General features: G+C 41.8%; 1 protein-coding gene and 2 pseudogenes across 1 annotated transcript; 1 reads left to right on the forward strand and 2 right to left on the reverse strand.

The window, feature by feature from the left end:
• Positions 1-1,229: 1,229 nt before the first annotated feature.
• LOC101828514 (zinc finger protein 728) lies at positions 1,230-46,986 on the reverse strand. The gene is given in 11 exon segments (XM_021235909.2): positions 1,230-2,410; positions 2,413-3,780; positions 5,476-5,571; positions 6,117-6,243; positions 15,752-15,871; positions 29,544-29,649; positions 37,198-37,327; positions 37,330-38,556; positions 39,378-39,473; positions 40,459-40,585; positions 46,785-46,986. Coding segments are annotated over 11 exon segments (3,474 nt in total). The 5' UTR covers positions 46,791-46,986; the 3' UTR covers positions 1,230-2,339.
• Positions 46,987-50,423: 3,437 nt separating this feature from the next.
• LOC110343652 lies at positions 50,424-109,027 on the reverse strand (annotated as a pseudogene).
• Positions 62,366-64,443, forward strand: LOC101828244 (annotated as a pseudogene).
• Positions 109,028-144,179: the final 35,152 nt, after the last annotated feature.

A 144,179-nucleotide genomic window follows, 5' to 3' on the forward strand; every position in this document is an offset into this window, starting at 1 on the left:
TCTTCTTCAAAAAGCAAGAATCCCATTCTGAGATTTACTTCCTAGGGAAGATTATTTTGTTTCTGTTGGCTCCAACAATAATATATATGAAGCTTTCCCAGTGTTCATCTCAATATAGCATCTCAATAAACATCAAATATGAAGGTGTATCTTACCAAAATGAAAAGGAGGAATATGTAAAAAGGAGAGGTATGTAATAATGAATGTGTATCTTAGTATATCTGCTCTGGTATCATAATTTAAGACAATTTCTGAAAATTATTAAATGATATTAGACCCCATGAAAAGCACATAATTGGTAAACAAAATCTTCCTTCTTTTTTAAACAATGTATTATGTGATACAAGACTAACAATATTAGATTTAGCATAAAAAGGCTGAAAAGCAATTATTTCAGAGAAATAAGCTCTTAAGAAGGTCAGGGGTGTGCCTGTGTTTCAGAATGTGTGGTTGAATGTTTGATAATGAGAAATCAACTATTTTAGAATTTACCTCTGTGGTGGTTTGGAAGAAAATGGCCCCCGAAGGAAGTGACACTATTAGGAGGTATAGTCTTTTTGGATGAAGTATGTCACTGTGGAGGTGGACTTTGAGGTCTCATATATGCTCAAGCCACACCCAGTAAAACAGTCTATTTCCTGTTGCCTTCAAGATGTAGATGTCTCAGCTACCTCTCCAGCATCATGTCTGCCTGAACACCATGCCCCACCATGATAATGGACTGAACCTCTGAACTGTAAGGGAGTCACCACAATTGAATGTTGTCCTTTGTAAGAGTTGCCGTGGTCATGGTGTCTCTTCACAGTAATAGAAAACCTAAAACATCTTCTATTTCAAGTTCTCTCTGTGCCAAAGTTCATATTATAATTGCATATTTCAGCTGATATTAATGACTACTTTCTGTGTGCACACTGTTACAGTAAAGAGATTCTACAGTAAAAACCTTTGATAGAATTTGACATGAAATACATGAGTCAAAAAGGGGACTCTATAGTTTATTTCTATAAAACACATGATATAAAAGTAATTGGTAAGTGGATGAATAATATAACATAAAAGACAATATGCTACAAATTACCTGAAACACATTAACACTGGGAATAGACTAACTATCTCACTAATCCCCAGTATAAACTATAATTTAGTATATCATTAAAATGTTACCTAGATCCCTTGTGTTCTAGTTTGTTTCACTGTTACTTTGATAAACCCCATGACCAAAAAGCAACTTGGATAAGAAAGGGTTTATTTCATTTTACATTGAAGAAATCCAAGGCAGGAACCTTGAGCAAAGATCCTGGAGAATGCTACTTACTGGCTTATTTCCAGTCTCATTTACAGTTACCTTTCTTACACAGCCCAGGCCCATAGCCGAGGGCTAGTATAGTCCACAGTGGACTGGGACCTCCTATATTAACTGTACTTAAGAAAATGTACCAGTCACATTCATCGGCTAATCCAATAGAGGTGATTCTTTAATTGAGGTTCCCTCTTCCTGGGTGTGTCAAGAGGACAACCAAAGCCAGGTGTTGGTGGCGCACACCTTTAATCCCAGCACTTGAGAGGCAGAGGCAGGTGGATCTCTCTGAGTTCGAGACCAGCCTGCTCTACCGAGTGAGTTCCAGGACAGGCTCCAAAACAATACAGAGAAACCCTGTCTCCAAAAACAAAAAAGGGACAACCAAGATTAGCCATCATACCTCACTAAGGTAGATATTTTAATATCTATAGCCGAATGTAATTCTATACACCACATTGACAATGTATTTAAGAACTGCTTACTTTTATTTACAAAACTCACTAAACTTCATATTCCAATAATGTATAGTCTCTGGGAGGAAAAAAAAAACAGACTCTCAAGTCTCAGGACTCGGTCATGTTCTTCTAAAATTACTTAGCAGTTGTGATTTTCACACTTTTCAAAATTGAGCCTATGTTATAATTTGGATTTATGACATATTGATATCCTCACAGACTTGAGTTATCTTCATGATTCCAAAGTCTGTAATGAGAGTCTATTCCACCAAGAATTATAAACAGTATTTCATGATTTGTTAAATTTTACACATAGACTTCATGAAAGTTTGTCTGTGATCATTCCCTTATATCTCTCAAAGTCTCCATGGTGAGGAAAGTCTTGCAACACTGCTTGCACAATGCTTTTCACTCTGCTTTTCTCAGTGTTACATATTTGACTGTTCCTTCCCAAGTCATTGTGCATGTGTGAATTTTGATTAGAATTCACTCATGGTTAATGACAATTTCCCACATTATTTGCATTTGTCGGGATTCTGTAAGATGTAAATTTTTGATGATCAACACAATCATCTTCTTCACCATTACAAGGTCTCTCCAGGATGAAATGTTGGATGCTGAATAAGGGTTGAACTGTTACTAAAGTTCAAACTTATTCCTTTCATTTGTAAGGGTTCTCTCTCATATGAATTCTTTAGTGTTGAAGTATCAATAAACAATTATTGAAAGCTCTGAGACAGTGTCTACACTAATCTGAATTTTCTCTGATATGAGTTCTGTAGTGTCGAGTGAAGCCTGAACAATTTTTAAAGGCTTTGCCACATTGTTCACATTTGTAGGGCTTCTCTCCAGTATGGAGTCTCCAATGATGCTTAAGGTTTGAAGAAGAGTTAAAGGCTTTGCCACACTCTTCACATTTGTAGGGTTTTTCTCCAGTGTGAATTCTTTCATGCTGAGCAAGGCTTGAAGTATAATTGAAGGCTTTGCCACAGTCTTTGCATTTGTAGGGTTTCTCTCCAGTATGAATTCTTTGGTGTTGAATTAGATTATAACAGTTATTAAAGGCTTTGTCACATTCCTTGCATTTATAGGGTTTTTCCCCACTATGTATTCGCTGGTGTTTCATAAAATTTGAGCAAACACTAAAGGCTTTTCCACACTCATCACATTTATATGGTTTCTCTCCAGTATGAATTCTCTGATGGTAAATAAGGTTTACAGAACAGTAAAAGGCCTTGCCACATTCCTTGCATTTGTAGGGTTTCATACCACTATGGATTCGCCGATGCTTATATAGATAAGAAGAACAGCTAAATGCCTGGTCACAATCGTCACATTTGTAGAGTTTCTCTCCTCTGTGTATTTGTTGATGTTGGTGAAGGCTGGAAGAACAGTTAAAAGCTTTGCCACATTCTTTACATTTGTAGGGTTTTTCTCCAGTATGGATCCTCTGGTGTTTAGAAAGAATGCAGCGAACATTAAAGGCCATGCCACATTCTTCACATTTGTAAGGTTTCTCTCCAGTGTGAATCCTCTGGTGTTTAGAAAGTGTTGAGTGAACATTAAATGTCTTTCCACATTCTTCACATTTGTACGGTTTCTCTCCAGTGTGAATTATCAGATGTTTAGAAAGTGTTGTGCGAACACTAAAGGCCTTGCCACACTCGTCACACTTGTAGGGTTTCTCTCCAGTGTGAACTCTTCGGTGAACAACAAGGCCTGAACAATTAGTAAAAGGTTTCCCGCACTCTTCACATCTGTAGCGTTTCTCTCCAGTATGGATTCTTTGATGCTTACCCAGGTATGAAGAACAGCTAAAAGTTTTGCCACACACTTCACATTTGTACGGTTTCTCTCCGGTATGAATTCTTTGGTGCTGTTTGAGGCTGGAAGAATAGTTAAAAGATTTACCACATTCTTCACATGCATAGGGTCTCTCTCCAGTATGAATTCTCTGGTGTTGAATAAGGACTGAGTTTCTATCAAAGGCCTTCCCACATTCTTTGCATTTATGGGGTTTTGATCCTGTTGAAAAAGGGTTGAAGTATCAGTACAAGCATACCACCATATTTTTATAATTATACTGCTCAATTTTAATATGAATACTTTAAAATTGTGACTATATTTTGACACATATGAGGATCACATGAATGGGAAACTACAGACATATTCACACCTACATTCTCAGTAGTATCATTTACAAAATATAGCCATAAACAAACTAATGTACCACTGAATTGAGAATATGAAGACAATGTGGAACAAACAAATAATGGAAAACTGTTTACCTTAAATAGTCAAACTTGTTATAATACCTAATTAAAAAATTCTGAAAGGGCATTGAACTAAAGGAAATAAGCCCACTATATAAAGATTGTATTTTTGGTCTTACATGAAAATTCAAAGTTGGAACACAGGTCAAACAGCCAATGGTGATTGTAATAGATTGGTTGGAGGGAGAAATACACAATTTTTTAATCATACAGTTTCACTTTCAAAGCTCTAAAATCTTGAAAAGATTTGCTGCATAATAGTTTTAAACAATATACATGAAATATTTAAGAGTGTTATGTTTTACCAACAATAATATATATACTTTTAAAAAATCAAATTATGAAAAACTTTCTAGTTCACTTAGAAGTGGCATAAGTTCAGCTAAGGAGAACATGTCTGTCAATAAATACAAAAGTTGCACAATTTCTGGGAACACCAATTTATACAGTTACAACTATTGAGTAACCAATAAAGAGAGAAAATACACATGGCTTGAAATCAGGAATATTTTTATAAGCAAATGATAACAGTTTTACTCTCAATAGACCTAAGGCATAGGTATCTTAATGTCTTACATTGTCCTAAAGAATACAGTAACTAGTAGTGTCATCTAGAAGAATATCCTGGGTACAGCTAACCATATTCTCATATAATATAATATAAGAAAAAAGGAGGATGAGTTTAGGACCCATAAAATTTTTAAAGAGTATCAAAGATCTACTAAACAAAACGTATCTAGATGTGTAGTTTTCAGCTATGACTATATACCTATAAAAGTATGGTATTTTAAATTCGTGTCACTGAGTGTGTGGCAAAAACAGAAAACAAAAATAAACCCAACCCTCATAGGAATACATTATAGGAACAGAAGGATGGCTCAGAAGGTAAAGGGCATTGAAGACAAGTCTGAACACCTCTTCTCCATCCCACACAAGTATGAAGACTGGGGTTTGGATACCCAGAGTCTGGGTAAATGTGGGGTGGGCATGTTCATGCTGTCCTGTTTGTCATTCCAGGCTTGGACGGTGAAGACAGGGAAATCCCTAGAGCAAACTGACGAAGGAGACTAGCTCTGAATTCAACTGAGAGACCCCGACACAATGAATAAGCTAGACGAGCCATCAAGAAGATTCTCAGCCTCAACTTTGACCCTCCTCAAGCACATAAGTGTGTGTGAACCTGTATGCACAGAAGCATCCAACCACGTGCAAATATGAGTACAGACAAACACTACACACAAAGATACAAGAAAACGACTTAAATAAAGGACTTTGACAACTACTGTACACACAAAGCCTCCTGGAGGGGAAGGAAGAGAATTATCAGGGTAAACTTCATGTGGGATAAGCCATGTGACAGAGATGTTCACCAAGCTATAGCAGCTCAATACACACTTTACACATTAACTTGTCATTTGTGGGCTCAACTTCATTCATTCTGACACACCTGGATGGCTGGCAGCTGCTGATTTTCTCTTCACACTCCAAGGCTCTGAACTCTGCTCCAGAAATGTGACCAGATATGGCTTAGAGAAAGAGAGACCTGTTTGGAAAGGGGAACAAGATGCTTAGTTGTTTACTCCTGGAAATGAACATGTGAACCCCAGTTCTGTGCTTACAAGGAAAGAGATGATAAATGATTGTGGAAAATCCTATGTCTAAACATTTCCTGAAAGGCAGGCTTCCTAGGAGTGATTTACAATCTACAGATCCTGAACCTCATTACCAGGAAAAGTCTTAAAGCTGAAGGGTGGGACGTTTTCCTTAACACATGTGCTCTGCCACTGAGCTTCTAACATTGCCACTATAGGATGCACACACTGATAACAAGTCTGTTAGAAACACAAAAAGAAAATGTTTCTTAGCTATACTGACAATTCCCCTAATTTGTCCTTTAAATATGGGCATAGGAAACTAAGCAATCAGCTGCAAGGGTGGTGGCCACGCCTTTAATCCAAGCGAAGAAGGAAGGAAGGAAGGAAGGAAAGTAAATCAATCATAAGCACAATCTCCCATGAGATATTCTACAAATGGAGGAAGTCACATGTTGACAATGGATAAATAATTCACTATGGATGAGATCCTCACCCAGGAACACGAGGTTGCTATAATTCTCCAACATCACTTCCTTATACAAATTCCACTGAGCAAGGTCCAGGCATTCACACTCCTCTGCAGAGAAATCAATGGCCACATCTGGGAATGACAGAAGTTCCTGAAATAAAAATAAATGAGTATCAAAAATTAGTTAAATAGGATAATTAATAATATAAATACCAAAGTCAATAAATATGTAGTCACAATTATAAATTTTGCTGAAGGTGAAATGCTTGTGAAACCGGTATGTTGTGTTAATTGGATTCTTCTTCAAAATGAAGTTATATTATCTCCTGAATTATCCCTACCTATAAGAAAAAAGAATGACATAAGAGCTAATGAACTTACATGAATACAATTCTGTGAAATACAGTAAGACCTAGGCATGAACAAAAACATGCATTTAGTGTGCTATGCTTACTCTATGTGCCACACACACATCTTGCACATTCTCACAGGGCAAGACCTCAGCAGCTACCTCTCAACACTTAGCACACTCTACCCTGAAACTGAAATGCAGTACAGATGCAGACTCAGAGGCAGCTCTGGGATGAGATCCCAGATTCTGCACTAAGTTCACTGGTGAAGAAGGAAAGTGCACCAAGGGACACGGGCTCGAGGAGCCGAGGGGAGAAGAAAGGGAGAGTTCAGAGATTAAATGGAATTTCAAGAATTTTACACATTTTGAAACAGCAAAACCAGCATTAGAATATTTTAAATACACTAAATGTGAGCCTAACCTTTTAGTACACTAAATGTAATTCTAATTTTTTTTTGTCTTTCTCCTTCTGTCAGGGACTCATGTATCTCCTATGCTCCTAAAGCAGGCTTTGAACTCATGACCCAAATGCATTGTTCTTCAAAGGTCTAGTGTTATCAGTACATGGCACTACCTTTTTATTTTTCTCTTATTTTTAAATTCCACATTTCAGTTCTCCTGTCTTTCTTATCTTAGTATATAATGTTCAAAATGATCTATGATGGCAGCAATATTTTACTATTTATATTAACTTATAAAATGAGAGATTTACATATTAATGAAGGATTATATGTTTGCTATTCCCTTTGTTAGATAATACTAGATATATAGTTTACATGGTCTTTAAATAATTTTGAAGATGTTATTTTAAAAATTACTTTTACATTCAAAATGTTCAGAAGCCTGTCTTCCAGGACTGTCAGACACTGTCACGATTCTGTGTGACAATATCCTGCTCCTACCCAACTGCATCGTGCACCCACTGATCAATACAATACTTCCTGTGCATCTCTCCTCGTTATCACTGGACCATTGGAAACACCTAAGTTTTAAGTTTCTAAGTATTAAGCATCCAGGTATGGCATACCACTGGAATTCCCCTCTAGACAGACAGACAGACAGACAGACAGACACACACACACACACACACACACACACACCTCCCCCACCAAAGCCTAAAGTTTAAGCCCTAACCCCTCTATTATTTTATCCTCAGAGTCCCTGGTATCTGTGTAAAGTCTTGAGAAAACAAGTCAATATAGGAACTCTGCCCTTGCCCATCTGAGCTCAAAGCCTGACCAAGTCTCTCAGTAGCCAGGTGCTGACGGTGGCGGCAGCGCCTCTAACCCTGAATTTCCTTACTTACAAAACAAGACCAGGAAGGATCATGGGAAGCACTTGGGTCCTAGGGCATGGCCAATTCTAACACGATACTAAAAGCAATGGGCACAAACATAGATCTCTTGTTTTATACCTTAAAAAGGGAGCTTTTGCTAGCCTTTTACCCCAGAACTAGGGAGGCAGAGGCTAGAGAATCTCTGAGTTCAAGGCCAGCCCTATCTATGGATCGAGTTCCAGGAAAGCCAGGGCTACACAGAGACACCCTGTTGCAAAAACAAACAAAAAATAAATTAAATTAAAAATTAACTAGGCCATTGGAAACACCTGTATGTATATCTTCAACTTCTGTGAAATCAAATTCTTTGGAGTCTGTCCATGGCTGAGATCCTGCACTACTTGTCTTCCGAGGTCTGAAATAATAACCCTGTCTATAGTCACTGGCAAGATTCTATTCTCTGTGGATGGACAGGACTGCACTGGACGCATGTGTTTGTACCTATGCACATAGGTAGAGCCTCTGCCTTCTTTTCTCTGCAGGATCTTCTCTGCGTTGTCAAAAGACTTTCTGATGGTGACGGTAAAATACAAAGTCACAAGGGTTCCCTGTCTGCTGTCTGCAGCCTAGTCTCAGAATTTATTTTCATGTGAAAGCTGCTAAGAAGGATCATGGATAACAACATTGATGTTAAGTTGGTACCCAAGTAAATTGGAGCACACATTGGGAAAAGCACTGTGCATGGTCTTCAAAAACACCTAAAATTATAACTATCTGAATGATCCAGCTACTCCACCACTAGGTAGACAGCTCCAAAGAAGGTGAACCAAGCCTGCATTTCTAGGTTAAAAGTGACTTCATCACAGTGGAAGGTCTTGATATTTGCAAGTATCCAATTTCCATGACCCTGTCACTCATGGGTGACCTTCAATAGTGGCCTCCCTGGGCCTCTCACAGCGCCAAGCCCCAGCCGCTCTCCATCACCTCATCAGGACCATGTGGAAAGCACAGCTGCCAGCTTGAAATCCAGTCTTTACTTCCTCCAGACCATAGCTCAGTGCACTGATGCCAGGAGGGAGTGCCTCAGTGAATCTGGTCTATCTTTAATCACAGCTGATTTCTCACTCTTAACTATGAAACATCAATTGTTCCAGTTAAGTAATGGGTTCTTGTCAGTTGTGCTAGTCTTTGTGTTTGTTTGGTTAGTTAGTTTTTTGTTTGGTTGGTTTTTGAGAAAGGATTCAGCTGTGTAACAGCCCTGGGTGTCCTGGAACCCACTCTGTAGACCAGGCTAGCCTTGATCTCACAGAAATCCTCCTGCCTCTGCCTCCTGAGTGCTGGGATTAAAGGCGTGCACCACCACCGCCCTACAATGGTACTAATCTCTTGTTAATCACTCTTCTTCAGTCCCAGTTGAAGAAAAACCAGCAGAAAGGTAGGGAAATTGGGGATTATGGGAGTCTTTTGAAACCTGAAGCTTGGCCGCAATGACACACCTGCTCCAACAAGGCCATATCTCTTAATCCTTCCCAAACTGTTCACCAATAAAGAGCAAAGATTCAAGGATATGACACTATGGGCCCACTTTCATTCAAACCACCTCAGGTTTTTCTGATTTATGCACAGTGTTGAAACAGAATGCAAAGTATACTGTGGTGTATATTAATTATTCAGGTTTTAAACCTTTACAACAACCATTAATAATCAACATAGAGATATAACTGAAAGTACAACAGATTAGAAAAAAATTCCAGCACTAAGCTGAACAGTCTCCAGATATTTTTCTTAGGGTGTGCCAAAATAAACCTTTGGGAGGAATTCACCAGCTGTTGCTGGTTGCAGCACCGAAGATGACAAATGGAAGACCAGTACATAAACAGAAAGGGACAGGGCTGGATACAGCTTATTGGAGAGACACTTGCTCAGATGTGTGAGACCTCGGTTCAATTCCTAGCAAAAAGCAGGAGTCAGTAGGAAAAGCCACCATCATGTACTTGCTTACACCCTGGTCACATATAGACTACCAAGGCAGGAATTGAAGGATAGCCTCCAGATTTCTGGCTCCATCCTGGGAATGTTAAGAGTGGATCAGACACTCAGTTTTGGTCTTGTGGCTTGTCTCTCTCAAAAAGTCAATGGGAAGAGCATTAGAACTTGAACGTTAGGTCCAAAGTCAATGACAACACATATTCTTGGGATAGCTTTAAGAAGCTCTAGAAATTCTCACCCAGCAAAGGTCATGGTTATTAATAAAGTCCACACATCAAAGAGAATTATAAGGCATGGGCATGGTGGTGTACCTTTAATCTTGGTACCCAGGAGGCGGAGGTAGGCAGATCTCTGTAAACTCAAAGCTACCCTGGTCTACATAGAGAGTCCAATGCCAGATACAGCTGCATAGTTAGATCTTATTAAAAAAGAATATAAGGCATAAACCAAACAAGGAAAAATGTATTAGAAAAGAAGAAAACATCCCCCAAATTTCCTGAAGACTCTACCAATGGTATCTGAAGGAGAATACAGACGGACAAATCAAGAAAATGGTGTAAAACAAGCAAGAATATCAACAAACCAACAGTGAAATCAATAGGAAAAGAAAAGCAGAGGAACCTAAAATGACACACTGAATGCCCAAATATATACAGGACACCAACCCCAGACAAGAGCACGTGGAAGAAAGTCTAAACAAACATGGAAGCCTTCCTCAAGCAAGAAGACTGTGAAGGCAGACCAAAAAGAGAACCCTGAAGAGGGCATAAAGGATTTATGAAACACTGCCAAAAGGGAAGGGGAAGCAATAGGACATAAGCTAGTAACACTACTACATGGGAAGAAGAGGTTCAAAGGCAGACTGGGTTGTAGGAGATCTTCTCTCTAAATACAACAATAAAACAAAATCAAAAACTAAACACCAATCAGAATCAGAGACAAAAGAAAACAATTTTAAAAAGATGTTTCAAACTACAATATTTGAAGAAAATAACAGACAGTATTCCACTCTTTAACCAAATCTCCTAGACAGCTGTGCTGGTTAGCTTTTGTCAAATTGACACCATTTAGTAAGAGGAAACTGAAATAGAGGAAATGTCACCACCAGATTGGCCATTGGGAAAGCCTGTGGCACATTTTCTTGATTAATGATTGATGTGGGAGAACCAACCTCCTTGTTAGTGGGACCAACCCTGGGCATATGGTCCTGGTGGCGTTAGTTGCTTTTACCCTAGAAATTCAGGATTGTTAGTTGGGGGCCATAAAAATGGCTTCACTTCATCTTGGCTTAGTTCAAAGCTATCCTTACTCTTCCAAGGTTAAAGTCATAAGACCTAAAGGTCTAAGGCATAGCTACTTACTGTAGGATGTTTGATCTTGGTTGTGGATGTCTTATCTAAATAGCAAGAGACTTGCTCTGAGGTGTGGTTACTCTTAACCCTCAAGGCCAGCAGATAATGAGAAATTTAGTCTAAGGCCTGGTTACCAAATGTTTGGAGAATTAAGGAAGAAGTCTGTTTCTTCCTTGTGTCTTGATAGAAGTCTGTTGCCATGTTCTCCTTTTTGGTTGGGGTATTTAAGAAAGTTGAAGAATAAGCTTGGGATGTTCATTATTCACTGGATTGCCCTCGTGACTCTATTCTGTATGTCTTTTCCTTAGCATCTTTATCTGCTAATTCTCAGTCCACACTCCCCATCTCAGGTAGGAATCAGTCAAGTCGGCTAGATCCAACTGAAGCCCCACAAAGGTGGGTTACAACAGTTGTTTCAACATACATAAGTCAATAAATATAATAAATCATATAAATGAACTTAAAAACACAAATCATATGATAATCTCAATAGATGGAGGGTGAAGCCTTTTACAAAATCCAACATGCTTTCATGATAGAAACATCAGAATAGAAGTGTAAGTAGAAGCACACACCTCCACATAATGAAGCTACATATGGCAAACCCTCAGAAAACATTATCCTAAGTGAAGCAAAGCAACTCTAAGAAATCTCATTAAAATAAAGAATGAGACAGGGATGCCCACGATTCCAAAACCTTTTCAGCTGGAAGTACTAGATGGAGCAATGAAGAAAAAAAAAAGAAAATCAACAGGATACAATAGAAAAGAAGTCAAATTATTGTTATCTGCAGATGACATGATGTTATGCATATAAGTTCCCAAAAATTCTACCAGAAAGCTTCTAGAAACAATCAACAATTTCAACATAGTACAGACTACAAAATCAACTTAAAACAATCACTAGCCTTTCTGTATACCAAAAACAAACACTCTGAGAATGAGTTCACAGGCAAACTCACATTTACAATAGCATCAAATACAATAAAATATATTGGGGTAAGGCTAATAAAGGAAGTAAAAGATGTCTACAATGATAACTTCAAATCTCTGAATAAAGAGATACAGACTCTAGAAAGTGGAAAGACATACCATGTTCATGGATTGGTAGGATTAATATTGCAAAGATGTCTATCCTACAGATAGCAATGTACAGATTCAATGTAGTCCCAACCAAAAATACCACAACATTCTTCACTGAAATAGAAAAATAATCCAAAAATGCATATGGATACATTTGGATTGCAAAAGCAATCCTGAACAAAAGGAATACTGTAAGACAGCTATTCCAGAGTTCAAGATATACTACAAAGCTATGGTTATAAAAATAATATGGTACTGGCTCAAAACAGGCATGCCTTTCAAAGTTATAAAGCAGGAGATCCAAATATAACTATTCATAACTAGAGACATCTTATATTTGACAAACAGGCAAAAAAATGGAGAACAGATCACACCTTCAAAAAATGGTGCTGGGAAAACTAGATGTTCACACACAGAAGAAGGAAACTAGACCTGTATCGCACACTGCACAAAATTACAAACCTCAGTTTGAAACCTGAACACAAAACCTTCTAGCAGTACCCTACAAGAAAAGGACTTTCTAAACAGGACTCCATTTTCCCAAGAATAGGAGCAACAATTGATAGGTGGGACTTCATAAGACTAAAAACTTAGGAGGGTGAAAGAGAATCTTTGCCACTTACACATGTGACAGTGAATTAATACCCAGCATATACAAAGTTCAAAAAACAAAGAGTCAAAGAAACAAATGCATAATTTTAAAAAGGTGGGGGGAGCTAGGGATTTAAACAGAGTTCTCAGTAGAAGTAAGTAAAATGGCTAAGAAACAATTCAGAAAGTGTTCATCATCATTAACTATTAGGGAAATCAGATTGAAACAGCTTTAAGGTTACATCTTACCACAGTCAGGAAGGCTAAGATCAACAGAACAACTGGCAGCAATGCTGGCAAGGCTGTGGAGAAAACGAACCCTCGCTCACTAATGGTGATATTGCAAACTGGCACAGTAACTCTGGAAGGCAGAATGGAGAATCCACAAAAATCTAAAAGAATGCACGTACCATATGGTTCAGTTACAACACTCTTTGGCATATCCTCCAAAGGTCTCTACAGCCTCAACCATGTTGCCTCTCTATTCATAATAACAGGGAAATAGGAGCAATCTCAATTTCCTTTAACTGGCAAATGGATAATGAAAATGTCACACATAAATACCATGGAATACTTTTCAGGTGTAAATAAGAATGCATCAAGAACTTTTCAGTAAAGACTATGGTGACCCAGAATGACAAATGCCACGAGTTCTGTTTTGTCCTTGCTTAGCTCCAAATCTTCAGATGTGAGTATACAACATGGAGAAACCACAGAACCAGGAAGTATATAGGGATCGTGTGGGGAGGGGCATGAGAGGGGTGTCTGAAGTAGGAAAAGGAAAAACTGGAGGCAGTTTCAGCTGGGGAAGAGGGAGGGAGGCCAATACAGAGGAAGGAGGGGGTGGATGAGGTCAAATAACACCAAGGTTATTTGATAAAACCCCATAAAATCTTATTATCTTATACTCACCAAAAATTATACACTATACATTATATGCATATGTGGAACAGAATTACAAGTATTCTCAACCCCTAAGCTGACTTTCCAGGCCACATGATGTTTAATTTTTAAAAGTTATTTATTGTTATTTTTTCCGCATGAGTGTTTCCGAGCTTGTATATTGGCGCACAACACAGTGCTACTGGAAATTCCACCAGAACTACAGTTACAGAGAACTGGGAGCCACCATGTTTGTGCTGGGGGATGAACAATGTTCCTCTGCTAGAGAAACAAAAAAGAAGTTATTGACAATCTCCTGTCGAATACCTGGTCTTGAATTTGCTACGCAGCAGGGAGTGGCCCCGAACAAGTGATTTCTTGCTTCCACCTCCCAAATGCAGAGATGGCAGGATATGGCACCGAACACACCTGCTTTCCCTTTTCAATCACAGGTCTGTTTGGTATACGTCAAGTGTGTGTGTGTGTGTGTGTGTGTGTGTGTGTGTACATATATATATATAAACTGTAAATGTGTGTGATCTATGGAATAAATGAGCATATTGCCGTATCGCCTCTGTATTGTAAGAAACAAGATTCCAAGTACAGGAAAAGGCCCTTTTCACACCTTACACAGTGTAAATTGGCATATTCCCAGTTTCCTGTTGATTAGTGACATAAACTAGGAGTGCCTCTGTTATTTTAACTATAGTTAGATGATACATAGAAAATATTAGTGTCTATGATAATGTGGTTTAAAGCCTGTGATTCTTAGGAGTAGACTTTAATGTTACAAGTCAGTGTCTATACTCAATTTGACTGAAGTGTGGCAAAATGCTTTTTTTTTTTTTTGAGACAAGGTTTCTTTGTGTAGCCTGGGCAGCCTCTGTCTCCTGAGTGCTCGCATTAAAGTCGTGTACCACCACACATGGTAAAGTGTGGCAAAATATACAACAGCACAAAAGACAGGGTGAAGTCAGGCGTGATGGCGCATGCCATTAATCCCAGCACTCCGGAGCCAGGGACAGCTGGATCTCTGTGAATTCAAAGCCAGCCTGGGTCTACAGAGTGAGCTTCAGGACAGCCAGAGCTGTAACACAGAGAAACTCTTGTCTTGAAAAATAAACAAGCAAAAAAGACCAGGATGAGCAGCCCTCTGAACAGAAATCGCCACAGATCAACTTAATCTTTTAGTCTTTCTGACACTGAATAAATACTCGGGCAACCCCTCCGCCCCCCCAGAACTGTATAGACAACTCAGACTTGCTGTTTTCACAGTTTCTAGACACTACAAGGATGGAAAAACAGTTCGTGAGAGAGCAATGTAGACAGCCTGGTGTACAAGAGACATTAAAGGCCACTCCATTAACAATCCTCACACCAACTAATGTCTTCTTTCAGGAAAGGCGTTCAAAATTGTTGACACATGCAGTCTCTGCTGGGACTGGATGTGGTAATGCTTTCTAGCATTTTTTTACCCTGCAATGTAGGATCAGTTGCAACGTGTAAAGCTTAGAGTGTCCCCTTCATGGGACTTTTCTGCCTCCCGTGAGTGTGGGAATTCAGGTCAAGGCGGGTCTACATAAGAGACTCCTATCCAAAGTGAGCCATCCTGAAAACTGAAGAAAAGGAGACTTTGACATCCCACACGCCAAACTCTCCGCAGAATTCTCTGTCCAGGAGACCAGGGGCTTTAGGGACTTCTGTCAACTCAAACCAAGTCCCCTAGGCCGGCTATAAAGCACAGGAGGGACCAGATGTTCTGAGAAAACTGACAACAGCAATGTGAGAGGTGACAGCAGTTCGCTAACCCAGCCAAGCTAGACTGTGAGCTCCCACCACCGCCTCAGGCACAAGCAGGCGACCAAGCCACCCTGCTCCAGTATTCCTGGACCTTCCACGTTGTCCGTTCATGCACAAGCAGGTAGGCTCTCCCTGGCTCCGGCTCCTGCTGGGTCCCCGCACCATCTGCACGCACGCCCAGCACTTCTACCAAGCCAGTGCCAGCAGCACCGCTCGCCCAAGTCAGCTTCTCCCCGCCTCCCACCCAGCCCTCCACGGCTCCCGCCAGGCCGGACTTGCCCACCCCGGTGCACAGGCCCTCGGGCCCGCAAGGCTACGCTGCACCCTTGACCAACCTCCATGTCGAACGCGGAGCACAAGCCACACTCCGCCAACTTTGAAAAAGACGCAGAGTTGGGAGAAACACAAATGCAGAATGAACCCGGAAGCACAGACAGCACAGTTCTGTCTCGTTGACGTCACGGTGAGAGACTACATTTCCCACAAGTCTGTGCGAAAGACGGCCCGGAACCTATGGCCGGAGAGGTAAACTGTATTGCCCACGGGCTGCTTTTAAAACCCCAGATGTACAAAGGGCATTGAGTGAATGTGAGTCCAGCTTTTGACGGCAATGTGCATTAGGTTTACTTCTTACCCTGACCAATATAGCCTCACTTAAAAAGCTCAGGTGTACCTAGAATCTTACAGAAGGAGAAAAAAATTCACATTGACTCAATTTTATTTTAAAATAACGGAGCGAGAAGCAAACTCTTTGGGATTGTTTTTCAGGCCAAGTTTCCTGGAAATGTTCTGCATTCTCAGCTACTCCCCGGCTTGAGACAGAGGATCACAAGTCTATGTCCCAAATTACAAAGTACCGGAATAGAGAGGGGGCTACTTACTGGTAAAGCACTTTCATCGCATGAAGAGGTCTTGGTTTAATGCCTGTTTTCTACAAATAAATCAATAAGGAAGAAACCGGTGTGTGTGTGTGTGTGTGTGTGTGAGAGAGAGAGAGAGAGAGAGAGAGAGAGAGAGAGAGAGAGAGAGAGAGAGAGAGAGAGAGAGAGAGAGAGAGAGAGAGAGAGATCAGCCCAGGGTTATATGAGAGCTAGTCTGCACACAGGTGCAAAGGACCCCTTTAAAGGACAGACGCTACCCCCACCACCCCCACTCCCCACCCCCCATCCCCCCAGCCCACTTATGCCCTCTTGCTCTTTGCTGTTTCCCCTTGCTTCCTCTCTTGCCCTTTGTCCCTCTCTCTTCTCCCCCTCTGGCTCTCCTGCCCTGTAATAAACTATGGTTGATGTAACTCTCGTATCTCGTGTTCCATCTCGCGCCTTCTAATGTTAGTCTTAAACAAAAGAACAACAGTGTGTGCAGTGGAGTTCACAGTTTGGTGTGTAGGCAAAGGAACACTTCTCTCATTACCTGCAGATAAACCCCAGAATCCCTCTGAAACTCTTTTTCTCTCTCCACAGTCCCTTGTCCACACTTTCATCCGTTAACCGGTGTAAAAAATTTAATTCTGAGGAAGTTATACCAGAGCTTCATCTGCTTCTCTCTGGTTTTTCCTCAAACTCAGGTTAGCATTCAACACCGGGTATTCTCTGGCTCCCTCCCTGATCCTCTCCCAGTGGGAGAAAAATCAGTGTTGAGATCAGTATGGTTGGCATGTGAACTGACTACTGACTCATTACCCATCATAGGATCCCTCCATATTAGGTTGTATCTCCCATATTCAACTTCCTGTCTTCTTTCTTCTTCTTCTTCTTCTTCTTCTTCTTCTTCTTCTTCTTCTTCTTCTTCTTCTTCTTCTTCTTCTCCTCCTCCTCTTCCTCCTCCTCTTCCTCCTCCTCCTCCTCCTCCTCTTCCTCCTCCTCCTCCTCCTCCTCCTCCTCCTCCTCCTCCTCCTCCTCCTCCTCCTCCTCCTCCTCCTCCTTCTCCTTCCCCCATACCTCCTTCTTCTAGAGAGGGTTTCACTGTGTACAGTTTTGGAGGCTGTCCTGGAACTAGCTCAGCAGACCAGGCTGGCCTGGAACTCACAGAGATCTGCCTGCCTCTGGCTGCCCAGTGCTGGGATTAAAGGTGTACACCACTGTTGGGGTTCCCCGAATTGAGGAGGGGTCCCCAAGCTGGATTCATCACCCCAAGAATCAAGAGTCCACGCGCCAATTGATGCGACACGCAAGAGGCTTTAATTAGGCATCTGCAGATGGGCCTCTCGGTCAGCTTTAGACCGATTGGCCCCGAGGTTCAGTTACAATCAGCTTTTAAATACAAAAACCACAAGCCTTTGGGAGGGGTCCCTATCTTGTGACCGGGAGGTACGTGACTACTGACCAGGGGAAGTAGGTGTCTTCCTGTTGTAAATTCCTCAGACCTTGGTATGAGTTAATCATGTCTCCCTAAGTAAATGGTGGTTATCTCCTTGTTTCCCACAAATCTTGTTTGCCCATCTCTGACTCCCTGGTCAGTTCGTCACAGGTGGTCAGCAGCCCGGAATTGGCCTTTTGTGGGTTTACAACCCTTCTGCAATTAAGGTTGCTAAACCATACATCCCATTCTGTGGTCTTTCACCGCCACGCCTGGCTCCTTCTCTGTTCTTGACTTTGCTCCTGTGTGACAGTATTTAAAGAAACGGGTTTTATTTTGTTGTTATTTCTACTTGAACCTCACTCCTCTCCCCATCTCAGAACACAGAAATGATTCTTCCGTTAGCACAAAGGTATCAGAAAGATATTCCTGAGAATATAAAATGAGGTCACTGCAATAAAGAGGCCAGATTGACACCATGGAGTAAGGGGACACTGCTATTTCAGGTGTGTTTATATTGCTAATGTCTGAGACTCAGCTATAAACCTCATGACAGTAAAGAGTTCATTTTCATGTCATGCACACTGATTCACAATGAAATTATTTCTCAGTTGAGACAGTGGGAAGATCAGAGGGTTACTTTTTGCTTTATCACCAGAAGTTTTAGGTCAAGTTGACACAAACTAAAGTTATCAGAGAGTAGGCCTCAAGTGAGAAAAGGTGTCTGTAAGATCAGGCTATAGACAAGTCTGTAGGGTGTTTTCTCAATAAGTAATTGATTGTGAAGGCTTTGGTTGCCTGTGTTCGTATCTGAGAGGGCAGACTATGAGTTGAGGAAAGGAATAGGCAGGAGACACAGATAAGATTGGGGTGGGCATCCAATGAATACTGGATCACCCATGTTTATTTTTTGCAGTCTTTTAATACCCCCATACAAAGAGGGGAAGAATGCAAAAGACTTCCTTACCAAAATACAAAGAACAAGCAAGCGTTAATTACCTTCTCAATACCTGAAACATCGAGTAACTTTCTCCTGAGTTAAGTATTCTGTTGTTCAAGCAGGACATGTAATGACCACATCCTTTTCCAAGAATCTTGTTGTATTCACATCTTTGACAAGAAATCATGTTGTCAAGGTAAGGTACACAATAGCCACATCTTAGGCCAAACATTCTACAGTTTGGTCTTGAAGGAACAATGGCAGGTAACAAAAACTCTCTGACCTTAAGTCAAAGTGAAATAGAGTCCAAAGGGCCCATGCCATTGTGGATGGTGCCATCCCCGGACTGGTGGTCCTGGGTTCTCTAAGAAAACAGACTGAGCAAGTCATGGGGAGCAAACCAGTAAGACAAAAAAAATCCATAGCTTCTGCATAAGCTCCTGTCTCCAGGTTCTTACTTTGTTTGAGTTCCTGTGTTGGCTTCCTCAAATGGATAGTAATCCAGGATAAGTAACCTTGGGGTTCTGACAGGATACACCCTCAGCTGCAGCCACTAAGAGCACCACCTGTGCACATTCACTATGTTCACTTTAAAAGGGCTCTGTCTGTCTGTCTGTCTGTTTCTCTGTCTCTCTCTCTGTCTCTGTCTCTCTCTCTCTCTGTTCCCTCGCTTCCCCCACTTCCCTTTCCCCATTTTGTGATCCCTTTCCCTAATGAAAATAACCCTCTGCTTGAACCCTGTCGCATGGCATCTTTCTCTCAAGCACCACTTTTCTTAAATAACAACAGAGCACACCTGTGAAGGATGTTTTGTTTGGTTTCAAGTGGATAGAGCAATCCACTTCTAGTCCAAACCTTTGAGGTAGGAATATGCATGCCTTTGGTCCAAATATTAAGGTAGGAAGAGATACCTTTAATGTGGGCCTCACCTTCTGCTGGTAGCCTATATAACAGCAGTTCTCAACCTATGGGTTGCAACCCCTTTGGAAAATACAGATATTTACATTATGATTCATAACAGTAGCAAAATTATGAAGTAGCAACAAAAATAATTTTATGGTTGAGGGTCACCACAACATGAGGATCTGTATTAAAGGGCAGCAGCATTAGGAAGATTGAGAAAACACTGCTGTGTTAGGGCATGGAAAACAAGCTTTTGCATTTCACCTGCTGGCCTTTACCTTGCCAGCATCGGAGCCTACTTCTTTGGGATTCCAGCATAAACTGAAGACCAGCTGAGAGATCCAGCCTTATGAACTGAGACAACTACTGGATTCTTGGACTTTCCAATCACAGTTAGTCATTATTGGATTAGCTGGAAGTCTGGAAGTCATTCTACAAAACCCACTTTCAATGTATAAAGATTCATTCTCTAAGTTCTGTTTCTCTAAAGAACCATACTATATTCCCCAATTTACTTTTGGTCATGATGTTTCATCACAGAAATAGTAATCCTAAATAGGACACAAGTTGGTAGCAGGATTGTGGGGTGTTGCTGTGACAACATGGCCATGTTGGTTTGAGGAAAATTGTGGAAGGACTTGGGAATTTTGGGTTAGAAAAGCCACTGAATGTTAACATTTTAGTGAGCAGTTCTACGGGAGTTTGGATGATACGAATGTTGAAAGAAAGGAGAGGATGGAGCCTGGCATGGGAAGTTCCAGAGAAGTTTGAGCGTCACTCAACACTGCTGCATATTTTCAGGTAGGAATCTGTGTTCTTAGCAGGGGCTGAAGAATCTGCTGTGACTAACAAGATAACAGAAGCACTAAAGTGAGCCTTTGCTTTACTGGAGTAATTGAAGATGCTGAGTGTTATGGAGTTCAGGACCACTAGGAAAAGATCCCCAGATTCAATTTAAATTATAAGTTAAGCAAATGTATTAAAACTGCTATCAGGAGGTAAACAGGCCGGCTTCCCTGCAGATTGCCTGGGAACTACACAGAGCTCCCAATCCCGGCGGGAGCCAAGCACCCCAGACTCCAGATCTTCTCTCCCGCCAATGAGACCAGGAAACCAGAGGAGCCAGGGAGACCAGTGGAGTAGCTGTTCCGGATCAGGTACAACAGGAACCAGCATAGGGCCCAGGGGACCAGGTAGGAGGCTAAGCACCCCAGATTCCTGTTCTTCTTCCAAACCCACGGGACCAGCATTTGGACTAGGAATAGAAGAACCACCAGGTTACTGGACTTGCTAGCACCCACCAAAAGGGAACTCTGGTCCCCAGACCAGTAAGGGGCTCTTTCTGCACCCACAAGAAGAAGAGATGGGAAAGAGACAATACAAAAACACACTCAGCAACAGAAAAATATGACACCGCCAGATTCTAGAGACTCCACACCAGCAAGACCCCAACATTCCAATGCGAATGAAGCAGAAGAGAACGACCTTAAAAGCAGTTTCATGAAAATGATAGAGGCCCTAAAAGAGGATATAGGAAAATCTCCCAAAGAAATGGAAGAAAAAACAAACCAAGAAATGCAAGAAATGGAAGAAAAAACAAACCAAAAAAGTCAAGAATTGGAAGAAACATACCAAAAAAGGCAGGAAATGGAAGAAGAAACAAAGCAAGAAATGGTAGAAAAAAACAAAGCAAAAAATGAAAAAAATGGAAGAAGAAACAAATCAAAAAAAGGCAGGAAATGGAAGAAGAAACAAAGCACAAAATGCGAGAAATGGAACAAAAAGCAAACCAAAAATGCAAGAAATGGAAGAAAGAACAAACCAAAAAATTCATAAAAGGCAACAAATGGACGAAAAGATAAACAGAAAACTGCAAGAAGCAATGCAAACACTGCAAGGGTTGAAAACTGAAATACAGACATAAAAAAATACAATCTGAAGAAAGGCAGAAAATAGAAAAGCTGGACAAACAGTCAGGCACTACCGATACAAGCATTACCAACAGAATAGAAGAGATGGAAGAGAGAATCTCAAGTGTTGAAGATACACTAGGAGAAATGGATTTATCAACCAAAGAAAACCTTAAATCCAACAAATCCTTAACACAAAACATGCAGGAAATATGGGACACCATGAAAAGACCAAACCTAAGAATAAAAGGTATAGAAGAAGGAGAAGAAATCCACCTCAAAGGGGCAGAAGGCATAGTCAACAAAATCATAGAAGAAAACTTTCCTAACCTTAAGAAAGACATGCCAATGAAGGTACAAGAAGCCTACAGAACACCAAATAGAGTGGACCACAAAAAAAAATCCCTTCGCCACATAATAATCAAGACCCCAAACATACAGAATAAAGAAAGAGTATTAAGAGCAGCTAAGGAAAAAGGCCAAGTAACATATAAAGGCAGACCTATCAGAATTACACCTGATTTCTCCATGGAAACTCTGAAAGCCAGAAGGGCCTGGATAGATATTCTACCTACACTAAGAGACCATGGATGCCAGCACAGACTACTATACCCGGCAAAGCTCTCAATCACTATAGACGGAGAAAACAAGATATTCCATGACAAAACTAGATTCAAGCAATATGTGTCCACTAACCCAGCCCTACAGAAAATTTTGAAGGAAAACTCCAACCCAAGGAAGCTAACTACAACCAGAAAAACATAGGCATTAGAGAATCCCTCCCTACCAACAGCCAAAAGAACAAAGTGGTGAAATTCCACACATAATTCCACCAACAACAACCATTGCAAATCGAAGAAGGATGAGAAATCAATGGTCATTAATATGGCTCAATATTAATGGCCTTAACTCACCCATAAAAAGACACAGACTAGCAGAATGGATTCGAAGACAGAACCCTTCCTTCTGCTGCATACAAGAAACACACCTCACCCTCAAAGACAGACATTACCTGAGAGTTAAAGGTTGGGAAAAAAATTTTTCAATCAAATGGACCCAAGAAACAAGCAGGGGTAGCAATCCTAATATCTAACAAACTGGACTTTAAAATAAAATCAATCAAAAGAGATGAAGGAGGTCATTACATACTCATCACAGGTGAAACCCACCAAGATGAAGTGTCTATCCTGAACATCTATGCCCCAAATACAAAGGCATCCACATTCGTTAAAGAAACATTATTAGAACTTAAATCTCATCTACAGCCCCACACAGTTATAGCGGGAGATTTCAACACACCACTCTCACCACTAGACAGGAATAACAGACAGAAACTCAACAAAGAAGCAAAGGGTCTAATAGAAGTAATGACCCAACTGGGATTAACAGATATCTATAGAACATTTCATCCACATAAAAAAGAATATACCTTCTTCTCACCACCACATGGAACCTTCTCAAAAATCGACCACATACTTGGCAACATATCAAACCTCAGCAGCTACAAAAAATTGGAACAATTCCATGCATCTTATCAGACCACCATGCTTTAAAATTAGAATTCAACAACAACACAAATTGCAGAAAACCTACACTCATGGAAATTGAATAATGCTCAACTGCACCGTCCCTGGATCAAAGAGGAAATAAAAAAAGAAATTAAAGACTTCCTGGATTTCAATGAGAACGAAGACACAACATACCCAAACCTAAGGGACACTTTGAAAGCAGTGCTACGGGGGAAGTTCATAGCACTAAGTGCTCACATGAAGAAACAGGAGAACAGTTATACCAGAGAATTAACATCACAGCTGAAAGCTCTAGAACACAAAGAAGCAAACTCCGCAGGAGGAGTAGATGCCAGGAAATAATCAAATTGAGGGCTGAAATCAATAAAGTAGAAACCAGGAAAACAATACAAAGAATCAATGCAACGAAGAGTTGGTTCTTTGAGAAAATCAACAAGATAGACAAACCTTTGTCCAAACTTACCAAACAGCAAAGAGTGAACACACAAATTAACAAAATCAGAAATGAAAAGGGGGACATAACAACAGACGCTGAGGAAATCCAGAGAATCATCAGGTCATACTTTGAAAACCTGTACTCCACAAAATTCGAAAATTTAAAGGAAATGGATGACTTCCTGGATAGCCATCACTTGCCAAAACTAAATCAAGAACAGATAAGCAATTTAAATAGACCTATAACCCCTATGGAAATAGAAGCAGTCATCAAAAGTCTCCCAACCAAAAAAAGTCCAGGTCCAGATGGCCTCAGTGCAGAATTCTACCAGAAATTCAAAGAAAAGCTTATACCAATTCTTCTCAAAGTGTTCCACACAATAGAAGCAGAAGGGTCTTTGCCAAACTCTTTCTATGAGGCTTTAATAACCTTGATCCCCAAGCCACACAAAGATACAACTAAGAAAGAGAATTTCAGACCAATATCCCTCATGAACATTGATGCAAAAATACTCAATAAAATACTGGCAAATCGGATCCAAGAACACATCAAAACAATCATTCACCACGATCAAGTAGGTTTCATCCCAGGGATGCAGGGATGGTTCAACATACGAAAATCCATCAACGTAATCCACCATATAAACAAGCTGAAAAACAAAAATCACATGATCATCTCACTAGATGCTGAAAAAGCCTTTGACAAAATCCAACACCCCTTCATGATAAAGATCTTGGAGAGATCTGGGATAACAGGGACATACTTAAACATAATAAAAGCTATATACAGTAAACCAACAGCCAACATCAAACTAAATGGACAGAAACTCAACGCAATTCCTCTAAAATCAGGAACAAAACAAGGCTGTCCTTTTCAACATGGTACTTGAAGTTCTAGCTATTGCCATACGACAACAAAGGGGGATCAAGGGGATACAAATTGGGAAGGAAGAGGTCAAACTTTCACTGTTTGCAGACGATATGATAGTTTACATCAATGACCCAAAGAACTCTACCAGGGAACTCTTACAGCTGATTAACACCTTCAGCAAAGTGGCAGGCTGCAAGATCAACTCAAGAAAATCAGTAGCCCTACTATATACAGATGATAAAAGGGCTGAAAAAGAAATCAGAGAAACATCACCCTTTACAATTGCCACAAACAACATAAAATACCTTGGGGTAACGCTAACCAAACAAGTGAAAGACCTGTATCGTAAGAACTTTGAAACTTTAAAGAAAGAAATTAAAGAAGCCCTCAGAAAATGGAAAGATCTCCCATGCTCTTGGATGGGTAGGATCAATGTAGTAAAAATGGCAATCCTGCCAAAAGTAATCTACAGATTCAATGCAATCCCCATTAAAATCCCAGCACAATTCTTCACAGACCTTGAAAGAACAATAATCAATTTTGTATGGAAAAACAAAAGACCCAGGATAGCCAAAACAACACTGTTCAACAAGGCAACGTCCGGAGGCATCACCATCCCTGACCTCAAGCTCTATTATAGAGCTATAGTCCTGAAAACAGCTTGGTATTGGTACAAAAATAGACAGGTAGACCAATGGAATCGAATTGAAAACCCGGATATTAACCCACACGCGTATGAACATCTGATCTTTGACAAAGAAGCTAAAAATATACAATGGAATAAAGAAAGCATCTTCAACAAATGGTGCTGGCATAACTGGAGACTGGCATGTAGAAGAATGCAGATCGATCCATGTTTATCGCCATGCACAAAACTTAAGTCCAAATGGATCAAATACCTCAATATAAATCCAGCCACACTGAACCTCTTAGAAGTGAAAGTGGGTGGTACCCTTGAACAAATTGGTACAGGAGACAGCTTCCTGAACATAACACCAGTAGCACAGACAGTGAGATCAACAATTAATAAATGGGACCTACTGAAACTGAGAAGTTTCTGTAAGGCAAAGGACCACAGTCAGCAAGACAAAAAGGCAGCCCACAGAATGGGAAAAATATTCACTAATCCCACATCGGACAGAGGGTTGATCTCCAAAATTTACAAAGAACTCAAGAAGCAAGTCCCCAAAACATCAAAGGATCCAATTAAAAAGTGGGCTGCAGAACTAAATAGAGAGTTTTCAATAGAGGAGTCTAAAATGGCTGAGAGGCACTTGAGAAAGTGCTCAACATCCTTAGCCATCCGGGAAATGCAAATCAAAACAACTCTGAGATACCATCTCACTCCTTTCAGAATGGCTAAAATCAAAAACACCAATGACAATCTATGCTGGAGAGGATGTGGTGAAAGGGGGACACTCCTCCATTGCTGGTGGGAGTGCCAACTGGTTCAGCCACTTTGGAAATCAGTATGGAGATTCCTCAGAAAAATGGGAATAAACCTACCACAAGACCCAGCAACTCTACTCGTAGGCATATATCCAAGAGATGCCCATTCATACAACAAAGATGTCTGTTCCACTATGTTCATAGCAGCTTTATTTGTCATAGCCAGAACTTGGAAGCAACCTAGATGTCCCTCAACCGAAGAGTGGATAGAGAAAATGTGGTACATCTACACAATGGAGTACTATTCAGCAGAAAAAAAGTCATGGAATCATGAGATTCGCAGGCAAATGGATGACACTAGAAGAAACCATCCTGAGTGAGGTAGCCCAGTCACAAAAAGAGAAACATGGCATGTACTCTCTCATATATGGATTTTAGACATAGATCTGGGGAGTGCCAGCCTACAATCCTATGGCCAGAGAATCTGGGAAACAGAAACTTCATTTAGTGGCTGATCAAAGAAGAGGCAGACTCCCTTGGTTAAGTACTGAGCTGAACTCAAGAAAGCCAGTAACAGAGAGGGAGGACTGATGATCAAAGGGATTAAGACTGGGCTGGTTTAACCCCCAGAAACAGCTGACCAGACAAAGGTTAACTCTTGAATCCCAGGCATCAGCCTGGGAATCCAGCATGGGACTGATCAAGACCCCCTGAATCTGGGTGTCAGTGAGGAGGCCTAGGTAATCTATTGAGACTTGGGCAGCAAACCAGTACCCATCCCAAATATCCACACGGACTTTGGACTCCCATAGAACAATGTGAGGTGCACGCTCACCCTGAACTCTTGGGGAAGGGTCTAGGCCCTGCCTTATATGAAATGACAGACTATGGACACCCCCATGGAGGGCCTCACCCTCCCTGGGGGAATGAGGGGATAATGGGGGGGGTTGGGGGGAGGGCACGGGAGGAGGGGAGGGAATGGGAGAGGGACCTGGAACTGACTTGTGAAGCAACCTTGTTTCTTATCTAAATTTAAACTGGAAAATAAAATAAAATTAAAAAACTGCTATCAGGGCATTATATGTAATAGCTAGATCCTGGAAGCAACCTAGATGCCCCTCAACTGAAGAGTGGATAGAGAAAATGTGGTACATTTACACAATGGAGTACTACTCAGCAGAAAAAAACAATGGAATCCTGAAATTTGCAGGCAAATGGATGGCACTAGATGAAACCATCCTGAGTGAGGTAACCCAGACACAAAAAGACAGACATGGTATGTACTCACTCACATATGGATTTTAGATATGGATCAGGGGAGTGTCAGCCTACAATCCCAGTGCCAGTGAGTCTGGGAAACAGGGAGGTTCCCAAGAGAGATGCATGATACCCCAGAGAAGTGGAATGAGGCAAGATCTCCTGAGCAGATTGGGAACATCAGGGGAGGGGAGAGGGAACCAGGAAAAAGAGAGGGGGATAAGAGGAAGGGAGAAGAAGGTATGGGGGAGCAGGAAGGTTGAGTTGAGGTAAGAATAGAGGAGAGCAGGATGAGAGATACCATAATAGATTGAGTCATTATAGGCTTGAGGAGAGAGCTGACACTAGTGAGATCTCCAGAGATCTACAAGGATAATACCAACTGGCAAACTAAGTAATAGTGGAGAGACTACATTAATAGCCCCTCCTTGATGATAAGGTTGATGACTTCCTTATATGCCATCCTAGAACCTTCATCCAGTGACTGATGGAAGCAGACACAGATACCCACAGCTAAACACTGAACTGCACTACTGGAACCTAGTGACAGAGATGGAGGAGGGATGAGCAAAGGGGTCAAGACGGTGAAACCCACAAAAACAGCTGACCGGATAAGGGGGAGCTGTTGAATCCCAGACTGATGCCTGAGAGCCAACAGGGGACTGATCCAGACTCCATGAATGTAGTCTCAGTGAGGAGGCCACAGAAGTCTCTGGGGCCTTGGGTAGTAGATCAGTGTTTACCTTGGTTTATGAATGATCTTTGGGAGGCCATTCCAAATAGAGGGACACATGGGGAAGGGCCTAGGTCCTGCCCTGGATGAAATGACAGACTTTAGAGATCCCCCAAAGAGGGCCTCACTCTCTCTGGGGAATGATGTGGGGGTTGGGGGGGGCTTGGGGGCTGGTGGAAGGACAAGGGAATAGGGGTGGGAGAGGGAGCTGGGATTGACATGTGAAGCATTCATGTTTCTAAGCTAGCAGGGTACAATCTCTAACCCAAATCAGAGACATGCACCCAGAGGCTGGTGAAGACAAGAGCTGCTCTGCCCTGCCAAGATGAGGTGGTCAAGGTGACCTCAAAGTAGACCTTGAATGACTGCATGAGCAAGTTACAGAAATCAAATCAGCAGTTAGCCATATCTTAACTAGCAGATGGTCACAGCTGCACATTTCTGGGTGGGGGTCAGGGAATCAGGGTTGCTGGGAACTTATCTTCCAGGAACTTGAGTCAGATACAAACTGCTATTAGAACTAAGACAGACACCTAGCACAGAATGGAGGGTTTTTATTTTGTTTTGTTTTTGTTTTTTAAGTAGTCACATCCCCCAGGGGCTCTAGTTCATATGAGTCAAATCATTGATTCGTGTTGAGGTACAGGTTGGTTCTGAGTCTGTGGGACTAATATTTTAATGGAACTTATTCTAGTTCTAATGTATGTTAGTAACCAATTTAAAGTGCAAGGGCCATTAATATCAAGGAATAGTAAAAGACTAGGTCGGCTATGGCAGTTAAAAGGGTGGTAGGCCATGGGGACCAATTAGAGTGGTGTTAGCTTGTCACTGTAGGGGGAGCACTCCATCCTAAAAAGAACAGTAGGGAGAATTTCAGCCTAAAATCCAACAGTTTCTGTACTGAATTTGGGTAATATTTCCTTAATAGTCCTGGTAGCTCTTCCTACCTGTCCTGAGCTTAGGGGACTGTAGACACAATGAAATTTCCAATGTATTCCTAGAGTTTAAGTCACTTGCCTTTATACTTTGGCCATGAATACTGGACCATTATTGGACCCAAAGAGTAGGGAATGCCAAATGGGGAATGGTCTCCTGTCGCTTCCACACCACGAGCAAGTCCGAGGTATTGGGAAATGAAAGACACGACATCCAACCGTTTGTGCTAAGAGAATGCATTTGTCACCTTTATTACCAGGAGAGTGTGTGAGTGTGAGTGAGTGTGTGTGTGTGAGTGTGAGTGTGTGTGAGTGTGAGTGTGTGTGTGAGTGTGAGTGAGTGTGAGTGTGTGTGTGTGTGTGTGTGATAAGGAGTGAGCAGGTTTATATATACAGACTTACAACACAGTGGAGAAACCCCAGGTGTAAGAGCTCTCGTTTTCCTCGTGCTAGATATTGATGTCAGGTGGGCAAGGCCAGGGCCGTAAGCCAGGACCAGAGAGCAGGATGCACCTATGGCTATCAGCTGATAAGCATTGCACAGAAATCTGTCGGGGCTGGGACCCAACAGTGTCCTTTAGTAACTTCTTACTAACTACATTAGCCATTTAAGTAGCTGCAAAACTTAGCAAATATCAGTAGTAAAACCTGGTCAGAGTTACTTCAGTGAAGTAAAACCTGGTCAGAGTTACTTCAGTGAAGTCCATCCCCAGTGTTCATCAGTAGGTGGCACCTGGCAGTAGATGTCTAGTGCCCCCTTGCTTTAATCAGTGTTGGGATCCCAGTTTGGTAAAGTTGAGGGCAATATTTACTCATTTTATCTTTCTGCATCCACCCCCGTTTCCTTGAGACCCATCAAAAGCCTCCTGGCTTCAGTCATGGTTCGATCCCTCTCCTCAGCAGTACAACAGGTACCTAAAAACTACTTACAATCAACCAGGCCATATCGGGTGGTGGTGGTGAAGAAAACAGGCTGATGAGGGCCTGAGGCATCTCAGGGAAGAAAGGGTTCTGGGTGTTCCAGTTATGTAGATTGCTGATGGAAAAGGGGAACATAAACTAGAAAGAGGTATGGGCCTCTGGCCCTCATCAGCCCTTGCACCAGTGGGGTCCAAAAGGGTGTGTCTCTAGGCTAGGGATCAGCAGAGGTGGAGCATAATCCAACCTACTGTGAGTGTGTGAAGGTGACGGTAGGGTAGGTCAAAATAAATTTTTGGGACTGTAGATGTATGATCTGCTTCAGACACAGTCAAGTCCTAGGCTGGTTTGATGTATGGGCTATAAGTAGGGGGACATACAGAGTAAGTAGGCATTTTACTTAGAGTTTTATTCAGTCTCTGACTCATGGACATGGTAACTAAACAGAGGAGCCTTGTTTAAGGGCACACCATTTCAGCCAGAAAAAAAAGGGGTGGAGAGGGAGACCCAGCAGCCCAAACAGTTTGATGTCTACAGTCCTGTATGGTCTTATGTCGACTGGGCACAAACTAGAGTCATGTGAAAGAAAGCAACCTCAATTGAGGAAATACCCCTTTAAGATCCAACTGTACGAAATTCCTTCCTTCCTTCCTTCCTTTCTTCTTTTTGTTATTTTTGGTTTTTTGAGACAGGGTTTCTCTGTATAGCTTTGGCTGTCCTGGAACTCACTCTGTAGATCTCAAACTCAGAGATCTTTCTGCCTCTGCCTCTGGAGTACTGGGATTAAAGGTGTGAGCCCACCACTGCCCAGTGGGCATTTTCTTAATTAATGATTAATGGGAGAGATCATTGCAGGTGATGCCATGGCTGGAATAGTGTTACTAGGTTCTATAAAACAGCAGGCTGAGCAAGCCATGATGAACAAGTCAGTAAGCAGCTCCCCTCTATGGCTTCTGCACCAGCTCCAGCTTCCAAGTTCCTGCTCTACTTGAGTTCCTGTCCTGACTTCCTTTGATGAAAAGTGATATGGAAGCATAAGCCAAATAAACCCTTTCTTTCCTAATTTGCTTTTGGTCATGGTGTTTCATCACAGCAACAGTAACCCTAAGACAGAAGTTGGTACCAGTATACATGCTAACATGGATAGGAAAACACTCAGTAGACCTCAACTCTACAGAAAGAACCACAGGCAACTATGAAATGCTGACAGGGGAAGGAATAGTCTTTGTCAGTGATGAGCACACCAAATGTAAGTCCTAGAAATTTATAAATACAAATAAAATAATACAGACTTATAAGTGTATGTATTTAGGAATATATGTATGCATGTATATGGATATAAATGTATGAAGAGTGGCCATGAGTAGGAAAGAGAGCAAGAAGGAATATGTGGAAAGGTTTGAAGGGAGAAACAAGAGGTGAGAGATGATGTAAACATATTAAAAGCTGAAAAGATAAAAAAATATTACTTTTTAAAAGGAGCAAAGAAAAAATATCCAGTTGTAATAGTATTCAATGTTAGGATGATCTAAAGAGGTGGAGGCACAAAGATCAGGAGTCAAGACCAGCATGGGCTATACTTTTAAGAAGTGTTGGGAGATGTCATTCTGAAAATATGTGTCTGATCGGTTTGAATAAAGCACTGTTGGCCAATAGGGAAGCAAGATAGGTGGGACTAGGAGTCGAGGAGGATTCTGGGAAAGAAAGACATAGGCAGACACGATGTGTGCTGCCAGAATAAGAGGTCCAGACCCTTTTCTCTGGTAAGAGAAATACTTATATTAACAATTATGGGTTAAATACTTAAGTCAGAGATAACCAGTAAGAAACCAAGCAAATGGCCAGCAGCTTCATAATTAATATAGTGTCTTGTGTGTTATTTGGGGGCTAAACCAGCAATGGAACCCAGGCAGGAATCCTGCAACAATAAAGAAGTTAGAGAGATGGGCTGGGCTTTGGTGGCACTCGCCTTTAATCCAAGACTCGGGAGTCAGAGGCAGGAGGGTCTCTGTGAGGCCAGCCTGGTGTACAAAGCTATACAGAGAAACCCTGTCTCAAAAACCAAATAAAATAAAATAAAGAAGTTAGAGAGATGGACCAGTGGTTAAGACCCAAGTTCTATTCTCACCACCAACATGGGGGCTAACAACCATCTGTAACTCCAGTTCCTGAGGATCCAAAGGCCACTTGTGGCTTCTGTAGGCAATGCATTTACATGATGCACAGACATCCATGCAAGCAAAATAACCTTACACATAAAATAAAGATAAATCTTTTTTAAAAGACGACATATTTTATTAGTTATTTTTGGTCACTTGTTACCAGATTCAGAAAGGAAATTCACTGAAGCTGTGCAAAATGTATAATGTTGAGACACATTAAAAGATAGTTTTAGTAATATAAGTTAGAATAGAAAGTGAATTAGGTACAACCTTTTGGACTCATCAAGATAGGACAGATGTGGAGTATTTACTCTGAATTTATCAATTGCTAATGGACTAGACATTGTTGATATATTCATTGATAGTACATAATGCATATAGTTATTGTACTTATTGTATATACTTTTTCTTATTTTAGTTATAGCCTTTTTTCTTTTAGATAAAAATGGAGAAATGTGCTGATATTTTTGTGTGTATGCTACTAAATAAAGCTTGACTGAAGATCAGAGGGAAGGGATAGCCATTAATTAACCATAGAAGTCTAGAAGTCTGTACAGATAAAAAGTGATATGGCTGAGGAGAGAGAGGAAGTGATAAGGCAGGGTGGAAAGAGGACGTTAGTCTCTTTTCAGGTTGACAGCCATAGAGGTAAGAATTCTAGTGGCTGCTGCTCTGGTGTGATCTTTCAGCTTTTCCCCCCAATGTCTGATTCCCAGTTTTTATTAATACCACTTAGAACTTGTGTAATAGTAAGGACATTAAAGAATATTAAAGATATTAAAGAACACTAAAGGTCTGCAGGTTACCTTGGCAGTGTGAGGTACATATTATAAGGATTCTGCAAAGAAAGCTTCATACTATCTACAAGATTATTCTGTGGCTATATGGAAGTGTAATGCTATGATTCTGACTACAGGAGTCTATATAAGTGATTCCTACTACACTGCAGGCATCTATAAATCTAACAGTTAATTCCAAAGGAAAAGAAACTAACATCCTATCCAGCAACTGCCCTCACAGGACTCTGTCCCTGCAAACTAGGAACTTGAGGAGCTTCTGTGCGCTTCTTATAGTATGGGAGGGTCTAGGTGTCCTATGAAGTGTAGATGGGGCTAGGACTTCCTAGAAGTCCTGAGAAATCTGACAACAGCTATGTGAGCGAGGGTCAGCTAGGGCTAAAAGTATAAAGAATGTGGCAAAGAATTCATTTCAAAGATTTTTTTTCTCCAGTAGTACTGGACTTAGGTCCATTACATTTCCCAGTGCTCCTTTTCTCCTCAAACTATAAATTATATATTTTTATATTTATATTTTTCCTTCATAACCTTTCTCCTTTTCCTTACATATCTGCATAAGAGTGACCACTAATAACCCCACAACAGAGTCAATACAAAGTTTTTTTGGTGGGTAGATATGTCCTATGTCAAAGCTATTAATGCAAAACTCTTCAATTCAAGTTTAGGTAGATTTTTTGGGGCAAGGACAAATAGCAGCCACATTCTTTGCAAAGTATCAGAAAAGCATCTGAAGGTTGTTTACTGATGTCCTCCCCCTTCTGACGCTTCTGGATCCCCATTGTTTAAATAGCACTCAACAATATCTTCCATGTACCCATTAGGATGGCCCCTTATCCTGCATAAAAATGTCCAATCACATTTTTATTCTGAAGTATCCAGGTCTTCCATATCCCTCCAAAAAAAAAAAAAAGCATTGTCAGGCCTCTCATAGCCATACCCAGCTCTCTGGTACCAACTTCTTTTTTAGTCAATGGTCTGTTATTTTGACTGACATCATGATCATGGCAACTCTGATAAAGTAAATCATTTAATTAGAGTGTGCTTACATTTTGAGAGGTTTACTTCATTATCATCATGGCAGGGGGCATGGAGGCATTCAAGTGGACTTGGTGCTGGAGAAGTAGATGAGAGTTCTTTACTAGGATCTGTAGACTACAAGAAGAGTGAAACATTGGGCCTAGGTTTTTGAAACTTTAAAGTGCCCCCCCATGACACACTTCATTAATAAGGTCACACCTCTTACTCATTTTCAAATAGGACCACTCCCGGATGACTAAGCATCACATATATGAGCCCTTGGGGGGAATTCTTATTCAAACCACCACACATGTTGAGAAAGCTAAGACAACAGGAGCTTGAAGGAGCTGGTCATGTTCCATCCATAGGCAGGAAGCAGGGGACACAAGAATTAGTGTTTTCAGGGTACTTTCTTCTTTGTAGCATGCAGGGTCTCAGCCAAACAGACGCTTCCAACCACAATCAACAGGTCTTCTCTCCTCAGTCAATTAACCTCTACAAAGGAATTTCCAGAGGCCTGTCTATCACATGATTCTATGTCTCATTGTGTTAACAATTGAGACTTAAGCATTACTTGTCCACCAGATGTTTACAGGAAACACAAACACAATTTAAAAGCATATGTGAAGTTTGTTTTGAGTATACCTATGTATGTATGTGTGGGCCCAAGCATGCAGGTCAGAGGACAACACTCAGAGGTAATTCCCCTCTTTCTACTATGTGTGTACTGGGGATACAAATAAGGGTTTGAGTCCTATTAGAAATCAGCTTTCCTCCTAAAACCATCATGCTGGCTCCAGCTGCTTAACTTCAAATTGTAAAATTACTTCCCTTTTTCTAAATCTTACAGGATCCAATTAGAAAGATTCACAAAGTAATTTACAGTCCCAAGAGTTTAAAAGACCCCAGTGCACATCTTTTGTGAGATTCAAGGCAAGTTCTTAACTGTGACCTCCTACGACATAAAAACAAGTGACTACTTCTACCACACACTGGCATAGAATGAACATTCTGCTTCTAAAACAGAAGAAACACAACACAGTGAGGAAGGATCAGCCCAAAATACAGAAGGGCAAGCTCACGGTGTGACAGCTCCAGTTTTGACATCTGAAACTTCCGCTGCACTAGAGTTGACTCCAAAGGATTTATGTTCCAGTTTCACCTGAAAGACACTTAGTCTGCTAGCTCAAAGAGGCAGAGAAAGCACCCATATGACCTTTCTCCTCAGTCAATATCCCACAACAATCCCTCTGCCACTCTGCCATCTCAAACTAGACTCCTCAAACTCAATGTCCCTCCCTTCTACTTCCTGTGGTTTTTCTGTCTGTCCTCTTACTGCCTCTCTCTTACTGTCTGGTTTAATCCTATGTTCACTTCCTGTCACCTGGTTGAATGTTCAGCCTCTTGACAATGGTTGATTTTAACCCTGTTTACAGTATTCTAGGAGAACACTCTTGGATTAAAGGTGTGTGCTAGGGCTGAGCCACACCACAGCTACAAATAGGTTTTTCCAGTAAACAAGGTAACCTCAGGGTACCCAGTGTGACCAAACACCCTGCTATACTCCTCACCTTCACTAAATATTTCATGCTCTAAGAACTGTGTTATGAGGTGAATATGTTGAACAAAGTAACTTCCAGAGTCATGAGTAGAAGGTTTCTACATAATATAAATTCACCAGGAGTTAATCAGAATGAAATTTCAATTAAAGGTATTACACAATATTTGTATCTGTAGGTTTTCTCAACAAATGTATATTTCCTGATTCAAAGGTGTGTCAAATAACTTGTCATTGATGTTTATAGTAGTTTCTCTTAAATACAATTTTCACTTATTCCATGCACTTAGATTTGAGTTTTCATTGTTTTACAAGATTCCTCTACCATATGATCTTTTTGATGTTAAATTGTTGATTAAAAGCAATAAACTTTTTCTACATTCTTTGTAACAGTTTATTTTTCAGTGTGAGTTAATGCTGAAGAAATCTCAAAGCCTTATGACATTCTCTCCAGTATGGAGGCTTCTATGATAAAAAGGCTCGCAACATTCTTTACCCAGTTTGATGTTTATTGTTGTGATAAATGTCATCACCCAAAATAATTAGAGGAGAAAGTTGGGGGTTTGATTTCAGTTCACTAGGGGTTTGATTTCAGTCCACTGGCAGAATATCACTATCCATGGACACCAGGCCAGGAGAACAGCAGAAACCTAGAGGCATCAGGTGAAGTAGAAACCATGGAGAAATGCTGCTTTTTGTCTTCCCTTTGGCTTGGGCATAGCCAGCATTTTCATAACCTAGGAAATCCTGGGCAAGGGTGGCCCAAGCAAGATGCACTGCCATCATCCAATGACCTAGATTCTCCTACATCAATTAGCATAAACAAATGACCAACAGACATGTCCATGGGACAATCAAGGAATCTACACAACTGAGATTAACACATAGTGCTAGGCTGTGTGAACTAGAGAGTAGAAGCAAACAAGGACATCAGCATTTCCATTATTTCCTCTCAGTAAATATCCTTTGTTGTTAGTGAAGATTAGAATATTATGAAGGGTTTGCTCATTATTTGGATGTGTAGAGTTTGGTGCTGATGAAGAATGGAAGTATTATTGAGGGCTTTTTTGAATTATTTGGGTGTACAGAGTTTCTCACTACTATAAAGTCTCAGAGGACACTTCCCATGTGAAAGTGGGGTCAAAGCCTTGTCATAATCTTAGTCTTTGTCAAGCACCTTACCAGTACGAACCCTATGATTCAGATATAAGCATGAGGGATAGCTAAACATGTGGCCATACTCTACATTTGCAGAGAATCTCTCATGTGTGAATTCCTTAATGCTCAAGAAGGGGTGAATGGTGAAGAAAAATATTCTCAAGAATCTGCACATTTCTAGGGTTGTTGCTTAGTATAAATACCTTTCTTTGTTTAAGGCAGCAGTTCTCAACATGAGGGTCATGACCCCTCGGAGTTCAAATGACCTTTTCACAGGGGTCACCTAAGACCATTGGATACAAAGGTTATTTACATCGTGATTTATAACAGTAGCAAACTGTTAGGTTGGAAGTAGCAAAGAAAACAATTTTATGGTTGGGGTAGCCACAACATGAGGAACTATATTAGGGGGTGTCAGCATTAGGAAGGTTGAGGATCACTGGTTGAAGGTATGAGGGCTCCTTAAAAGCATTGTCACACCCTCAGTTGTGTTGTTTCCCTCTGGGATACATTCTAAGGCAAGGAAATGTTGATTGAATGGCAAAGAACCTCACTATATTCTTCACATGTGTATGGTTTCCTTGTACTATGGATACTTTTGTGCTGGGTAAGGATGAATGGCCCCAAAGGCTTTACTACATTGCCCCTATTTGTAGGGATTCTATTTAGAACAATTTTTAATATCTTTTAGGGTCTGAAGAAGTAGAAAACATTTTATGAACATTTTAACATTTGTGTTATTTTGTTGAAGTGTGGACTACCTTGGGTTGAGAAACACTAGAAAATTTATTAAAGGGTTTTTAACATTTTTGACACTAGTGGCATTTCTCTCCAGTATGAATAATCAGATGTTTCAAAATTTCTTAGTAAGTGCAAAAGACCTTGGCACATTCTTCAGACTTTCTCTCTCAAATGAATTCTTTAATGATGTTTAAGATCAGAAGACTGGTGAAAGGTCTTGCCATTCTCCACACTAGTAATGTTTCTCTATAATGTGACTAGTCTGGTGTCTAGAACGTGCTGTGTAAGTTCTAAAGTCTTTACCGCATTCTTTATACTTGTAGGGTTTCTCTCCAGAATGAATTCTTGAATGTTCTTTAAGGTTCTGGCAAAGTTGATCAGTTTGCCATATTCTACACATTTGTAAGGTTACTCCCCAGTGTGAGTTAATTTGTGGTGATTTAGTTGTGGCTTTTTATAGAAGGCTTTTCCACACTCCTCACACTTGTAGGTTTTCTTTCCAGAATGGATTATCAAGTGAGCAGAAAGAATCCGAGAAATTCTAAAGACCCTGCCACATATTTCACACTTGTAGGGTTTCTCTCCTGTATGGATTCTCTTGTGTTCTGACAGTAGTGATGGAATACGGAAGGCTTTGCCACATTCCTCACACTTGTAGGGTTTCTCTCCTGTGTGAATCATCATGTGTTTAGACAATCCTGATAGACTATTGAAAGCCTTGCCACACACTTTACACTTGTAGGGCTTCTCTCCTGTATGAATCCTCTTGTGTACAGAAAGTCCTGATGGACCATTGAAGGCCTTGTCACATACTTCACATTTGTAGGGTTTCTCTCCCGTATGAATGTTCTTATGTATAGAAAGTCCTGATAGACGATTGAAGGCCTTGCCACACACTTCACACTTGTAAGGCTTCTCTCCTGTGTGAATCCTCTTGTGTACAGAAAGTCCTGATGTGCAATTGAAGGCCGTGCCACACACTTCACACTTGTGGGGTTTCTCTCCTGTATGGATTCTCTTGTGGATAGAAAGCTGTGATGGGATATAGAAGGCCTTGCCACATAGTTCACACTTGTAGGGTTTCTCTCCTCTGTGAACCCTTTTGTGTACAGAAAGACTTGATGGACGATTGAAGACCTTCCCACAGATTTCACACTTGTAGGGCTTCTCTTCTGCATGAATTTTCTTGTGTTCAGTAAGTCGTGATGGAAAATAGAAGGCCTTGCCGCACACTTCACATTTGTTTGGCTTGTCTCCTGTATGAATGCTTTTGTGTGCAGAAAGTAGTGATGGACAGTTGAAGGCCTTGCCACACACTTTACACTTGTACGGTTTCACTCCTGTATGGATTCTTTTGTGTTTAGAAAGCAATGATGGAGCATGGAAGGCTTTGCCACACACTTCACATTTAAAGGGTTTCTCTCCTGTATGTACTCTCTTGTGTTCACAAAGCAATGATGGAATACAGAAGGCCTTGCCACATTCTTCACACTTATAGGGCTTCTTTCTTAAATTAATATTCTGGTTGTTAATGGGTTGTGAGGTCCAAGAAACCGCTATGCTCCATTCTTTGCCTGTAGGGTGTTTTTTTCCTGGTGAACAAAGGTTGAGAAATGAATGAAAACTGAGCTAAATTCTCTAGATTTATGTTTATTTTTAAAAGCAGAATCATTTCCTCATACCTGTATGTTTCAATACAAATAATAGGTTACATTCAAATTTGTAAACATGTATTCGGTGGAGCCTAATTAAAAACACCATGACAGGTAGAAATTATGTAACCTGCACTGAAAGACAAAGGCCATGACAACATAGAACATAGGATCAAAGCAATATTAATCAAAGTCAAGCATGAGAGGAAGGTACAACATCAACAATTAGGAAAACAAGAATTTCATGCTATTGTAAATGAGCTGCTTAAAGAGATATAGAAATGTGACTAGAAGAACACAAACTATGAAAGTAATCAAATCTGGAAGATACATGTTTTCATAGTTTATATGTATCCTAACTACAGACTTTCATACCTTTTGGAAGGTGTGAAAATTATGCTACATAACAACAAAACTGGCCATAACAATATTAAATAATATATTCCATGAATTGAAGACAGTAGGATCTATGCTCATTTAATGAATAAATATCCAATGATTAACTTATGAGAAAGAAATCATGGTCACCTAGAAATTACAGAACATAGGCAGCCACTGTAAACATAGCTGACCTGATGGGAGAAGAACAAAGCATAAGAGAATCAATGCATAACAACACTTTTCACAGAAAAAGGCACACAAGGAGACCTTAAAAACTGATTTCCATCAGAACACTGTGAGTCAATGTGCAGGACAAAGCCTGGCTTCCTGCTGGATCTCAGGCCTCCCCACTCTGTCCTTGTTCCCCCATTCCTACACACCTGTTTGCATGGCAGCTGCTGCTTGTCTCTTCATATCTGAAGGTCCTTGACTGTGCTCCAGAAATGTGACCAGGTAAGGCTTAGAGGAAGCAAGACCTGTTTATGGGAAAAGAAAACACCATTATTAGTGTGATCTCCTGAAGATCACATGTCCTCTCTAGGTTGGTGTGTAAAAGGAATGAGAAGATACAAACAAGGATTGTAGAGCATTAGTTCTTCCTGTGTTTCCTGATGGACACAGCAGAATGCTTAGGAGGAATTTAGGATTTGCATGTCCTGACCTTCATCTCCCTCAGCTAGAAAGAAAAATATTAAAGCTGAAAAGTATGGCATTCTTTTTAACTTGTATGTTTCCCACTCATACAATCACTTTATAGCATTACACAAATATAAAGGATACTTCTAAAAGGAAGGGGGAAATTATGCACACACGAAGAAATAACATCATTCTAAGATGTATGAATACTCTCCTTAATTTCCCTGAAAATTTTCCTCATGAATTTCATTGTTGGAAGCACAAGCTCCCATGAGATATGGCACAAAGGTAGTTTGATGCTGACAGTTAAGAGTTCACCATGGAAGTGTTCCTCACCCATGTTGTAGAATATTATTTTAAGGTGCGTTACTTTTATTTCTGCTCTGAAATGTTTATTTAATGATGCAAAGATGTGACTGATTTAAATAAAATTCATCTGTGCTCAGGACGCTGAGTCAGGAACTAGCTGACAGGAAGTAGTAGGGAGAAGCCAGGTGAAGGAAGGTTTTTAAGTAGGGGTGAGGAGAAGAAGAGGGCATTTGGAGAGACAGGAGAAGGAGAGGAGGTGAGCTACTTGCTACTCGGTCTCTCTGAGGAGCAGAATTCCACCTCAACCTTTCAATCTTCAGTTCTTTAAAGGGGCAAAGATTTAGGTAAGTTCCCTTCCTAGCTTTGAAACAGTCCAGTGCCTAACGGAACAGAATTTCCCCCAGGCTGCTCCTCTTATGGCATAACAGCTGGTTATAGCATTGTAGTTGCAGTTCCTGATTAGGACAGTCATGGTTTAAAAGGTAGTAACATTTTTTAAAAAAAAGAACAACCCACCCAGGAACACAAGGTGGCTAAAATTCTCCAACATCACATCCCTGTACAGATTCCACTGATCAGGGCCCAGGCATTCATGCTCCTCTGCAGAGAAATCAATGGCCACATCCCTGAATGACAGCATTTCCTGAAAAAAAGAAAAAAAATGAGTGCTGTACATTATGCTAACTAAAACTGCCAGTAAAAACATAAATACCAAGCAGCACATGTGCTTCTGTATATAAATGTAAAGGTGACCCAGAGTGAGAGGAGAGGTGAAAGCCCTTCTGATACAGGAAAGCAATATCCCTAAAATTAGTCTGATGTAGTTCCATAATGCAGCATAGGACTCATGATTAAGCAAATTGAATGGCAGAAGGTTCTAGAAATTTGCACAGATGTTATACTTTTAAAAACCATAAAATGGGGGAGTGAATGTATCTACAGAAGAGTATTGTTGAGGCAGGAGAGATGGCTCAGTAGTAAACAGCACTGGCTGCTCTTCCAAAGGACCTGGGCTTGATTCCCAGCAGCCACATGGCTGCTCACAACTGTCTGTAACTCTAGTTCCAGAGGATCAGACAGTCTCTCAGACATGGACACTACATGAACATATAAATAATACAGTTTTGAAACAAAGCATGCATTTTGTCCCATGCTCATATCATAAGACACCACACAGGATGTACATTCTCACAGTAGAGAGCCATAGTGCTGGGGAGGACACTTCTTTTTTATTTATTATTTTTATTTAATTTAAATTAGAAACAAGTTTGCTTCACATGTCAATCCTAGCTCCCTCTCCCTCCCCTAATCTCCCACCAGCTTCAACTGTGTCCAGGCAGAGACAGCATCCCTTCACATAGAATGGGCTTCCAAAGTCCATCTGGATGACAGGGCTAAATGCTGATTTACTACCTGAGGCCCCAAAGGATGCTGCGGTCTCCTCACTGACACCCACTTTCAGGGGGGGTCTGGATCAGTCCCATGCTGGCCTCTCAGCTATCAGTCTGGGGTCTATGAGCTCCCCCCTTGTTCAGGTCAGCTGTTTCTGTGGGTTTCACCCGCAAAGTCATAACCCCTTTGCTCATCACTCCTCCCTCGCTGCAACTGGTTCCGGGAGTTCAGTTCAGTGTTTAGATGTGGGTGTCTGGGAGACTACACTTCTTACCCCAACAAGAACAATCACGAATGATAAACACAATGAAGATACAGATCTGCTCCAGAAACTCTGGGATAGGTCTGACTTCTTCTGCATGTACACAATGATGCAAATGACAATGCACCAACATGAGTTTCAGCAAACAAAGGACAATACAATAAATGAAGAACTTGTGGGCAATATGCAATCACAAGTACTTTAACAGATTTATGACTAGGAAATTCAGCAATAAGATTAGTCACTGTGGAGACTTAACACTGACCCAAGACTCTCTCAGCAGCCCCAGTGAAAGGACAAAGGGAATGACACACGAGGCATGGCTTAAGAAAGCCTTGGAGGAACCGGAAATGATAAGCATGCAGGGTTGTTTTCTTTAAGAAGAAATGACCCATGTCTCTTCACTGGGAAGCTACAGTGAATGCTGTCTAACAACCTGGAGATCTTCTCGAGTCTATGGCTCCGACTTCACCTGAATCTCACCCCACTCCATATCCTGAGCATTGTTCAGACCCTAATCCTGGGCTTTGTCTCTGAATAAAACTTATCTTTATGAAAGTGGTTCCATGAAATTTGCATCCTCAGTCAATAAAACTCAGTTTGATAACTGTTCTGTTATATATAATTTGACTATGTTAAAATTAAAACCTTTCCTTTAATTTAGACAAAAAAGAGATGATGGAGGAAGTCCTTCTGTGTATATGTTGTCTTATCGGTTGAGTAACAAAGCACTATTGGCCAATAGAGAAGCAAGATAGGTGGGACTAGGAGTCAAAAATAATTCTAAAAATCTAATACACAGTCAGTCACGATGCAGGACAAGAAAATAGTAAAAGGTCCAGACCCTTTTCTCTGGTAAGAGAAGACCACATGAAAATGCTCAGATTAACAGTTATGGGTTAATAATTAAGTCAGAGCTAGCCAATAAAAAAACAAACAAATGGCCAACAGCTTCATAAATGATATAGTGTCCTGTATGTTCATTTGGGACTGTTACTGCTCTGGAACCAGGCTGATAAAAAAATATATACGTTACACACCTCTTTAATGCTGGGATTAAAGATGTGAGCTCCCATAACCTGACTCTGTTTCTCTTTTATACTCATTTAATCTCATGTAGCCCAGGGTGGCCTTCCTGCTTCCTCCTCCCAACAAATGAAATTAAAGGCAGTGACCTCCAAGTACTGGTATTAAAGGTATGTGCCACCACTTCTTGGCCCCTAGTGGCTTAATTCTACACTCTGATCTTGAGGCAATCTTTATTTGTTAGATCACAAACTAAATATCACCACATATGCAATAAAGAATTTAAGAAATATACCATCAGCCGGGCGTTGGTGGCGCACGCCTTTAATCCCAGCACTCGTGAGGCAGAGGCAGGCGGATCTCTGTGAGTTCGGGGCCAGCCTGGTCTACAAAGTGAGTTCCAGGACAGCCTCCAAAGCTACAGAGAAACTCTGTCTCAAAAAACCAAAAAAAAAAAAAAAAAAAAGAAATATACCATCAAAATCTCAAGGGTGAAATACCACCGTGATGGAAAGAAATAAACAAGCAACATCACACATGCTAAGGCGTAAGAGGGCCTTGACAAACACAAAAGCTGACAAAAATTACAAGAGCATGAAAAAGACATGAAAGAACACTAAAGGTCTGCAGGTTAGCTTGACACAAAAAGAGCCTTCAGCAAAACCTGATGACCTGAAGTGGATCCTGTACACTCAGGCAGTGCAAGGAAAGAAACTGTGATCTCTATGTGCGTGGCATGGCATGTGAATTTACATATGAACACAGGCACACAGTCTGTCAGTCAGTCAATCTAGAAACCAGTCAATCAATGTACTAAACAGTACCAAAGGGATTGTAAAAGATTTATTGAACACAACACAAAGAATAAAAAAAGAAACAAGAAAGCCAGTATCATGACACGTGTGCAATCTGAGTTTGTGGAAAGGGTAGGTAGGGATACAAGGCATATGTGGCCAGCCTCATCTACCTTGGATTTCAACACACCCTGGGCTTTATAAACTCCTCCCTCATTTAAACAAACAAACACTCTCTCCATCATTCAAGATAATGAACTTAAGGAGAATAAGTGGCTTAATGATGCCCTACAATTTTTAGTATTCAGGCATCTCTACTGGCCTGTCCTTGGGATTCTGACAGGATATGCCCTCAGCTGCAGCCACTAAGAGCACAACCTGTGCATATTCACTATGTTTCCTTTTAAAAGGGCCCTGCCAAACACCCATCCTTCTGTCTTTCTTTTTTCCCTCTCTCTACTCTGGTTCTCTCTCTCTCTCTCTCTCTCTCTCTCTCTCTCTCTCTCTCTCTCTCTCTCTCTCTCTCTCTCTCTCTCTCTCTCTCTCCCTCTCTCCTCTCTTTTCTCTCCCTCTGTTCCTCTCTTCTTCTGCTCCTGTCTCAGGAGGCCAGTCTCCCCTTTTTATGGTCTCTCTCCCTAATTAAAAAAATAACCCTATGTTTGAACCCTGCCTCATGGCATCTTTTTCTCAAGCACTGTTTTTCTTAAATTACAACAACAATAACAAGAAGAAATAACCACAAGAATGATGGAAATGACAAAGACAATCCAGGAGTTGAGACTGAAATTCAATAAAGAGAGAGAATGATGAGGGCTTTAGCTGAAATGAAGATGGAATTGAAAAGCCAACAATCCAACCACAAAAGCTTACAATTAAATGAATCAAGCAGAACAAATGCATCCAGACTTAGATATAAAGTAGCTGATCTACACAAAATAAGTTAAGAATATGAAAAATTAATAAACCCACAAAAGGAAATGCAGGAGAGATAAGCAATATGAGAAGACCAAACCTGCAAAATATAGACATAGTTGGGAAGAAACCCTAGGCATAGACAAGGTCTTCAACAAGATCATAAAAGAAATCATCCCCATAAAATTACAAGAAGCACACAGACCATGCACGACAAGAGCAGAAAGAAACTCCTTACGGCATACTGAGAGCTGCAAGCAAAATGACAGCTGCATAGAGATCAGATCTGATTCCTCAGTGCAAACTCTGGAACCCAGAAGGTCCCAAGTCTTAAAAGAGCATGACACCCAACCTAAGCTACTACACATGGCAAAATGATCTGCCATAGCTGAAGGACAAAGATAATATAAAAAAGCATTAATAATTATGCCCTCCGAACCTAAAGAAAATACAGGAAGCAAGGTACCTTAGACTGGAGAGAAGTGTAACACGGAAAATAAAGGGATGCAGAGACTGAAATCGGGGGGTCAAGCTGCAGCTCAGGGAAGCAAAGCACCGACTACTACCTCTCTACCTCAGGCTGACCCTGTTTCCACGACATCTCAACAAGTCTCAAATTGCTGCCTCTCCTCACTGTGGCTGGAGAAGGAATGCCTCTCTGAGACCTTGCTTCTGTCTTATATACTTCCCTAATGATGGGATTAAAGGTGTGAGCTATAATTCTCTTTAAGAGTGATTCACTCTTGTGTAGATCTAGGTGGCCTTGGACTCACAGAGATTCATCTACCTCTTAATCCTAAATCCTAGTATTAAAGGTGTGTATCATCACCTCTTAGTTTCTGGCTGCTGGGATATAATGTGTATCCCCACTGCCTAATCTCTAGAGCATGAGGCTGACTTTGCTTTCTGAATCCCCAGGCAAGCTTTAATAAATAATAAACAATATATCACTACAGAGAAGGATGTACATAGCAAACAAACCGTACATAGAAGAAGCCAAAATTACTAACACAGAAAGGGACACTGAGAACACAAACAGCACCACCAAAAGTCAGCAGGCCAGTGACAGCTCATATATCACACGTCAGAACAACCAATGCCCTCCATTCCCCATGTAAAAGTCATAGGACAGATGAATGGATCAAAAAACAAAATCCATCTTTCTGGCTCCGGGAGAAACACATTTAAGAGTTTTCATTTATGGACACTACTGCTAAAATGAAGGGATAGAAGGAAGGCATGTGACAAGAGGACAGTGTACAGAACCTACTAGATCACCTGGGCCATTTCTCCCCTCTGCTGTGGAATAACCCTCTTATACGCCACTCGAGTTGGTATACAACTCTGATTGGCCAGTGGTCACACAGGACATAGGTAGGACAACCAAACTAAGGATGATCTGAAGGACAAGGGCAGAGTCTGAGGAGTCTGCAAGCAGACACAGAGAGAGCAGGAAATTAATGTTCCATGTTAATAAAGGTACCACCATGTGGCAGAGAGCAAATACAGAATATGGGTTAAATTAAAATGTAAGAGCCAGTTAATAATAAGCCTGCTATGGGCTGAGCATGCATAATTAATATAAAGCCTCTGAGTAATTTTTTAGGAACTGGCTGGTGGGAGAGAAATGTCTGCCTACACCTCTCCCTTTCAGAGATAGTCAAGCCTCCTCCTGTCAATCATGAGGTCCACTTATCCTATCACACCAAGTCCTCTCTCACGTCAGAAAAGGAGCACAAATTTCTGACATCACAGTCTCAAAAGGAACGGATGCAATATTGCTCTCTTACAGTTTTCACTCCGCAGCGTGAAGCCCGCAATTGTGTGGATTCTGCAAAGACAGCTTCATACTAACTACAAGATTATTCTGTGTCATATGGGAGTGCAATGTGGTGATTCTGGCCACAGGAGTCTATATAAGTTATTCCTATTCCACCGCAGGCATCTATAAATCTAGCAATTAATTCCAAAGGAAAAGAAACTAACATCCTAGACAGCAACTGCCCTCATGGCACTCCGTCCCTGCAAACTAAGAACTTGAGGAACTTCTGTGAGCTTCCTAAAGTATGGGAGGGTCTAGGTGTCCTATGAAGTGTAGGTGGGGCTAGGTGTCCACTCTTCCTAGAAGTCCTGAGAAATCTGACTACTGCCATGCTTCCCCAATGAAGTAGGAAAGTGAGCTCCCTTCAGCTCCTAGGTCACCAGAAGCTCAGGTGGACTCGGGCAGCAGGGCGTCCTAAGAGACTGGACACCCACAGCACGTGGCTTTGGCATGTTCCCCTCTCCTCTGTCAAACCTGCACCCAGGTGCAGTGGCCCAGCCTAGGTCAGCACAGCCACACCCCCAGGTCAGCTTCTCCTGCCTCCCAACCAGCCCAAGTCAGCTCCCTCCACGCCGGACCCGACACCTTGCACAATCCATCAGATCTGCAGGACGGCGCTGCACCCTGCACCAACCTCCATGTCAGAGATCCAAGCCCAGTGCTGAGCAGGACAGGCGCCTAACTTCGGGGAGAAGCGAAGTTTGAAGTCTGAACATGCAAGTTCTTCCGGTATCCAAAGCCCATTCTTGTGATGTCATCGTATGAGGAACTACATTTCCCATAAGTCAGCGTAAAGGATTTCCGGGAATCCTCCCAACGTGATTTGTTGGGAGGAACCTGGCTTGAGAACCGGACAGGAGCAGGGCAATCCCGTGTGTTTCAATGCTGTGATCTCAGCAACAGGTATTAGCCTGTGAGCCCAGCCTTTCACAGTAATGTTTCCAGCGTTTCCTAGGTATTTCCGCTAAAAGGTTCTGATGTTGAAGCTCAGGTCTCCTTATTAGGGGATCTTAACTACCGCATGAAAACTCAGATTCATCTGTTTTACTTAAAATAAGGAAGTAGGACTGGGCATCATGTCTTCAAGATGCTTTTTGAAGCCGCCCTTGGTGACCCTGCCTGTCATCCAGTGTCCCAGGAGCTTAAGACAGAAGAATCAGAAGACAAGGCTATCAAAGACAACTTATAGATGTGTTCTATCAAAACACAGTGTAGAGGACACACAGTGGGCCAGCTCAGGGTAAAGCTCTTGGCTATAATGAAGGCAGCTTTTGGTTTAATATATCCAGTAATAAAAATGATCCTTGTCCTCTTTGCTGACACACAGTGTGAGCCATGCATTCCTACATCTGGAATAGGGTTGATATACAAGCTGGAATCCATACAGTAAAGGGCATGAGTCAGGGTCACACAGATGCTTAAAATCATTGAACAAAGTGGAAACTGCAGATCCCTGACATTTACTTGCAATGAAATTCCAGATCAATCTCAGATCTTTCCATCTGTCTGTCAATTCCTTTCCCACACTTTCTATTAATCTGTGTAATAAATATTAATCCAGTGTCTGCTCTACCACAACCCCTCACACACTTCTCCCTAAGTTTTCACGACTCAGACAAACAGTCAGCACCAGGTGTTCTCTGAGCACAGCTCTCCTTCTCTGCACCTCCCCCAGGGAAGGACCCAGCTCCTGGGACCACACTGGAGTGTGCTCTGACTCCTGGGATCACACTGGAGTGTTCTCTGACTCCTGGGATCACACTGGAGTGTGCTCTGACTCCTGGTCCATCGTGCATTGCAGGCTTTCCCTCTGCGTTACATTTGACATTCCTTATTGAATTTCCCCTCTCCTCTGATCCTGACACTGTTCATATTTGACACTGTCTTGAACATCAATGGTATCTGCCTTGACCTTTCCTCCCTTTTTTGAGGTAGCACACAGAGATGATTATTCCTCAAATGCACAGTTATTAGAAATGTGTTTTTTAGGACTAGCAAATGAGATCACTGAAGCGAAGAACTACACTGGAACCATGGTGTACTAAGAATGCCCATGTCTTCCTTGGAAAGAATTTTTCCTGTACAGCTCATGCTTAGACAATGATACAAACCCTGTCACAAGGAACACAGATGCTTCCATGATAGACATTGGTTCTTAGGGAAGCTGTTTCTGAGCAGAAACTGTAGGAAGCTCTGTGTCATATTCAGTTCTTTACGCCAAGCATTGTGTTCAACTCAGTGATACAGAACACCCCTCTCAGCTTAGAGGAACTATTCAACAAGCAGAGCATCCCTCTGGATATTTGATTGACAAGTCTGTTAGAATGAGGCCATGACAATAATGGGAAGGGGAAAATACTCTGATGTATATGTATAAAATGTTGATCCTGTCATTTGGCATGCAACTTTAGTAAGTGTTCCTATTGCAGTGACAAAATGTGCTCTCAGAGCACCTTACAAAGGGTTTATTGGACCATGGTTCAAGGACACTCTCTGCCACACTGAGAAAGTTAAGACAAGAGGAGCTTAAAGCAGCTGGTCATGTTTCACCCACAGTCAGGAAGCAGAAGGAGATGGAGGAATTATTGATTTCAGGGCACTTCCTTCTTATGCCATGCAGGATCTCAACCAACAGCTGCTTCCACCCATAGTCTATAGGTCTTTAGACCTCTAGTAAACTAATGAAAATAACTTCTGCAAAGGTGTCAGGGCCTTCATGATATTTTGGAAATATGTTCCACCCAGCCACGGATGGCCTGGGCTCAGTGGGGTATGGCTCCTATTCTGAAAAACAAAAGACGTGGGCCAGGGCAAGACTACACCCACCCTGAGGGCTAGTGAGACTTACTGGTGTGGAGTACCTGAGGGCATCAGTACATGATACTAAGGAGTTCCTCTAGTATTAAAGGAAATATTTGCTATCAACCTTTTTTATATGGTAATGGATATCTTCTTCCATTACCCTCACTTTGGATGGTTACTTAAGATGATGCTTCAATAAACCATGGCCTTCGGTATTTACTGGGAGACCTCCTGTAATGACCAATGTCTCTGTCTTTAATGCCTTTGGGTTGTTAATTTTCCCGCATCCACACATCCCCACTCAGGGTCAGACCTGGGGCTGTTTGGCTGGTTCCGATCTCAGCCCTGAAGACATTAGTCCGGAATACAAAGGAATGTGCAGAAACTTGCTTCTCATGTGATTGTACATCTTATTGTGTTAACAATTAACACTTAATCATTTCTTCTCCATCCCTTGTCTACAGGAAACACAAACACAATTTAAAAAATATACTTTAAGTTTATTTTGGTGTGTGTGTGTGTGCGTGTGTGTGTGTGTGTGTGTGTGTGTGTGTGTGTGTGTGTGTACCCATGAATGGAGGTCATAGGACAGCCTTCAGAGGTAATCATTCTTTCTATTATGAGAGTACTTGTGGGTCTTGTGGCAATCAATCTTTTTCCCAAGGCCATCATGTTAGCTGCAACCACAAAGCTCTACATCATAACATTCTCTCCCTTCTCCCAACCTTACATTCATCTCATGAGTAAAACAGGATCCAACTAGACAGACCCACAAAGTACTTAACAATTTCAAGAGTTTAAAAGACCTCAGCCCGCATCTCATCTGAGACTCCAGGCAATGTCTTAAGTGAGGTTCTACAACATAAAAACAACTAGCATACTTCCACCACACACTGACACAGAACAAACACTCCCACTCTAAAACAGAATAATCAAAGCATAGCAAGGAAGGATCAGACCAAAATCCAGGAGGCAAACACCCGGTCTGATGACTGAGTCTTGACATCTAGGACTTCTGCTGCACTGGTGTTGACTTGGGTGACCCCCACCTTTCCAGCTTCACCTGAAACATACATAGTGTCTCTCCTAGGCACACACCAGTCATTTCTTGCAGTTTTCCTTAGCAGGTCCTGTACTTCCTTCCTTCTGACACCAGGCATCTCCAGTATCTTGGGACATGCAATAATTTGGTTTCGTAACAAGTTGATATCCTCAAACTTGAGTGGTCTGAATGACTGTGATATCTATGACTTGATTCTTTCCACCCCATTAAACAATGTTACATTAATTCTGAGCAGTACCTAATATTTTTCAACATTCCACTTCATTAATTCCCTTATACCCATTACTGAGGGATGACAAGACTTTGCCACACAATTTGACTTTACATGATGCTTTCTGCTCTAATTTGCTCTATGAGGCTTACATGTTGGACAAAGTTTCTGTCAGAGTCATACATAGAAGATCTCTATTTCATATGAATTCACTCATCATTTACTAGAACATTGTTTTCCAGGAGACATGCTCTGAGGATATCTAGAATATAAAGAAGAGTGGAACACTGCTCCTCATTCCCTAACGACTCAGTTTGATTTCTCTTGGTGTGATAAACATCACAGTCAAGACTACTTAGGGGAGAAGAGATGTTTTTTCAGTTCACTGACTGAACTTCATCCATGGAAGCCAGGGCAGGAGAGCACAGCAGAAATCTAAGGCAGCAAGTGATGTAGGAACTAGAGAGGGAATCTACTTTCTGGTTTATGCTCTTTGACTTCAGCTTAACCAACATTTTTCTACAATCAGGACCACCTGCTTAGGTGTGGCACATCCAAGGTGCACTGACATCATCCTAATTGGTCTGGATTCTCATATATCAACGAACATTTGTGAAAATACTCCTATTATAGACATGGTCATAGCCAATCAGATCCAGATTGAGACTCTATCACATATTGCTTGGCTGTGTGAAGCTGAGAGCAGAAACAAATAGGACATCTTCATTGCAGAGCTTCTTATCAATGCATATTCTTTGGAGCTGATGATGATGAAAAAAATTAGGTTGTTTCCACATCATTTGAGGGTGTAGAGTTTCCCTGTAGTATAATGTCTCTGGGGACACTTTGGGTATGAAAGTCAGGTAAAGGGACTGCCACAATCTTAGCACTTATAGTGCTCTTCACCACCATGAACCCTATGACTCTTACAGAAGAATAAAAAGCAGCTAAACACATGGCCATATTTTATACATTTACAGAGAATGTCTTGTGTGTGACTTCCTTGACATTCAGGAAGAGCTAGGAAGGCTTTTCAATATCCTTTGCATTTGGAAGGCTGGTGCTCAGTGTGTGTGGTTTCCTTTTGTTTAAGATATAAGCATCCTTTAAGATATAAGCATCCTTTAAAAGCACTGTCACCCCCTCCATGATTGTGCTGCTTCTCTGCAGGACAAATTCTGGTCAGAAAGCATTGATTAACTGGAAAAGCTCTTCACCACATCCCTCACATGTGTACAGCTATCTTGCATTACTGATCCTTTCATGTTGGGTAAGGTCTGGATGCTTCCAAAGGCTTGACCACATTGCTCAAACATGTAAGGCTTCTAGTCAGAATAAATTTTTTGATATCTTTTAGGGTCTGAAGAAGTATAAAACATTTTATGAACATTTTAACATTTGTATTACTTCACTGAACTTTAAACCACCTTGTGTTGAGAAATATTACAAAGCTTATTAAAGTTGGCAACATTTTTCACACTAGCGGCATTTCTCTCCAGCATGAATTATCAGGTGTTTCAAAAGTTCTTAGTGCAAACGACTGTGTGCTTTCTTTCACAGATGAATCCTTTGGTGTTGTTTAAGACCAGAAGACTGGTGGAAGGCCTTGCCACATTCTCCGCACTTGTAACGTTTCTCTCCAGTGTGAATTCTCTGGTGTTTAGAACGTGCTGTGTAAGTTCTGAAGTCTTTGCCACATTCTTTACATTTGTAGGGTTTCTCTCCAGAATGGATTCTTTGATGCTCCTTAAGGTTTTTAGTACAATAGAAAAGTTTTCCACATTCTCCACACTTGTAAGGTTTCTCCCCGGTGTGAGCTAGTTTGTGTTGAGAAAGGTATGACTGAGTAGAGAAGCCTTTGCCACACTCTTCACACTTGTAAGGTTTCTCTCTGGAATGTACTCTCATGTGACTAGAAAGCTGCCAGGGAGTTCTAAAGACCTTGCCACACACTTCACACTTAAAGGGTTTCTCTCCAGAATGGATTCCCAAGTGAGTCGACAGATGGGAGGAAGACCTGAAGGCCTTGCCACACACGTCACACTTGTAGGGTTTCTCCTGAGAGTGACTTTTTTGATGTTCCTTAAGCTTTGAGGAATAGTAATACATTTTGCCACATTCTTCACATTTGTAAGATTTCTCTTTTGTATGAATTCTCCGGTGTACAGAAAGCAACGATGGAGCACTGAAGGCCTTACCACACTCTTCACACTTGTAGGGCTTTACGCCTAAATGAATTCTCTGGTGTTTAATAAGGTGTGAGTTCCAATCAAAAGCCTTGCCACATTCTTTACATGTATAGCATTTTGTTCCTGGTCAATAAAAATTGGAAATATGAATATAAGCAGAGCAACACTCTTTGTGTTTATGATGCTTATTTTCAAAAATGGAGACATTTACTCACAGGTAAATATTTCTACATAAAAAAGCTACACCTATATTCAATGAACCTAGTTCAAAAACATACTAGGTAGAAATCATGTATCCTTGCACTAAAACAAGAAGATCGTAACATAGAAAATAGAAACAAAGCAATATTAATCAAAGTCAAACATGTAAGAAAGGTATAATATCAGCACTCAAGAAAACCCTTAAGAGAATTATGCTAATGAAAAGGGTTCATTGAAAATATAGAAATTCTATGACTAGATAAACAAAAAGTATAATAGTCATGCTTGGAAAACACGTGTGTGTGTGTATATATAGCCTAAATACAGACTTTTGTTTTGGAAAAGTTATAATGTTAGGTGACATAAGAAGACTGACCGTTCATAACAGCATTAAATAATATATTTCAAGATATAGGACATGAAGTTTTATGTATATTTTATGAAGAGAATGAATGCCTGACAATGTCTAAAATGTAAGTAAAGTTCATTTGGAAATGACAGTAAATACAAGCTGACCTGAAGGGAAGAGAATAAAGCTTAGGAGACTCAAAGCATCATAAGCATCTAACAGACACCTTCATTGACAGCCAAGACAGAAAGAGAGATGCTTAAAAAATGATTCTACCAGAACATCACATCTCAACACATGTAGAAAGACCTGGCTTCTTGCTGGAACTCTGGCCTCCCACTCTGTCACTGGCCCCCCTCATTCCTACACACCTGTTGGCATGGAAGCTGCCGCTTGTCTCTTCACATCTGAAGGCCCTTGTCTTTGTTCCAGAAATGTGACCAGGTATGGCTTACAGGAAACAAGACCTAGTTTATGGAAAGGGGTAACAACATTGTTAGCATGTTCTCCTGGGAAATAACATGTCCTCTCCAGGATTGTGTGTATAGGGAATGGGAAGATAATACAAAAGATTGTAGAGAGTTAGTTCTTCATGTGTTATTGTGATGGTCACATTGGAATTCTGGGGTCTGCAGTCCTGAGTTCCACCCTACTTGTTTAAAAGAGAATATGTTAAAACTTAAGAGTATGGCACAGTCTACAACATGGATGGCTCCTGCTCCTGTCACTTACTTTTTAACATAACCACTGATGTGGAGGACATTGCAACAGAACAACAAAAAACAAACAAACAAACAAACAAAAGGTTATGAGCACAAAAAGAAATGAAACAGTTCCAAGGTATAACAATAACTGCCCTCATTTTCTTCAAAAGTAATTCTAGGAATCTCATTGTTGGAAGCACAAGCTCCCATGAGATACTGCACAAAGGACATGAGTTTTATGCTGAAAGTTAAAGAAGAGTTCATCACAGATGTGATCCTCACCTAGAAACACAAGGTTGCTGAAATTCTCCAACATCACATCCCCTGTACAGATTCCACTGAGCAGGATCCAGGCATTCCCACTCCTCTGCAGAGAAATAAATGGCCACATCCCAGAATGACATGTCCTGAAATAAAGAAAAAGGAATAAATACCACACATTGTGTTGATTAAAACTGTCATTGATAGTTATATAAATACAAAGAGGCATACGTGCTTCTGAATACAAATATAAAGGTTACCCAAATTTGGAGGAGAGTCATGCATCTGATATAGGTAAGCAATATCCCCAAAATAGGTCTGATGTACTAATGTGATGTTACATGGGACTCATCTTTAAACAGAGTGAATCGCTGAAGAGTCTAGAAACTCCTAAGAGTATTATACTTTTAAGAACCATAAAATGGGTAATGATTGCATCTACAAGACAGTATGTTGGGGCTGGAGAGATGGCTCAGCAGTTAAAAGCATTGGCTGCTCTTTCAGAAGACTTGGGGTTGATTCCCAGAAGCCATGTGGCTGCTCACAACTGTCTGTAACTCCACCTCCTGAGGCTCAGACAATCTTTCAGATATGCACACTAGCAAAACAACCACACACAGAAAATAAATAACCTACTCCCTGTTGACTAAGCATTCAAATATATGAGCCTATGAGGGCCATTCCCATTCATTCCACCAGAATGATCATAGCTGCCTTAGTAAGAATCTTAGATATGAACAAGCCTATTCAGAGATCACAGTACATCTTACTAAGGACAAACTCACAAAAACAAATAACACGAAATCAAATCACTGAGCTTACAACAGATTAAAATGTTTGTTTCCAGTATGATGGAGAGTAATGTGAATATGTACATAGAGTGAATTCTATGGATCAGACTGTTTGCTACTTCATAGTAAGACTAAGAATGTTCCAGAACTTATCCCTGAATTTCTTGCAGTTCTCACTCAGGAGCTAGGTCCCTTCACTGGCTTTCTAGAAGCCACAACTGTGTTTCTTGTGCCATTGCCAGCATGTCCCACACACAAATACTTTTCTCCTTCTTATAGTCTTCCCTTCTTCCCTAAAGTAGGTGGATCCTTATAGCTTTGGGAGTTTTTGAAGGTGTCCACTTGTGTTTCTGAAATTTGTATTTCTCCTTGATTAGGCATTGTAGAGAAGTGGGTACTTCTAAATACTCTCCATTGCTGCAAGTCTTTAGCTGTCCTGCCTGGCAGCTCCCAAATAACTATATGGAGTTTTATTATTAATTACAGAAGTTCTACCAATAGCTTGAGCTAGTTTCTAACTAGCTCTTATAACTTAAACTAACCCATTTCTGTTAATTTACATGCTGCCATGTGGCTCGTGACTTGTTACTCCATCTCCTATGTGACCTCCTTCTTTAGCTGGTGATTCCACTTGTCTTCTTCCCAGCATCCTCTGTGCCTGGAAATCTTACCTAGGTATTGACCATTCAGCTTTTTATAAAACCAATCATAGTGACATTTTCCCAGTGCACAAAAAAGATTATTCCACATTTCTCCCTTTTTGTCTAAATAGAAAGGAAAGGTTTTTAAAAAATCTCTAACACAGTAAAATTATACATAAGAAGAACAATTACCAAATAAGAATTACATTCATAATTTCCAAATTCATTAGTACTTGGTAAATTTAGAGAAAATATTTCATTATCTATCCTTGCTTCACTTTTGTAACTAATTCACTTTCTATCCTAACTTGTATTACCAACCAGAAACTATCTTTTAAACCTTAAAACATTTTCTAGATAAACAATTTAAGCTTTTATGTCTCTCAACCTTATACACTTTATACTTCTTTTGTGAGTTTCTTTTCTGAATTTGGTAACAAGGAAAACTATAACTGTAACTATTTAGTCTTCAACTGCATCCAAAAAGGCCAAGATCCTCTCTAAGCCCCACCCTACTGCTTCCTGTCTCTCCATCTGTCCTCAGTCCTCCAAAACTGCTATGGTTAATTCTGGTCAGCTAGTAGCTAGTTCCACCCTCTGATTCAAAGCAAATTTTACTGAGTCTTGGGAGTGTCAGAATACATCACAATTTGTAGTGAGTTTTTCTGTCCCACCAGTCAGCTCTCAAATCATAATATGAAAACTTATTATTAATTATACAAGTTTGGCCAATTGCTTAGGCTTGTTACTAACTGGTCCTTACAACTTAAATTAACCAATTTTTAATCAATCTACTTTTTTGTTTTGGGGTCTTATTACCTTTACTCTGTACTGCCCATGCTGTATACTCTTTACCTGGCTGGTGACTCCTTATGGCTCTGCCCTTCTTCCCAGCATCCTCTCTGCCCTCCAAATCCTGCCTAGCTATTGCACATACCACTTTTTATTAAACCAATCTGAGTGACACCTCTTCACACACAAAAAGAGTATTTCACAACACTCCACTTCCATAACATTGTGTCAGACTGGGAGCTGAATGATTTCCTTTCCAATGCCGATCCAAAGGAATAGAAAGATAACACCGCGACATCTTAAGATTCCATAAAGACCCAACTACTGCCCAAGGAAATGCAGGGCATTTATGTCTCCCTAGAAGATGAAATGTGCCAGAATAAACTTTTGTGAGAAACCCACAGATTTTGAATGAGTTTTTGGCAGTGCAGAAGATGGTAATCTAAAGAGGAGTGCATTGAAGTAAAAGGAAAAGGGGGCTGGGAACACAGCTGCGTGAGAAATTCTTCCTCACATGTATGAGGTTCAATTTCCAGCAAGGAGAGGTGGACTGAAGGAAAGTCATGGTGCTATGCTTGCTCATGCCCCGTTCACATGCACTAGCAAGGCAGGACTTGCTGGATAGGCTCCCATTGTCTGGCTCATTCCTCAGGATGTTAAAAATAGAGCATATATCTAATGCCTATCTCATTTCAACCTGACTGTGAAACTATTTCTTACCAGTCTCCCTCAGAGAACCAATGAGACAGCCATAGCATCTTGAGTGGCAGGGTAAAGGCAATGAGAAGAACCTGGAGCCCCCATGACAGGTTCTTACACCTTGTTAGAGAGGCCCTTACAATTCTAGCTGAAGGGCTTACTGTGATTCTTAAAGCATAAAGTCAATAAGCATTATAAGGTCTATGAGCAGTAAATAGGGACAGGAAATAGGAAAAAGGAAAAACAAACAACAAAACTACAAATGTGATCTGAATATAAGACCTACGCTGATGTTCTGAATAAAAATCCAGACAAGTACGCAAAAATAATAACAGCAGAATAAAAACTGCAAATGTAAGTAAGAACATTAGAAATCAGACATGTACTAATGCATGAAACACACAGGATGAAGCTGAAAATGTTGTACTGAATGGCAGACAGTAAAGGCCCAACGCCACACACTGCAGCAGAAGGAAGCCTTGGTTACAAGCACATGAAGATGTTTAAGAACTCGAAAGACCTCTGGGATGGCTCAACAGAAAAGGTCCTTGAAATCCAGTCTGATGACCTGACGTGGATTCAGAAAAACACAAAGAACAATTAAATAAACAATTCTCCAACTATCGGCATGTGTACATCATGGCATGCCTTTCTCCACACAGGGTGAGCCTGGTAAGCCTTGGGGCTGACAAGCCCAAAGACTTCACGAACTGAAACTAGACAGTGGCCCCTGCTCCTACCATACTCCCTAGGGAGGGCGTCTCAGGCCTCTGCTCTGATACTCAGGAGCATGGTGACTTTGACATTGGCCTCTGTGTGGAACTAGATGACTGCATCATTGCTGAATTCACACATGGTGGATTGTCAGTGCTAGCCACTAGCCGGTGCTCTCAAAGAACTTCTGAGTCTCCACCAGTGTCATCTTCCCTCACTGCCACAAACCCAAAGGACTTCACGGTGGATATGAGCCAACCCGGAAAAGCTTCCAAAGCACACTAACTGGAGAAAGTGCCCTAGTGGGAACCTGGAGCATTTCCTGGCTCTGTTCCCATTTAGGGAAGATGGCTGATTACCATAATCTTTATAATATAATGACACCCAAGAAATGTTTGTGCAGATAAACCAGTCACAAGACAGATCTCACGTGATTATGCTGTGCAGCACCTCACAGCCTACTGGCTGTGCATTCTGCAACAGAATAGAAGTCCTAAGACACTTGTATCTGGGGCTGGAGAGATGGCTCAGAGGTTAAGAGCATTGGCTGTTCTCCCAGAGGACCTGAGTTCAATTCCCAGCAACCACATGGTTGCTCACAACCATCTATAATGAGATCTGGCACCCTCTTCTGGCCTATGGGCATACAGACAGACACTGTACACATAATAAATAAATAAATCTAAAAAATGTTGAAAAAATGGAAAAAAAGACACTTGTACCTCCTTTTTGTGCCTCAGAGAAAATTTTTTAGACGAGCCAGACAACCCTGACTATAAAGAGATTGTGAGGCTACAAGATAGCAAAAGAGGTCTCTTGATCAGTCTCCAACAACTATGACTTTCCATTTCAGACCTAGTGTCCCTATCAATTACAGAACACATTAGAAACAACGTGAAGAGCCAATTTCAGGATCTTGACCAACAGATGTGTGACATGGAACAATCGCTCATTCTTGTCTTAGCAAATTTGGCAATACTTTGACTCACAGCAACAAATTTGGTACTACTTTGACCCAAAGCATCTGACTGCAACACTGAAAAGACAATTGGAGACCATAGGAATATATTGTTTTTTAAAAAATAGACTTTAGATTTGATAGTTTGTAAGCTTCTATCTTAGGTGTGTAAATGTAAAGGTAAAATTTAAATACTCCGTATATGGTTATTACCTCTTCCTAATGAAATAGTGCGAGTACTACACCCTGGAAACACTCAAGGGTTACCTTCTCTTCCATCTGACTTGTCTTTCTATAGCTACCACAAACAAGAAAACATTTGAATACAGTTTTTTCTAGTCTGCCAGACAAACTGAAACATACTTTTCAACTCAAAATACACTATTGAGGTTGAAAACTGTCATTGGGCTAACTGACAGAGAAATTGTAACTCAAAAGCAGAAAATGACTTCAACCTGTGCTTCTCAGGTTTCTTCCGTACTTGTTTTTGACTGTGATCAAAATCTGTCCAAATAACATTTGTGTTTTCTCTACATGGCCTCTGACATGTACACAGCCATCACCAGGAACTGAATGTCATTACCCAACACAAGGTCACTTCAGAGTTTTCCCAGACCTGTCAAAGATGACAAGGCTATTGCCTGAGTCTATAAGAACCATTAACTCCATCCATGTCATCACTCACATTAACAACACTAGAATAACATAAAGAGCCTGGGAGGAAAGGAGGCAGGACTGCATACTATAGGAGATTGAACTCCACTCTCAGGAAGAGGCAGGAGGAAGAGGAAGTCATTTTGTTCACTGCGTGGTATGGTAATACCACATGTGAAGACCAGTGGTGGATATGGGTATCATTTTCCAATTAGCTGGAACTCTGTTCAGGCTGACAGTCAAGAAGCATTACAGACACACGTGAACCTAGGTGTTGCACCCTTCCCCAGTGGGGGTCTGTCTGTTGACCGATTGTCTCTAGGAGCTTTTAGCTAAACACTCATCCCCTCCTCCAGTAAGGCCTGCATGCAAGTTCCTGGTTTCCATCCATCCTTTGTCTAAATGCTAATTCCTGTTTTGGGACCACCTTTTGCTGGAGGGCCCTGGGAATGTAGGTTTCTGACCTTGGTGATTTTTTCCACTATGCCTGCCTTTGGTATTTAAGGCTCCACCCTTGTAATAATAAACACCACTCTCCTGGTAAGAATTAGCCTCTGTCTTTGTCTTCATTTTACATCCTTAGCCCCGAGTCTCGGACCATTGCGAAGTATAGTAGCGCCATAGCTGCGAACACACCAGCAGCTCGATGCACCTAGGTATGAGGATTAATGGAGTAAGGACTTGAACAAACAGATGGGAATGTAAACCACAGGCAGCTGCATCAGTCAAAGACAACTACCAAGCTGGAAATAGGCAACTGAAGGAAGTCCTGGATCACAGGGTAAGAAACACAGACTTGAAAAATTCAGATAAAACTAAAAGACAGCATGATGAGATCGTGACAGAAAAATAACAGAAATGAATATGCAAAGATAATTAGCATTCCCTGCAAGTGTTGAGGAATAGTCACGCAAGGCAATGAGGAGAATCCTTCCCTACACAGTAAATGCAAACAAGCATCTAATCACCAACGCAAGTCCTTAACAAAAGGATGCTAATGCAAGAATTGTAAATTAAATTTTAAATGCAGCCAATAGAATTACTCTCAGCATGTGTGTAAGTTTGAAAACTGGCAAGGTGTCAGTGGGATGGATCTCTGTCAAATTGCTGGTGCTCAGAAGTGAGGAATCAGAAGTACTTACCAAACCCAATAAACTGTTTTAAAGGATCTTTTAAAACACAGGGTCTCGTGTAGCCTAGGCTTGCCTTGAATTTGCTATGAAGCAGAGGATGACTTTGAACTCTGGGGTTCCTACCTCCTCCCTGGAATGCAGAGATGACCGGGAGGGATGGGCCACAGAATAGACTTAACTGCACCTTTCGATCATAGGTCTGGGGGGGGAGTACCCGGAACCTGTAGGTATGTGGGAGCATGCTCCTATATCCTCTCTACATTGGGAAGGAAGCTGTTTTGACGTAGAAGGCAGTGTGCTTTTCCCACTCCACAGAATGTTATTCTTTTCCCTGCAGATTAGCAGTAGTAGGGAGTTCCTATCATTTTATAAATGGTGGGAAAGCCATTGAGAATTCCAGTAGATATGACAAGGTAGTTTGAAGCCCATGCTTCCTAACAGGAGACTTGAATGCCATAATACAGGCTCCAGGACACAAACACTTGGTTTGACTGAAGACTGACAAAACATGCAACAGCATAACAGACACCTGGAGGAGCCCCAGTGAGCACAGCCTTCCAAATTCATCTCATATTGTCTCTAGCAGAGTAAAAAATAAATATTGGGTAAATCTTTCTAGAACTTATCAGGGAGCATCACTGGACCTGGATGCCACATTCACTGACCAAGTATGTTTAAGGGAGTGTAGGCACTGTGGAAAATGTGAAGAGACAGAAGCAAGATGTGATGAGTGGATGTTGTACAGATCATCAGGGACGTTTCTTCCATCCCTTTCAGAGACATTCAAGCCCCCTTCCCACAATCACGATGCCCATTGCTTTCATCACACCAAGTCCTCTCTCCCATCTGAAAAGAAACCCAAACATCTAATGTCACACAGTCTCAGAAATAGATGCAGATTTACTGTCTAGCTTTTTTCACTTGGCAGTATAAAACTAGTAATTGTTTGGACTCAGCAGAGCTAGCATCATACCATTTACAGGATTATTATCTGTGTTAGCCTGGGGATGCGGGTCAGAGGGGTGTACAGAGGGTTCCGTGTCAAAATCGCTGTACTGAAAACTATCATTTCAAAGAATGGGGACTAACATCCCTTAAAACAAAAGCATTCACAGAATAATCTGTCTCTATAAAACAGGAACTTTAGAAACCTCTGTCAGCTCAAACCAGGAGTCCTAGGCAGGATACAAATACAGGAGTGGCCAGAAACCCCATGTGTTCTGCAAGTGCTGAGAAATCTGACTATTGCCATGAGACCAAGGGTCAGCTAGGGAGAGATGCTTCCCCAGCCAAGCAGGAAAGTGAGCTCCCTTCAGCTCCTAGGTCACCAGAAGCTCAGGTGGACTCGGGCAGCAGGGCGTCCTAAGAGACTGGACACCCACAGCACGTGGCTTTGGCATGTTCCCCTCTCCTCTGTCAAACCTGCACCCAGGTGCAGTGGCCCAGCCTAGGTCAGCACAGCCACACCCCCAGGTCAGCTTCTCCTGCCTCCCAACCAGCCCAAGTCAGCTCCCTCCACGCCGGACCCGACACCATGCACAGCTCCTCAGATCTGCAGGACGGCGCTGCACCTACACCAACCTCCATGTCAGAGATCCAAGCCCAGCGCTGAGCAGGACACGCGCCTAACTTTGGGGAGAAGCGAAGTTTGAAGTCTCAACGCGGAAGTTCGATGTTCAAAGATCATTCTTGTGATGTCATAGTGATCCGGACTACAATTCCCACAAGGCAGTGCGAATGACTTCCGGGGACCCACAGAAGGTTTCCTGCCCAGCTGTGCACAGGTGAGGTTGGAAGAAAACAGACTTGGTCTCAGGGACAGCCACAGGAGATTCGGGCAGTTTCAGTGCTGTGATCTCAGAGCCCGATGTTAGCCTGTGAGTGGAGTATTTCTTTGATTGTTGTTCAAGGATTAATTCTTCAGGCGCTGGACCTTCCCACTGCCACACAAGTCTAAAAATTCATATTGGAGTGACCTATTCTGCCACCTGCCCGTGCAACACAAAACACCCAACAGGTAGGATGTTATAGACCCAGGCATAGTTATGGAAAAATCTGACATAACTGGATTCTTAGGCTAAATCTGTTTGCTTAGACCATGTTGACAATTTTAACTTTATTGCCTATAACAATGTTTTAATACCTTTACCATTCAATTTCATCTTATTGAAGCATTTTGAATTACAGGTGATGCTTGCCCAACTCACTAAAAGCCTACACTTACAGGCTAAAAACATGGTTCAGTAATTAAGAAAATTTAAAATTGTTGCAGGGGATGTGAGTTCATTTTCCAGCGTTCATATGTTGGATCACAAGCACACAGAACAGCAATTCTAGAGGAACGGACTCCCTCTTTCGACATTCTCAGGCTCATGTACAAAAGACTGACACAAAGACACACACACATACACACAACTGGTAAAATGATAGAAAAATATATAATTAAAAATTTTATGCGTGGCATGGTGGTACACACCTTTAATTCCAGTACTCAGGAGGCAGATGGACCTGGATCACTGAAGTGGAAGTCAGCTTGGTCTATATCTGAGTTCCAGGAAACGCAGGGGTAAGCATAGAAACTGTGGTTAAAAAGAACATTTAAATCTCAGGTCTTAACCTTTAGGGGGAAAAATGATGTTTGAAGGTAATGTTTTCTCACTATTTAAGTTTATAACAACAAATGGTTAAGTACCTGCCAGTTGCCATGTAAAAAGATATATTCTTTCCTCATTGATGCAAAAATCTAGTGAAATAGACTCTTTGCTAGTGTACTTCTCATAGATCTGCTCCTTGAAATTATTTTTAATGTTTCTTCAGCCTCATCGGAAACCAAATGGCACTGTGCAATGATGCAGAGGTAGGAGTATAGGGAAAGGATACACATTCCACAGGGAAAGGAGAAAATGCCCCTGTGCATACAAACAAAACCTTGATAAATAGACACTATATGAGTCGGATCAGGATCATGGCAGCCACAGCCATAATGGAGGCATTGGATTCTATACAGAAGCAGGTGCTCAAAGAGGAGGACATGACCAATGTGGAATTTGAGACCAATGAGGAGATGGGTGTGACCCCACTTTCCACAAAGGGGAATGAGGCAGAATCATCTGTTCACACCTCTGCCTATGGTTTTGAGAGACCTTCAGCAATCCAGCAATTTGCTATCAAGGAGCTAATTAAAGCGAGAGGTGTCGCTGCACAGTCTCAGTCTGGCACAGGCAAGGCAGCCGCCTTCAGTCTTCCAGTCCTTCAGTGCTCAGATATCCAGGCTTGAGGAACACAAGCTATGATCTTCGCTCCAACAAGAGAGTTAGCTGTAGAGATTCAAAAGGGTCTTCTTGCCCTGGGGGATTACACGAATGTGCATTGCCATGCCTACATTATGAGCACCAATTCTGGGAAGACCTCCAGTAGCTGGACTATAGGCAGCAAGTTGTGCAGACACACTGGGATATATGTCTTCCATTGATTCCCTGTAGAAGTTTAAGCACATGGACTATCAAGATGTCGGTTTCAGACGAGGCTGATGAAATGTTGAGCAAACATTTCAAGAAGCAAATCTATGATGTGTACGTGTACCTGCCACCAGCCACACAGGCCATTCTCCTCAGTGCCACATTGGCTCAGGAGGTCCTGGAGATGAGGAACAAGTTCGTGACTGACCCCATCACATCTTAGTGACATGTGATGAACTGACTCTGTAAGACATCAAATGTTTCCTGTGGCAATGGAAAGGGGGGAACAGAAGTTTGATACTGTGTGGTCTCCATGACAGACTGACCTGACTGTCATCTGCAGTACCAAGAGGAAGGGTGGCTGTTGACAGAGAAAGTGAGAGAAGCAATTGCACTGAGCTGTCCATGCCTGGACACACCACAGCAGGAGAACCAGACCATCATGAAGGAGTTTCAGTCAGGTGTCAGCTGGTGGCCATTCCCATAGACTTCGGAGCACAGTGTCAGATGCCCCTCAGGTGGCCCTCATCACTAACTATGACCATGTAGCATGTCCATGCTGTCCCTCTTTCAAAACCATGTCTGTCAGCAGCTGTGTTTTGCTCATCAACATTCAAAAAACTCAAAATCAACACAATAACACACAGAATTAAAACTCTGTGTATTTTCTGTCTCTATGTGGCTTATTCTTTTTTATTTCACTTATCACTTTAAAGACTTTCATTTTCAAATCTTTCTGTCTTTCTATGATGACTGTCTATACCTATTTTTTCTTTTTCTAAGACTACACATATTGTAAACACACTGGAACTTGTTTAGAGGGTTTTCCATCTGGACTCTTCAACTGGGTATCTTTTTTTACTATGTAAGTAAACTTGAAATTGCTAAGATACAGGTGGGTCCTCTGAGGAGCTCTATAGGCTGGCTCTGCCCACTTCTCAGTTTGTAGGCTAGGCATAAAGCTCATAGCCCAGTTGGAGGTGTGTGACCAGGAACTGCATTCAACCTTACTATCTGTCAGAAGCCAGTATTGATAAGGAAAATATCCCCTGTAAGTGGGTAACTCTGCCATTTCTATTTAGTGTTGCATGCTGAACAGCAGTGCCTCTTAAAGGAGTTGTGTCCTTTTCTTCCCTTTCTCTTTTCATTAATTCAGCTTTCTCAGCCCTACATGTCCCATGTTGGAATGACAAAATGTAGTTGTTTTTTTACTCTTTACTCTTTTGAAGGGCATGCCACCCAGATCCCATATTAATACACAGAGGCTTGGCTTGTTCCTTGACAACTTTTCTTAAATTATCCTATCTTTTGCCTCTGGACATTTACCTTTCTTTCTGTATACATTTATTGCCTTCTTTCTCCATTACTTGCTGTGTAGCTAAGTGGCTGGCCCCTGATGAATCTTTTTATCCATCTCTCACTACTAGATATTTTATTTATTCTCTTTGCCTGCCAGCCCTGCCTATTGTTTCTTCATCCTTGCTATATGATCATTTAACTCTTTATTTGAGCAACCAGGTGTTTTATGCAGGCAAAGTAACACTGGGCAATATTTTGTGCTCTAACAATTAAAGCTTGCCTGAAGATCAGAGGGTGGAGCTAGCCATTAGTTAACCATAGAGATCTGGAGGTCAATACAGACAGACAGGAAGTGAGAAGACTGGGCAGAGACGGGCATATAAGGCTGGGAGGGACAGAAGCTCAGCCCCCTTTCAGGTGAGAAATTAGCAAGGTAAGAGTTGGCTGTGGTTTGCTCCTTTGTCTCTCTGATCTTTCAGGATTTGCCCTGTTATCTGGCTTTGGATTTTATTAACACCAATTAGAACTCCTGCAAAAATTGGTTCCCAACTTTAGGGCACAAATTCATGAAAAAGTCTCTTTACATGTGACTTTACAGCCACTGGCACATGCCAGAGCTGCACACAGCACTGCCTAGGTTTTCTTCTTTTTCCCAAGCCTCTGAGCAACATTGGGATTTTCCTGTTACAGTCTCTCTACAACGCTCTCCAACTGGCACCCAAACCCCAGAAGCTCCTGGACTCCAAACAGCACAGGACTTAGCCACCCTAGACCAGCTAGCTCTGACTTCAGGCAGCTCCTGCCACACATGCTTCCTCCACACAATCCCATGTGAATGTTTCAGACAGCCAACCTCTCCCCAGTGGGTTGTGGGCTCCCCCTAGACCTCCCTGTCCACAGGCTGCCAATCTCAGCTCACAGGTACATGGTAGCAGCTGCAGCTGTCCTTAGTCGGTTTGCTCTCTGGCTGTGTTCTGCACTCAGACATGCTACACCTCACATTTCACTGTCATTGCTGGCAGATTTAGTGGGAAAATTGGGAATTCTTAAAGAGAGGAAATAGTTAAAAGAGAGTTATTCCCATATTAAAAATGAGAAGTGCTATTACAATGGAGGAAATTTGGAATCTGAACAATAATAGAAAGGAAGGTTTAAAAATGGAACAGTTAAATGAAAGTGTAACTAATTTAGATGAGATTTTATGTAATGTCACTTATGGACTTTACCAGACTTACCATTTTTGTTTTAATACCAAAATGCTGGTTAATCTGAGTGTTAAGATACAAGTTTTAGAAAAACTTATTGAAACAGATCATAGATATTGACACCCAGGCAGAGGAAATTAAAGGGGAACCAATCTCAGCATTGCATTTTAATGTTAGAGAGGAACAGCCCAAGGTTTTCACACAGCCAACCTTAACATATCCAGTAACCTTACAGGAATTGCTGAATGGTAGGGGCTCTGTAAAAGCTGATTGGACTTCTATGGTTAGAATTAAGGAAGTGGTAGCTTCATACGGCATGCATTCACCATTTGTGAAGTAGATGTTAATCTTGTGGTCAACATGTAATATAATTATTCAAAAAGAGGGGAGAGATTTGATTACAGCAGCCTGGGCCACAATTACAATGGAGGACCTGGTAGGAAAACAAAAGGCTAAGACCATTAAACAACAGAGAAGAGACAGAAGTATGGAAATATCGCAAGATTAACTTCTTGGAGTTTATGCCAGGATAGAAAGGCAATCCCTATATGATGGCCACACACTGGCATTATGCCCATTATGCCATGCAGCAGCTTTGAAGTCTTGGGACAGAATTGGAGATAACTAGGAAAGAAAATGGAGTCAATTGCTAAAGTTACACAGGGCCCAAAGAAACATCCACTGATTTTTTTAAAGATCAGCAGTAAATAGAATGATTCCAAAAATAGAAGCTAGACAAATAGCAATTGAGTCTGTGGCTTTTGAAAATCCTAATGCTCAATGCGAAATGATAATTAGGCCTTTAAATGCAAGATCAGCACCTTTGGAAGAATAGATCTGAGATACAATCAATATTGAATCTCATGAACAAGATGATGCTTAGATAGGAGAGGTAATTTCCAGACGGTTGAAGAAAAATCAAAATGTCAAGAGTTTCAATTGTGGCTAACAAGGTCACCTTAAAGGGAACTGTAAACAGGGAGTTCATAGTAATAATGTATTTTCTAAGGATAATTAAAACAGAACACCTCTCCCTTCTGGATTATGCAGAAGGTATGGCAAATGCTGGCATTGGACTAATGAACATAGATCAACAAGGGTCAGTCAAGGTAGCCCTCTGACATCTGGAAATGCCTTGAAGGGCCTCTCACTGGCCCCCATGACAATTTCAGTTCAGTCATTTCCTGTCACTTTGGGGGAAACTCCTCCCCAGAGCAACTAAAAGGTTAGATTTGATTAGAAGAGGTGATAGTTCATCAAATAGCAAGACCAATCAATCTAAACTAACTTTAAAACTAACAAATGCTTTGTATTTGATCAGATATAACTTGCCAAAAGGGAAACTCCTCAAAGTTAGGGCTAGGAAGAGTTTAGATCCTGTCTATTCAGGAAAATAAAAACAACCATCTTGAGGAATTTAAAGAACTTTGAACAAATAAGCATCCAAAACAGGGAGTACTACCTGGAAAAATGTTACCAAGAAAAGGAATAATCTGACCTAATTCGATCTCTGAAGTCTCCAAAAAGATGATGGGACCCCACAATGGTGATCCCTCCAGGACTATAATAACACTGAGCTGAAAACCACCACATGAAGATCGGCTCTGGACTACAAACTGTTCAGAACAATTTGGAGGTGGCTATCTGAGATGATCCAGCCTCACAGACTACTCTAGACAGGACTTGAGAGAAGCCCTGCACTCTCCCGTTTCATAGAAACCAGACAGCAAATTATACAGCCACCTCTCCCAGGACTTGACTATTAATCCAAATTTTTCTTTTCAGAATCCCCCAAGGGTGCCATTGTCCCTAGAAGGCAAAAAGTATCTTTAAAAATTATATCCACATTTCCAAGAGGTGGGGTTGTTCATTTTTTATATTTCATTGGGCTATGGATATTTGTCATTGTTTAGGGGGTTGGTTACAAGTTGTTATTAGTTACAGACAGGAAGAAAGTTGAACAAAGGGGATTAGATTCAGAGTTTTGTTTTGAAAAGAAAAAGGAAGGATATAGATATGTTAGAATAGTACATTATTGATACTACTCTGAAGAAAAAAGGGAGGACATAGATATAAAAAGGTAGATTACTGAATGTACTGTTAAAAATCAACTACTTTGATTTTTTTATGTTCAATTGGACATTCATATATTATATACAAATTTTGTATATTGATAAAAATTTGAGATAAATTAGTTAAAACATAATGTACATGTGTTTCTAATCTTGTTCAGAGTATTGAATTTATACGACTCATTTAATAATGTAATGCAAATTTCTAGTCCTTGAAAGATATTAACTATATAGGATAATAAGGAAATGTAGGTTAGTAATTAGTTACCTGATGTACAATGAAACTTATAGACACATTAAGTATGTTTCCAAGGTCAAACACAGACATATTTTAGAAAGACAAGTCATCAAATACTTCAGAGATCTACAGAATACAGCATTTAAAATGTTTTAATGACATAGGTTCTTATGACAATGTGACATGTCGACTCCAGGCAGCACCAATGTACTACAGAAATGGTGATGGGCACAGAATAAACTCCACATTCTTTTTGGCAAAAGTGGTTACTGGACAATAGAGTGCCCTTGCCTTGACTGCTGACAGTATGCTGTCCTAGTTGGACAAGCAGGACACAAAAGAGAGCGACTGCCAAACCTTGCCAAGAGAAGGCCTTCAAAAATCCTGCTTTATAGAAAAGTCTGTGGAATATTCTAGACTTGTAAGCCAAAGATGGATGGCCCAACATTGCAGAGAGACCTTACGTGACTATCCAGGCAGGCAGCTTTTCTGTAATCTCACATTTTTTTGGCAGTTGTGTGCTTGCACTTCATGCTTACTCAGTTAAGATTACTTCCTTCTTGGGTCTTTGAGGGAGTTGAAGACTAGATAGTCATAGTTAAAGTTTTCCTTGCATACCAGATTCAGTAAAGAAACTCATTAAAGTGATTTTAAGTGTATAATGTTGAAAGATAATCAAAAGATAGTTTTTCATGTTAATGCTTATTAAGATACAAAGTGAATTAGGTAAAAGATTTTGGACTCACAACACTGGGAAAGATAATGGACAATTTTCATTGAATTAGTCAAATAAAAATGGAGTATTCCTTATGTATTTATTGCCTTTTTATTTAGTTTTTCTTATATTGGTTATAACCTGTTTTATTTTAGACAAAGGAAAATGTGGTGAGATTTTATGATCTAACAAATAAAGCTTTCATGAGTATCAGAGCACAGAGGTAGCCACACTAGCTAGACACAAGGCTAAGCAGTGGTGGTACACACTTTTAATCTCTGCACTCAGGAGAGAGAGACAGACAGATCCCTGGTAGTTCAAGGCCACCCTGAGCTTCAGGAAATCCAGTCTAAAAGAGAATCAGAGACCAAACAAAGATGAGCACAAGACTTTAATCCCAGGAGAACAGAGGTAGTGATATAAGACGAGAAGAGACAAGAGTTCAGTGCAGTCTGAGCAGCAGTCAGTCTGAAGCAGTCTGAGGATGTATTCTGAAAAGGCAGTCAGTCTGAGGAAGCAGTCTGAGGACAAGATCGTCCCTTTGGTCTGAGCATTAGTAGAGGTAAGAACTGTAGTGGCTGGCTGACTGTTTCTCTGCTCCTTCAGGTTTCACCCTGATAGCTAACTCTTATTACTTACTATGAAGAATGATTAGAATCCTGGCCAAGGGTGGCACATGCATGGTGCACTGCCATCATCCAGTGGTCTAGATTCCCCGACATCAATTAACAGAAATGAAATGACCCACAGACATGTCCATGAGCCAATCCTCAAGGAATCTACACGACTGAGATACATACACATTACTAGGCTGTGTTGAGAGCAGAAGCAAATAAGGACATCAGCAATTGCATTGTTTCTTCTCAATAAATGTTCTTTGGTGTTACTGGAGATCAGAATATAATTAAGGATTTTCTCATTATTTGGGATATAGAGTTTGATGTTGATGAAGAACAGAAATATTATTGAGGGTTATTCTGCATTATTTGAGTGTACAGAGTTTCTCACTACTATGAAGTCTCAGAGGATCCTCCCCATGTGAAAGTGGAGTAAAAGCCTTGCCACAGTCTTAGCCTTTGTCATGCACCTTACCAGTATGAACCCTATGATGCAGATACAGGGATGAAGAGTAGCTAAACACCTGGCCGTACTCTGCGTTTGCAGAGACTCTCTCATGTGTTACTTCCTTGATGCTCAAGAAGGGGTGAATAAGAACAAAAAAATCTTCTCAAGGTTCTGTATGTTTCTAGGATTGTTGCTTAGTATAAATACCTTTCTTTGTTTAAAGCAGTTCTCAACATGTGTGTCATGACCCTTTTGGGGGGGTCAATGACCTTTTCATAGGGTTCAGCTAAGACCATTGGATACAAAGATATTTACATCATGATTTATAAGAGTAGCAAACTATTAGGCTATAAAGTGGCAAAGAAAACAATTTTATGGTGGGAGTCACCACAACATGAGGAACTGTATTAGAGGGTGTCAGCTTTAGGAAGGTTGAGGATCACTGGTTGAAGGTATGAGGGTTCCTTAAAAGCATTGTCACACCACTCACAGTTGTGTTGTTTCCCTCTGGGATAAACTCTGAGAAGGACAGGAAATGTTGATTGAATGGTAAAGAACCTCACTATATTCTTCACATGTGTATGGCTTCCTTGTACTATGGATTCTTTGGTGCAGGGTAAGATCTGAATGACCCCAAAGGCTTTACCACATTGTCCCTATTTGTAGGGCTACTATTCAGAATAATCTTTGATATCTTTTAAAGAAGTAAAAAGCATAAAACATGAAAATTTTAACAATTGTATTATTTCACTGAAGTCTGAACTATCATGAGTTGAGAAACACTAGAAAATTTATTAAAGGGTTTTTAACATTTTTGACACTAGTGGCATTTCTCTCCAGTATGAATAATCAGGTGTTTCAAAAGTTCTTAATAAAAGCAAAATAAAAAAGCACATTCTTCACAGACTTTTTCTCACAAATGAATTTTTTGATGTTGTTTAAGACCACAAGACTGATGAAAATTCTTGCCATTCTCCAACTAGTAATGCTTCTCTCCATTGTGACTAGTCTGGTGTATAGTATGTGTTGGGTAAGGTCTAACGTCTGCCAGATTCTTTATACTTGTAGGCTTCTCTCCAGAATGAATTTTTCGGTATTCCATACGGTTTCTGGTACACGTATACAGTTTGCCACTCTTTACATTTGTAATGTTTCTCCCCAGTGTGAGTTAATTTGTGCTGTGTTAGGTGTGATGTTATATAAGACTTTATATAGAAGGCTTTTCCACATTCCTCACACTTGTAGGGTTTCTTTCCAGAATGGATTATCAAGTGAGCAGAAAGAATCTGGGAACTCTTAAGGAGCTTAAAAGTTTCTCTCCTGCATGAATGCTCTCGTGTATTGAACGTAGTGAGGAAAAATGGAAGGCTTTGCCACATACTTTGCACTTGTAGGGTTTCTCTCCTGTATGAATGCTCTTGTGTGCAGACAGTCCTGGAGGATGACTGGAGGTCTTGCCACATACATCACAATTTTAGGGTTTCTCTCTTATATGGATTTTCTTGTGTATAGAAAGTCCTGATGGACAGTTGAAGGCCTTGCCACACTCTTCACACTTGTAGGGTTTCTCTCCTGTGTGGATATTCTTGTGTATAGAAAGTCCTGCTGGGCGAATGAAGGCTTGGCCACACACTTCACACTTGTAAGGTTTCTCTCCTGTGTGAATCCTCATGTGAACAGACAGTCGTGATGGAACATAGAAGGCCCTGTCACACACTTCACACTTGTAGGGCTTCTCACCTGTATGAATTTTCTTGTGTACAGAAAGTCCTGATAGGCGATTGAAGGCCTTGTCACACACTTCACACTTGTAGGGTTTCTCTCCTGTATGGATCCTCATGTGTATAGATAGTCGTGATGGAATATAAAAGGCCTTGTCACACAGTTCACACTTGTAGGGTCTATCACCTGTATGAATTCTCTCATGAACTTTAAGTAATGATGAAGCATGGAAGACCTTGCCACACACTTCACACGTGTAAGGTTTCTCTCCTGTATGGATTCTCTTGTGTTCGGAAAGTCGTGATGGAACATAGAAGGCCTTGCCACACACTTCACACTTATAGGGTTTCACTCCTGTGTGGATTCTTTTGTGTTTGTAAAGTAATGCAGCAGCATGGAAGACCTTGCCACACACTTCACATGCATAGGGTTTCTCTCCTGTGTGGATTCTTTTGTGTACAGAAAGTGGTGATGGAACATAGAAGGCCTTGCCACACACTTCACACTTGAAGGGTTTCTCTCCTGTGTGACTTCTCTTGTGTACACCAAGAAATGATGGAAAACGGAAGGCCTTACCACATTCTTCACACTTATAGGGCTTAATGCTTAAATTAATTGTCTGGTGGCTGATGGGTTGTGAGTTGCAAGGTAAGGTGCCACATTCCTTGTCCGTAGAGTGTTTTTTCCCTAGTGAGTAAAGTTAAGAAATGAGTGAAAAGTGAGCAAAATTCTCTATATTTATGTTTATTTTTAACAGAAACATTTACTCAGACCTGCATTTTTAACATAAATAATGAGTTGTAAAGCTGTATTCAATGGAGTATAATTAAAAAAATATAATAGATGGAAATTATGTAACTTGCAATGAAAGATGAAAGTGATGACTACATAGAACACAGAAACAAAGGAATAATTAGTCAAAGTCAAGCATGTAAGGAAGGCATAACATCAATTAAGAAAACAAGACTATTGTGCTATTGTAACCGAGTCACTTAAAGAAATATAGAAATATTATAACTAGATGAATACAAAGTATAAAAGTAGTCAAAGATGGAAGACACATGTTCTCACAGATATATCAATCTAGATATCCTAAGCAGACTTCTAGTTTGGGAAAGTATGAAAATTAGACTATATAACTAGAAAACTATCACAACATTAAATAATATTTATGGATTGAAAACAGGAATATCTATGCACCATTTATGAATACATGTCCACTGATGAACTTATGAAAGAGAAATCATGGTCACCTAGAAATTACAGAACATAGGAAGTCACTGTAAGCATAGCTGACATAACGGGAGAAGAGCAAAGTATAAGAGAATCAGTGCATCATAATATCCTCTTCTCACAGCAAAAGACAGACAAGGAGATCCTTAAAAACTGATTTCCACCAGAACATTGTGAGTCAATGTGCATGACAAAGCCTGGCTTCCTGTTGGATCTCTGACCTCCTACTCTGTCCTTGTCCGCTCCTGTTAATGGAGTTCTTAATTAGTCTAGATAATAAAAAGCTAGAGTCAGATAGAGAGAGAAATATGGAGAGATCAGAGAGAAGGAACAAGCCACGGCCATACCTTACGTCCTAAGAGTCTCAGCAGAGAAGAGAGCTATTTCCTGTTTCTCCCAGCTTATATCCTGTTTCTGCCCAGATACATCACTTCCTGTCTGTCTGTACAGACGTCCAGAACTCTATGGTTAGCTAGTGTCAAGCTACATTACCTGGCAGGTAGACAGGCATTATTTAAGCAAGAAAGATATCAACACACCCTCCATTCCTACACACCTGTTTGCATGGCAGATGCTGCTTGTCCCTTCATATCATAAGGACCTTGACTTTGCTCCAGAAATGTGACCAGATATGGCTTAGAGGAAGCAAGACCTGTTTGTGAGAAAAGAGAACACAATCATTAGTGTGTTTTCCTGGAGATCTCATGTCCTCTCTAAAACTTCATGTATAAGGAACAAGAAGATATAATCAAGGGTTGTACAAGATTAGTTCTTCAAGTGTTTCCTGATGGACACAGCAGAATTCTTAGGAGGAATTTAGGATTTGCATGTCCTGACCTTCATCTCCCTCAGTTACAAGGAAAATACTAAAACTGAAGAGTGTGATGTTCTTTTTAACTTGTATGTTTCCCACTCACTCCACTTACTTTATAACATTACCACCAATATATAGGATACTTGTGAAAAGGGGGGAGGTTACCAACACAGGAAGAAATAACATCATTCTAAAATATATGAATATTCTCCTTAATTTTCCTTAAAAATTGTCCCATGAATTTAATTGCTAGAAGCACAAGCTCTCATGAGATACTATACAAAGATAATTTGATGCTGACATTTAAATAAGAGTTCATCGTGGAAGTGTTCCTCACCCATGATGTAGACTATTGTTTTAAGGTGTGTTACTTTTGTTTGTGCTCTGGAACATTAGTTTAATACTGCAAAGATGTGTTTGAATGAATAAAATTCACTTGTGCTCTGGAGGCTGAGTCAGCAATTAGCTGACAGGAAGTTGTAGGGAGGAACCATGTGGAGAAGGGTGTTTAAGTACGGGTGAGGAGAAGAATGGGGGGACAGGGGGCAGTTGAGAGACAGGAGCAAGGTAAAGAGTTGAAATATTTGATATTCAGCCTCTCTGAGGAGCAGAATTCCACCTCAACCTTTGAATCTTGAGTTCTTTAGAGGGATAGAGATTTAGATAAATTCCCTTCCTAGCTGTGAAAGAGACGGTGCCTGAGGGAACAGAATTTCCCCAGGCTGCAGCTCTTGTGTCATAACAGCTGCTGGTAGCAGAGGAGTTGCCATTACTGATTAGGACAGCCTTGGTTTAAAAGGCAGCAACAATTTAAAAAAAGAGCAACACACCCAGGAACAGCAGGTTGCTGTAATTCTCCAACATCACATCCCTGTACAGATTCCACTGAGCAGGCTCCAGGTATTCCCTCTCTTCTGGAGTGAAATCAATGGCCACATCCCGAAAAGACAGCATCTCCTGAAGTAAAGAAAAAAGAATGAATGCTATATACTATGCTAATTAAAACTGCCAATAAAAACTTAAATACCAGAGGCATATGTGTTTCTGGATATAAATGAAAAGTCACCAGAGGGAGAGGAGAGCTTCTAGTGCTTCTGATATAGGAAAGCAATATCCCTGAAATCAGTCTGTAGTTCTGTGACAATGCATAGAACTCATCATTAAGGAAATTGAATGGCAGAAGATACTAGAAACTCCCATGGATATTATACTTTTAGTTATTTATTAAGGTATTTCAAGACAGGGTTTCTCTATGGCTTTGGAGGCTGTCCTGGAACTAGCTCTTGTAGACTGGGCTGGTCTCAAACTCAGAGGTCTGCCTGCCTCTGCCTCCAGTGCTGGGATTAAAGGCACCTGGCTGGATATTCTACTTTTAAAACCCATAAAATGGAGAGCCAATGTATCTACAGAAGAGTATTGTTGAGGCAGGAGAGATGGCTCAGTAGTAAACAGCACTGGCTGCTCTTCCAAAGGACCTGGGCTTGATTCCCAGCAGCCACATGGCTGCTCACACCTGTCTGTAACTCCAGTTCCAGAGGATCAGACAATCTCCCAGGAATGGACACTACATGAACATATAAATAATACAATTTTGAAACAAAACATGCATTTTGTCCCATGCTCATATCATAAGACACCACACAGGATGTACATTCTCACAGTAGAGCCATAGTGATGGGGAGGACACTTCTCACCCCAATATGAACAATCACGAATGATAAACACAATGAAGACGCAGTTCTGATGCAGCAACTCTGGGTTGAGGCCCAGCTCTGTTTCTCTTTTAAACTGATTCAATCTCATATAGTTCTGGGTGGCCTTGAACTCCTGATCTTCCGGATTCCTCTGCCCAAGTTGTCAGATTTAAAGTCGTGTGACCGCCAATTACTGTGATTTAAGGTGTATTCGTGCACGCCTGGCCTCTATGGCTAACTAGTGGCTTAGGTCTTCATGCCAATCTTCAGGAAAGATTTGTTGGATAACAAACAAAATATCACCATATATATAATAAAGAATACTAGAAATAAACCATGTAAAAAGTATGAAAAGCGGGAGGATGAGGCAGAAAATACCACAGTGATGGAAAACAATAAACATCTAACATCACATGCTAAGGCATAAGAGGGCCTTGACAAACACAAAAGCTGACAAGACTTACAAGAGCATGAAAAGACATGAAAGAACAGTCTGTCAGTCAGTCAAGAATCCCGTCAATGTACTAAAGAGCACCAGAGGAATTGTAAAAGATTCATTGGACACAATACAAAGAATAAAAAAGAGAGAGAAACAAGAAAGCCCGTATTGACACACGCATGCAGTCTTAGTTTATGGAAGGCTTAGGTAGGGACACAAGGCATATGTGGCCAGCCTTGGGATTTCTACACTGCCTGTGCTGTATAAACTCCTCCCTCATTTAAACAACCAACGACTCACTCTGCCATTAAAGACAATGAACTTAAGGAGAATAAATGGCTTATTGATGTCCAACAACAACAACAACAAAACATAAGAATGACAGAAATGACAAGGACAATCCAGGATTTGAAACTGGAATTCAATAAAGAGAAAGATTGATGAGGGCATTAACTGAAATGAAGATGGAATTGAAAAGCCAACAATCCAACCGCAAAAGCTTACAGTTGAATGAATCAAGCAGAACAAAGGTGTCAGGACTTAGAGATAAAGTAGTTGAGCTACATGAAATAAGTTAAGAATATGAATGCACAAAAGGAAACACTATGAGAAGACAAAACCTGCAAAATACAGGCAGAGACGGGAAGAACTCCCAAGCCTAGACAAGATCTTCAACAAGATCATAAAAGAAATCCTCCTCCAATGAGGAAAAGACATCACCATAAAATTACAAGAAGCACACAGAACATGCAAGACAAGACCGGAAAGAAACTCCTCACAGCATACTGAGAGCTGCAAGGGAAAAGACAGGTGCATAGAGATCAGAGCTGATTTCTCAGCGAAAACTTTGGAACCCAGAAGGTCTTGGAGAAATGCATCCCAAGTCTTAAAAGACCATGACAGCCAACCTAAGTTACTACACACAGCAAAATGATCTGTCATAGCTGAAGGAAAAAAATGTAAGAAGCATTAAAAAAGTATATGCGTTCCAGACCACCTTCCAGTGCCTGCTTGGAGCCCATCCCCAGCGGTCCAGCCCATTCAGAGACTGGCAACGTCCAAGTCCTGCCTCCATCCACGAGAGGAGGTAAGCGTGGGCCCACACACTTAGAGTGGGAGACTTCAACACCCCAATCTCACCACTAGACAGGACCCCCTAGACAGAAACATAAAAAAGAAACAAAAGAACTAACAAAATGTGACCCAGTTGGGTTTAACAGACATCTGTAGCCCATTCATCTATCCCTTCTTCTCAGTGCCACGTGGAACCTTCTCTAAAATCAACCACATACTCGGGGTCAACACCAGGCTGAAGAAACCCACAGAAACAGCTGACCTGAACAAGGGGGAGACTGATAGCTGGGAAACCAGAATAGGACTGATCTAGACCTCCTGAACGTGGGTGTCAGTTAGGAGGCCTGGGCAATCCATGGAACCTCTGGTAGTGGATCAGTATTTATCCCTAGTATACGAATGGACTTTGGGAGCCCATTCCACCTAGAGGGATACACTCTCAACCTAAACATATGGGATGTCTAGGCTCTGCTCCAAATGATATAACAGACTTTGAAAAAAAACCCTTACCTTCTCTAAGGAGTAGAAAGGAGGGAGAGGGAACTGGGATTGACATGTAAAAAAAATTGTTTCTAATTTAAATTTAAAAAGTTTGAAATGTAAAAAACAAAATAAAAAGCATATACTACAGAGCAAACCTGAAGAAAATACTGGAAGCAGTATCTTAGGCTGAAGAGAAGGATGTATGTACATAAAGCAGAGGTTGTGGAACGAAGCAAGAAGCCAAAGTTACTGAAACCCTGGGCCCCTGAGAACACAAGCAGCTGCACCAAAAAGCAGCAGCACAGTGGCAACAACACTCATCAAAGCAGCTAAAGCCTCCATTCCCCAGGCAAAAGGCATATGCCAGGAGAATGGAGCAAGAAACAAAATCCAGCTTTCTGTTGTCTGCAAGAAACGTATTTAGGAGCTTTTATACACAGGTTTCCATGATAGTCTGAATTTCTTTGTTATCCATTATAATGTCCTCCTGTTCACTTCTTGTAGCAAGGGTTCTCATTGTTAATAATGAAAACTCGAAGTCAGCTGTCAGGGGGTGAAAGCTGAAGGATCAGAGAAGCAGAGCAACCAGGCATTAGAGAGTTCTTACCTCTACCAATGGTCAGGCCAAAGGGGCGATCCTTCCTCAGACTACACTGCTCAGAACGACAGACTGCTTCAGACTGCCTGCCTCTCAGACTGCACTGAGCTCCTGTCTCCTCCTGTCTTATATTCCTCTCTCCACCCAGCCATACCACTCCTGTTTTCTCCTCCCCAGAGCAGACTAAAGGCGTGTGACTCCTGAACACTGGGATTAAAGGTGGAGCCAGCAACTCTTGGCTCTGTTTCTCTTTTTGACTGGATGAAATTCGTGTAATCCAGGGTAGCCTTGGACTAACTGAGATCCCCCTGCCTCTGTCTCCCGAGTGCTAGGATTAAAGGTGTGTGCCACCACAGCCTGCCTGCTAGTAGATTAGCTCTGCACTGTGATATTCAGACAAGCTTTATTGGTTAAAACAAACAAAATATCAGGACAATTTCTGATCCTCTTTAGGTGAGTTGGGCCATGTATCACTCAATATTTCTTATCTTTTCAATGTATCTGCCGTGAATTTGTTAAATCTTTGAATCTTTTTTTTTGTTTTTATTTCATTAAGTTCTGTTTTGATTTTTATTATGCCTTGTCATGGACTGGGTTTGGATTAGGTTTGTTCTTGTTTTTCTCAGTTGTTCAGTTTGTATCATTAAATCATTTGCTTGTTCAGCTGTAGAGATGACTCAGAAGTTAAGAGCACTGGCAGTTGTTCCAAAGGACCGGGGTCCAATTCTCAGCACCCACATGGCAACTCACAACTGTCTATAACTCCGGTTCCAGGGGATCTGGTGTCCTCACACAGACTTACATGTAGGTAAAACACCAATGCACATAAAATTAAAAATAAATAAATTATAAAAAATTATTTGCTTGTACGGTTTCTCATATTTTCTTTTAGGAATGATTCAAACAAGTCAGAGAGGTTTAATCTTCTGATTTCATTTTCAGTCATATGCAGCTTTTATATATGAATGACCAAAATTAAAGAAGATGAAGCCCCTAAAAAGACTCAGAACAAATGAAGACGTGGAACGGTGGTGAAAGGTCTCTCTTCCAGCTTAAAAAAAAATTCCATGGCCAGATATTCACAACTGAATTCCCTCTCCCAGACTTTCAAAGATGAAGAGTCACTCCTCCAACTATTTAAAACATATAGAAACAGAAGAAATTTCCACAAACTCTGTCTGTGAACACGGTATTGCTCTAATAACAAACCCATGTAAAGACACCACAAAAACCCCAAAGGAAAGCCAGACATGGACACAGATAACTTCAGCCAAAAATATGTGCTGGAGAAAAGAAAACATCTTCAACAAATGTTCCTGGGAAGAGGGACGTGCCCTTGCAGAGACTGAAATTGGATTCTAATCGATCACCCTATTGCAAAACTCACCAAACTGATCAAAGACCTAAATGTGAAACCTAACCAGTAAATCTGATACAAGGAAACACAGTCAGTGCCCACATGAAATAGGTGTAGGAGAGGGCTTTCAGGGCAGTACTCAATCTGCTCTACAGCTAAGGTCAACAATTGATTAGTGCTATTTCAGACAAGTAAATAATTAGATACAGCTGAAGAAATAATCAGGTGAACAGGAATCCACAGAAGTAAACCTTTAACAGCTGTATACCTGACAGAGGAGTAAACTCCAGTATATACAAAGAGCTCAAAAAACAGAGTCCAAAAAGCAAGGACCCATTCTCAAAACAGGCTTGGGATCTGTACATAGAGTTCTCAAAAGAGGGTGGAAATATCAGAGAAACGTCTCAAAAACTGTTCGTGTGCCGAGCAGTTGGGGAAATGTGAATATGAACAATCTGAGACTTCATCTTGTCCTAGTCAGAATGGCAATGATCACCATAACGACTAAAATATAATGCTGGAGAGGGCGTGGGGAAAAGGGAGCCATCATCCACTATAGGTGGGATGGCAAACTCAGGAAATCAGTAAAGAGAATTCCCAAAATCTAAAAATAAATCTTCTATGTGCCCCAGCTATACCACTTTTTGTAATAGTTCAAAAGACCCTGACATCCAATCAGCAGATAGTTGCTTAGCCAAGTTCACTGCTGTTCTACTCATTAAAAGCTAGGAACAGATACACAAACATCCTTCAACTGACAAATGGTTAGGAAAATGTGGTACATATACATTATGGAATACTCTGCACCTGTAAAGAAAATAAAAGTCACAGGTCAATAGATGGACCAAGAAAAGATCATATTGAGTGAGGCAATCCAGATGCATAAAGGCAAACATGGCATATCCTTTGTAATCTGAGGCTCCTAGATCAAATGTTCAGATGTTTTTACACATCCTGGAGCAACTTCAGAAACCAGGAAGATAAAAAAAGATCATTGTGGGCATGTATAGTGTGTACTCACAGACATGCACTTGTTGTGGGGAGTGTGGTGTGTACTCAGAGACATGGACCTGTTATTGGGTGTGTGGTGTGTACTCAGAGACATGCACTTGTTGTGGGGAGTGTGGTGTGTACTCAGAGACGTGCACTTGTTGTGGGGAGTGTGGTGTGTACTCAGAGACATGGACCTGTTATGGGGTGTGTAGTGTGTACTCACAGACATGCACTTGTTGTGGGGAGTGTAGTGTGTACTCACATACATGGACCTGTTGTGGAATGTGTAGTGTGTACTTACAGACATGCACTTGTGGGATCTGAAATGTTAAGCATACAAGACAGTTCAAATAAAAAAGGGAAAGCAAAACCTGTTTGCCACCCAAAATGCTAGAGCAGACATGATTTTAAGCTTGGCGTTCTTGTGCCATCTATGTGGCTAGAGATTCTGATCATATATTGTTTTTCTCATTTATTTATAAGGCCATTTTTCTCACTTAATCCATAGACCCTACCTTTATGGACTTTAGAAAGTTTCCATGCAGTCACCTCGAATCTGTATTTAGATAATTTATTCCTCAAGAAGATTTATGAATGCATCGTTGCACTCATGGGGTTGAACGATTACCAGGAGTTTTCACCAAATTGAGGTCTGCTAAATATATGCATAACAGTCCAGGCAGTGGTGGCCTACACTTTTAATTCCAGCACTTGGGAGGCACAGGCAGAAGGATCTCCGTGAGTTTGAGGTCAGTCTGGTCTACAGAGTACATCCAGGACAACAAAGGCTACACAGAGAAACCCTGTGTGGAAAAACAAAAACAAAAAATATGCAGAAAACAAACCACTCAGGGCCAAAGTCTCGATGTTACACCTGCTATGGAGTGGTGTTGGGCGAAACTGCCTTCTTGCCTCTGGCAGCTTGTCACGCTGACCATGAAGGTTGCAAACAACCCCCACAGGAACACTACGGGAGAGGAACAGGGAGAGAATCCAGAGAACATGTGATCTCATGGGGGAAATGAGAAGAACGATGGCTCACTAATTACAGAGGGGAAGGGACAAGGATGTGTACCAAGAGTAAACTAACAGTAAAGATGTATGAAAAAGCCACACTGATGCATACTATTTTCTATCACCAACATCAAAAAGCAAAGCCTATAATACATGTCAGTCTGTATGTAAATATTCACACATAGTTTAAATCAATCCCCATCTTTACTGGCAGTGCTTCCTCCAACAGCTAAAGGCGACCTAAAAGAAACCCCAACATCAGGCATGAGAAACCCTATTTTGTCTTGATGGTCAGGGTTGTCCAATAGCTCTCCAAATATTACAAGCTATTACTAATTTGTGATATTGCTATGGGTGGAACGCCACTACCCATTACTCCATGGTGGGAAGCAACAGATCTCTAACTGGATTAAGACCCACTCAACAAAAGGAAATTATACCTGGTACTGGAAACCTAGTCAACAACTCAGGGCTGATGAAGACATGGATCTTAGAGGGGAACCTACAACCAGCAGCATAATCCAGGATAGTCCCTAACTATACCCTTGATTACTCCCAAGAGGTGGAAAGTGAGTTCCTGTTGTTGAAGAAACCATGCATCTCAAACACCTGACCAGACGCCTGGGCTGAAACTGACCCTCTTCCCTGAGGTCAAACTTTCATGGTAACGTAAGGTGAGGTGCCAACTTCCGAAGGAGGGTAGTGACCATCAGTCATGTCCAACTAGAATGCCTATGTATCACAACAATGACCTTCATGGCAAAATAATCCTAAACGGGGCACTGGCTCCCGTACCAAGGTGGCAATCGACAGCTCTCTAACTGGATTAAGACCCACTCAACAAGAGGAAAATCATTCCTGATTCAGGATATCTAGCCGACAACCCAGGACTAATTAAGTCATGAATCTTGGAGGAGAATTTACAATGACCAGTTTACCAACTCAGCATAAACCCTAACTATATTCTAAATATCTGTCATTATACTCAAGAACCTATTATCCCTATTAAAAAAACTTTTCTTGACAACAGATAGCATTACAGAAAGCTACAACCAAGCAACATGCAGAATTGGGGAGCATGGACAGCACAACTACTACCCCTAAAGCACAGGCATCACTGCAGAAGAGGGAACCGAAAGCTGTAAGAGCCAGAGGGATTAGGGGTTTTGTTGTGACAACAATAAACATGATAACACAAGAGAGGCTCAACACTACACAAAGAACTACAGGAAATTAAGGAATGCTAAAAGAGCCAGAAATAGTCTTCCCAAGGGAAGAACACACCAACTGGTTATAAAGTCCCGAACATGAGTGTAAGACTATATGTTCTGAGAAAATACATATGTATGTGTGTTCATACATGCATATGTAATACAATCCTAATTAGTCTTACTAAACCCAGAGTCAGATATCAGAGGCTGAAGCTGAAATATCAGAGAAGTACAGCAGCCGGCCACTAGAGTTCTTACCTCTCTTAATGCTCAGACAGAATAGGCAAGATCCTATCTCTATGAATCCTAAGACTGGGATTAAAGTACTGGGATAAAAGGTGTGAGCTCTGTTTCACTTTTAGACCAGAACAATCTCATGTAGCCCAGGGTGGCCTTGAACTCACAGAGAACCATCTGCCTCTGCTTCCCAAATGCTGGGATTAAAGACTTGCACCACCACCTCCAAAACTCTATGGCTAACTAGTGTGGCTGCTGCGATTAAAGGTATGTGCCACCGCCGCCGGGCGGTGGTGGCGCACGCCTTTAATCTCAGCACTTGGGAGGCAGAGGCAGGCGGATCTCTGTGAGTTCAAGGCCGGGCTAGACTGACAGCCTCTAAAACAATACAGAGAAACCCTGTTTCATAAAACAAACAAACAAACAAAAAAAGGTATGTGCCACCACTGCCTGGCCTCTATGGCTGACTAGTGTGGGTAATTTTGCACTCTGATCATCAGGCAAGCTTTATCATAAACAAAATATCACCCCACACATATATGTATGTATATATAATATATAAGCATATGTAACAGCACATCTGAACATATAACAACTAATGAAAACGAATATAAATGTGAATTTTAAGCAATCAGTATATAGTTATTGATTGTACCTAATGAATAGCACATGGTTGTCAACCTAAGTAGTCTTCAATGTCATGAGACAGTCTCCAGCTCGCAAACACTTGGTTTGACACATTTGTGTAATATATGCAAGAGCACACGAGATAGAGGGAATGACTGTGGAGGAAAATTATTGATAAGAAGCTGTGTCTAGATGTGAGTGAAAAACTCTTGGAAGGAGTCTGTGTTTGCACAGACTGATGGGCCATGGAGAAGTTCAGAATTGTGGAGACTGGAATTTTGCAGGATCAGAGAGTTATTACCTTATGTTGAGGTGTTTTACCCTTCAGAAACAGTTATTCCTTACATCACTCTGTAGTGGACCAAATAGCTTGGGACAATAGATTTAAAAACTTTTAGAATCCACTGACTTAGCACAACATGCACTTCTATCAATCCAAAATTTAAGTATATCATCAAATAGATCATAGGCATATAGTATATCACACCCCCCATCTTGCAGTTTCTGTGTCTCTAGTGTAGGCACCAGTATTTTTAAAATTTGCCTTCATAGATTACTTCGTTTGTTCTGCAAAACCATGGAACCCCATGACTATTTCCAAGTTGGAGCATGTTATTCGGCATAACCTAATCTTTGTTCCCAGGGCATGGCCACTCAAATGGCTCCAGACTAAACTACCCCCCTTTCCCTTTAAGACTAGAGCTGAAGTTGTCATAGGAAGAATCTATATGCAAAGCAGTGGGCCCTGAGTAAGGCACAGCCTTCCAAATTTATCTTTTTTGGACTCTAACTCAGCACAAAATCTTAGGCAAACCTTTCCATAACTATCCCAGGGAGCATCAGAGGACCTGGATGCCACATTCAGTGACAGAGTGTGTTTAAAGGCGTGTAGACTCTGTCAATAAAGTGAAGAGATAGAAGGAAGGCATGGGATGAGAAGACAAGGCAGAGCCTACCAGATCACCTGGGCCATTTCTCCCCTCTGCTGTGGACTCAGCCTCTTGTGCACTCTACAAAGAGTTGTCACTCGGACTCGTATAAAACGCTGATTGGCCAGTAGCCACACAGGACATAGATAGGACAACCAAACTAAAGATGATCAGAAGGACAAGGGCAGAGTCTGAGGAGTCTGCAAGCAGACACAGAGCAGGAGATTAACGTTCCATGTTAATAAAGGTACCACCATGTGGCAGAGGGTAAATACGGAATACGGGTTAACTTAAAATGTAAGAGCCAGTTAATTATAAGCCTGAGTTATATGCTGAGCATGCATAATAAATATACAGCCTCTCTGAGCCAATATTTGGGAACTGGCTGGTGGGAGAGAAACATCTGCCTACACCTCTCCCTTTCAGAGATACTCAAGCCTCCTCCTGTCAATCATGAGGTCCACTTATCCCATCACACCAAGTCCTCTCTCACGTTTGAATAGGAGTCCAAATTTATGACGTCACAGTCTCAAAAGGAATTGATGCAGTATTACTCTCCAGTAGTTTTCACTCTGCAGCATGAAGGCCACAATTATGTGGATTCTCCAAAGACAGCTTCATACTAACTACAAGATTATTCTGTGTCATATGGGAGTGCAATGTGGTGATTTCGGTTACAGGAGTCTATATAAGTGATTCCTACTCCATCGCAGGCATCCATAAATCTAACAATTCCGAAGGAAAAGCAACAAACATCCTATACAGCAACTGCCCTCACAGGACTCTGTCCCTGCAAACTAGGAACTTAAGGAACTTCTGTGAGCTTCCTAATGTATGATGGTCTAGGTGTCCTATGAAGTGTAGGTGGGGCTAGGTGTCCACTCTTCCTAGAAGTCCTGAGAAATCTGACTACTGCCATGTGAGCAAGGGTCAGCTAGGGAGAGATGCTTCCCCAGCCAAGCAGGAAAGTGAGCTCCCTTCAGCTCAGGTGGACTCGGGCAGCAGGGCGTCCTAAGAGACAAGACACTAACAGCACGTGGCTTTGGCATGTCCCCCTCTCTCCTGTCAAACCTGCACCCAGGTGCAATGGCCCAGCCTAGGTCAGCACAGCTGCATCTCCAGGTCAGCTTCTCTGCCTTCCAACCAGCCCAAGTCAGCTCCCTCCACGCCGGACCCGCCACCTTGCTCAGTCCCTCAGATCTGCAGGACGGCGCTGCACCCTGCACCAACCTCGATGTCAGAGATCCAAGCCCAGCGCTGAGCAGGACACGCGCTAGGGAGAAGCTAAGTTTGAAGACTGAATGCGAAAAACCGATATCCAAAGTCCCTTCTTGTGACGTCATCGTACGCTGGACTACATTTCCCACAAGGCAGCGCGAAGGATTTCCGGGAACCCGCTGAACGTTATCTGTACAGTGCTTGGATTCCTGCCCAGCTGTGCACAGGTGAGGTTGTAGGGAAACAGACTTGCGCACAGGGACAGCCACAGGGGATTCGGGCAGTTTCAGTCCTGTGATCTCAGCACCCGATGTTAGCCTGCGAGGCGAGCCTTTCACAGTAATGTTTAAATTAAAACACAAAGCTATCAAAGAAAATTTATAGATGCGTTATGTCTAAACACGATGTAGAGAATGGACAGCGGCTTTTGTTCAATATCCAGTAATAAAAATCAATAATCGTTGTTCTCTTGCGCTGACACCCAGCACAAGATGGATCAGACTCCACAGCTGGAATAGGGTTCATATGAACGCTGGAGTCCATACAGTTAAGTGTTGTGTAATATTTTGTGTTCTGATAAATAAGACTTGCCTGGAGATCAGACGCCAAGAGTTGGCCACTAGTTAATCTTAGGGGCCAGGCAGTGGTGGCTCACACCTTCAATCCCAGAACTTGGGAGGACCAAGCTTCTTATCCCAACATGTGGGAAGTGGAAAAAGGAATATAAGGTGGATGGAGACAGGATCTCCCCGCCCCCCCTCCTTTCAGTCTGATGATTCTAGAGACTGGGTCCGCCCATTCATTCCAGGATTGGTAGAGGTAAGACATTTTGTTGGGGTCCCTTGAATTGAGGGGTCCCCAAGCTGGATTCATCGCCCCAAGAATCAAGAGTCCACGTGCCAATTGATGCAACACGCAAGAGGCTTTAATTAGGCATCTGCAGATGGGCCTCTCGGTCAGCTTCTAGACCGATTGGCCCCGAGGTTCAGTTACAATCACCTTTTAAAGACAAAAACCACAAGCCTTTGGGAGGGGTCCCTATCTTGTGACGGGGGGGGGGGTTATGTGACTACTGACCAGGGGAAGTGGATGTCTTCCTGACCTACATGTTGTAAATTCCTCAGACCTTGGTATGTGTTAATCATCTCTCCCTAAGTAAATGGTGGTTATCATCTCCTTGTTTCCCACAAATCTTGTTTGCCCATGTCTGGCGCCCTCGTCAGTTCGTCACAGGTGGTCAGCAGCCTGGAATTTGGCCTTTTGTGGGTTTACAGCCCTTCTGCAATTAAGGTTGCTAAACCATACATTCCATTCTGTGGTTTGACCAGTTCCTGGAATGAGGCCCTTTGTTCACTTCCTAAGTTCTTTAGTGGGGTGACCCCCTTATTTAAGCTTATATTTTATTTCTATAAATTCGAGGTCTTTCAATTTCTAGTGGCTGCTGCTCTGACTTTCAGTCTTTCAGCTTTTACACTCAGTATCTGACCCTGGGTTTTTATTGTTAAGACTATTTATTGTTAAGACTACTATTAGGATCACGCTTCAGTGAAGGGCATGCGAGGGGCAGCAAAATGTTTACAATCCCTAAACAAAGTGAAAACTACTTATCTCTGAAGTTTCTTGCAATGAACTTCTAGAATCCACCTAAGGAACTTTCTGTAAATTATTTTTACAACTACCTCACACTTCTCACTGACTTTTCACGACTCTGGCAAGTAGTCAGCACAAGGTGTTCTCTGAGCACAGCTCTCCTCCTCTGCACCTCCTCCAGGAGGAGGGCACAGCTCCCAGGATCACACGAGTGTGCACTGACTCCTGGAATCACACTGGAGTGTGCATTGACTCCTGGGATCACACGAGTGTGCTCTGACTCCTGGGATCACACGAGTGTGCACTGACTCCTGGGATCACACTGGAGTGTGCACTGACTCCTGGAATCACACTGGAGTGTGCTCTGACTCCTGGAATCACACTGGAGTGTGCATTGACTCCTGGGATCACACTGGAGTGTGCTCTGACTCCTGGGATCACACGAGTGTGCACTGACTCCTGGGATCACACTGGAGTGTGCTCTGACTCCTGGGATCACACTGGAGTGTGCATTGACTCCTGGGATCACACTGGAGTGTGCTCTGACTCCTGGGATCACACGAGTGTGCACTGACTCCTGGGATCACACTGGAGTGTGCTCTGACTCCTGGGATCACACTGGAGTGTGCTCTGACTCCTGGGATCACACTGGACTGTGCTCTGACTCCTGGGATCACACTGGACTGTGCTCTGACTCCTGGGATCACACGAGTGTACACAACTCGTGGGATCACAATGGAGTGTGCACTGACTCCTGGTCCATCGTGCCTTGAAGGGTTCCCGTCTGTCTTTAATTTTACATTCCTTATTGAATTTCCCCTCTGTTCTGACTCTGACACTGTTCATATTTGACACCATCATGAACATTAACAGTCTCTGCCTTGACCTTCCCTCGATTGTGCTAAGGAGAACACTGAGATGATTTTTGCTTGAATACAAAGGTGTCAGAAATGTGCTCTTAGGACCATTGACTGAGCTCACTTAGTGAAGAAGCTACACTAGGATAATGGAGGATTGAGGGTGCCCTGTGTCAAATTTTTTTTTCTTTCAAAAAACATTAGGGTTTTTTGGCATGATTTTTAAAACAATCTTCTCATTTTACATACCAATTCCAGTTCCCACTCTCTTCCCTCCTTCTGCTCTTCTCAGCTTCCCCCACCCTATCCTCCCCTCAGATAGAGTAAGATTTCCCATGTGTAGTCAAGGAAGTCTGGCACATCTCTTTGAGGCAGGACCAAGGCCCTCTCCTCTATATCTAGGCTGAGGATGACATCCCTCAAAAGAGAATGGACAGTTCAAGCACTAGGGATAATCCTGGTCCCACTGCTAGTGGACTCACAGCCTACCCAAGTCACACAACTGTCACCCATATTCAGTGGGCCCAGCTCAGTCCCATGAAGGTTCCCTGGCTGCCACTGAGCTCCCACCTGCTCAGGTCAGCTGATTCTTTGGGTATCCCCAAAATGGTCTTGACATTTTTGCTCTTATTATAGCTCCTCCCTCTCTTTGACTGAACTCTGGGAGCTCAGCCCAGTGCCTAGCTGTGAATCTCCACATCCTGCTCCATCAGTTGCTGGATCAGGGTTCTATGATGATAATTCCGATAGTCATCGATCTGATTGCAGGGGAAGGACAGTTCAGGTACCCTCTCCACTAGCGCTTAGGGTCTTAGTTGGGGTAATCCTTATGGATTCCTGGGAATTTCCTAGTGCCAGATTTCCCACTAACTCTATAATGACTCCTTCAATCAAGACAGCTCTTTCCTTGCTCTCCTTCTCTGCCCTTCCCCCATCTCCACCATCCAGTTCCCTCACGTTATTCTCCCTCCTCTCTTCCCCTCCCTCTTTGCCCCCCACCACTATGCTCCCAATTTTCTCAGATCTTATCTTTTTCCTTTCCCAGGAGGATCCATGTATATCTCTCTTAGGGTTCTTGTTACCCAGCTTCTCTGGGGTCATGGATCATAGGCTATTTAACCTTTGCTTTACATCTATTATCCTCTTATGAGTGAGTACATACTGTGTTTGTCTTTCTGGGACTCAGTTACCTCACTCAGGATAGTTTTTTTTTTCTAGTTCCATCCATTTGCCTGCAAATTTCATGATGTCATTGTTTTATTTTTTACCAATGACTAGTATTTCAATGTGTAAATGTGTCACATTTTCTTCATATATTCTTCAATAGAGGGGCATCTAGGTTGTTTCCAGGTTCTGGCTATTACAAATAATGCTGCTATAAACAAAGTTGGGCTAATGTCTTTGTGGTATGAAAGTACTTCTTTTGGGTATATGCCCAAGAGTGGTATTGCTGGGTCTTGAGGTAGATTGATTCCCAATTTTCTGAGAAACTGCCATATTGATTTCCAAAGTGAATGAAAACTGACCAAAATTCTCCATATTTATGTTTATTTTAAAAAACAGAAACATTTACTCATACCTGCATTTTTTCAATATAAATAATAAGCTATATTCAAATATCTAAAGCTCTATTCAGTGGACCCTAATTTAAAATCTATGATAGGTAGGAATTATGTAACTTGCAGTGATAGTCAAAATCATGACAACATAGAACATAAAATCAAAGGAATATTAGTCAAAGGCACAACATTAACAATTAAGACACAAGATTATCATATGCTATTGTAAATGAGTCACTTAAAGAAATATAGAAATTTTGTGACTAGATGAACAGGAAGTATAAACATAGTCAAAGTTGAAAGAAACATGTTTTCAGAGTTTATATATATCCTAAGTACAGACTTTTAGTTTTGGAAGTTATGAAACTTAGACTATATTACAACAATCTGTCCATAACAATATCAAATATATATCTCATGGATTAAAGGCAGTAGGATCTATGCTCCTTTAATGACTAAATATCCATTGATCAATTTATGAAAAAGAAATCACAGTCACCTAGAAATTACAGAACTTAGGCAGTCACTGTAAACACAAGCTGACCGAATGGGACAGTCATTGTAAACATAGCTGACCTAATGGAAGAGCAAAGCATAAGAGAATCAATGCAGCTTAACACCCTCTTCTCACAGCAAAAGGCAGAAAAGGAGACCTTAAAAACTGATTCCCATCAGAACATTGTGACTCAATGTGCATGACAAAGCCTGGCTCCCAGCCGGGCGTTGGTGGCACACGCCTTTAATCCCAGCACTTGGGAGGCAGAGGCAGGTGGATCTCTGTAAGTTCGAGGCCAGCCTGGTCTACAAGAGCTAGTTCCAGGACAGCCTCCAAAGCCACAGAGAAACCCTGTCTCAAAAAACCACAAAAAAAAAAAAAAAAAAAAAAAAAAGCCCGGCTCCCTGCTGGATCTCAGGCCTCCCCACTCTGTCCTTGTTCCCCCATTCCTACACACCTGTTTGCATGGCAGCTGCTGCTTGTCTCTTCATATCTGAAGGTCCTTGACTGTGCTCCAGAAATGTGACCAGGTAAGGCTTAGAGGAAGCAAGACCATTTATGGGAAAAGAGAACACCATTATTAGTGTGCTCTCCTGAAGATCACATGTCCTCTCTAGGTTGGTGTGTAAAAGGAATGAGAAGATACAAACAAGGATTGTAGAGGATTAGTTCTTCCTTTGTTTCCTGCTAGACACAGCAGAATGCTTAGGGGGAATTTAGGATTTGCATGTCCTGACCTTCATGTCCCTCAGTTACAAGGAAAATATTAAAACTGAAGAGTGTGATATTCTTTTTAACTTGTATGCTTCCCACTCATGCCACTTATTTTATAACATTACCACCAATATAAAGAATTTTAAGGAAGAAATAACATCATTCTAAGGTGTATGAATACTCTTCTTACTTTTCCTTAAAATTTGTCCCTTGAATCTCATTGTTGGAAGCACAAGCTCCCATGAGATCTGGTACAAAGATGCTGACACCATGGAAGTGTTCCTCACCCATGATGTAAAAAATTATTTTAAGGTTTGTTGAATGGCAAAAGGTCCTAGAATCTCCCATGGATATTATACCTTTAAGAATCATAAAATGGAGAGTGAGTGTATCCACAGAAGAGTCTTGTTGAGGCAGGAGAGATGGCTCAGTAGTAAACAGCACTGGCTGCTCTTCCAAAGGACCTGGACTTGATTCCCAGCAGCCACATGGCTGCTCACACCTGTCTGTAACTCCAGTTGCAGAGGATCAGACAGTCTCCCAGGCGTGGACACTAGCAAAGCAACCGTGCATCCTATATGAATAAATAGTATAACTTCTCACCCCAATGTTTACAATCACTAATGATAAACACAATGAATATGCAGGTCTGATCTAGCAACTCTGGCCTAGGTCTGCTTCCATTGCATGTACAGAGTAAAGCAAATGACAGGGCATCAAGGGACGTGAGTTTTAGTTACCAAGGGGCAGTACAATAAATGAAGAACTTGTAGACAATATGCAATCACAAGTACTTTAACAGATTTATGACTAGGAAATTCAGCAATAAGTTTTGTCACTGTGGAGACTTAACACTGACCCAAGACTCTCTCAGCGGCCCCGGTGAAAGGACAAAGGGAATGACACACGAGGCATGGCTTAAGAAAGCCTTAGAGGAACCGGAAATGATGAACATGCAGGGTTGTTTTCTTCAAGAAGGAAATGACCCATGTCTGTTCACTGGGAAGCTAGAGTGGATGCTGTCTAACCTGGTGATCTTCTGCTACTCTATGGATCTGACGTCATCTGAATCTCACCCCACCCATATCCAGAGCATTGTTCAGACCTTAATTCTGAGCTTTATCTCAGGGAATAAAACCCATCCTTATGAAAGTGGTTCCATGAAATTTGCATCCTCAGTCAATAAAACCCGTGCTTGTGCTTATTACAAATCCGACCTCCTCCTGCCCTCTCCCTAAACTCCCTTTCTCTGTGAATGAGAACCCATTCTGAGGGTAAAGGGCACAGGTGCCTCACCAAAGAGATGTTCATTGTAACGGACTTTCGGTGTAGCCATGTCTAAAGCTTTGCTGTGATAATTTTCAGGTGGAAATGTCTTCCCGAAGTTTTACTGTTTAAATTAGCTTAAAGCTTGTAAGAATAGGTTGATAGTTAAATGTATAAATATGTCATTTTAATTTACTACAGTATACTACACATGGGATTCAACTCTTGTTTAGAAAAATAGATCTACTACATAACACTGTAAAACTACAGATTTTTTAAATAGTAGCCTGTGGCTTTCTCCCATCTTGGCTGATGACCTCATCAGGACATAAACATCCAGGTGGCTAGCAGCCATCTTTATGAAGATTAAACAACTTCACCTTCATCTGGATTCAAAAGACCACTTGATATAAACGAACTAAGGCAGCACCTATATAAAATTTCAAAGTCCTACTATGCTCTTTAAGTATTATTGTATCATCTTTGTAGACTAAACAGGCAACAGCAGCTCTCCAAGGTATTGTAGATTGGGATGGATTTTTATATAACATTAATTTCGTAAGGTATACTCAAGCTTACAAAAAAACCTGAGAGATGTATATGTAGCCACTTATGTCTTTGCTAACCATATGCTTAACCACTTATTTTTGTTAATATTAGGCTTCTAGAAGTTTTAAAATAAAAAACAACATATGTTTAATAAATGAGGTATAAATTCCTAAGGTCTGTTCAGGCTAGCAGAAACTGACTTAAAGATATATGTCTAGCATCTTTGCCTTTACAACTATATTTTTAGGTTAAAGTTTTACTTTAATGCTAAGGGATCTTCAGTTCTAATTTTTAAGACTCAAGCTTAACAGGGATAAAACTATAAAATCCTAATCTTCTAAAAGCTACTAACATTTTGTAAATTGTGAAAGACAATTAAGCCATACAAGTTAATGGCCAGTCACCTTACAAATGATTTAACTCTTCAATGTGCTCCCAACTATGCTTGTAGTCAAGCTCAGCACAAATGTAATTCGTTCACAAGAACAGACTTTATCTTCTGTACATGTTTGCCTATGGAGAAGTAAGTAGGTACAAATAAAGTATGTTTAAAATCAGGCATACTTAATAGATGGTCCTCAAAATCCTTAGAGATAAACTGAATACATCCTTTAAAATATATAATGAGTGACACAGAGACCATCTGCATTACACTTCCTGTTCTGATTTATCCTTCTCAAATCTCTGGTGTTGATGGAAAAATGTAGCTTTATCAGTTTAACAGCAACATTAACAAAATTTAAAAATGTCTTTAATTACCAAAATATATTTTAATTTATATTCTTACAGAGCACAATAAAATAAAAATGTAATCAGACTTGAGATGGATTTTTAAAAAACTAATAAGGAGTAAAGTAGAATTAAAATAAATAAAAGGATTTCCTCTGGGCAGAATGATGGCTAAGAAATGCAAAGATAATTGCATAGTTTTCAAATTTCTTAGAGGTCAAAAAGGTTAAACAGAAATTACAAGTATTAGAAGTTAAGTTATCTTAAAACCTTCACCTACAATTATTTTTGGTACAGGCTGGGAATCTGTTCCAGACTGTCTGCAGAATGTAGGAAAAACTAAAGCTTCCCAGCTGGATTTCCCTTAATTTAATTGTTAAGCATTGAGATTGTTCACATTTTCGTATCATTTACAGTACCAGCTGGATATATACCTTAATGTTTACTTGAAAAACTGCAATTATTTTCTGCTCCAGAATATTCTATGGTTACGTCAAAGCTTCTTCTTCTAAGTATCCTGTTACCTAATAAGAGAGTCTTCCAGAGCTCAAAACTGCAATTGTCCTAAATTTTAAAGATCCCAAATCTGAAGTTAATAAGGCTTTAGGTATGGACCTTTAAAAATTTAATGACCACCTTTAATTTAATAGACTTTGCTTGTTTTTTAGTTTAGTGCTTGCTGTTAGTCTTATAAATGATCAGTCTCTGAACGGGCAGTGATTAAATGAAGCTCACAAAAATCTATCCTCTAGTATAGGAATTATTTTCTATAGTTTGGAGGCATTATATTTTATTCCTATTTTATTCCAAGCTTCTGGTGCACAACTGGTAATGAACAGACATCAGCTTGATATGTGAAACTACGTCTGTGTGTGTATGTGGCCTTCTCTGCTGTCAGAGATCTGTGATTAAATTCACCAGAGGCACTTACAGCGTCACTCGCTGACTAGTCAGCTCCAGAGCACAGCCCCAAACACAGCACAGAGCTTTGGAGCTCCAGTTAAGTAACCTTTATATCATACCTGGAACTTGATTTTGTCAAAGAACTCCTGCATGTGCTTCCTAGGACTCTCAGTATACCCAAATATTAATAATGGTCTTGCTTATGCTAGCAAAGTATTTGAGGAATATTAATATTAGTCATGTTACTAAAATCTCTTACAATTCAACAGGGTATGCTCTTATGAAACATCATCAAATATTTAATTGGCAAATTAAAAAGTTAAAGGGAGGTAGACTGCTACATTCACCTATACTCCACACAGTGTGTTATATTTAGTTATGCTACCTTTAAATTTTAAAAATATGTACGTTAAATAAAAAGTCTTTTCTTCCTCCCTGAAAGCATTTTCCCTAAAGGAGATACAACCTGATCCATGCTGATACATTCTGCAAATCAATGTATGCTAATATTGCTTTCATATAATTGTTTCCAATCTCGATATTAAATGTGAAACATATTCTAAATATCAGAATAATAGTGATACTGAAACACGAAAATGTCTGTTATTATAATGGAAGATGGCAGAAAAGTATAAAACCATTTAAAGTACAGTTTTTTTAATGAGCAATTTCCTATTAATCAAAGCCAAACTATTAAATAAACACGATATATATCATCAGTGAATAGTTTTTACTAACCTCTTCACGAACCTCCAGGCTTCTCTATTTTATCCAGCACAATCCAACACTGCCAATATGGAGAGAAAGGAACCAATACGGAAAGAAGTCATTCAGGAGGAAAAATGAAATCACACTCTTAAGTCAACCCTGAATGCAAGCAGACTTACCCAACCCAATAAGTGACAAATTAATGCACTGGATTCAAAGGCAATGCAGCTAGGGAAGAGATGAATAGAGCTAAATGATGACACATCAGACATGTTTGCCTATGTGATCAGCCCAGGCTTTGGTGAGGCCCTGACATATAGAAAACGGCCCTGGCCTTCTCAAAGCCAGGTGCAAGCTTGACAGAGCTGGTAATGGCCCACAGCATGGGGAGATTTTCCCCCAAGAACTTGGTGTATAGAGAAGGAACACAGCTCCTTCTCCAAGACCAGAAATACACTCGGGAAAAGCTTGGGGCCATGACCTGGGGGAGCTGTGGCTTCAGATCCTAAGAACCCAACACTTCCCACAGGCATGTGGTTATCAGTCTTAAAACTGCTGTGTGTGCTGTCTGTAATGTTCTTAAGATACCTTGTGTTCCCTTTATGTAACATTGCTTGATTACCTTCTCCCTGACTCTGTCCCACTGTATGATAGTTTCAACTGGCTTTGTCCATTCACCCCCTTGGTAAGACTATATGAAATGCCACCGTTCTTAATAAGCTTGCTTGGAAGAAGGTAGAGCTTGTGCAAGACCTCTGACTCCACACTTTGCTATCTTTGTCATGGAGTTTGTGCCCCCTGGGAAAAGACCATAGACTTGATCTGGATTATACAATTAGTTAAACTTACTAAAGCTGCTAACGGGACAACACTTTCTGAGGCAAACTCTGAGGGGGGGGGAAGGAATGGTATTTACAGGCAAAATCCACAAGATGACCTTGAGTATCTGCACAGGCAATCAAAACACTGTCCTGCTCTGCCAAGGTAGTGAGTAGTCAAAGTGCCCTCAAAACTGTCCTTGAATGTTGGCACAAGTAGGTTACAGAAGTCAAAAAGCAGTCCGTCATATCACAACACATAGGTAGTTATGGTTGTACATTTGTTGTGGAGGTTACTAGGAACTTATCTTCCAGAGACAAACATCTAGTAGGCACCTGCCTACCATAAAATGGAGTTACTTCAGTAAACCCAATCTTGTCTATACTTATTCCCCTTTATCTTCTGATCTCCTGGTTCTCTCTCTCTCAAGACCTTATCAGTAAAGAATGACCTGTTGGACCAGGCCATCAAAACATAAAGCAAATGAAGCTACAAAATCCTGAATGAGTCATCCTAACTGATAGAGGAGACTACAAACAAAACCTAATCAAAAGAAATGAAGAGACCCACTACACATACATAAAAATGGACATAACTACATAACTAAGACAAATCACAAAATTTCTCACAAAATCATCAAGTTTTCTATTCCACCTAGGTAACATTACAAGACATAGAAGATCAAACAGTTAAAAGTAAATGAATACGCCAGGCATTGGTGACGCACGCCTTTAATCCCAGCACTCAGGAGGCAGAGGCAGGCAGATCTCTGTGAGTTCGAGGCCAGCCTGGTCTACAGAGTGAGTTCCAGGACAGCCTCCAAAACAATACAGAGAAACCCTGTCTCGAAAAGCCAAAATAAATAAATAAATAAATAAATAAATAAATAAATAAAAGTAAATGAATACAAGCCATTTTGATATTGTATTTTCACATCTAGAGAGGTCATCAAACAAACAATGTTCAAAGGGTTTAAAAGGTAACTACAGAACACACACAACAGACAAGGAATATGCGTTCTACTCACTAGCATAAGATGTCTTCTCTAAAATGAACCACATTTCATGCCACAAACCAAGCCACAATAAATTGAAAAAAAAAAAAAGAAATAATCTTGTGCATCCTATCAGAACACATTGTACTAAAACTACAAAGGAATAAAAAGACTAACCTAAGAAAAGGCACAAATGGTGACTAAGTGACACACGGAGTGAGCAGTGAGTGGCACTGAAGGATCAGAAAGTCAGTTCTAAGTGAAATGACTATACTGAGATGTTCTTAAGTGAAATAACAAAAGGGTCTCAAATGGGGGGGGGGGTAAGATGCAATTCCAAGGTGGAAAAGAAGCCAAAAAGAAATACACATGACAGTAAGAAATAATGAGCAATAAAAATGATAAAACACCAGGGCAGAGTTCCTAAGTCAGAGCCTGAAGAATGACATACAGAATTAACCAAAGGGTGGTCCTTCACTGAAGTTCTCATGATTGTATTCATCCACTCACCAAGCAAATCTGAGCAAAGACATGATCATGGTATCCCATGAAACCCATATTCTCTGAAACCTATATTCCAAAGACATCAGAAATGTTTAGAAGGAATACTTTTATAAATATCTATGGCCCACTGAAAATAAGATCAGAAATATAAACACCCTAGACAGAACCATAACACTAAGGAAATTGAAGCAGTAATTAAAACTGTCAAGGAAAGATTAGTATCAATACTTTTCAAACCCTTCCACAAAATAAAACAAAGAAACACACTACCGAACTTATCCTAAGGAGTCACTGTAACCCTAAAATCAAAAGCACACACACACACACACACACACACACACACACACACACACACACCATACAAATAGCCCTAATTAATATAGATTTTTTTAAAAGGAAATTTACTATAGTCAAACTTTGACCTTATGTCTGGCTTCATCCCTGTTATGGAAGGTTGGCTAAATGTATGCAAATCAGTATATAATACTGCACAAAATAGACACACAAATGACAAAATCATCTTGTGTAGAAAAGTCATTTGACAAATTTCAAAAAAACTGGATGATAAAACTATAGGTAACCTTCAGTAAATGGAAAAAAAATGAAAACTCTGTCATGAGACAAGGAGTTCCTGACATCACTACCTTTTCAATACTATACTCAAATTCTTAACTAAAGAAGAAAGCAGATAAGCAAATAAAGAAATTCAATATGCCAGTTCACAGATGACATGAATGTATACTAAAAGACCTTCTTGTATACTTTACCAAAATCTTCTAAATATGAAGGTGCTGGATAGTTTTGTGTCATCATGACATAAACTAAGGTCATTTTGGAAGAGGGAACCTCAACTGAGAAAATGCCCCCACCAGACTGGCCTGTGAACAAGCCTGTGATGCATTTTCTTGACTGACGGTTGACACTGGAGGTCCAGCTCATTATGGGTGGTGCTATAAGAAAGCAGGATGACCAAGCCATGGGGAAGTAAGCCAGTAAGCAGCACGTAGTCACAACAGTCTTTAAAAGTAGTTCTTGCCGGGCGGTAGTGGCACACGCCTTTAATCCCAGCACTCGGAGGCAGAGGCAGGTGGATCTCTGTGAGTTCGAGGCCAGGCTGTACCGACAGCCTCCAAAACAATACAGAGAAACCCTGTCTCGTAAAAACCAAAAAAATAAAAAATAAAAAATAAAAAAATAAAAGTAGTTCTTGTTTTGTTGTTGTTGCTGTTTTAAGTAAACCTGTCTGGGAATGACTCCCACCAAAGAGATGAAGGGCTTCTATAAGCAAACTTTGAAAATATCAAAAAGCATCACTTAGAGGAAGACATTGTAAGGCAGAAAGATATTACATGTTCTGGGATTTGCAGAGCCCATTTTTAAAAAACACCTAGAATAATAAAAGCAATCTACACATTCAGTGACAAAGAACTAGAAAAACACACAATTTATATGAAAATAAAAATGACCACACATCAGCAATTTATTAAGAAAGAACAGTCAAATGTATCCCATTACTTAACCTCTAAGTATACTACATAGCCATGGTGATAAGGACTACAAGGCACTCATATAAAACAATCATGTAAACAATGGAATGTTCTCAGTTGGTGGACTATTTAGAAAAGATTACCAGATGTGGTCTTGGTGGAGGAGGAGGGTGATATATATGTGGTTTCTCAACAAAATCCATTCACATGATATATGAAGAATAAACAATTTCTCTTATCACTTGAATTTGCAGGGTTTCTCTACGTATAAATTTAAAACGCTGCAGGAGATCAGAATCACTGTTCAATAGCTATTCAATAACTTTGCCTTCACAAAGTTCCTTTCTAGTTATCAGTTATTAGTGGTTTAATTAGGCACAATTTTTAAAAAGTTGACTTAAAAATATTCTTTGTATGACTAGGACTTGTTCTCCAATGAAGGTTGAAGGAACCTAAAGGCTGTGTGCCATTATCTCCCGTGCAGAGTCTGGGGACAACTAAAGTAGAAGTACAAAGCCTTCCACATCCATTGCTCTCTTTGATTTCTCCTCCCAGGCAAACACCACGATCACAAACAACTTAGGGGGAGAGGTTTGTTTCTGTCAGAACAGAAACCATAGAGCAGCTGTTCTCAACCTGGAGGGTCAAACGAACCTTCCACAGGGGCCGCCTGAGGCCACCTGCATATCAGATAGTTATACTACAGTAATGAAGTAACAATGCAATAATTTTATGGGACTGAATTAAATATGAGGAACTGTTTTAAAGGGTTGCAGTGTTGGGCAGGTTGAAAACCACTACCACAGAGGAAAGCTACTTGCTTGCTCCATCATACTTATGTGCACCCCAAAATTCTTATATAGCCTTGAAACATTTGCCCTGGGTTGGCACTCCTTACCCTTTGACAGACTAATGTACAATCAAGAAAACGCCCCCAAAGATATGCCTATAGGCAAATCCGGGCGAGTCAACTAGCTAGTAGAGAGTCCCTCAGTTAACAAAGGCTGTATGAAGTTGACACTTGAAGCTAACAAGGACATCCACATCTGCAGAGTTTCTCACCTATGTCAATTCTTTGGTGTTGATAAAGACCTGAAGTATTTTTCAAGGCTTTGGCACAGTGTTTGTACATGAAGAGTGTCTCTGAGGTATGAAGTCTCTGGGGATACTTACGGTGTGAAGAACAGGTAAAGAACTTGCCACACTGCTTTTGTAGACTTGCTCATCAGAATGGGTTTCCCCATGTTTATATAGACACGAGGAACAGTTAAATCCTGGTCCTTTTCTGCACACGTCTCTCAGGCGTGAATTGTGTGAGGTCAAGCAACAACTGAGTGACATACAAGACATGTGCAAGATCCTTCACATTTTTAGGCTAGCTGTTTGAACTCTTTTGTGTGCTTTAAGTTATGCAGAGCTGTTACAAGCTCTCTCGGCATTTTTCACATTTAGACGGTTTTCCCTCAAGACGAATTTTCCGGAGGTTAGAAACTGTCGTTTGAATAGTAAAGCACTCACCACATGCTTCACAGGTGTACTGCTTCATTCTCTTATGGGTCCTGGCATGCTGAGAAACGTCGGAAGGACTGGGAAAGGCTTTGCCACACTCCTCACACTTATAGGGTCTCTCTTCAGAATGAATTCTTTGATGTCTTGTAAGACCTGAAGAATAGTAAAACATTTTGCCACATTCTTTGCATTCGTAGGATTTCTGTCCAGTGTGAGCATTCACATGTCGACGAAGGTGGTGACGCCTACTATAGGCTTTGCCACATTTTTCACAGGTATAACGCCTCTCTCCAGTATGGACGACTTTGTGTTTACTAACGTCCGAAAGACTGCTGAACGGTTTTCCACACTCTTCACACTTGTAAGGTTTCTCTCCAGTATGAACTCTTTGGTGTTTTCTAAAATCTGCAGGACTTAAGAACTTTTTGCCACATACTTCACACTCATAGGGTTTCTCCCCAGTATGAATCTTCTGGTGATTACTAAGTGTGGAAGGCAGAGTAAAGGCTTTGCCACATATGTCACACTTGTAGGGCTTCTCTCCAGTGTGAATATAATGGTGGCTACTAAGTGTGGAGTGCGAAGAAAAGGCCTTGCCACATACGTCACACTTGTAAGGTTTCTCTCTGGTGTGAATTTTCTGATGGTTATAAAGTATGGAGTGCGAAGAAGAGGCCTTGCCACATATGTCACACTTGTAAGGCTTCTCTCCAGTGTGAACTCTCAGATGACGAGTAAGAACTGAGTTCTTAGCGAAGGCTTTGCCACATTCTTTACATTTATAGGGTTTCTTCCCTGGTGAGTAAAAGGAAATGGAGAAAAGCTTAGAAACATTTGTCATATTTATAATGCTTATCTTTAACATGGAGACTTTAATTCATTTTCATGATAAATAAGAAACTATAATATGGACCACAACTATATCCACTGCACCTATGTTTAAAAAATACAAAGGCGAAAATCATTTAAATTTCAATTGAAAGAGGAAGATAACAAAATAGGATATAGAAATAATGGAACATAATTGGATAGTAATGGAAACTCTTCAGGCATTATGCTAACAGAAAGAAATCCATTAAACAAACAGAGAAACCATATGAGTGTACACACATAAAAATTACGAAGTAGCCAAACTAGGAAAACAGGAAGTTAATGAAGATGATGCCAAACAGGATGGACATAGAAAAAGACAGTTTTATCCTAAGTATGAAGTTTTAGTTGTGAAAGGCAGAAAACATAGGCTGCATAACAAGAGGACTGCTCATAACACCATTAAATGATATCTTTCATCATTGCAAGTTAGTAGACTTTATATAATATTTTAATGACAAGAGCATAAATCAGAAAGAATTCAAGTTCTTCTATAAATGACATAATTTTGCTAATGAAGAAATATAAATTCACACATTTTAATGAACTATTCATTTCTAAGAGAAATAACCACTGAGTATACAATGAAGAGAAAAACTATACAAGGCGTGCAAATCTGAGGCCCCTGTTTACACATGTTAGTGGAAATATACAACTTTGTGATCATAGAAACAGGTATTTTAATACAGGTTTTTTATAGATGTTAAAAAATAGTAACAAAATGTTTAATTTTAGGTATTCCATCTACAAAAATGCATGGAGTACATGCAAACAGCAAAATCACAGTAAGGAAAATGGAACTGCAAAATGAGGAACAAACCTCGAACTCACAAAATTATTTTTTTGGGGGGTGGGTGGATTTCGAGACAGGGTTTTCTCTGTGGCTTTGGAGGTTGTCCTGGAACTCACTCTGTAGACCAAGTTGGCCTCCAACTCACAGAGATCCGAATGCCTCTCTCTCCCAAGTGCTGGGATTAAAGGCGTGCACCACCACCACCTGGCTCAAAATCACAAAATTCTTAACTACCGTAAGAAACATTCTAGACGTCTACAGTTTTCACCCATGACTACCTACGCACAAAGGGCAGGCATGTTAAATCACTGACACTGTGTGGGATAACACACAAAGATGAATACAGTATTCAGACAGTGCTCTGATAAGGCAATGTAATTAACATAAAGAGCCCTGACAGAGCCAGGCGGTGGTGGTACAGGCCTTTAATCCCAGCACGCAGGAGGCAGAGCCAGGTGGATCTCTGTAAATTCCAGGTCAGCCTGGTCTACAAAGATCCAGGACAGCCAGAAAGACAAATAGAAACCCTGTCTCGAAACAAAACAAAACAAAGAAGAGACAAGACAGAAAAAAAGGTGGGGTCCTAATCAGAGAGGGTTAGGGAGATAACTACAGTAGAAGGAGGGAGGTAAAAATAACAGTAAGGTTTTTTAAAAATTAATAAGGACTAGCTGTGGTGGCTCACGCCTTTAATCCCAGCACTCGTGAGGCAGAGGCAGGCGGATCTCTGTGAGTTTGAAACCAACTTGGTCTACAAGAGCTAGTTCCAGGACAGCCTCCAAAGCCACAGAGAAACCCTGCCTCGAAACACCCCCCCAAAAAAAATTTAATAAGGACTCACACTGCTATCTACCTAAAATTTATGTATCTTAGTATATGGGAATCTGGGTATAAATATGTATATAAAATTTAAATGGAGTTTTCCCATCTGGGGTGACAATGCTGTCTCCAAGAGCAAAGACCTTGAACACCACCCATGAGAAACCCTCTTTTGAGTGACTCATCAAGGTTGTCCAAGAGACTCCCAAAACATACAGACTATTGTTAATGATGCCTTTGGTTGCTTATCAGAGACAGAAGGTGATTTCTTATTGCTGAAACACCATGTACTTAAGACACAGGGGCCAGAGGTCAGAGAGCAGGAAATGACCTGAATGCTTCCTCCCTGAGGACCAGTTCTGGTAACAGATGGCACCATGCAAGCTTCCAGAGAAAGGAGGCAACCAAAAATCCTACCCAGTGCTGATGTCTATGGACTCCACCAATGACGAACACGGCATAGCAAGCCTAAGGGTGCAATACTGACAAGTACACCTTAGCAGTAACCAACGGCTCCCCAATTTAGGACTCACTCAACAAGACAGAAATCTTGCCTGGTACTGGAAACTGAGCCAACTATACAGGGTTAATGAAATCATGGATCTTGGAAAAGAACTTCCAAAGACCACTCTTTTAAACTAGCATAATCTCTAACACTACATTCTAAATGCTTATCCTTATACCCACAGGCAAGTGTAGACCTTATTCCTCATCAAGAACACTTCTCTTTGCAACAAACTCGAGACCATTACAGATAAATGTGGAGTTGTGGAGCCTGGTCCCAATGAATATATCTCCAAAACAACTCCTGCACCTAAGGTTCGGGGAACACATGGAGCAGGGCGTGAAAAGATTTTTAGGAGTCACCAGTATTGCAGAGTTTACTGTGGGATAGTATCTCCCGGTAATGTCAGAACTACACTCAAATCTCACCAACTTGACTGCTAGACAAGAGCTAACAAAGACAACAAATAGACAGGCCAGAGTGCACAGGGGACAGCCACCAGGCCTAAGCCCTACTCAAAGAACTACAGGCAACCACGAAATGTGGAGAGGAGGAACAGTCTTCCGTAGGGAAGAGCCTACCAACTGGTTATTCAATACCAAATGTTCAGTCCTGAAATCATATGTACAAGTAACATGCAGAGTGAACAGTTTACTTAGAAATATACGCATAAATATGCATATAACAACAACTAATTAAAAAGAAGGCCACAAATTTGAAAGAAAGAAAGAGTACATGGGAGGGTTTAAAAGGGTGAAAGGAAAGCAGGGAAATGACATAATCTCAAAAAGTTCCCTCTGACCCCTCTGTTGGAACCGACCTCCCACTCTGCCCTCTGACCCCTCACTCCTACACACCTGGGTGCACATTCTGAAGCTCTGGGTTTTTCTCCAGAAACCGGACCAGTAATGGCTTGGAGAAAGAGAGGCCTGTGTGAAGGGGCAAAGAAGAGAATTAACATTTTTATTCCACTATTGTGCTGATGGGGGGGTGAGGACACGGACAGACAGAACGGGACGGGACGGACAGACGGACGGAACGACACAATAAATGACTGTAGAGATGGCTGGGGAGATGGTTCAGTGGTTAAGAACACTGCCTGCTCTTCCACAGGTCCTGAGTTTAATTCCCAGCCATCTAAAATGAATCTGATACCCTCTTCTGACCTGCAGGTATATGTGCAGATAGAGCGAAATATACATAAAAAATAATCTCAAAAAATTATTTAAAAAATAGATGACTGTAGAAAATTACCTCTTCAAATCAATAAGCATTTTAGAATATTTCCTTGGGAGGAATTTGTAATCACATATCTTCACTTCTGTCATTTACAAGGAAAACTATAAAATTAGAAAAAGAATAAAACATTTTGTTTTCCATGTGTGCTCCATGCCTCGTTCCATTTAATTTCTGACATTATAACTACAGTGAAGGACACAAACCCTGGAACAAACAGGTGAACAGCACTAGATGAAATCTGTCTTAGTTATAGCAACAATTCTTGCAAACGGGGCCTATGAGCTGGGCATGGTGGCTCACCCCCTTTAACCGCAACAGCTGGGAAGCAGAGAGACACATCTCTGAGTTCAAGATTAGCCTGGTCTACAGAGTGAGCTCCAGGATAGCCAGAGAAACCCTGTCTCAAAACAAACAAACATACTTAGATGAACATCGTTAGAAAGCGCAAGCTCCCATGAGATGGCCTCTAGAAGGAAGGTACACGCTGAATTCACTACGGATGAGATCCTCACCTAGGAACACGAGGTTGCTATAATTCTCTAGCGTCACTTCCCTGTACAGATTCCATTGAGCAGAGTTCAGGCATTCCCGCTCCTCTGTAGAGAAATCAATGGTCACATCCTTGAATGACAGCATGTTCTAAAATAAAGATCAATGAATGAATACCACACGATAGGCTAATTAAAACCATTAACAGTAATACAAATACAATAGGTATCGTGTGTTTGTGAATACCACTCTAAAACTTACCTCAGGTAAAAGCAGAGCTAGCAATACCTGTGACATGGGTAAGCGATATTACTAATTTATTTTTGATGTAGTCTCATGATCTCAGTACCCATCTAAAGAGAATGGTGAAGCATCCTAAAGTGCATATGGCTATTACATAATTAAGAGTGTTAAATGTAAAATGAATCCACCTCGTAGGGGATGCAAATCATATGCCTGTATTATGCACCACACTTTATAGATATTTCTCATAGGGGAGTCACACTGCATGAGCCGTTAAAACAATGTGAATGAAATGAAAATGCAGATTCTGGTGTAGATGCTGTGGTCCGAAGTCTGAATTTCCTAGTATACACAGAGTTTGGTAGTGACACTGAATTTGTAGGAGTTTAGAAGTACTCCCCCTTCTGTCTCTGTCTCTCTATCTCTCACAAAAACCAACCCCCCCCCCAAAGAAAGTAAACAGGCCCAGGTGGATTCACAGAATTGTACCCTGCTGTTTAAAGAAATTCTATAGCCAACATTCTTAAGTAAAAAGTAAACTTCTTACTGCTTCAGGGCCCTCATTTGTATGGTCAGGCTGCTGACCCCTCTTAGTCTAGCATACATGGTATGAAGGAATCTAGACATGTGAGCATTTCTTTTACATTTTCCAACAGAATGGAGGACAGCTTCTAAAAGTTCCCTTGTAAGACTCTGGGTTTCTTTGGTGTTTGCTGTAGTGTTACCCTGTTTATCCCTGTTCCTCTTAATTAGGCCATCCTTTCCTCCCTCTGGTCAGCAGAGCCGACAGTTTGTCTGTCTTCTTCCCAAAGAACCAGCTCTGAGTTTCATCGGTTGTCTTTATAGCTTTCTTGGGTTCTATTTCACCTCCTTAAACATAATAGAACCTGAATTTTTTTATCATTTTTGTCACTGAATGTGTTTGGTTTGTTGTTCTTTTGCACAATTCTTGAGTTGTGTCATGAAGTAATTTGTATTCTTTATGATTTTTTAACATATACATATATTCTTAAAGACATAAATTTCCATCATGGGTCTACTTTAATTTCATTTAAGTTTCAGAAATTTTTTGAAATCCATAAGATTCTGGGGCAATTCACTCCAAATTTGAAGGGACCAGAGATTCCAACATAGACTATACATACTATACTCAGCAAAACTATCTGATACAGTAAAAGGAGAAAGAAAAACTGAATTCACTGGACACCAGGCATGCAAGTGGTTCACAGACATATAGGAAGGCAAATACTGAGAGAGAGAGAGAGAGAGACAGAGACAGAGACAGAGAGACAGAGAGAGAGAGGGAGGGAGAGAGAGAGATAGAGGGAGAGAGAGAGGAGGGAGAGAGAGACAGAGAGGGAGAGAGAGGAGAGGAGAGAGGAGACAGAGAGAGGGAGAGAGAGGGGAGAGAGAGACAGAGGGGGGGAGAGAGACAGAGACAGGAGAGAGAAAGAGAGGGAGGGAGAGAGAGAGGGAGAGGGAGAGACAGAGAGGAGAGAGAGGGAGGGAGAGAGAGAAAACAGCAATGGAGAAGGCTAATGGATCCTCAAGTCACAAGCAAAGTTATTTAATAGAAAATCCGGTATTTTTATACTTTAAAAAAAATGGGCCGGGCATTGGTAGCGCACGCCTTTAATCCCAGCACTCGGGAGGCAGAGGCAGGCGGATCTCTGTGAGTTCGAGACCAGCCTGGACTACCAAGTGAGTTCCAGGACAGCCTCCAAAGCCACAGAGAAACCCTGTCTCGAAAAACCAAAAAATAAAAAAAAAAAATGGACATTGACAAATGCCGCGTCCGCTGCGCAGCCTGTGTCCAAGAATGTGCGGAGGGTGTAGGGGATTGACAACACAGAGACTCGTTCAATGGTGTAAAGAAAAACTTTAAGCAGGCCCCAAAAAGGCTCAAGAAAACTCCCCAAGAAAGGTCTCCCTCCAGAAAAGCTTCTGCTCTCTCTGTACCCCTGGCTGGTTCAGCTCGGACACCAAAAACTGATTTGGGTGTGTCATAAGAGGCGGTTAGTCTTTGGACAAGGTCGAGGTCAGGTCGGTTCCTGTGGGCCAGCCCTTTTCAGGAACTTGTTGCCCTGGGCATTGTATTGTTTTTAGTAAACATGTTTTTAGTAAACATTGTCTTACAGCTGCCTACTCCCAGGCCTACGCGGACGTGGGTCTCTGCCCAAGGTCTGGTGTCCCCACAGACAAAACCTTCTCTGCATTAAGAAATGAGAAACACAGCCCCCACTGTCCTTTATAAGATTGGCAGGTCCCAGAGCAGAGAGAAGATGACACAGTCCTCTGAGAGAATGAGAGGATCCCAAACGGAAGAAGGAACTGCAGGGGTCACTCCCTAATGCTGCCCAAACGGAAGAAGGAACTGCAGGGGTCACTCCCTAAGGCTGCCCAGCACCGGCGGCCACTGCTCACAGTGGAAATGACTGCTGTGCTCAGGTCATTCTCCCCACAGTGGGTGCAGGGGACAAGGCCTGCCACCCTGGTGTCATTTGGGTGGGTTTTTAAAGGAAATATGTCAGGACACTTGAGACTAGCAAAGGTTACTTTTAAGTGAAAGAAATGTGATTTCCTAAGACTTGCTGCATACTGACACTCATCGCCCCGTCAGAATATGGAGTTTCATCTTCTCCTTCAAGGGAGACTGGTCCCAGACACAGGCCTAGAACAGAGCGGAGGGGGTGGACGTTATGAGAACTCTCGCACCTGCTGTCTATGTGCCTTTAGAGGCATTCTGTGAGAGAAGCCCGAACTAATGGGACTGCTCTCCTCCAGGACAGGTCCAACTCCCCGACATTATTCCGGGCCCCTCCTTTTGGGCTCCCTCGTAGTTCTCGAACATGAGATAAGAGTTTATAAACTTGGCCAACACGAGTACTACGCGGCTACAAAGTGCAGCAGGGACCAGAAACTCACTTTCTTCTCTAGAGACGCTGAGAAACCTGACTACAGCCATTTAGAGGAAGTCAGCAGGTGCCAGCCAGCATGCTTCCCTGGGCGAGCTGGTAAGTGAGCTCCCAGCACAGCCTTGGGTGCTTGCAGCCAGCGGACCCGCCCTGCCAGGGAGTCAGATCCCGGGTGAACTGGAGCAGCCTTGGACTCAGCACCGTCCCCATCGCCCTCTCCCTGACTCAGTGGTTCAGCCTAGGTTCGGACTGCATCTCCGAAGTGAGCTTCTTCCCGCTCCCCATGTACCCCGGTCCACTTCTTGCAAGATGGACCTGCCGGCTCACCTTGGGCAATCCCTCAGTTGCCCTGCACCCTGAACCAACCTTCTTCACTCAGAGATCCGACCGCAGCAGGAGAGTAAGAAACTTGAGTCCAAACAGGAGAGGGGAGCGGCGTGGGGGCAGAACTTGAGCAGGACGAACTCAGAAGACACCGCGTTGAGCCTTGCTTGTGACGTCACAACGGGCGAGACTACATTTCCCATAAATCTGTGTAACTGACGCCTGGAGTCGCTGCAGGCAGGAGACGGTGGGAAAGGATTGAAACGCGCAACCTCTGCCGCTAGAGGGAGACGCACAGGGAGTCAAGCTGCCCTTAACAGCCTCAGCTTGCAAACTGAGATGTTTGGATGTGAGTGGAGACCTGGCAGTAATGTTCATTACATTTATTACTTATTTTTGGTCACTTTCCTGTGATTTCACACACGGGTATGCCTATTACAGAAACTTACTACAGAACAAAACATTCAATTGGACTTTTTACCTTGAGATGATTACAAGGAACTCACAGGGGAAATCACTGCTAACTAAGCCTTTGGAAATGAACTATAAACAGAGGCCTTGTGGCAGAGGCGCAGGGATCACAGCTCCAAGGTGTGCCTGATCTACAGAGTGAGTTCAAAGCTTCCCTGGGCAATTTAAGAAAGCCTTGGATATGCTCGGTGGTGGTGCCCACACCGTTAATTCCATCAGACTGGTTCAAGGCCAGCCTAGTCTAGAGCACGAGTTCCAGGACCACCCAGGCTGCACAGAAAAACCCTGTGTCTAAAACGACTATAAGGTAATTAATGTAGGAAATCAATACTGTTAAAATCCAGTTCTCCAGACAGATCCTACACTAATGTCATTGTGACCATGCTAAGTACAGATTAATTACAGGGATAAACAGCCTTACCTAGCAACCTATGTGCTTGAGGCAAGTAACTAGAAACAAAGTTGTCTATTCAGATTTACCTAGGCAACACTCTTAATACTTTGGAGATCTACAGGATATGACATTTAAAATGTTTACTAAAAAGCTTATTATATCAGACAGAGAATCCCAGCTCCTGACAGTGACCCAAAGTCTCCAAAGAAGATTATAGCACATCTCAATGTCTACACAATGCTGACCAGGGGGCTGATTCCCCCTATGCACACCTGCTGCCAGGACCTAGTCCAAACCTTGGACAAGTGACAGGACATTGGAGAATTGATTGCCCCTCTTTTGCCTAGACAAAATAAGGTCAGTCTTTTCCATGTCCCTCTTCCACAGAGAGAAGAAACTCTCACCTTATGGGCCTGGTGAATATTTTTTTATTAATTTTTTTATTTTTAAGTTTAAATTTAAATTAGAAACATGGTTGGTTCACAGGTCAGTTCCAGGTCCCTCTCCCTTTCCCTCCCCTCCTCCCATGTCCTCTCCCCAACTCCCCCATTATCCCCTCATTTCCCCAGGGAGGGTGAGGCCCTCCATGGGGCTGTCCATAGTCTGTCATTTCATCCAGGGCAGGGCCTAGACCCTTCCCCAAGAGTTCAGCGTGAGAGTTCATCTCACATTGTTGGGTGGGAGTCCAAAGTCCATGTGTATACTCGGGATTAATACTGATCTATGCCCAAGGCTCAATAGATTACCTAGGCCTCCTCACTGACACCCCCAGTCAGGGGGTCTTGATCAGTCCCATGTTGGATTCCCAGGCATCAGCTTGGGATTCAAGAGTTAAGCCTTGTCAGGTCAGCTGTTTCTGGGGTTAAACCAGCCCAGTCTTAACTCCTTTAGTCATTAGTCCTCTCTCTGTTACTGGCTTTCTTGAGTTCAGCTCAGTACTTAACCGAGGGAGTCTGCCTCTTCTTCCATCAGCCACTGAATGAAGTTTCTCTTTCCTAGACTCTAAGGCCATGGGATTGTAGGCTGGCACTCCCCAGATCTATGTCTAAAATCCATATATGAGAGAGTACATGCCATATTTCTCTTTTTGTGACTGTGTTACCTCACTCAGGATGGTTTCTTCTAGTGTCATCCATTTGCCTGCGAATCTCAGGATTCCATTATTTTTTTCTGCTGAATTGTACTCCATTGTGTAAATGTACCACATTTTCTCTGTCCACTCTTCGGCTGAGGGGCATCTAGGTTGCTTCCAAGTTCTGGCTATTACAAATAAAGCTGCTATGAACATAGTGGAACAGACATCTTTGTTGTATGAATGGGCATCTTTTGGATATATACCTAAGAGTGGAGTTGCTGGGTCTTGTGGTAGGTTTATTCCCATTTTTCTGAGGAATCTCCACACTGATTTCCAAAGTGGCTGCACCAGTTGGCACTCCCACCAGCAATAGAGGAGTGTTCCCCTTTCACCACATCCTCTCCAGCATAAATTGTCATTGGTGTTTTTTTTTTGTTGTTGTTTTTTATTTTGTTTTGTTTAGTTTTGTTTTGGTTTTTGGTTTTATGTATTGTTGTGGAGGCTGTTGGTCCAGCATGGCCTCGAACTCACAGAGATCCGCCTGCCTCTGCCGCCTCCCGAGTGCTGGGATTAAAGGCGTGCACCACCACCGCCCAGCTAGGTGGTGTTTTTTATTTTAGCCATTCTGACAGGAGTGAGATGGTATCTCATAGTTGTTTTGATTTGCATTTCCCGGATGGATAAGGATGTTGAGCACTTTCTCAAGTGCCTCTCAGCCATTTTAGACTCCTCTATTGAAAATTCTCTATTTAGTTCTGCAGCCCACTTTTTAATTGGATTCTTTGGTGTTTTGGAGACTTGCTTCTTGAATTCTTTGTAAATTTTGGAGATCAACCCTCTGTCAGATGTGGGGTTAGTGAATATTTTCTCCCATTCTGTGGGCTGCCTTTTTGTCTTGCTGACTGTGTCCTTTGCTTACAGAAGCTTCTCAGTTTCAGGAGGTCCCATTTATTAATTGTTGATCTCACTGTCTGTGCTACTGGTGTTATGTTCAGGAAGCTGTCTCCTGTACCAATTCCTTCAAGGGTACCACCCACTTTCTCTTCTAAGAGGTTCAGTGTGGCTGGATTTATATTGAGGTCTTTGATCCATTTGGACTTAAGTTTTGTGCATGGCGATAAACATGGATCGATCTGCATTCTTCTACATGCCAGCCTCCAGTTATGCCAGCACCATTTGTTGAAGATGCTTTCTTTATTCCATTGTATATTTTTAGCTTCTTTGTCAAAGATCAGATGTTCATACGCGTGTGGGTTAATATCCGGGTTTTCAATTCGATTCCATTGGTCTACCTGCCTATTTTTGTGCCAATACCAAGCTGTTTTCAGGACTATAGCTCTATAATAGAGCTTGAGGTCGGGATGGTGATGCCTCCGGACGTTGCCTTGTTGAACAGGGTTGTTTTGGCTATCCTGGGTCTTTTGTTTTTCCAACAAAAGTGACTATTGTTCTTTCAAGGTCTGTGAAGAATTGTGCTGGGATTTTAATGGGGATTGCATTGAATCTGTAGATTGCTTTTGACAAGATTGCCATTTTTACTACATTGATCCTACCTATCCAAGAGCATGGGAGATCTTTCCATTTTCTGAGGGCTTCTTTAATTTCTTTCTTTAAAGATTCTTTCACTTGTTTGGTTAGCATTACCCAAGGTATTTTATGTTGTTTGTGGCAATTGTAAAGGGTGATGTTTCCCTGATTTCTTTCTCAGCCCTTTTATCGTCTGTATATAGTAGGGATACTGATTTTCGTGAGTTGATCTTGTAGCCTGCCACATTGCTGAAGGTATTAATCAGCTGTAAGAGTTCCCTGGCAGAGTTCTTTGGGTCATTTATGAAAACTATCATATCATCTGCAAACAGTGAAAGTTTGACCTCCTCCTTCCCAATTTGTATCCCCTTGATCCCCTTTTGTTGTCGTATGGCAATGGCTAGAACTTCAAGTACTATGATGAAAAGGTATGGAGAGAGTGGACAGCCGTGTTTTGTTCCTGATTTAGAGGAATTGGGTTGAGTTTCTGTGCATTTAGTTTGATGTTAGCTGTTGGTTTACTGTATGCAGCTTTTATTATGTTTAAGTATGATCCTGTTATCCCAGATCTCTCCAAGACCTTTATCATGAAGGTGTGTTGGATTTTGTCAAAGGCTTTTTCAGCATCTAGTGAGATGATCATGTGATTTTTGTTTTTCAGCTTGTTTATATGGTGGATTATGTTGATGGATTTTCGTATGTTGAACCATCCCTGCATCCCTGGGATGAAACCTACTTGATCGTGGTGAATGATTGTTTTCATGTGTTCTTGGATCCGATTTGCCAGTATTTTATTGAGTATTTTTGCATCAATGTTCATGAGGGATATTGGCCTGAAGTTCTCCTTATTAGTTGTGTCTTTGTGTGGCTTGGGTATCAATGTTATTAAAGCCTCGTAAAAAGAGTTTGGCAAAGACCCTTCTGCTTCTATTGCATGGAATACTTTGAGGAGAATTGGTATAAGCTGTTGTTTTAATTTCTGGTAAAATTCTGCACTGAAGCTATCTGGCCTGGCCCTTTTTTTTTTTGGTTGGGAGACTTTTGATGACTGCTTCTATTTCCTCAGGTGTTATAGGACTATCTAAATTGCTTTTCTGTTCTTCATTTAATTTTGGTAAGTGATATTTATCCAGAAAATTGTCCATTTCCTTTAAATTTTCAAATTTTGTGGAGTATAGCTTTTCAAAATATGACCTAATGATTCTCTGGATTTCCTCAGTATCTGTTATGTCTCCATTTTCATTTCTGATTTTGTTAATTTGCATGTTCACTCTCTGCTGTTTGGTAAGTTTGGACAAAGGTTTGTCCATCTTGTTGATTTTCTCAAAGAACCAATTCTTCGTTGCATTGATTCTTTGTAATGTTTTCCTAGTTTCCACTTCATTGATTTCAGCCTTCAATTTGATTATTTCCTGGCGTCTACTCCTCCTGGAGAAGTTTGCTTCTTCGTGTTCTAGAGCTTTCAGCTGTGCTGTTATTTCTCTAGTATAACTGTTCTCCAGTTTCTTCATGTGGGCACTTAGTGCTATGAGCTTCCCCCGTAGCACTGCTTTCAAGGTGTCCCATAGGTTTGGGTATGTTGTGTCTTCATTCTCATTGAATTCTAGATAGTCTATAATTTTTTTATTTCTTCTTTGACACAGGAATGGTGCAGTTGTACATTATTCAATTTCCACGAGTTTGTAGGTTTTCTGCAATTTGTGTTGTTGATGAATTCTAATTTTAAAGCATGGTGGTCTGATAAGATGCATGGAGTTATTCCAATTTTTTTGATGCTGCTGAGGTTGGATATGTTGCCAAGTATGTGGTCGATTTTTGAGAAGGTTCCATGTGGTGGTGAGAAGAAGGTATATTCTTTTTTATGTGGATGAAATATTCTATAGTTTCTGTTAATCCCAGTTGGGTCATTATTTCTATTAGACCCTTTGCTTCTTTGTTGAGTTTCTGTCTGGTATTCCTGTCTAGTGGTGAGAGTGGTATGTTGAAATCTCCCATTATAAGTGTGTGGGGCTTTATATGTGATTTAAGTTTTAGGAATGTTTGTTTTACGAATGTGAATGCCTTTGTATTTGGGGAATAGATGTTCAGGATAGACACTTCATTTTGGTGGATTTCGCCTGTGATGAGTATGTAATGACCTCCTTCATCTCTTTTGATTGATTTTATTTTAAAGTCTAATTTGTTATATATTAGGTTTGCTACCCCTGCCTGTTTCTTGGGTCCATTTGATTGGAAAATTTTTTCCCAACCTTTAACTCTCAGGTAATGTCTGTTTTTGAGGGTGAGGTGTGTTTCTTGTATGCAACAGAAGGATGGGTTCTGTCTTCGAATCCATTCTGCTAGCCTGTGTCTTTTTATGGGTGAGTTAAGGCCATTAATGTTGAGAGATATTAATGACCATTGATCGCTCATTATTCTTCAATTTGCAATGGTTGTTGTTGATGGAATTATGTGTGGAATTTCACCCCTTTGTTCTTTTGGCTGTTGGTAGAGAGGGATTCTCTAATGCCTATGTTTTTCTGGTTGTAGTTAACTTCCTTGGGTTGGAGTTTTCCTTCCAAAACTTTCTGTAGGGCTGGGTTAGTGGATACGTATTGCTTGAATCTAGTTTCGTCATGGAATATCTTGTTTTCTCCATCTATAGTGATTGAGAGCTTTGCCGGGTATAGTAGTCAGGGCTGGCACCCTTGGTCTCTTAGTGTTAGCAGAATATCTATCCAGGACCTTCTGGCTTTCAGAGTTTCCATGGAGAAGTCAGGTGTAAGTCTGATAGGTCTGCCTTTATATGTTACTTGGCCTTTTTCCTTAGCTGCTCTTAATATTCTTTCTTTATTTTGTATATTTGGGGTCTTGATTATGTGGCAAGGGAACTTTTTTTTGTGGTCCACTCTATCTGGTGTTCTGTAAGCTTCTTGTACCTTCATTGGCATGTCTTTCTTTTCTTTTCTTTTTTTTTTTTTTTTTTTTTTTTTTTTTTTTGGTTTTTGAGACAGGGTTTCTCTGTGGCTTTGGAGGCTGTCCTGGAACTCGCTTGGTAGTCCAGGCTGGTCTCGAACTCACAGAGATCCGCCTGCGTTTGCCTCCCGAGTGCTGGGATTAAAGGCGTGCGCCACCAACGCCCGGCTGGCATGTCTTTCTTAAGGTTGGGAAAGTTTTCTTCTATGATTTTGTTGAATATGTTTCTGCCCCTTTCAGGTGGTTTTCTTCTTCTTCTATACCTATTATTCTTAGGTTTGGGCTTTTCATGGTGTCCCATATTTCCTGGATGTTTTGTGTTAAGGATTTGTTGGACTTAGATTTTCTTTGGTTAGTGAATCCATTTCTCCTAGTGTATCTTCAACACCTGAGATTCTCTCTTCCATCTCTTGTATTCTGTTGGTAATGCTTGTATCAGCAGTACCTGACCGTTTGCCCAGCTTTTCTATTTCCAGCCTTTCTTCAGATTGTCTCTATTTCAGTTTTCAACCCTTGCACTGTTCGCATTGTTTCTTGCAATTTTCAGTTTATCATTTCGTCCATTTGTTGTATTTTATGAATTTTTTGTTTTGTTCTTTCTTCCATTTCTTGCATTTTTTTGGTTTGCTTTTTCTTCCATTTCTTGCATTTTTTGGTTTGTTTTTTCTTCCATTTCTTGTAGTTTTTGGCTTGCTTTTTCTTCCAGTTCTTGTATTTTTTGTTTGTTTCTTCTTCCATTTCTTTCATTTTTTGTTTTGTTTTTTCTTCCATTTCTTGCATTTTTGGGCTTGTTTTTTCTTCCATTTCTTGCATTTTTTGGTTTATTTTTTCATCCATGTCTTTGAGGGATTTTCCTATATCCTCTTTTAGGGCCTCTATCATTTTCATGAAAGTGGTTTTAAGGTTGGAGTCTTGCTGGTGTGGAGTCTCTAGAATCTGGTGGTGTCACATTTGTTTTTCTGTTGCTGAGTGTGTTTTTGTATTGTCTCTTTCCCTTCTCTTCTAGTGGGTGCAGAAAGAGCCCCTTACTGGTCTGGTGGTTACAGGACCAGAGTTGCTTTTGGTGGGTGCTAGCAAGTCCAATAATCTGGTAGTTCTTCTATTCCTTGTCCTCGTTCTGATCCCTTGGATGGAGAAGAAGACCAGGAATCTGGGGTGCTTAGCCTCTCACCTGGTCCCCTGGACCCTTTGCTGTATCTGCTGGTTTCCTGGTATCGTTGGTGGGAGAGAAGACCTGGAGTCTAGGGTGTTTGGCTCCCGCCAGGATTGGAAGCTCTGTGCAGTTCCCAGGTGGTCCCCAGGCAATAGAACACAGGCCCAGATGCAGGGTCTGTTTTATCTGGATCCGCCGGAACAGCTGTTCCCCGGGCCTGGTGAATATTGATGCTGTTTTTTAATACTTCTGCCTCCAAGGCTAATGGAGACTTGGGTATGGCTAACTGTATATGGACTGGTTCCTGACATTTCTTAATAGATTCAGAAACTGTATAAAATTTATCCTTTTCACATCACTGATAGTATTAATGGTTAGATTAAAGCCAACTTGATAGCTCATTTTACATATTATGCAGGAGCATATAAATTTTGCATATAAAGTTCTGATAACAAGCTCACTGTTTGGAATTTATTTTGGTTGTCATCTAAGTATAAAATCCATCAGGCCAAAGCAAGGGGAGATAACTTCGAATGGTCATGACAGGTGGGAAGGGAAGACAAATGGCCCTGACCCCAGGGGACAACCATACTGTCGCGTCTGCTGCTCGGCCTGTGTCCGAGAACGTGCGGAGGGTGTCGGGGATTGACAACACAGAGACTTGTTCAACAATGTAAAGAAAACTTTAAGCAGGCCCCAAAAAGGTTCAAGAAAACTTCCTAAGAAAGGCTCCCACCAGAGAAGCTTCTGGTCTCTCCTCTCCCCTGGCTGGTTCTGCTCTGACACCAAAAACTGATCTGGGCATGGCAGAAGGGGCGGCTAGTCTTTGGACAAGGTCGAGGTCATGGCAGTTTCTGTGGGCAGGCCTTTTCCAGGAACTTATTGCCCCCGGGCTTTGTATTGTTTTTAGTAAACATGTTTTTAGTAAACATTGTCTTACAGCTGCCTACTCCCAGGCAGAAGGGGAAGTGGGTCTCTGCTCAAGGTCTGGTGTTCCCACAACTCACCCCTTTTTATTTTTAAATGAGGCACTCCTGGCTTAGGTCAAGTAGGGTCACCCTCCCTTTCCCGTCCTTGGGGGACCTTGAACCCCTGTCTTAGGCAGGAGGGGTCTTCCCCACAGGTTGCCTGTCAACAGAGCACCCCAACTTTAAATCATCTGTAACCAACCTTCATGGCTATCGGGATTGCCATGGGCTAAGCTAAGCAATACTTGGTTACCGATCTCTTGCCTCTGGAACAAGGCTCGTTCGTTTGAGCTCGGCATAAAGGCAGAATGCCCACCGCCACTGCCACCATTTCCAGGACCCCCATTGACATAGCGCCTCTCCATCACCGTACCCATCACCAGATCTGGGCCATAACATTCTACCAGCCTTCATCTGTTACAAGGGTAACATGCACGTGATTTACATTCTGTTACAAGGGTAACCCCACTGTGATTTACATTTACAATTTGATAAAGTTTACAATTGTTCCAAGATCTGCTCAGGAAAGCATTTAGAAAGTGCACTTGCACTGATACATTAGGTACAACCATTGATGTTACACATGTAGCATTATGAAAAATATGAACAATAGGCTTGTTGCACCATCCACAGAGCACCAATTTGTTCCTGTGGTGATGCAGTTTGTTGATTTAACGTCAGCTGATTATGCAACTTGAGTCAAAGTCTCCTTTTTGTCGCATTAGGACAAGTTGTATTTCTCCAGAAAAATACACTGGCCTAGGATTCCAGAAACAGGAACCACCAAGTCTGATATTTCAAGTGACCATGTCCTGTTCAAATACTGAAAAGAGGCTTTTGTCACTCATCATAGTCCATACCAATGTCCAAATGTTTTAAATGGGTCCTTTTTTCCCCCAAAGGGAAAAGCTGGCAAAGTGAATTCTGTTGTTTTAAGGTGTGTCAAAGGCAAACTGCTAATCTTCCAGTTTTTGTTGGCTTTGGGATGAAAACTCACGGGTCCAGGAGGTTGATGTAGCAGGCCTGATGAGAAACTGGAAATCTCGAACTGACTGTTTTATTTCTTTCTCGGGCTGTAGATTTGATGACATCAAGGGTCAGGAACATCGATTTAGGAGATCTCGAACTGGCTTGGGCAGGCTCCAATGGTCTCAGGTCCAGTTTTCTCTGTTCAATGCATCTCACCAAATGTTGTGACAGCTACTGAAGCTTTATTCTTTTTCTGCAAGAAAACACAAACATGCCCTCGACCCCAAATTAGGGTCTTCTCTACTGTCTAGTGTATAGATGTTTTCATTTGACCTGAGCAATAGTTGTTTAACTTCCGTCAGAATCAGTCTGAAGCAGATTCCTCACTGCATTTACATTTTAAAATTTTTTAAATGAGGAGTGGATTATTTAATGAATCATGTGGGGATTGGGGACATTATTCCCCTTTTTTATTTTCTAAAAAAATTTTTTCGAACTGTTGAAGCTGGACCATAACAGTAGAAGAATTTGTCTACCCTCCTTGGTTAACTATCTAGGTAAATTGGGCTTACTACTTAGATTTTTTGTAGATGCCCATTAAAAGGGACATATCCATTAAATATTTCCCAAAAACTTCTGAAAATCACTCAAAGACTGTAAACTATACTGTGTCCAAATAACTTTTGAAAATTATTTGAAGTCTGTGAGCAGTCTTTCACAATCTAACCTGTAGAGCTCTCACTAGCTGACAAGGCCTCATTTGCATCTTAAATTTTTCTGTTAAAACATTAACAGACTGGCTGGATGTTCCTTTTGACTATATTTAAAGCAATCTAGGTAGCTTCTTAACTATTTTTGAAGGGATTTAAGTATCCTTTTAATCATATTAGCATTTCACACTCATGCAATCACATTTCATACATACCGGTGTGGCCACACCATACATTCAGAACATACATGCATCTTTCAGTCATCCTTTTTCCCTAGGTCATGATTAGTCTGTTGCTATGAAGCTTCCTTAATTGAAATCTATGTAAAAGAACAACTCCAGCCAATCCTTGAACTAAAAGGGTTAAAAAGTCCTGTATGTTCTTTATCATTCCTCCATTTGAGCTACAGTCATGGGGTACAGCCGTACCTACTCCTTGTAACTCTGTAGATGCAAGGTGGAGAGGCCAAGCTTTTGGCCAAAAGTTTTTAGAGAGGAATCACAAAATTGACCTTAAATGCAAACAGAATTTTCCATTCCATATACCTTTGTCTTTTTCTTTTTCTTTACTTAATACCAGTACCTCTTTACTGTTACCATTTTTTTTGAGTCAGGGTTTCTCTGTATTGTTTGAGGCTGTCCGTCTAGCATGGCCTCGAACTCACAGAGATCCACCTGCCTCTGCCTCCCAAGTGCTGGGATTAAAGGCGTGTGCCACCATCGCCCAGCTTGTTACCAATTTTTTTTTTCCGAGACAGGGTTTCTCTGTACTATTTGGAGGCTGTCCTGGAACTTGCTCTGTAGACCAGGCTGGCCTTGAACTCAAGAGATCTGCCTGCCTGTGTCTCCAGAGTACTGGGATTAAAGGCGTGTGTCACCAATGGCCGGCTATTCACCCATTTTCAATCCAACTTTCAACCCAGGATGTTCCCTCATAAAGGCGTGTTGGGATTAAAGGTGTATGCCACTGGGATTAAAGGCGCATGCCGCTGGCAATCTCTTGAGTTTCCCTACTTCTTGACCCTGGTATCAGGCTTAGGAGGGGGAAACTCAGAATATCTAGTTTCTGACTTTTTAATCTCATTGGCGGCAACCGCTCCCAATGTATTATTGGTGTTATAAAATTTGATGAACAGGGATCTGGAATGACTAACTGGCATCAACATGGGGGGGGGGAATCCTCACCAACGCCCATATTTCCCTTACCTGAGTGTTCAGCAATGGTTGGATCATCTTTAGCATGGTGAGCATTCCTAGTATCCGGAGTAGTATGGGGGTCGACATGCCTGATGCACCATTCGGGGACGCAAATAGGCTTCTCACTTCCTGGAGGGAAAACACAAACAGCCCCTCGGACCCTAGCTAATAGGGGGATGGGTGGCTGCCATTTTCCTGTAATTAAGTCCTTCCATCTGACCCATCCCAAGGACTGGGAGGGTTTGTTCCAATGTCTCTCCATAGCAGAAAAATTATTACGGTCTATGGTCAAAAAATTTAAAATGTAAAGTATGGTGGATAACTGAATATTGGGGGAGGTAACATACTCCCCCTTTTTTATTTTCTTAAAATACTGTTTGAGAGTGGCAGGGGTGTGCTCCACAATAGCCTGTCCCGTGGGGTTGTGAGGAATACCAAAAGAATGGACAATGTGATGTTCCCTGCAAAAGGCAGTAAAGCGATTGCTGGCATAGGCAGGGCCATTGTTCGTTTTTAGGGCATCGGGAATGCCCATGTAGGCAAAGTCCTGCAGGCAATGAGAAATAACATCTTTAATCTTCTCTCCTGAGTGGAGAGAGGCAAAAATCAGTTTAGAATACATATCCACCGAGACATGCATGTATTTTAATTTCCCTGCCTGCGGCAGGTGAGTGACATCCATTTGCCAGAGGTGGTTGGCTCTGAGGCCCCGGGGATTTACCCCTTCATTGGGAAAATTATGATAAGGGGCACAATCAGGGCACTGAGAGGTAATCTGTGTCGCTATGGATAAGGGGCATCCAGTGTGAAATTCAATGGAGCGGGCATTTAGATGATACCGCTCATGGAGCTGGTGGGCAAGCTGCTCCTGAGTAAATAAGACCCTAGGGCGGGTCAAGGAGTCAGCAATTTGATTGCCCTGGGCAAGGGGTCCTGGAAGGTTAGTATGTGCACGAATAAATCCCACATAAGCAGGGTGGATGCGCTGCCAAATAAGATGTTGGAGCTGAACTAAAAAGGAACAAACTTGGGAGGTTGGAAGAACATATGGAGACGTTTCTAAAGGTCTAACAATGTTGGCAACATAAACACTATCAGTATATAAATTAAAGGGCTCTCCCTCAAACATTTGGAAAGCCATCAAGCAAGCAAACAACTCGGCGGCTTGTGCTGACATCTGCCCTATGGGTACCCTCTTCTGCACCTGAGAAGAAACCACCACCTCGAAACCCTTGGAGGAGCCGTCTGTAAAGACTGAGCGAGCTCCAACTAGAGGGTTCTCCTTTAAAATCTTGGAAAAGATCACAGGGTGTTGTTTAAAAAAAGACATCAAGGGGCTATTGGGATAATGGTTATCAAACTGGGCGCCTATAGATGTAATAAACAGGGTCCACCCATCATGGAAGATCTGTAGATGTTCCACCTCCTCCTTACCATAAGGAAGGATAATTTTATCAGGACTCTTTCCAAAGGTTTGAATGCTAAACTTGTGTGCCTTCCACAACAATTGCAAAATGAGATCATAGTAAGGGGTCACTACCTTCTTAGGGGAGGCTGACAAATGTACCCAATAAATAGGACCAGTCTGCCAAAACACGGCAGTGGGCGAAAAGCTAGATGAAAGTACAACCAGAACAAGGGGCTGCCCATAATCTATACGCTGAAGGTGGGCTTGCTCTATACTTCTTAACAACAATTGTAGGGCTTCCCTGGCCTCTGGGGTAATCTGTCTAGGGGAAGTTGGAGCAGGATCCCCAGGAAGAATATCATAAAGCGCTTTAAGAGCCCCTGTTTTAATAGAAAGAGAAGGGCGAAACCATTGCACCTCTCCCAAAAATCTCTGCCAATCATGAAGTGTTTTTAAATTTGAACAATCGATCTGGAGTCTTTGTGGCCGGAGGCCAGTTTGTTGAATTTGATGACCCAAATAAGTATAAGGGGGTCTCTTTTGGATCTTTTCAGGAGCCAAAATAAATCCTCGGGCCTCCAGAAGCTCCTGTAGCTCTGCAAAGGCTATGTAACATTGTCTTTCTTCGGCCGCAGCCAAAAGAATATCATCCATGTAGTGGATAATGTAAAGGTCAGGGAACTTACGTCTGAGGGGATCTAAACAGGCAGCTACATAAATCTGGCATATAGTTGGACTATTAGCCATCCCTTGAGGGAGCACCACCCATTGGAAGCGAAGGGCAGGCTCCCTAAAGTTAATCAAAGGAAGGCTAAACGCAAACCGAGGACTATCTTGAGAATGCAAGGGAATAGAAAAGAAGCAATCCTTCAAGTCAATGACAATCAAATGCCAGTCTTTAGGAGTGGCCACAGGCACGGGCAAGCCAGGCTGCAGAGCCCCCATAGGCTGCATGGTCGCATTCACAGCCCTCAAGTCTTGTAGTAACCTCCATTTCCCTGATGATTTTTTTATTACAAATATAGGGGTATTCCAAGGGGACGTGGAAGGAACCAAATGACCTGCCTCCAATTGTTCTTGAACTAGCTGGTGAGCCGCCCTTAGTTTCTCCGCTGGTAAGGGCCACTGTTCCACCCATACCGGATCATCTGATAGCCATGTGATGGGTATGGGGGCTGGCGGCGCAACAGTGACCCTCATCAAAAATGACCAAAACCCTTCCTATCCCCTGGGGCCCTGGTCTCCAAAGGGAGGGATGCCACAGAGCAAACCTCTCCCTGTTCTAGTTTACCTAGTTCCCTCCCCGGGCTCCAGCCACTCCCTTGCGTCATCTGGGGGCCCCTGCTTTTGGACTTGGGTGCCTGGGTGGTGAGGACCACTCCCATTTCTTGCATGAGGTCACGTCCCCAGAGGTTAATAGGGAGGCCAGGCAAAACATATGGCTGGAAAAGCCCTGTGTGGCCCTCAGAGTCTTGCCACTTTAAGATTCTGAGGATTTTTTGGGGCACAGCCTGTCCTATTCCCTGGAGGGTCACTGTCCCTTCCTCTTTCGGCCAGGTGGGGGGCCAGAATTTATCTGAGAGGACAGAGAAATCTTCCCCAGAATCTAGGACGCCCCTAAAGGACTTGCCTTCTATCTTTAATGTAAGCTGGGGGCGGTTCTCCATAGTGGCTACACAAAATGCTGCCGGGCCGGTACTTCCAAAACCTTGGTTGCCCCTTTTCTCTTTAATTTTTCTAGCCTCACAAGTAGCTGTAGGGAGAAGGAGTAACTGAGCAATCCGTTCTCCTGCAGGGATGGCAACAACCCCACTGCCCACTGATGTCATTATTTTAATCTCCCCCTCACTATCCTGGTCTATAACACCGGGGTGTACCTGGATGCCTCGAAGAATAGTACTGGACCGTCCCAAGAGTAGTCCGACCGTGCCTGGGGGCAATGGCCCATGCACCCCAGTAGGGAGGGCCTGGATCCCCATTTCTGGTGTTAGGATTGCCCGGGCAGAGGGAGCGAGGTCCAATCTTGCACTCCCCAAGGTGGCTCTAAGAAGGTCTGAGATATGAAGGGGTTGCTCTGGGGGAGAAAATGAGTCCTGCCACTGCCCGGAGCAGGGGTCATTGCCCCGTACACATTGGTTTTGGGGCCCTGGGGCGGGGCCCTCCTCCCGTTTCCCTGATTATTATTAGCAGGAAGGAAATTTCCCTCCCGGTCAGTTTTAGAGTAGCAGTCATTGGCCCAATGATATCCCCTTCGGCAACGGGAGCATAAACCAGGTCTCTTGAGACCCGTAGTACTATTTTGAGGGCACTCTCTACGGAAGTGTCCCTCCCTACTGCAGCTGAAACATGTTTTTCTTCCTCCCAAAGTAGGTCTTTCTTTCCCCACTTGGGGCTGAATAGCAGCAGCTAACACTTGGCCCTGGATGAAATTCCCATCAATGTCCCTACAGGCCCTCCAGATCCGGATATAGTCATTTAGACTTTTATTGCGATAGGGGCGAAGGGCTTCCTTACAATACTTATTTGCATTTTCAAATGCCATCTGCTTGATGACTGGCATCGCAGGTCCAATACCCCCAAATATTCTTTCTGCTACCTGACTGAGACGGTCTACGAAGTCTTGAAAAGATTCGGAGGGTCCTTGAAGGACTTTGGACAGATGATCCCCTCCTTCCTTGGAAGGCAATGCTTTCCAAGCCCCTTGGGCCGCTGCTGCCACTTGGGCATAGACTGCGATGTCATTTTCATTTGTTGCTGAATGGTGGCGTATTGACCACTCCCGGTAAACATCTACACATTTTTCTGGGGCTGTCCGGCCTGTGCATTTCTTTGGGCTGTCTGGCTGCATCTTTCCTGAAACTCACCTCTCCAAATCAAATAATCTCCCCCCGACAGAGCTGCTCTGCAAAGCTGCTGCCAATCGCCAGGTGTCAAATTAAGAGACGCAAAAGATTCCATTAAGGAAAGTGTAAAGGGAGCCTGTGCTCCATAATTTAAAGTTGCCTCTTTAAGTTGTTTTATATCCTTAAATTTTAAAGGGTTATGATGCCGAATGACCTGTCCAGAATTGTTCGGATCTGGAACTTCCATTACTGGGCCACCACCGGGCAGCATTGGACCCCTCCTCTGGGTCTTCCCTCCAGGTCCGAGAAGGACTGGGTTATCTCATAGGAGGAGTCCCTTTTTTCAGAGTATGGGGAAGGGTTTCTCTCCCTGTCCTGTCTTTCCTTAATTCGAATCTTTTTTAGTTCTTTTTTAAGGGCTGCGATCTCAGCAAGTAACCGTTCCTTTTCAGACTGTGACGAGTCTGAGTCTGAGCTACTTCAATTTTCTAGGTCTGATAGAGAAGAATATAACCGATTCTGACTGGAGCCCTTTTTTTTGGGTTTTGCCCGGAGACCTCTACCCGATTTTTTGTTGTTCCTAAGAGACTCCCCTTCATCCTCACTGACAATGGAGCCTCTAGTTTCAGGCAGGGTCTCTTCAGATGATTTATCATCACTCTCTGCCCCTGAACTCAAGGAGGCTTGAGTCTCAGTCTCTTGTAACTCTAAAAAAGCCTCTTTTGTGTCCTGAGCTACCTGGCGGTGACGAACCTTATCTGTCAAAAGTGTTCCCCTCACTAATCTCCGTAAGGAGAATGTCGTAGGGGGCAAGGACTCAGATCCCTCTTTTCATAAAAGTCTATGAAGATCACGGCGAACCTCCTCCCAATCTGGAATATTTAAGCTTCCCCCAGTAATGAACCATGGACTGGCTCATTCGATCGATTTTAGAAAGCCTTCTAGGGTTTTAGACTTGACTGCAGTCCCATGTTCTTTAAGTAACTTTTTTAGTTGATACTGCAATGATTCTAGCTTCCCGGAACTATTCCCCATAGTTTCTTAACCCTGTCCACTTACCTCGCTTTCACGATCTCAGTAGGACCTCCAATTGTCACGTCTGCTGTGCGGCCTGTGTCTGAGAACGTGCGGAGGGTGTCGGGGATTGACAACACAGAGACTTGTTCAACAATGTAAAGAAAACTTTAAGCAGGCCCCAAAAAGGTTCAAGAAAACTTCCTAAGAAAGGCTCCCACCAGAGAAGCTTCTGGTCTCTCCTCTCCCCTGGCTGGTTCTGCTCTGACACCAAAAACTGATCTGGGCATGGCAGAAGGGGCGGCTAGTCTTTGGACAAGATCGAGGTCATGGCGGTTTCTGTGGGCAGGCCTTTTCCAGGAACTTAATGCCCCGGGCATTGTATTGTTTTTAGTAAACATGTTTTTAGTAAACATTGTCTTACAGCTGCCTACTCCCAGGCAGAAGGGGAAGTGGGTCTCTGCTCAAGGTCTGGTGTTCCCACACCTTACAAAAAAGTTGAAACAACTTCTATGGACACATCTTGGTCAGGATATAAGGCTATAGAAATCCCCCAAATCCCTGCAAAGATAAATGACTAACTAACTTGTGACCCCATAACCATTGCTTAATCTTGCTTGCCTGTGTGGTTCTTCCTTAATTTTGTAGTTATTGCCTTTATAAATCCCCTGCAATTGAAGTTTGAGGCCTTCTCCTGTAGCTGCTGGCTTAGCTTGCTGGACAAGGTCCCTGCCTAGGGTTGTATTGTATTCAATTAAAAAGACTATTTGCTTTTACATTGCATCTGGTCTCTTGGTGGTTTGGGGGCTTCAAAGTCTAGGCACAATAATATTATACATAAATTTTATTACAGGTGATGAAGTTGTCAACAGGGTCCAATCAAATGTATTAGACCTGATAACTCAGCTACCAGTAGAGTTTTCAATGACTATGGCTGGGTCACTAATATCCTGCTGAATGGGGTCCTCCTTAGATCCTGACTGTTCAGTTTGTACCTGCCTCATGGTAGCTCCTCCTCCTCCTCCTAAGCTACACAAACACTATGAAGAAATGGACACTGCTGAAGAGGTCTCACATCATCAAAACTTCTCATATGACTCAGCACTTTCTCAGTCATGTTTCCATGTAACAGACACAAACACATGTGTACATACAGTCACATACACAAACACACATGTGCACATACTTGCAAACACATATTAGAAGCCTAGACATGCTCAACAATGCTAAGTCTTAAGGTGGCTGACAAGGCTCTTCCCTGCAGTGCTAAGGTGGAGGACAGAGCAGTCATGACCTCATTCTAAGCAGACTTGTCAATCAGATGTCCATGTGAATGAACTGTTTGCTTGTTGACTCTAGTTTCTCTAGTGAAGTTGTTCTGAGTCAGTGGGTAAACACAATTCTTGGAATTAAGAAATTAATCTGGCCGAGCGTTGGTGGCATACGCCTTTAATCCCAGCACTCGGGAGGCAGAGGCAGGCGGATCTCTGTGAGTTCGAGGCCAGCCTGGTCTGCAGAGCGAGTTCCAGGACAGCCTCCAAAGCCACAGAGAAACCCTGTCTCGTAAAAACAAAAAACAAAAAAAAATCTGAACTTTCCAGAGTGTCTGCTCAAAAGCAGCTTCACTGTAAATCAATATCCATCATGGGAACATGGAACGTTCCTTGTAGTGGGTTTGCATGCTTGCCTCAAGCATGAACTGCACAGAAATCATCTAAAGAAGAAATGGGCAACCTCGATCCTCCATTATCCCAATGTACCTTCTTCACTAAGTGAGCTCAGTCAATGGTCCTAAGAGCACATTTCTGACACCTTTGAATTCAAGCAGGAATCATCTTAGTGTTCTCCTTAGCACAATAGAGGGAAGGTCAAGTCAGAGACCGTTGATGTTCAAGATGGTGTCAAATATGAACAGTGTCAGAGTCAGAGCAGAGGGGAAATTCAATAAGGAATGTCAAATGTATCACAGAGGGAAACCCTACAGTGCACCATCGACCAGGAGTCAGTCAGTGTACACTCCAGTGTGATCCCAGGAGTCAGTGCAAGCTCCAGTGTGATCCCAGGAGTCAGTGCAAGCTCCAGTGTGATCCCAGGAGTCAGGGCACACTCCAGTGTGATCCCAGGACTCAGAGCACACTCCAGTGTGATCCCAGGAGTCAGAGCACACTCCAGTGTGCCAGGAGTCAGAGCACACTCCAGTGAGATCCCAGGACTCAGAGCACACTCCAGTGTGATGCCAGGAGTCACAGCACACTCCAGTGTGCCAGGAGTCAGAGCACACTCCAGTGTGATCCCAGGACTCAGAGCACACTCCAGTGTGATGCCAGGAGTCACAGCACACTCCAGTGTGATCCCAGGAGTCAGAGCACACTCCAGTGTGATCCCAGGAGTCAGAGCACACTCCAGTGTGATGCCAGGAGTCAGAGCACACTCCAGTGTGATCCCAGGACTCAGAGCACACTCCAGTGTGATCCCAGGAGTCAGAGCACACTCCAGTGTGATCTGGGAGTCAGAGCACACTCCAGTGTGATCCCAGGAGTCAGAGCACACTCCAGTGTGATCCCAGGAGTCAGAGCACACTCCAGTGTGATCCCAGGAGTCAGAGCACACTCCAGTGTGATCCCAGGAGTCAGTGCACACTCCAGTGTGATCCCAGGAGTCAGTGCACACTCCAGTGTGATCCCGGGAGTCAGAGCACACTCCAGTGTGATCTGGGAGTCAGAGCACACTCCAGTGTGATCCCAGGAGTCAGAGCACACTCCAGTGTGATCCGGGAGTCAGAGCACACTCCAGTGTGATCCCAGGAGTCAGAGCACACTCCAGTGTGATGCCAGGAGTCAGAGCACACTCCAGTGTGATCCCAGGAGTCAGAGCACACTCGTGTGATCCCGGGAGTCAGTGCACACTCCAGTGTGATCCCAGGAGTCAGTGCACACTCCAGTGTGATGCCAGGAGTCAGAGCACACTCCAGTGTGATCCCAGGACTCAGAGCACACTCCAGTGTGATCCCAGGAGTCAGAGCACACTCCAGTGTGATCCCAGGAGTCACAGCACACTCCAGTGTGATCCCAGGAGTCAGAGCACACTCCAGTGTGATCCCAGGAGTCAGTGCACACTCCAGTGTGATCCCGGGAGTCAGAGCACACTCCAGTGTGATCTGGGAGTCAGAGCACACTCCAGTGTGATCCCAGGAGTCAGAGCACACTCCAGTGTGATCCGGGAGTCAGAGCACACTCCAGTGTGATCCCAGGAGTCAGAGCACACTCCAGTGTGATGCCAGGAGTCAGAGCACACTCCAGTGTGATCCCAGGAGTCAGAGCACACTCGTGTGATCCCAGGAGTCAGTGCACACTCCAGTGTGATCCCAGGAGTCAGAGCACACTCCAGTGTGATCCCAGGAGTCAGTGCACACTCCAGTGTGATCCCGGGAGTCAGAGCACACTCCAGTGTGATCTGGGAGTCAGAGCACACTCCAGTGTGATCCCAGGAGTCAGAGCACACTCGTGTGATCCCGGGAGTCAGTGCACACTCCAGTGTGATCCCAGGAGTCAGAGCACACTCCAATGTGGTCCCAGGAGCTGGGTCCTCCCCTGGGGGAGGTGCAGAGGAGGAGAGCTGTGCTCAGAGAACACCTGGTGCTGACTGCTTGCCTGAGTCGTGAAAAGTCTGTGAGAAGTGTGTGAGGGGGTTGTGGTAGAGCAGACACTGAATTTATATTTATTACACAGATTAATAGGTGAAAGTATGGGAAAGGAATTGACAGACAGATGGAAAGATCCTAAGATGGGTTATGGAATTTCATTGCAAGTAAACGTCAGGGATCTGCAGTTTCCACTTTGTTCAATGATTTTAAACATCTCCGTGGCCCTGACCCATGCCCTTCACTTATGCGTTTCAGGGTTCATGTGATTCCTATTCCAGCTGTGGAGTCTGATCCATGCATGGCCCACACTGTGTCAGCACAGGAGGACAAGGATCATTTTTATTACTAGATATTAAACCAAAGCCGCCTTCATTATAGCCAAGTGCTTTACCCTGAGCTGGCCCACTGTGTGTCCTCTACACTGTGTTTAGATAGAACACATCTCTAAGTTCACTTTGATAGCCTTGTCTTCTGATTCTTCTGTCTCAAGCGCCTGAAACCCTGGATGACAGGCAGGGTCACCAAGGGCGGCTTCAAAAAGCATCTTGAAGACATGATACCCAGTCCTACATTAGCTTCCTGCTTCCTTATTTTAAGTAAAACAGATGAATCTGAGTTTTCATGCGGGAGTTAAGATCCCTTAATAAATAGACCTGAGCTTCAACATCAGAATCATTTAGCGGAAATAACTAGGAAACATGGTAAACATTACTATGAAACGCTCCACTCACAGGCTAACATTGGGTGCTTATGTCATAGGATTGAAACACCCAGGATTGCTCTGCTCTTGTCCCTGTTCTTTAGCCTGATTCCTTCCAACAAATCACTTTCCTAGGATTCCCGGAAATCCTTGACACTGGCTTGTGGGAAATGTAGTTCAGCGTATGATGAAGTCCCAAGACTGGGCTTTCAATACCGGAAACGTGCTCGTTCAGACTTAAAACTTAGTTTCTCAGCCTGGCGTTGGTGGCTCTCGCCTTTAATCCCAGCACTCGGGAGGCAGAGGCAGGCGGATCTCTGTGAGTTCGAGGCCAGCCTGGTCTACTGAGCGAGTTCCAGGACAGCCTCCAAAGCCACAGAGAAACCCTGCCCTGTCTCGAAAAAAAAAAAAAAAAAAAAAAACTTAGCTTCTCCCCAAAGTTAGGCGCGTTTCGTGCTCAGCGCTGGGCTTGGATCTCTGACATGGAGATTGGTGCAGGGTGCAGCGCCGTCCTGCATCTGAGGGGCTGTGCAAGGTGTTGGGTCCGATGTGGAGGGAGCTGACTTGGGCTGGTTGGGAAGCAGGAGAAGCTGACCTGGGGGTGTGGCTGTGCTGACCTAGGCTGGGCCATTGCACCTGGGTGCAGGTTTGACAGGAGAGAGGGGGACATGCCAAAGCCACGTGCTGTTAGTGTCTTGTCTCTTAGGACGCCCTGCTGCCCGAGTCCACCTGAGTTGAAGGGAGCTTGCTTTCCTGCTTGGCTGGGGAAGCATGCTCTCCCTAGCTGACCCTTGCTCACATGGCAGTAGTCAGATTTTTCAGGACTTCTAGGAAGAGTGGACACCTAGCCCCACCTACACTTCATAGGACACCTAGACCCTCAATACTTTAGGAAGTTCACAGAAGTTCCTCAAGTTCCTAGTTTGCAGGAACAGAGTCCTGTGAGGGCAATTCTGTGTAGGATGTTTGTTGCTTTTCCTTTGGAATTAATTGTTAGATTTATAGATGCCTTCGGTGGAGTAGGAACCACTTATATGGACTCCTGTGACCACAGTCATACATTGCACTCCCATATGACCCAGAATAATCTTGTACTTAGTATGAAGCTGTCTTTGCACAATCCACACAATTGCGGGCTTCACAGTGGAGAGTAAAAACTACTGGAGAGTAATACTGCATCAATTCCTTTTGAGACTGTAATGTCAGAAATTTGGTCTCCTTTTCAGATGTGAGAAAGGACTTGGTGTGATGGGATAAGTGGACCTCGTGATTGACAGGAGGAGGCTTGAATATCTCTGAAAGGGAATAGGTGTAGGCAGATGTTTCCTTCCAACCAGCCAGTCCCGAAAAATTGACTCAGAGGCTGTATATTAATTATGCACACTCAGCCTATACCTAGGGCTCATTACTAACTAGCTCTTACTTTTTAAGTTAACCCATATTCCGTATATACCCCCTGCCACATGGCGGTACCTTTGTTAACAGGCAATGTTCATTTCTGACTTCCTCTATATCTGCTGGCAGACTCCTTAGACTCTGCCCTTCTACTCCAGATCATTCTTAGTGTGGTTGCCCAGCCTATACTTCCTGACTGGCTATTGGTCAGTCGACGTTTTTAGACCAATTTGAGTGGCAGATCTGTAGAGTGTATAAGAGGGTTATTCCGCAACAGAGGGGAGAAATGGCCCAGGTGATCTGGTAGGTTCTATTCAGTGTCCTCTCATCCCCTGCCTTCCTTCTATCTATTCATTTTAGCAGTAGTGTCTATAAAAGAAAGCTCTTAAGTGTGTTTCTCCCAGAGTCAGAAAGATGGATTTTGTTTCTTGATCCATTCATCTGTCCTATGACTTTTACATGGGGAATGGAGGGCATTGGTTTTTCCAATACGTGATATATGAGTTGTCACTGGCCTGATAACTTTTGGTGGTGCTGCTTGTGTTCTCATTGGCCCTTTCCATTTTAGTAATTTAGGTTTCTTACTTCTTTCCAGGGTCTCTTTGCTATGCACATTCTTCTCCGTAGTGATATATTTATGATTTATTAAAGCTTGCCTGGGGATTCAGAAAGCAAAGTCAGCCTCAACCTTTAGAGATAAGGCAGTGGTGATACCCCCCATTAATCCCAACAGCCAGAAGCTACTAGGTAGTGGTATGCACCTTGAACCCTAGGACTCAGGATTAAAAAGTGGACAGATCTCTGTGAGTCCAAGGTCACCCAGATCTAAACACAAGTGAATCAGTCTAAAAGAGAATTATTGGTGACACCTTTAATCCCAACATTAGGGAAGTATATAAGACAGAAGCAAGGTCTCAGAGAGGCATTCCTTCTCCAGCCACGGTGAGGAGAGGCAGCAGTTTGAGACTTGTTGAGATGTCGTGGAAACAGGGTCAGCCTGAGGTAGAGATGAGAGGTAGTAGTTGGTGCTTTGCTTCCCTGAGCTTCAGCTTGACCCCCGATTTCAGTCTCTGGGTCCTTTTATTTCCATGTAACACTTCTCTTCAGCCTAGGATATTCCTTCCTGTATTTTCTTTTGGTTTGTAGGATATAAATTTTTAATGCTTTTTATAGTATCTTTGTCCTTCAGCTATGGCAGATCATTTTGCCATGTGTAGTAGCTTAGGTTGGGTGTCATGCTCTTTTAAGACTTGGGACTTTCTGGGTTCCAGAGTTTGCACTGAGAAATCAGCTCTGATCTCTATGCAGCTGTCCTTTTGCTTACAGGTCTCAGTATGCCTCGAGGAGTTTCTTTCTGCTCTTGTCTTGGATGTTCTGTGTGTTTCTTATAATCTTATTAGGATGTCTTTTCCTCACTGGAGGGGAGTTTCTTATATGATCTTGTTGAAGATCTTGTCTAGGCCTGGGGAGTCTTCCCATCCATGCCTATATTATGGGTTTGGTCTTCTCATATTGCTTATCTCTCCTACATTCCCTTTTGTGGGTTCTTCTATATTTTTATATTCTTAACCTATTTCATGTAGACCAGCTACTTTATCTCTAAGTCCTGACACCCTGTTCAGCTTGATTCATTCAATTGTAAGCTTTTGTGGTTGGCTTTTCAATTCCATCTTCATTTCAGCTAAAGGCCTCATCAATCTTTCTCTTTATTGAATTCCAGTTTCAAATCCTGGATTGTCCTTGTCATTTCCATCATTCTTATGGTTTCTTCTTCTTCTTCTTCTTCTTCTTCTTCTTCTTCTTCTCCTCCTCCTCCTCCTCCTCCTCCTCCTCCTCCTCCTTCTCCTCTTCCTCCTCCTTCTCCTTCTTCTTCTTGTAATTTAAGAAAAGCAGCACTTGAGAAGAAACTGCCATGAGACATGGTTCAAAAGACAGGCTTTTATTGGGGGAAAGGATCATAAAAGGGGAAAGGGGAGGAGGGAGACCAGCCTCCTGAGACAGGAGCAGCAGGAGAGAGGAAAGAGGGATAGAGGAAGCGGAAAGAGGGGGAGAGAAGAGAGAGAGTTAGGGGGAGACAAGAGAGGAGATTGAGGGAAGAAAAAGAGAGAGAAAGATGGGAGGTGGGCAGGGCCCTATTAAAAGGGAATGTAGTGAATGTGCACAGGTGGTGCTCTTAGTGGCTGCAGCTGAGAGCATATCCTGTCAGAACCCCAATGACAGGCCAGTACAGATGCCTGAATACTGGTAGTTGTAGGGCATCAATAAGCCATTTATTCTTCTTAAGTCCATTGTCTTTAATAGTAGAGTGAGTGTTCGTTTGTTTCAATTCGGGAGGAGTTTATACAGCATAGGCATTGTTGAAATCCCAAGGCTGGCCACATAAACCTTGTAACCTTACCTACCCCTTCCATAAACTAAGATTGCACATACGGATTTCTCATTTCTGTCTGTGTTTGGGGGGGTGTCCAATAAATCTCTTACAATCCCTTGGTGCTGTTTAGTACATTGATTGACTGACTGACAGACTGTGTGCCTGTGTTCATATGTAAATTCACATGCCATGCCACGCACATAGAGATCACAGTTTCTTTTCTTGCACTGCCTGAGTGTACAGGATCTACTTCAGGTCATCAGGTTTTGCTGAAGGCTCTTTTTGTGTCAAGCTAACCTGCAGACCTTTAATGTTCTTTCATGTCTTTTTCATGCTCTTTTAATTTTTGCCAGCTTTTGTGTTTGTCAAGGCCCTCTTAAGCATGTGACGTTGCATATTTATTGCTTTCCATCACTGTGGTATTTTCAGCCTCACCCTTGAGCTTTTGATGGTATATTTCTTATATTCTTTATTGCATATGTGGTGATATTTAGTTTGTGATCTAACAAATAAAACTTGCCTCAAGATCAGAGTGCAGAGTTAAGGCACTAGTTAGTAATAGGGGCCAAGCAGTGTTGGCACACATTTTCAATACCAGTACTTGGGGGTCACATGCCTTTATTTCCAATTGTTGGGAGGAGGAAGCAGGAAGATCAGGAGTTCAAGGCCACCCTGGGCTAAATGAGATTGAATCAGTCCAAAAGATAAACAGAGTCACTTGGTGTTGTCTCACATCTTCAATCTCAGCACTAGGGAGGTGAAGACAGGAAGTATATTGCTTGGCGGAGAGAGGAATACAAGGCAGAAGGAGACGAGCTCAGCATTCAGTCTGAGGTTTTGTAGAGACAGGATACACTCAGCCTAAATATTCCTAAAGACAGGATCTCCCATGTGGTCTGCATATTGATAGAGGTAAGAACTCTCTGGTGGTTGGCTGCTCTGCTTCTCTGATCTTTCACCAGTAGTGCAGGGTTTTTATTATTAAGAACAGTAAGAATCCATGCTACATATATATGGAGTTATTATGTTGACTTTTTGTTACTTGTCTGAATTCTCGGTCAGGCCATTAACTCAGGCGTTGTGTTCAGAATATATTTGTGGAATTGCTGGGTTCGTTTCTTGTTTCTATCTAGTCCATGTTCCCTATTCATTAGCCTTATTATGGCTATTGACTTGGACTTTAGAAATTTCACAGTCCCTCCAGCTCGAACTTCAAGGACCTCTCTAACATATTATAGGAACCTATCTCTGGGCTGCAGCTTCTTCTCCAAGACTGGACCCCAGCATTCAGGTGTCATGCCCTTCCTATTGGCTCCCTGGGGGAGGCAAGTGAGAATTCAATAGAACTGAATTGAGAGAAATGAGAGAAAAGTGAGATGTTTGTGCCAATCCATCCAAAGTCCACTATTCTGTGGACATTTCTGTGTCTATTGATATACTTTAAGTGATTTTACAATTTTCTCCCATTTTTCTTATAATAACATTGTCATCTTTGTGTTTCAATATCACTGCTATTCTGATTTTTGGAATATATTTCACATTTAATATCAGAGATCAGAAACAAGTCTATGAAAAGGAGAAGAAACTATCATCTGTATATTGAAGGAATAATATCTCCAGGAATCTAAGCAGTGTTACCTGAAGTGTTTTATGTACTAATTGTAAGTGTTCTTGTATTAGAAATTATGCCTGGGTTGGAGACATAGCTCAGCCCATTAAAGGCTAGGCTCACAACCAATAATATAAGAAATTATGCCCATTTTAATTTTTCGATATGAAGGGATCATTAATCGATTTACATGAGTTATTACCACTATGTGGGGAAAACAAGAATAAAGTAACAAAAATAAGCAGAAAACAACATGTAAGCTCTGGGACGGCCAAGCTGGCTCTTACAGTAGCAGCAGAGCCCCGCCCACCATTTATTGGAACTGGGGTGTTACAGAGGACACCCTCAGCATCCCAGGGTCACATGTTCAGAGAGCTTTGAGTTCCAATCAGATTGCTTGGGAAGAGTGGCCTGAAAACCAAGCAGCTGTGGAGTATCTATGGCCTTTCTGTGACCTGCCAAGATGTGTCCAACAGGAAACAGATGTTGTTTTTTTGTTTATTTGTTAATTGTTTGTGTATGTGTGTGTGGTTTCATTTTGTTTTTCTCTTTCCCATTGCTTAAAATTAAAATTGACATGGATTTTTATCATCTTCATGGGTTCTCTTTACATTAGTTATCTGAGTATAAAGTTGAGGAGATATTGCTAGGATCATTTTGTACCTATGGACCTTAATAAACATTTCATTTAAGTTTGTAAACCCTTTTAGGTGAGTTCTCCTGTCAGTTTGCCCCTAATTTTTACTGAAAGAAAAGCTTTCTTAACTTCTGGGGCCGAGTTCCATTGTCACAGCTCCTGCAAGCTTCATGGCTGGCAGGGACACAGGCCACATGAAGTTAAGAATGAAACTTAATCAGCACCACTTTGGACAGCGCTAGGGGAAAACTCTCTTGAGTTTGACCAAGCAGCTTATTTTTCTTATGTATTTAAACAGTAAAACTTTGGGAAGACATTTCCATATGAAAAGTATCACAGCAAAGCTTTATACATGGCTACACCGAAAGTCCATTGCAATGAACATCTCTTTGGTGAGGCACCTGTGCCCTTTACCCTCAGAATGGGTTCTCATTCACAGAGAAAGGGAGTTTAGGGTGAGGGCAGGAGGAGGTCGGATTTGTAATAAGCACAAGCACAGGTTCTATTGACTGAGGATGCAAATTTCATGGAACCACTTTCATAAGGATGGGTTTTATTCCCTGAGATAAAGCTCAGAATTAAGGTCTGAACAATGATCGGGATATGGGTTGGGGTGAGATTCAGATGACGTCAGATCCATAGACTCGCAGAAGATTACCAGGTTAGACATCATCCACTCTAGCTCCCTAGTTGAACAGACATTGGTCATTTCCTTCTTTTTATTATTATTATTTTTATTTAAGTTAGAAACAAGTTTGTTTCACATGTCAATCCCAGCTTCCTCTCCCTCCCCTTCTCCCCATCTCCCCCCACCAGGTTCTCCAGTCCCCCATCCAATCACCACTCTGATCCCTATGGAGGGTAAGACCCTCCATGGTGGATCTCCAGAGTCTGCCATTTCATCCAGGGCAGGGCCTAGGCCCTTCCCCAAGAATCCAGGCTGAGAGAGCATCCTACGCTGTGGCAAGGGCACTCAAAGTCTATTTGTATGCCAGAGATAAATACTACCTAAGGCCCCATAGAGTACCTAGGCCTCCTCACTGACACCCACATTCAGGGGGTCTGGGTCAGTCCCATGCATTCCACACAGCCATCAATCTGGGGTCCAAGAGCTCCCCCTTGTTCAGGTCAACTGTTTCTGTGGGTTAAACCAGCCCAGTCTTAACTCCTTTGCTCATCATTTCTCCCTTTCTGTCACTGGATTCCAGGAGTTCAGTTCAGTGTTTAGCTGTGGGTGTCTGCCTCTGCTTCCATCAGTCTCTGGATGAAGGTTCTGTTTCCCAAACTCTCTGGCAGTAGGATTGTATGATGGCACTCCCCCAATTCATGTCTAAAATCCATATATGAGTGAGTACATACCATGTTTCTCTTTTTGTGACTGGGCTTCCTCACTCAGGATGGTTTCTTCTAGTGCCATTTCAAGATTCCATTGTTTTTTTTCCGCTGTATAGTACTCCATTGTGTAAATGTACCACATTTTTCTCTATCCACTCTTCAGTTGAGGGATATCTAGGTTGCTTCTAGGTTCTGGCTATTACAGATAATGCTGCTATGAAGATAGTAGAACAGACATCCTTGTTGTATGAATGTGCATCTTTAGGATATATGCCTAAGAGTGGAATTGCTGGATCTTATGGTAGGTTTATTCCCATTTTCCTGAGGAATCTCCATACTGATTTCCAAAGTGGCTGTACAAGTCGGCACTCCCTCCAGCAGTGAAGGAGTGTTCCCCTTTCTCCACATCCCCCCTAGCATAAGTTGTCCTTTCCTTCTTGAAGACAACAATCCTGCATACTTAACACTTCTGGTTCCTCTAAGGCTTTCTGTAAGCTGTGACTTCTCTGTCATTCCCTTTGTGCTTTCACCAGGGCCTCTGATAGAGTCTTAGGTCAGTGTTAAGTCCCCATAGTGACTAAACAAATTTCCTAATCATAAATTTGCTAAAATATTGTAATTCCATATTACCTGCAAATTCTTCATTTATTGTACTGCCCCTTGATGGGAGAAGTCCTTCTGTGTATATGTTTTATTGGTATAAATACAGCAGTGTTAGTCAATAGGGAAGTAAGATAGGTGGAACTAGGAGTCTAGGAGGATTCTGGGAAAGGTAGTGAAGAGAGTCGTTGCCATGTGATCCCTGGAGGAGAGAACGCAAGTCAGAAAGATAAGTCCTTATAAAAAATATATTAGTAATATGGGTTAAGTCAGAACTAGCCTATTGGAAACCATAGCTAACAGCCAACAGCTTCATAATTAATATAGTGTCTGGTGTGATATTTGGGGGCTTAAGCAGTAACGGGACCCAGGCAGCTGGCGGGAAGATTACACGTTACAGCCTTGGTGGCTGAAACTCATGTGCCTTGATGCACTATTATTTGCTTTATTCTCTACATGCAAGGGAAGCCAGGCCTCAGCCCAGAGTTGCTGGATCCTATCTGCATCTTCTTTGTGTTTACCATTCATGATTGTTCCTATTGGGCTGAGAAGTGTCCTCCCCATCACCATGGCTGACTACAGTGAGAACATTCATCCTTTGTAGTGTCTTATGATATGAGCATGGGACAAAATGCATGTTTTGTTTCAAAATTGTATTATTTAATTATGTAGTATGCATGGTTGTTTTGCTAGTGTCCATGTCTCAGAGATTGTCTGATCCTCTGGAACTGGAGTTACAGACAGTTGTGAGCAGCCATGTGGCTGCTGGGAATCAAGTCCAGGTCCTTTGGAAGAGCAGCCAGTGCTGTTTACTACTGAGCCATCTCTCCTGCCTCAACAATACTCTTCTGTGGATACACTCGGCTCCATTTTATGGTTCTTAAAACAGGACCTTCTGCCATTCAATTTCCATGATCATGAGTCCTATGCTACATTACGGAACTACATCAGACTTATTTTAGGGATATTACTTTCCTATATCAGAAGGGCTTGTACCTCTCCTCTCTGGGTCACCTGTACATCTATATCCAGAAGCACATATGCTGCTTTGTACTTACGTTTTTACTGGCAGTTTTAGTTAGCATAATGTACAGCACTCATTCTTTTTTCTTTACTTCAGAAAATGCTGTCATTCAGGGATGTGGCCATTGATTTCTCTGCAGAGGAATGGGAATGCCTGGGCCGGGATCAGTGGAATCTGTACAGGGATGTGATGTTGGAGAATTTCAGACACCTTGTGTTCCTGGGTGGGTAGTTCTTTTTTTTTAAATTGTTACTACCTTTTAAACTATGACTGTCCTAATCAGGAACTGCAACTACAATGCTACAACCCACTGTTATGCCACAAGAGCAGCCTGGGGATATTCTGTTCCCTCAGGCACCGAGTCTTTCAAAGCTAGGAAGGGAACTTACCTAAATCTCGGTTCCTCTAAAGAACTCAAGATTCAAAGGTTGAGGTGGAATTTTACTCCTCAGATAGGCTTAATAGCAAGTAACTCACCACCTTTCCTTGCTCATGTCTCTCAGAAAACCCCCCTTAAAAACGCTTCTCTACCTGGTTCCCCCCTACCACTTCCTGTCAGCTAGTTGCTGAGTCAGCCTCCTGAGCACATGTGAATTTTATGTATTCAAGCATATCTTTGCATCAGTAAAGAAGTGTTCCTGAGCATAAATAAAAGTAACACACCTTAAAAGTACATTCTTCATCATAGGTGAGGAATAGTTCCATGATGAACTTCTAATTAATTGTCAGCAAAAACTATCTTTGTACAGTATCTCATGGGAGCTTGTACTTCCAACAATGAAGTTCACTTCCTTTTAGAAGTGTCCCTTATATTTGTGGTAATATTATAAAGTAAGTGGTGTGAGTGGGAAGCATACAAGTTAAAAAGAATATCACATTCTTTTAATATTTTGCTTTTAGCTGAGGGACATGAAGGTCACAACATGCACATCCTAAAGCATTCTTCTGTGTCCATCAGGAAACACAGGAAGAACTAATCCTCTACAACCCTTGATTGTATCTTCTCATTCCTTTTACACACCAACCTAGAGAGGACATGTGATCTTCAGGAGATCACACTAATGATGGTGTTCTCTTTTTCCATAAACAGGTCTTATTTCCTCTAAGCCTTCCCTGGTCACATTTCTGGAGCACACTCAAGGACCTTCAGATAAGAAGAGACTAGCAGCAGCTGCCATGCAAACAGGTGTGTAGGAATGGAGGGGACAAGGACACAGTTGGGGGCTGAGACCAAATACGAAACCAGGCTTTGTCATGCACATTGAGTCACAATGTTCTGATGGGAATCAGTTTTTAAGGTCTCCTTTTCTGCCTTTTGCTGTGAGAAGAGGGTGTTAAGCTGCATTGATTCTCTTATGCTTTGCTCTTCCATTAGGTCAGCTATGTTTACAATGACTGTCCCATTCGGTCAGCTTGTGTTTACAGTGACTGCCTAAGTTCTGTAATTTCTAGGTGACTGTGATTTCTTTTTCATAAGTTGATCAATGGATATTTAGTCATTAAAGGAGCATAGATCCTACTGCCTTTAATCCATGAGATATATATTTGATATTGTTATGGACAGATTGTTGTAATATAGTCTAAGTTTCATAATTTCCAAAACTAAAAGTCTGTACTTAGGATATATATAAACTCTGAAAACATGTTTCTTCCAACTTTGACTATGTTTATACTTCCTGTTCATCTAGTCACAAAATTTCTATATTTTTAATCAGCTCATATCCAATAACATAATGATCTTGTTTACTTAATTGATGTTATCCCTTACTTACATGTTTGACTTTGACTAGCATTCCTTTTTTTCCCCTATGTTCTATGTAGTCATTGTCTTCATCTTCCATTGCACGTTACACAGTTTCCACCTGTTTTGGTCTTTTTTTATTTAGACTCCCTGGAACACAGCTTTAAAGATTTTAATGTAACTCATTATTCATATTTAAAATGCAGGTATGAGTAAATGTTTCTGTTGTTAAAAATAAACATGAATACAGGGTATTTTGCTCAATTTTCTTTTTTTGTAGTTTATTAAAGGGGAGGAGGGAGAGAGTGAGAGGGAGAAAAGAGAAAGAGAGAGAAAGGGGGAAGCAAGAGAGAGGAAGGGATGAGAAGAGAAACAGGAGACAGCAAAGAGAAGAAAAGCTCAGTTTTCATTCATTTCTTAACTTTACTTACCAGGAAAAAAAACTCTACAGACAAAGAATGTGGCATTACCCTTCCTTGGAACTCACAACCTATTAACCACCAGAAAATTAATTTAAGCATTAAACCCTTTAAGTGTGAAGATTGTGATAAGGCCTTCTGTTTTCCATCACTTCTTTGTGTACACAAGAGAAATCACACCCGAGAGAAACCCTACAAGTGTGAAGTGTGTGACAGGGCCTTCTATGTTCCATCACGACTGTCTGTTCACATGAGGATTCACACAGGAGAGAAACCTTACAAGTGTGAAGTGTGTGGCCAAGCCTTCATTCGCCCAGCAGGACTTTCTAAACACAAGAATATCCACACAGGAGAGAAACCCTACAAGTGTGAAGAGTGTGGCAAGGCCTTCAACTGTCCATCAGGACTTTCTATACACAAGAAAATCCATATAAGAGAGAAACCCTAAAATTGTGAAGTATGTGGCAAGACCTCCAGTCATCCTCCAGGACTGTCTGCACACAAGAACATTCATACAGGAGAGAAACCCTACAAGTGCAAAGTATGTGGCAAAGCCTTCCATTTTTCCTCACTACGTTCAATACACAAGAGCATTCATGCAGGAGAGAAACCCTAGAAATGTGAACTATGTTGAAAGGTCTTTAAAACTTCCCAGATTCTTTGTGCTCACTTGATAAGCCATCCTGGAAAGAAACCTTAAAGTGTAAGGAGTGTGGATAAGTCTTATATAATGTCAAACCTAACACAGCACAAATTAACTTACACTGGGGAGAAACATTACAAATGTAAAGAGTGCCAAACTGTACATGTGTACCAGAAACCTTAAGGGATATCAAAAAAATTTGTTCTGGAAAGAAACCATTAAGTATGAAAAATGTGGCAAAGACTTTAAAATTTATACCACATGTGCTATATACCAGACTAGTCACATTGGAGGGAAACCTTACTAGTGTGAATAATGGCAAGACTTTTTACTAGTCTTCTGATCTTAAACAACATCAGAGAATTCATTTGAAAGAGAAAGCCTGTGAAGAATATGCAAGGTGTTTGGCACTTACTAAAAAATTTTGAAATACTTGATTATTCATACTGGAGAGAAATGCCACTAGTGTCAAAAACGTTACAAACCCTTTAATAAATTTCTAGTGTTTCTCAACCCAAGGCAGTTAAAATTCAATAATACAAATGTGAAAGTGTTTATAAAATGTTTTCTACTATTACTTCTTTAAAAGATATAAAAAATGTTCTAAATAGAATCCCTACAAATAGGGGCAATGTGGTAAAGCCTTTGGGGTCATTCATCCTTACCCAATACAAAAGTATCCATAGTACAAGGAAACCATACACATGTGAAGAATATAGTGAGGTTCTTTGCCATTCAATCAACATTTCCTGTCCTTCTCAGAGTTTATCCCAGAGGGAAACAACACAACTGTGAGTGGTGTGACAATGCTTTTAAGGAGCCCTCATACCTTCAACCAGTGATGCTCAACCTTCCTAAAGCTGACACCCTCTAATACAGTTCCTCATGTTGTGGTGACCCCAACCATAAAATTGTTTTCTTTGCTACTTCCAACCTAACAGTTTGCTATTGTTATGAATCACGATGTAAATAACCTTTGTATCCAATGGTCTTAGGTGACCCCTGTGAAAAGGTCATTTGAACTCCGAGGGGTCATGACCCTCATGTTGAGAACTGCTGCCTTAAACAGCCTTAAACAAAGAAAGGTATTCATACTACGCAACAACCCTAGAAACGTGCTGAGCATTGAAAATATTTTTCTTCACCATTCACCCCTTCTTGAGCATCAAGGAAGTCACACATGAGAGATTCTCTGCAAATGTAGTATGGCCACATGTTTAACTATTCCTCGTGCTTATATCTGCTTCATAGGGTTCGTACTGGTAAGGTACTTGACAAAAGCTAAGATTATGACAAGGCTTTGACCCCACTTTCACATGGGAAGTGTCCTCTGAGACTTTATAGTAGTGAGAAACTCTGTACACCCAAATAATCCCGAAAAGCCCTTAATAATATTTCCATTTTTCATCAGCACCAAAGTCTACACATCCAAATAATGAGAAAACTCTTAATAATATTCTAATCTTCACCAATACCAAGCAGCAATTTATTGAGAAGAAACAATGCAATTGCTGATGTCTTTATTTGCTTCTGCTCTCAACACAGCCTAGCAATATGTATGTATCTCAGTTGTGTAGATTCCTTGAGGATTGGCTCATGGACATGTCTGTGGGTCATTTCATTTCTGTTAATTGATGTCGGGGAATCTAGACCACTGGATGATGGCAGTGCACCATGCATGTGCCACCCTCAGCCCGGATTCTAATCATTCTTCATAATAAGAAATCAGAGTTGGCTATCAGGGTGAAAGCTGAAGGATCTGAGACGCAGTCAGCCAGCCATTACAGTTCTCACCTCTACCACTGCTCAGACCGAAGGGACGATCTTGTCCTCAGACTGCTTCCTCAGACTGACTGCCTTTTCAGAATACATCCTCAGACTGCTTCAGACTGCTGCTCAGACTTGACTGAACTGTTGAATCTTCTCACCTTTTACTGCTTTCTGCCCAACCACATCACTCCTGTCTCCACCTCCCTAATTCTGGGATTAAATTCATGTGTTTCTCTTTTAGACTGGATTTCCTGTAGCTCAGGATGGCCTTGAACTAACAGGGATCCTTCTGTCTCTGTCTCCTGAGTGCTGGGATTAAAGGTGTGTGCCACCAGTGCTTGGCCTCTATGGGTAACTAGTGTGGCTAGCTCTGTGCTCTGATAATCATGAAAGCTTTATTTGTTAGATCTTAAGCAAACTTTCACCACATTTCCCCTTTTTGTCTAAAATAAAAGTAATAACAAATATAAGAGCTGAGATTGGCAGCCTGTGGAGAGGGGGGTCTAGGGGGAGCCCACAACCCACGGGGGGAGAGGTTGGCTGTCTGAAGATTCACATGGGATTGTGTGGAGGAAGCATGTGTGGCAGGAGCTGCCTGAAGTCAGAGCTAGCTGCTCTAGGGTGGCTAAGTCCTGTGCTGTTTGGAGTCCAGGAATTTCTGGAGTTTGGGTGCCGGTTGGAGAGGGTTGGAGAGAGACTGTAACAGGAAAATCCCAATGTT

Source organism: Mesocricetus auratus, unplaced genomic scaffold (assembly GCF_017639785.1).
Source record: "Mesocricetus auratus isolate SY011 unplaced genomic scaffold, BCM_Maur_2.0 Super-Scaffold_100015, whole genome shotgun sequence".
Classification (NCBI taxonomy): Eukaryota; Metazoa; Chordata; class Mammalia; order Rodentia; family Cricetidae; genus Mesocricetus; species Mesocricetus auratus.